This window comes from Canis lupus, chromosome 34 (genome assembly GCF_003254725.2).
Source record: "Canis lupus dingo isolate Sandy chromosome 34, ASM325472v2, whole genome shotgun sequence".
NCBI classification, from domain to species: Eukaryota; Metazoa; Chordata; class Mammalia; order Carnivora; family Canidae; genus Canis; species Canis lupus.
This window is the reverse complement of record NC_064276.1, coordinates 17,475,860-17,613,530: the sequence shown is the minus strand read 5'-3', so window position 1 is coordinate 17,613,530 and position 137,671 is coordinate 17,475,860. Positions and strand designations below refer to the sequence as shown.

Below are 137,671 nucleotides of genomic sequence, written 5' to 3'. Positions count from 1 at the left end.
TGTTTTTGGTTTTGTTTTTTTTTTTTTTTTTTTTTGCTCAGTATTATATCTTGAGCACTAGCCACTGTTATTAACATTTGTCACAAATATTATTTGTAATGGCTACATAACTTTTGATGATATAGTTTTTTCTTTAATTTTTATTTATTTATGATAGTCACCGAGAGAGAGAGAGAGAGAGGCAGAGACACAGGCAGAGGAAGAAGCAGGCTCCATGCACCGGGAGCCCGATGTGGGATTCGATCCCGGGTCTCCAGAATCACGCCCTGGGCCAAAGGCAGGCGCCAAACAGCTGCGCCACCCAGGGATCCCTGATGATATAGTTTATTTCAGGTACTCGGGTGGCTCAGTCAGTCAAGTGTCTGCCTTCGACTCAGGTCATCATCCCAGTGTCCTGGGATTGAGTCCATCAGGCTCCCTGCTCAGTGAGGAAGAACACTCTCTCTCTCTCTGTCTCAAATAAATAAATATAATCTTTTTTAAAAAGATTCTTTAAAATAAATTAATAAACTCTTCAAATAAAGAAACTTAAAAAACAGATAATACAGTTTATTTCTCATTTCTGGACATGTAGGAGGTTACCTATTTTTTCACTGCTTACAAGAACATAGACATGAATATCCTTATACAAAGATCTTTGCCCAAATTTAAAAATTATTTCCTTAGGGTAGAAACCTATAAGTGAAATTACTGACTCAAAGGCTTTGAAAGCGCTTCAGCCTGTGAATAGCTTCTGCCAAATTGCTTTCCAGAAAGGTCAGGGCAGCTTTCATTCTCACCAGAAGTGCTCAAGGGTGCCCATCTAACATATACCCAACAGCATTTTTTTTATCTTTTAAAAAAAGCTTCTCCAATTTGATAGAGGAAATGGCCTCTCGTTTTCATTTGTCTTGGATTACTAGTAAAGCAGAATATCTTTATAAATTTATCAACCCTTTATAGTTATTCTGGGAATGCAGTTTCACTATGTTTGGATTTGTGATTAGCAAATACCACTAAGTGAATTGTTGCAGACTTATGAGAAAAAAAAAAAGACAGAGAGGGACTTTAAAAATAAATGATGTGGCCACACCAAGTTATAGCCAGATTATATTGCGGTGTACTGTACAAACAAAATTTCGTAGGAGAATTGAGTCATCACAAGGTGTGTGGTTAAATATGTGTGTGCTCATGCAATCAGTACAACATGCTATAAGGAGCAATTTGGTTTCAGCAAAATATTCCTTGTATTCAACGTTATAAATTTTAGTTTCCTCATTCGGTAGTTCATTTTGCTATTGTTGTTATTGTCTTAAGTAAACCCAACATGGAGCTTGAACTCACAACCCAGAGATTGAGTCACATGTTCTACCAACTAAGCCCACCAAGCGCCCTTTGTATTTAATTTATAAATTTGTTTTGGTTCTATAGATACATAAAATCTGTAAAAATAAGGAGTCTTTTCCTTAGTTTTGTGTTTCCATATATATGTATATATATATGTGTGTATGCAATATTATAAAAATAAGCAGACTTTAGAGATCTGTGAGAATCTTTTTCTCTTCTAAGGAAGCTGAGCATTATTTATTTATGTTTAAGAAACATTGATATTTAAAGTTTTTTAAAGTTTCATTTGTAATTATCTAAGCATAGGCAGTGGAATTTTTCATAAAAAGGTAATAATTAGGGCACCCGGGTGACTCAGTGGCTGAGTGTCTGCCTTTGGCTCAGGTTATGATCCTGGGGTCCTGGGATCAAGTCCCATATTGGGCTCCCCGCAGGGAGCCTGCTTCTCCCTCTGCCTATGTCTCTGCCTCTCTCTGTATGTCTCTCATGAAAAAAAAAAGAAAACAACATAATAATTATAACACTCTGTTCACTACACTAGAATTAAAATTTAAAAAGAAATCAGAAGAAAAAATAAAAAGGTAAAACCGGTATCAGCTTCTATATTGGAATTTTTAAATACAGAATACTGTGATAATTTTCCTGCCTTTAGAAAGAGTATCAAAAGTTATACTATGTTTAGGGTTCAGAGAGTATGTTTTGGCTTAAAATGTACATTTGTCAAAGTTGGTAAGACCTACTTTGGTTGGTAAGACCTAGACAGAAGAATATTTGGATTTATTAAACTTCTATTTTTAAGTAAGACAAAGCAATTGAACAGATAGTAATTAAAATGGAACTTTTGTGAACAAGTCTTAGGAGAAATTTAACTGATAAAAAAAAAAAAAAAAAAAACCCTTGTGCAATATAGGAGCCTGAAAGCATGGGAAGTGAGCGAGGGTTGGCTGTTCTGATGGCCAGGAGCTAGAAGGGGAGCAGCACCCAAGGGCTGTTGCTGTTGGATGATGTCCCCATACACAGTCCTTCTTCTCCAACTCTCCTCAACAGGGAGGATGGAGAGCATGGTCCAGACATGGCTAATGACATTGCATCATGAATGAGCCACATCCATCCTGAAGGAAAGAATGGTTAGGACCTGGGAACAGAGCCAGAGACTGGGAGATGGGTGTGTCATTTTTTTTTCTTTGTTCACAATCACAGGATAAATTGGCCTCTTTTTTTAAAAAAAAAAAGATTTTATTTATTTATTCATGAGAGACACACACAGAGAGAGATAGAAGAGAGAGGCAGAGACACAGGCAGAAGGAGAAGCAGGCTCCATGCAGGGAGCCCGATACAGGACTCAATCCTGGGTCTCCAAGATCAGGCCCTGGGCTGAAGGCAGTGCTAAACCACTGACCCACCTGGGCTGCCCTAAATTGGCCTCTTTTAAGAAGGAACCTGATATACAAAGTTCTTAATGGAGTCAAAATATCCAGAAGTGAAATCAGGTATCTGTAAGTTACTCAAGCTCATCCAGCTGTCATTCTCAGGTTCCCTCTGCCTGGAACACTCTCCCCTCACCACTCCCCACCTCTTGGCCAAAATAACCACGTGGGCCACTGCCTAGCCTTCTTTGGGGTTTTGTTCAAATGCCACTGCATTAGTCAGAGGAATAAATACAAGGCAGATGGTGGAGGATCGTTCTCCATCCAGGTCTCTGAGATGGTTCTTCCCATCAGGTGACACTGTCAGCTGAAAACATAGTCTCCAACTCTCCAAGCCTGGGAGATGGAAAAGGCCCATTAGCTCCTAGTACATTGACCAGAAAGTGACATGTGCCCCTTCTGCTCATAGTCCATTGGCTGGCACCAACCACCTAGCCCACTTTACTACAAGGGAGGCCAGGAAGTGTAGAGGAGCCCTCAGAATATCTGCAGGGCACCTGCAGGCTCTTCCATGGTCATCTCCCTGAGGTTTCCCCTGACCACCCTTCCCTCCCCCAGAATCCCCTTGCTACTCTCTTAGGCTTCATTTTTCTCTATAGTATTCACTGCAGTCCAACTTACTACATATTTTATTCATCCATTAAGTTTCTTTCTTTTCCACTGGTACATAGGCATTATGAAAATTTACAATTTTTGTCTGCTTCCTTTATGGTTTTATCCCTCGCATCTAGAACAGTATTTGGCATAAAGTTGGAGCTCCACAATTTTTTATTAAATAAATGAATAGATTCTGCAATGTCTATATTTGTATGTGGAAGGGGTGTCACATACACTGACCTAAGGAATAAAGAACCACCTTATAGCATACACAAGCATGTACTGAGTATCCCAATATGTACCAGACACCGTGCTTGGTGCTGGATATGAGAAATAGTCTGTAATATATAGCCAGAAAGAAACAATAAAAATGTAATGCTTATTAAGACCTCTGATAGAAATAAATTATGGAAACTCAAAGGCCAAATTCTTCTGACCTTTAGCAAGAATCAGATTTTAGAACAAAACATTACTAGAATAGCAACAACAACAAAAAGAAGGGAGAGCAGGTAGGGGACTCAGGAGTCATAAATTGCTTCCCAAAGTCATAAAAGAAATAATACCTACATTTTCTTCCATTTTGTATTCTTGACAAGTTGCTTTTCATTTTTCACTCGTCCATTCATTCTAGTGCCCTCTCATATCCCTCTTCCCTTCAACCTTAGAGTACGAAACAGCCCATGTTCATTCAGTTCAGAGACACTTGGAAGATCTCACTATTTAAAAGCATTTCTCAGGATGCCTGGGTGGCTCTGCGGTTGAGCATCTGCCTTCAGCTCAGGACATGATCTCAGGTCTAGGGATCAAGTCCCACATCAGGCTCTTCGAGGAGCCTGCTTCTTCCTCTATCTAGGTCTCTGCCTCTCTCTCTGTGTCTCTCATGAATAAATAAATAAAATCTTTTAAGAAATAAAATAAAAGCGTTTCTTCTTCTGACAATTTCACAATCCCAGAAATGCCATCATTTGCAATCTGCTTAGAGTATTTTGTCTTCCAGCCCCACCCATACTTTTGCAAAAACTAAGCCCAGCATTTATCAGGCTTTTGAACTAAGGACAGGCATCACAGGAGCTCTTCTGGAACTCAGGATCAAAAAGTGGATGGAGAGGAAGGTCCAGGGCTGGGATGTGGGCTGTAAAGGGGACCCTAAGCAGGCACTGAAGAGGACTGGGCATTAAAGCAGGGATAAAGCAAGGAAAGGAGTAGAGAAGTAGAGAAAGCACCAAAGGCAAATTTGACCTATTTCACCATTTTGCATGAGGATAGCCTCATTTACACAGAAGAACATACAATCCATCGTTAGCACCAAAAAAAAAAAAAAAAAAAAAAAGGAAGAGTTGGACTCAACTGGAAGAAAATTCAAAATTATAGCAAAATTCCACTGCATTAGGACCCAGATTCCTGTGTCACTGTTCCTCTATGGGGGCGGGGGGCTCAATTTCCAAGTATATCTCCTGGCCTGGGACGTCTGCTCCAACCATCACATTCACCTGACAACTGTCAGGGAAGAGAAAAGGAAGGGAGAAGATGTATAATTATCTATTGTTGTATAACTGCTCGAAATTACAGGCTTAAAACAGTAACATGTTTTAAGTTTAAGTATGGGGCGCCTGGGTGGCTCAGTGGGTTAGGCATCCAGCTCTTGATTTCTTGGTTTTAGCTCAGGTCATGATCTCAGGGTTGTGAAATGGAGCCCCATGGCAGGCTCTGCGCTTAGCATAGAGTCTGCTTGAGAGTCTCTCTCTCTCCCTTTGCCCCTCCCTCAGCACTCCCACACTTTCTGTCTCAAATAAATACATAAATCTTTAACAACAACAGGAGCAGGTATTATCTTACAGCCTTTGTAGATCAGGAATCTAAGTGTGGCTTAGTTGCATCCTTTGGCTTAGGGTCTCTCAGAAGTTTGTAATCAAGGTGGTGGCTCAGGCCACAGACATCTCAAGGCTCAGATTGGGAAGAATCGACTTCCAAGCTCACATGATTATTGGCAGATTTGCGGACCCTGCAGGCCATTGGACTGAAGGCATCAGTTCCCACTGCTTGTTGGCTAGAGGTGCCCTCAGTTCCTTGTCACTTGGGTTTTTCTTGAATAAGGCAACTCACACCATGGTAGCTTGTTTCATCCAAGGAGGCAAACAAGAAGAGCCATCAAGAATGTGAGCAAGATGAAAGTCACCATCTTTTACAAGCTGATCTTGAAAGTGACTTCCCATCATTTTTTGCTAGTTTCTATTTGTTAAAAGCACTGGCTCCACCCCACACTTAAGGGGAGGAGATTACACGAGAATATGACTGCCAGGAAGTGAGATCACTGGGAACTACTTTAGAAGCTGCCAGCAAAGAAAATTATGCCCTCTTCCTTCAAAGACTCTTACCCAAAATTGCTTTACCTGGCCTGTCCACATCTAGCTGCAAGGGAGGCTGGGAAATGTAGTCTTTGTTCTGGGGGACTATCAAGTCAGCTAAAAATTAGAGATTCAATCCTGAAGAGGAATTACAGAATTCTGTAGAGTAAAAGGTTTGGTTATTCCATGCATCAATCCCAGCCATTGAGGAAGAGGATACATATGACTGGATAGAATTATAGAATCAGAGTTCAAATCCTACCTCTGCCACACCCTATGCTGAGTGAATTATTTAACCACACTGAATCTTATTTGTATGTTCAAACTAAATGAAATGACCTAGGTGAAGCATTTGCATTTGGTAGGTTCTTAATAATTATCTACTAAATCTGTTTCAGAGGTAGCTTAATCTCCCAGAAACTTGTAGGCCAGGCTCTGACAACCAACCACCTTCTTGTATGACTCCATTTTCATCATCACTTCTTCCAGCACAAGTTCCCTGTCAGTAAAAGTCAGCACTAACACCTGCCTTACCTATCTTAACTGGTTACTCCAAAGATAATGTGTGTAAACACTGATTTTTTTTTTTTTTTTTTGGAAATGCCAGGCAAACTTAATGTGGCATTGGTGGCCACCAGGTGGCAGTGGGAGGTAATGGGCTTGGGTTATGGCCCGTGACCACCAGATGGTGCTGGCATTCAGCAGATAGTACCCTAGCTTTTCTGGGAGCCTTATGCAAGAGCACTGAAGGGCTCTTGGAGATGGCCAGTGTAACCCCTCATCCTACAAAGAAGAGAATGGAGACCAGAGGAGTGTGTGGGGGGGAAGGAAGAAGGTGTCTCACAGCAATGAGGGCTGGAGACCAGGTTTCTTGACTCTCAGCCCAGAGTAGCTCTTATCCCAACACAGTAATGATGCTCTTACATTCTCTCTAGACTTGCACTGGAGACCAAAGGTATCCACTGTCTTCTTGTTCATGAGTTTACTAAGTTTTAAGAGCCTAAAAGATGTCCACAAATAACATCCATCTCTGGCTGTGTAGCATAGCAGTTAAGAACATGATTTTAGAGTCAGACTTTAATTTATATCTGTATAGCAGGCTCCTCATTGCAGTTAGGATAATAATTTCTACCTGATGGGGCAGCCCAGGTGGCTCAGAGGTTTAGCACTGCCTGCAGCCCAGGGCCTGATCCTGGACAACTGGGATCAAGTCCCACGTCGGGCTCCCTGTATAGAGCCTGCTTCTCTCTCTGCTTGTGTCTCTGCCTCTCTCTCTCTCTCTGTCTCTCATGAATAAATAAATAAAATCTTTAAATAATAATAATAATAATTTCTACCTGATAAGGTTGGTGTGAAATTAAGTTAAATGAGATAAAATTTATGAAAAGAATAGTAATATTAATGAGTACACACTCATCTAAGCAGTTTGCATGTAGTGTAGTAAATTCATTTAATAATAATTTTTAATTTAAATGATTTAATCATTATGGAATCACTATATATTAACTATTTTATAATAACACATAATAATTTAATTTTCACCATAACCTTATTATTATAAGTCCATTTTACAGAGAAAGAAACTGAAGCATAGAAAGGTTGTAACTTATCACACTCATAGCTATAAGTGAGGAAGTCCAGATTTAAACATGGCTTTGGGGATCCCTGGGTGGCGCAGCGGTTTGGCGCCTGCCTTTGGCCCAGGGCGCGATCCTGGAGACCCAGGGTCGAATCCCACGTCAGGCTCGCTGCATGGAGGCTGCTTCTCCCTCTGCCTCTCTCTCTCTCTCTCTCTCTCTGGGTGACTATCATAAATAAATAAAAATTTAAAAAAAATAAAAATAAAAATAAACCTGGCTTTGAAGCCCATGCCCTTACTCTTTTTTATTACTAATTGTTTGGCAGATAGTAAATACCCCATACATGACAGATATGGATCCACAGAGGCCAAGCCAAAGATTCTAACTTGAGGGGTAAGGGTTTGGAAGAGAAAGATAACCACAATACATCTACACTTCCAGAGTGCTGGGAATAGCACACAGTTAGAAGAAAAATGTTAAGTAATCAAGTTCATAAGATAAACATAACTTACAATATTTAAAAAACAGAGATATTTCACAATATTTAAAAAATAGAGATAACTCAAACATAGCAGGTGGGTTTGGACTTCAGATACAGAGAAAACAGGATTTGAATTCTGATCCTGCTTCTTGCTAGTTGTTTAACATCTTGGAGCATCAGGTTCCTCATCTAAAAATTGAAGCTAATACTCTACCATGCAGAATTACTGTATTAGAAGCCAATGTGGTTAAAATGCACATGTAAAAAACATACACAGTAGGGCAGAGATTTGATTATTACAGTTCTTGTTGCTCAACAAATATATATTTTGCTGGTTGAAAGGGATTTAAGATGCTAATATGTTGTTGCTTCCCTCGAGGAACCTATGTAGGAGAGGTGATAGCCTTACGAACCACTTGGTAGGAGGGGCCTTCAGGAGAGGTGAAGCATTTAATGGGCATTAAGTGAGGGTAAGATGTTTTTCTAGCAGTAGCAATTGGAGAAGTTTTCATGGACACAATATTGAAGAATAGTCTTGAAGGATACAAGGAAGGTGAGGAGAGCATTCTATAAACTTTATTAGCAAAGGTAAGAGGGCCAGAAAGAGTGAGCCTGTTTGGGGAATAGTAAGCAGTTCAGACTGGAAGTGTGAGTCAGGCTTAAGAGTGTGGCAGCAGAACAAGAAGGGAATTTCTGGTTAGACTTGGCACACTAAATGTATGCATTTGACTCTGTTCCTAAAATGACAGTAGAAGAATAAAGTGTAAACCCACAAGAACTCTAGGAACAGAGAAGAGACAATGGCTGATGGGAGATGTCAAAGAAATTTAGATGAATCGTGGTTGGATGAGTATTATCTGACTCAGTAAAGACAAGAAAGCTGCCTACAGGGCAGGCAAGGGGTGGAGGAGTTTTCAAGTTTTGATAGGAAAAACAAAAACAAAAACCTTTAGAAAATAAAGGTGCCAGGTAACCCTACAGCTGCTGGGATGGAGTTGGCCTAAAAACATAAGTATAAGTTGAAAGTCCAATTCCTTTCTCCCAGCGCTGTGTCCACTTGGCTTTCTCTACCCACCCAGCAAAATACAGAGGTATACTCTCTGGAGAGGCCAAAGGAGAGAGGATCTGGACTTAGGGAAGACACCACGCAAGGCAGATGGAAGAGCTAAGTCATCATACTGAAAACAGGGGCAGTAAGTAGAAATCTCCATCCTGAGCAATGTGACCACCAACCTCTTCCCATGCTGAGCTCACAGAATGCTAGAAGCCTGACTTACATTCTAGAGGAAAGTGGTTAGGGCAGCGTCTTCAAGGTAAGCCAACTGATCCAACAGAATGACCTACTGATACTGACGTTTGGTTGGAGGTGGAGAGCTGTGTCCAGTAAAAGACCATCTTCCTACCAGATAATCCTGCGTGTGGTCCACCGCTCAACCAGCCTTGCACACACACAAAGAGATTTCAATGTACTCAGAAGAATAAGACAATTTAAGGAGAATTTTTTGAAAGTTAACAGCAAAATTAACATCCTTAGGGGAAAGAAAACCATTGCACCCATGAAACAAATCAGGGAACTATAGAAAAAGAGACTTCAGAGATTTGGGTTTTTTTCTAAGACTCTTGGAAATAAAGATAGCTAAAATTTGTTAAATGATATAGGTTTAGAAGAAAAAAATTTGAGGAAATCTTCCAAATATAAAACAAAGTTTAAAAAAAAATAAGAGAAAAGAGACAAGAATACTAAAGGATTATTCCAGAAGTCTCACTATTAACAGGAGTTCCAGAAAGAGGAAATTGAGAAAAGTTTGGGAAATAATTGCCAAAGAAATAATTGAAAATTTTTTCTAGGACAGTTTTTAAAAACCATGTTAAGGTACATCATTGTGATATTTCAGACATCAGAAATAAAGAGCAAATCCTCAAAGCTTCTAGAGAGAAATATCATGCCACATACAAAGGATTGGGGTTCAGAATGTATCAGACTTCTCAGAGGCAAAGCTGAAAGGACATAAGGGATCTTAAGTGGTTGTTCTAGAAAATGTTAATTTAGAAAATGTTCTAAAACTGATTTGTGAAAAAAAATAAAAAAATAAAACTGATTTGTGTACAATGGTTGTACAAGTTGGTAAGTTTAGTAAAAATCATTAAGTTAAAAAAAAAATCATTAAGTTATACACTTGAAATGGGTAAATTTTATAAATCCAAAAATATATCTCAATAATATTGCAAAAAAAAGAATTCATAAAATAAATAAAGAATGTAGAGTTAATATATAAGGCATTTAAAATACAAAAATGTATAAGCATATTATAAAACAGCTAGTAAAACAATCCATGCATAAAAAAAAAACAATCCATGCATAAATATTAAACATATCATTCAAATAAATTACTTTGTAAAGTAAAACAAAAACAAATAAAAGCAATGCTGGATGGAAGCTGGACGACAATAGAGCAGTTTCTTCCAAATTTTGAAAGAAAGCTATTTTATATCTAGAATTTTCCATCCAAACTGTCAATAAAATATGAAGTTATTTGCAGACACACCAAGTTTCAAAAAATGTATCTCTGATGTATTCATTTTCAGAAAGCTATTAAAGGATATAATGAGGAATAAACCAAGAAAGAAAACATAGGACCTGAGAAAAGGAGAAAATCTAATACAGGAGAAAGACTGAAGGATTTTCCAGAAAGATTGCTGAAGAAAGTTCCAGGATGACAGTGGTGCAGCAAACCAGGAAAACAACCAATCCAGATTGAAGCAGGAAAACCTCAGGCTTCAGGAGTGAAGTTTCCAAGAAAATAATGCAACATATTTATAGATATGATTTATTTAACTATATATAGAGTTCTATCCTGTAAGAAAGATTAGGGATGAATTAGTGATAAGTACATAGACAACTCAGCAAAGAAAAAAAAGAAGCAGCCATCAACCTTAGAAGAAAAATGCTATTTAAAAAAAACAAATGTAATCATTCATAGTTTATTATGTCACTCAGCTGTGAGCAATATTTACATAGTCATAATAATGTAAACACTGAACGTTGATTCAACTGAAAATCCTCAACAATATTGGGAGAATGTGTATGGGTGTGTTTGTCAGAGAAAGGGCCTGTAAGAAAGATAAATCCCCATTTCCTATGAAAGTTATCTTAGTTTGAATTTCCCTAGAGGCAGACCCTGAGACAAGGATTTGCCAGCAAGAAGTTTATTTGGAAAGTGCAGAGGACACTTAGAGAAGGTGACACAGGGAAGGCAAAACAGGTAATAAAGAGTGTGGGATTAAGCCTGACACCACTGTGAGTGATTGCAACTTATTCCCACTGGGAAGATTCTGGGAAATGGGGCAAAACACACGCCTCAGAATTATTCCACCTGAGAGGGAGGGAGCCGAAGTATTTATACACCAGCCCCTGAGAGCCATTAGCTGAGGGCTGCTGGAGGTGGGGGGGGAATGACATATTCGTTTCCTAGAATCAGAGCCTGCTGCCTGTGAGGACAGAACCCCAAGGCCTTCAGGCCCAGACTTGCAGGCCCTGGCAGTTGGGAGTAAGGAAGACTGCTTCAGGGGAAGGTCTAAGGGATATAGGTAGGACACTGGCAGCATCTGAGACAGAAGCCAATAGATAATATCTAAAGTGGAAAAACCTAAAAATTACAATGTAAGCATTTACCTCCATGAGTAAAATGGAGGTAATCACCTGAAGAAACAGCAGTAAATGCTGAAAGCAATTACCTCTGAGAGGCAAGAATCAGAGGTGAGGAGAAATGCAGCAGGAAGCAATTGGTTTTGCATTACATACTTAGTAGGACTCTTCAACTTTTGAAAGTTAGGACTTTTTAAACATTGTATTTGTTTAATGAAAATTAGAATTACATTAACCTAAAAATTACCAGGCCAGTGCAAAGGAAAATAGGATCGTGATCTCAGGATGGGACAAGGACTGGTGGGATCAGACCCCAACCTCAACCCTGACTTCCGAACTGACCTTCACTCAGGGTTTCTGAGAGCATCAGATGATAGCAGGAGGACGGCCATCAAGGGGCACTTGTCCATGGGCATTCCGCTGGTGACTCGCGTATGGTCTATAAGTGCTGGAGGCAAGTTTGGGAGGAGAAGGTGGTGAGATCACCCGGGGGTATGTTGAGGTGAGGTAGCCAGGAGGACACCTGGGGGAGATGTCCACTGGGCCACCCAAGAGAGGAATGAGGGCCTCAGGGAATTTCCGGGTAATTGTTGTGAGCCAGATAGTGGCAGGTGGTGTGGGGATCTGCAAAGACCATCCATGCGACAGTCAAGTGAAGGAATTCAGGCGTAGAATCATGACACACTCAAGGGTGAGACAGAGGAGATGGTGAGTGGATAAGAAGACGTGGTGACAGACACTTGAAGAGAAGTGAGGGGTCAAAGGTCATACTTCAAGAGCAGCCAGCAGTCACAGTGGTCCAGGTGGCTATGTTGTCATCTGGGAGGCTGAGACGCAAACAAAAGCTCTTACATTTAGCCTGCACTCTGAGGTGGCAGAGAAATCTCTGCCGGTGCAGTCAGGGGACCTCACTTCTGGTCTTCTTTTCACCTCTAACCCTGGGTGACTTATGTATCATTCTGCGTCCACCCCCCCACCCCCCCGGACCTCAATTCCCACATGAGCACAATTGGACTGACAGTCCCAGGCAGTTGTAAGCCCTGGTGCAGTAACACATGCTTGAGGGACAGAAATGCTTCCAGACTGCTTGGTAAAAAGCCACTTCCCTGAGTCCTTCCAATCTGGTCCACTTTGCCTCCCGGTTCCTGGTCCCCACCCTGGGAACCCTTCCCTTTCCTAGACCTTCCTCCACAAAGGGAGGACACTCCTCTAGCCCTGTGGCCTGCTTCCATCCCAATTAGTTGGGCCCAGCGTATATTGGTTGCTAAATATTTTGACTGTCACCTGCTAATAATATCTTCCCTGCCTACCTGACAGTGACCTGGTGAGAATCAAATGAAATAACAGATATGAAAGGCCTTTGCACAGCCTCTGAGTGCTGCCACATATTGGCTAAAATATTGTTTTAACATCAAAATGCAAAAGTAGTGCTGCAGAGAGACGGGGTCACAAAGGGCATGGCCACAGAGCTGTGATGAATTGCAGGGCCCGAGACAGTGGGGGGTGGGGAAGCAGGAAGCGGCAGGGCAGAGAAAGGCCAGAGGAAGGGAAAGGCTGTAACCAGGCTGATCAGGCCACCTTCATCCCTAAGTCATCGAGATGCTGATGCGGGACACAAAGGGTTTGCATCCCCCACCCTCAACCCCAGAAACCAAATCCAGCTTAGACCATATGCTGGATTTTTGCTCTTGTACCAAACTGTGCATGTGTGTGTGTATGTGTGTGTGTGTGTGTGTGTGTGTGTGTGTGTTGGGGGCAAAGAGAGGCAGAGGATATAAATCCTTATGCCTATGTTTTTGTTCATGCAGCTCGATGGGGCCTATCTTTGCTAAAAGCCCCAGGATGATAGAAGCCCAGCTACTTGGGCATGTGGGCCACCTCTAGATGTCTGACATTCTCAGAGCCAACCCTCCTGCAACATCAATCCCACTGAGCCTCCATCCTCCTTAGACCTCTGCCGTCTACAAATGTGTTCCAACGCCTTTCTTCATTCAACATTCCTCATCACTCTGCAAATCCGCCAATGCTATTCCTGGCTTAGAGTTGAGCGGACTGAGGTTCACAGAAGGTGACTTGCTAGATGTACCCAGGGAGCGAATGGCAAAGCCAGGACTCTGACCCAGATTTGTGCTTATTTTCTTCTTTACTAAACAGACAGGATTTACCACAGAGGTGGGGGTAACGGTGTTTGAAGGAAGGATGACCTTCCTTTTCAGGTCAGGCCTTCTAACTCTAAGTCCAGTGCCCATATTAAAAGTCTTCTGGTTAAAAATAATAATAATAAATAAAAATAAATAAAAAATAAAAAATAATAAAAGTCTTCTGGAACAATGGCTGCTTCAGTAAGAAAAGGAGTTCTCCAAGAGCACCCACTGGTATACCTTTGTGCCTAATGATTTCAACATTGCCTCCATCTCCCATCTACCCGTCTTTTGTAGTCCTCTGATCTTGTGCTCCTCTGTTTAATAACGTTCAAAGACTTCTGACTGATTGCCTTTAGGATACAATTTAAAGTCCTGGCATAGCACTCCAGGCCCTGCAAAACAAAGTCTGAGCATCTAGTCCAAGGGTTGCAAGCTCAGAAGCCCAGAGGAGCCAGGTAGCTTAAATGAATGGGTGAAGCAGGCCAGGGCCCAGGAGTGGGAGGGATTGCTAAGGATTTCAGCAGCCTAATGGCACACAAGTCCATCTGAAAGAGGCAGCTGCTTCCCAGCTCCCAAGAAAGGTGGCCATATGTGAATGCAAGTCTAGTGTTACCTAGGGCTATCTTCTGATTTTCCCCTCCAAAAAAGTCAAAAGTCTAGAGTTTGATGCAAAATGACTCATGTTTTAAACATTTGGACAATTCAAGGGCGCCTGGGTGGCTCAGTGATTGAGTGTCTGCCTTTGGCTCAGGGCATGGTCCCAGGGATCGAGTCCTACATGAGGCTCCCCACAGGGAGGCTGCTTCTCCCTCTGCCTGTGTCTCTGCCTCTTTCTCTGTGTCTCTCATGAATAAATAAATAAAATCTTTTAAAATGTTTGGATAATTCAAATATATATGTATGTATGTATATACATATATATATTTGGTATAAGAAGGTGACAGCTGGCATGTGTTATATATATAAATATATATATCAAACCAAACAACTCACATCTTCAGGTTGAATTTGGGTGGTGTGCTGCCATTTTATGATCTCTATTTTGAGCCATCTGTCCACTCATTATTCCCCAAACACACCATATATATAGCTCAAGGCTCAGGATCTTTGCCCACACCGTTCCCTCCAGCTAGAACATCATTCTCTCCCTCCCCTAATCTTGTCCCTTTGACAAATCCCTACTTGTCTTTCAAGACCCATGTCAGCTGTCACCTTCTTTCTGTGACTGTTCATGACCCCCTCTGCCTCCCACACTAACTCAAGGCAGAATTAACTGCTCTGTCATCTGGCTCCCAGCACACTTCATCCTAATGTCTAGTAACACCCTTATCTCATGGAATCTTTACCAGCACATGAGGGGAGTCAGTGTACTCATTCCATGGTCTGACTCCAGTACAAACTGCCTGGTTTAAGAACTAGGTTAAGTACTTAACCTTTCAATGCTTCCATTTTCTCATTTAATAAATGGAAACAAAACTAGTGCCTACATCAGAGCTTTAGAGTGAGGAGTAAATGTGTATGGAAGTTGCCTTCTACAAGTCTTTACAAGATAGTAAGTGCTTGCTTGTATTTTAGCTATACCAAAAAAAAAAAAAAAAAATCCACAAACACTCCCTGAGCACCAACTGTATGCCAGATTTGGGGGGCAGATTCCTCATTTCCATGCTCCCTATGGGAGATGAAGTGATTATTTAAAAGCAAGTTGGAGAGAAAGATCTGAGCATGGTCTCCTTCCCTTTCTCTTCTTCTGGAGCCAATCTGTATGCAGAACACCTGCATTTGGGTTGCTCCTTCAGGGATAGTTCGAGAAGAGGGAGGTCTGCAGGGTCCAAGCTCTACCAGCTCAGCTTTGGGGAGCAAAAACAAGAAAGTCCACTGTGGGGGGGCCTGGGTGGCTCGGTCAGTTAGGTGTCTGCCTTTAGCACAGATCATGATCCCAGGGTTCTGGGATCGAGCCCCACATCAGGCTCCTTCAGCAGGATACATGCTTCTCCCTCTCTCTCTACTTGTGCTCTCTCTGTCAAATAAATAAATAAAATCTTTTAGGAAAAAAAGAAGAAAGAGAGAAAGTCCACTGGGGTCATGCATTCAGCCTCATTTTCTACCCCAAGTTTACCAAAGATAAAGCTGATTTTTCTATCTGCATGACTCTCAACAGGTCCCAAAACCGAGTGGAGAGGAGGAGTGTTGTTTACTTGTTCCTCCAACTGAATCCGGGTACTGGGGATCAGTAGGTGAATGAGACACAGCCTCCTTGGCTCCTGAGCACCTCAGTCTGGCTCCCGTCTGCCCCACTGCCCACCTCCCGACCCCCCAGTGGGGAAGAGATTCTCTGAGATGATGTAGTATGAAGAGCATGGCATCAGAGTCACACAGATCCCTTGGAATCCTAGTTCTGTTGCCTACTAGTGGGCAAGGTGCAGGCAAGTTTTTCCAACTCTCAATTTTGTCCTCGGCAACAGGGGCTTGTTACAGGGGAGGGCCGTTTGCACATTCCCATCCATGCTCAGATTAAAAGTTTTGACATTTTGCCCCATCATGCTGCCTCCTACAGCCTTCTCTTTCTCAATACATGGCAACTCTGTCCTTCCATTGCTCAGGTCAGAAACCTTGGAGTCATTCTCCTCCCCGCCTCCCCTCACCCCATCCAATCCACCAGCGAATTCTGTTGGCTTCATGAAATACGTCCAGAATCTGACCACTGCTCCTCACCTTGCCCGCTGCCCGCCGGGTATGAGGTGCCACATCTCCTCACCTTGGTCATGCAGTAGCTTCTTCGACGGCCCCCTGCTTCTGCTCTTCCCCATCCCCCCCACCGCCCGTACTGTGTTTGCTGCCCAGCAGCCAGATGGAGCTCATTAAAAATAAGTCAAAGCACGTCCCTCTTCTGTTCAAAACCCTTCAAAGGCTTCCCATGTCACTCGGAGTGAAAGCCAAAGTCCTTACGATGGCCCTACTCGGCAATATCTGGCCCCCAGCTGCTTTTCTGATCCCGGCTCCCTGCTTTCCCCCTTGCTCTCCCTGCTCCAGCCATCTCATCTCCCTGCTCTCCGAGGCCCCCTGTGCTGCTCCTCAGATATGGCAGGCATGCTGCTGCCTCAAGCCTTTGCACTGTCTGTTCCCCCTGCCTGGGAATGCTCTTCCCCCAAAAAGCCACATGGCTTGCTTCCTCACCCCTTCAAGTCTCTGTTCAAATCTCACTTTCTCCAGGAGATTTTCTCATTTTTTTAATTGCAATACCCCTACCCCTTCCCCTTTACCACCTGTCCCCCGATTTTATATATCTCCGTCATACAATTGGCATTCTCTATAGGGCTGCCACATAAAGGTATGCGAGTTGGATACCTGGCCGAGGGAGCAAGAGTGGGTCTGGGCTCTGCTTGCTAAGCTGCCCACCTGGGCACAGAGTTGCCTCTACCTGGAAATATGACCTTCCCTTAATTTGCATGAAGATGCTGTATAAGCTAGTAGATACCCAAATATTATATATTTTATTTCTTCTTTTTTTAAGATTTTATTTATCACTCTGCAAATTCATGATAGACATAGAGAGAGAGAGAGGCAGAGACATAGGCAAAGGGAAAAGCAGGCTCCATGCGGAGAGCCAGCCTGATGTGGGACTCTATCCCGGGTCTCCAGGATCAGGCCCTGGGCCAAAGGCAGGCACTAAACCGCTGAGCCACCCAGGGATCCCTATTTCTTTTCTTATCGTTTGTCTCTACGCCCTCCTTCACCAGAAGGTAAGCCCCACAGGGCAGGGATTTTTGTCTGTTTCCTTTACTGCTATATCCCCAGCTCTTATAAAGGCACCTGGTACACAGTTGGTGCTCAATAAATGCTGAACCAATGAAAATGATGACTATTCAACAAATTCTCATTATATTGAATTAAAAGTTGATGTTAAAAATTAAAGATAATCATGCCTTTATTGAATTCTCTCTTCACACCGCTTATGGATCCCCACTGTCTGGTGGAGTAAATATACTGAGCATCCATTACCACCTTTATCCTTTCCTCTTTGATCACTTTCTGCTGTGTCTGACAGAGTCTGGGTTTGTTGCCATCCAATACTGACTTCATTTCTTCTGCATTAATCACGCTTAGCCATGCCAGCTCCAGATCCCATCATCTAATGTTTCCTGTCATTGTGTTCCCCATGAGGAGCTGTCTGCAGGATGGGGCAGAGAGGATGGAACGGTGGCCAAGGCCATCCAGATCCATGTATCCAATTGCCCACTGCTCTCTACACACCTGGGAGTCCCTCAGCACCCCCAAACCAGCGTGTCCAAAATTGAACTTATTGGCTCCCTACCTTCACCCTCCCACAAATCTGCTCTTTCTATCCCAACTGGTGGACATAGCAGTTCCCAACCCAGAAGCCTAGAGCCTATGCTCACCACTTCCCACTCCTTTACTCACCACGTACACACATTCAATCAGCCACCAAGGTCTATTGCTTCAATCTTCTAAACGAATTTTCAAAAGCTGACCCTCTTCCTCTTATTTATTCACTGTTACAACAACCTCCCAACTGTTCTCCACTCCCACCACTCAATTCATCCAGCAGCCAGAGTGCTCTTTATTAAGAGTATATCTGACCCTGTGACCCACCAAGGATGCCTCATGACAAAGGGGTGAAATCTAAGCTCTCAGACCCACATGGTCTGGCCCCTGCCTGTCTCTCCAACCTCACTTTCCACTCCTCCCTGCTCTTATGCTTCTTGCTCCTGCAAAACCAAGCTGCCTATGATTCCTAGAACATGTCATGGGATCTCATGCTGTCCTGCTTTGTACATGGTCTTTCCTCTGCTTGCAGTGCTTTCCTCTGCCTTCTCTCCCAGGCGAACTCCTTTTTCATTTGATCTTAGGGAGTCAGCTGAATGCAGTGACTTCAAATCCCACTTTCCCACTTACTCGCTATATAATTTTGGCTCACTTTTCTAACCCTCTGTATCTTTGTATCCTTTTCTGTCAAATGAGAATACTAATAGAACTTACCTCATTGGGTTTTTCTAATCATTAACAGAGTTAATCAATGAAAGACTCTAGCACTGTGTCTGGAACATGGTAAATACTTAATAAATAGTTGCTGGCTTTTACTTTTAATTATTTATCCCACAAATAAACCATTTCTTCCCTCTTCTATGCCATTTCTAAATGGGCATCATGCATTAATCTCACTGAGAGATGACTAGATGCTCATCTGTCCCTCAGACAGGACTCACTAGACTGACAGCTCCTTGAGGGCCAGTCTTTAAATGCAGGCTCAGTAAAAATGGGTTTCATTCAATCGATGAAATGAAATAAAGACCAACCTTAATCAAGACATTCAGAAGGGCTATGCCAAGAGGGAACACTGCAAACCTTTTCCTTCCAGCTCTGCTGCACAGTCTGTGCAGAACCACTAACAGGGAAGCTCTGATGAAACTTCTTGAGAGGCTGGGAGCAGGACTGTAGGGGGTCCATGCTGGGAGCACACACACAGCTACACCCTCCTCATGCTCTGAGCAGCTTCGGAATGGGCTGAAGCTAGATGTTTCTTTGCTCTGGGCTTACCAGCCAGGCTCCCAAGAGGCATGCTGGGTTTCTTCCTTCTGTCATTCCCACTACCTTGGTACATACCACTACTGAACATCAGGTACCTCTCACCTCAGTGGTTAAAAGTCAGTCTTTTCACCTTCCACAGCCATTGGGAAACATAAGCTGCATTTGTCTTTCTTTCTGATTTCTTACATAATATAGTACATATGAACAACTGCCCCCTCCCCAATCTGGAATTTCTGTAGTCATTGCTGCATGTCCAGAAGAAACATGCTCCTAAACATCTGCTGTCAGTTCTTCCTTTACAAGAAAAGGCTCCCAGCACTATGCCCCAGCCATTGTTAGCCCTGCCAGCCCTGCCCTCTGAAACAGGTTCTGGTCAGAGCCCCTGTCACATCTCCCAGCATGTGCTGAATAGGCTGCCCAGGGCCCCAAAACCCCATTTTGGGGACACAAAGAGACCACCACTTTGTTAGCAATCACAGACCCCATTAGTTTCCATCTGTCTCATATTTATAACAAAACATCAAAAATGCCCTGCTCAGTCTGGCTATTGAAATGGAGGAGAGGAGCATACCCAGAACATCACTGGGTAGGGAAGGAAGGAAGCAGTTTGAGTTTGCCAAGTACTTTACAGACAGTAAGGCAATGAAGAAATCAGAAACTATTCATACGTATGTGTCTGCGTCCAGCTTGATGCAGAAAGAAGCAGATTTGGGATAAGAACAGATGACAACTCAGTAAAATTACCCTTCACTTGGTTCCTCAGAATGGCTGGGGGTGGACGCTGCCTCCCACGCTGTCCCTGGTGCTTTCCTTTGTTGACCTCTTCCCATGTCCCTGCTTTCTGGCTCCTTTTTCTTTCTGAGAGCCTAATTCCCTCTCCCAAAGCTTCGTTCCCACCCTGCTGTTCCCTGTCCCTCGCCTTCCGCCTGGACTTGCCTTTTTCCAGGGGCCATTTCTCTCCTTGGGCTTAATTCTTCAGCCTGCTACTTCCTGGCCAGGTTTCCCCTTTTCCCCCTGCACCAGCTCCCCCATCTCTCAGCTATACCTTAGTTTACCCTCTGGCTCCTGAGGTTTCTTAGCACCTTCCCACTGACTTTAAGTTCCAGACAATGAAGCTATGATGGAAGTGGTCCCTCCCCAAGAAACTTCTACTCCTAGAGCTTGTGCCCTTTTTGGGAAGACTGCCTGAGAAAGGTAAAGCAGATCCGCCATTGTTCAGGGCAATTAGCCACCATGGACTAGAGCCATTGAAAGGTTGCCCCTGAGTGGGAGGATCTTAGCGACAAAAGCCCCATTCATAATACATTTTACAGACACCCAGAGGGCTATGAGAACCTCTACCCAGACACCCCACTCTGCAGGAGAGAGCATCCCTGACAACTCTAAAGGAACAGATTTAATTCCCTCAGATTAACCATAAATGGAGAGTAGCCCATATGCAAACGAGCTTTCTGAAGCCTCTCTGTAGAACAGACCTTCTTCCATGATAGCTGGAAGCGGTAACCTCAGGAAAGTGTGTTTCAGCTTCTTCCTGTGCCTAATTACCGAGCTCTTTTCTTTCGAATCATCTTTATTTTAATGTAAGAATATGGCAAATGTCAGAATGTCATGAGATGAATATATGATATAATTTATTTTTGCAGGGGGAAAAAATGGGACCTGAAACACCTATTTAAGTCAGGTGTTCTGAAAATGATTAAATAAGAGGAATAAAAGGAGGACCTAAGTGCAAAATACAGCTCAAGAGGCCTAGTGCCAGAGACTCAACCTGCTTATTACACTGTACGATGTGAATAATTTATCACATTTTACCCCGCACTAAGTACTGGTGGGGATTAATCTTCAGCGTATTTGCAGACCACATTAACCCCTACCTGCCTCAGTCAGCCAGTTTCCTGAGGGAGGTTGCTGGGAAGTCTCTCAGCTGCTCTCATGCACACATTAGCAAGGGATGGACAGCAGTACCAGCCTAACTAACCAGCCGCTGCCAAGGAATTAATTCATTTGGGACAATCAAGTACCCCTGGGGCCTGCTCCTGAGCATTTTTCTCTTTGTAACTTCCAAATCCTCTCACTCTTGGGCTGTCCTCTCCTGCTGTCATTTCCTTTCTGGGTCACTTGGGGTTTTTTTATCCTTTCTTTTTTTTAAGATTTTTTTTTATTAAGATTTTACTTATTTATTCATGATAGACACACAGAGAGAAACAGAGATACAGGCAGAGGGAGAAGCAGGCTTCACGCAGGGAGCCTGATGCGGGACTTGATCTTGGGACTCCAGCATCACAGCCTGGGCCAAAGGCAGGCGTTAAACTGCTGAGCCACCCAGGGATCCCCCTTTTTTATCCTTTCATCCCTATGCCATACACTCTAGTCCAGGCGCTTGGACTCAGAGCCAAAGCCTATATATGGACCTCTTTGGCCAGCCCCACCCTCCTCTGTGTCCCCCATTTGACCAAAGTTCCTAAAATCTGATTTCCACTCCAGCTTTGGTGGGCTTAGAAACCTTCAGTGGAGGGCCCTGCTTAAGGACATGGACCCACCTCCTTCACCTAGCATGCAAGGCCTTCTTGGATCCGGCACCATCCAGATACCTTGCCTTTTGACAGATCATCCCTTACATCTCCCTGACTCTCTCTTACCTCTGTCTTCACCCGCCTCCCCAGGGAAGTCTAACCTCTTCTGCCTCTTTGGCATCCAGCCTGGCTGAAATCCCTATTGTGCCATGAATCATCCATCATGGTCCCAGACCACTCTGAGCTTCTCTTTCCAGCCAGTCTTCCTTCCATCCCATGCGCCGTGGCAGGCCCCTGGAGCGGAGACCAACAGCAGTCTGGTTGGTAGCCGGAACTGGGGACTGGTCTCAGAGCTGTGGGGGGCATTCAGTTGATTCTTTACAGATCAATAAAAATAGCAAACTTTTCCAATGGGACTTGTAGTCACAAGATGAAGAAGACATTGACTGCCTACGTCCAAAAAAGCATCATCTTAAATTAGTGTTTCTTCAGGGAGCGACTAATGAAGATGAGAAGGGCAAAATATACCTTTCTGAGTCACTCTTTGGTACAGCTACTGCCCCCAAACTATTAAAGGAACTATAAGAGACACACTCGCAAACAAATCCTTGGTCTCTAAAACCATCAGATGCAAAGTGCACCCAGCACCTGTCAGCATTAGTTGCAGAATGGTATGATCCCAGCTTTTGGAATCATTTATTTGCCTCGTTTTCTGCCACCTTATTTGGTATTCCAGATGTCTTGGAACGTCTGTGCCTGCTCTTTCCCAACACAGCAACTCTCTAGGACTAGTTCACTAGGAATGCACAGCCCCCCCTGCTCCTTCCACTTCTTCTGATGATCCTACAGCAGGCCCTCTAGGGGCTCCACCTCTGTGTTTTCACTACTCACCTGGCCTTAGAGAGCACCCTCCTGTTCACTGCCTGCACCCCCACTGGAGACAATCTCAGACAGTATCTTACACTTTAGGATCTCAAAATCATTTTTCCTTTGTCCATTTTCCATCTGGGGCCCTTGGCCTCAAATCCCTTTTAGAATGAGATAGGAAATGAATCAACAAGAGAATGATGTCTCTCTCATGTCCTCACCTGTGTAATATTATCACTATTGCCCTTTAGTGGCCTCATGGCACCACACCAGCCCTTTGGTGACGCAGCTCTAAGAGTATCGCCTTCCCTAGGGACTTTTAGGCTACCTTGGAGCACCTGGTGTTTCCGACTGAGCCAGGCTCAAAACTGAGATTTACAGGCTCCCACAGTAAATGACCTTCACTCATACTGACCTACATACTTGCCTGAAGGACAGAACAGGGACAGGTCTATGAGCCCAAACAGGATGGGTGGCAGCTTTTGAGTGGTTCCTCTTTGTGGTGAGTAGCTCAGCTTCTATGCCTGGAATTTGTTGGAGAACTGCCTTCCAGTCCTCCCCTCATCACCTTCCTAGTGACATAAACTACTTCCCCATTCACTTCCTGCCCAGACTCATTTCCAGCTGCAGCCTCAGCCTGGCAGGCCCAGCAGGCACCTGGGAAACAGTGGCAGGTGACCCAGATGGCTTGTGGTCAAGGCCAGCCCAGTCCCGCCCACAAGGGACAACTCATGGAACCCAAAGACAGTCCCAGGAGCTCTCATCAACTGGCCAGGGAGGCAGAGGCATGTGGTCAGCTTCCCTAGGGCCACTGCCAGGTCTTGGAGAAGGTCAGCACCAGGACTACAAGGACCAGACAGACCCAGGGACACCTTATCTCTAGAGTGGTGATGCAATCTGCACTTGAATAGGGGCACTAATTCAGACAGGCCACCCTGACCCCACTGCTAGGCAACTTAAGTCAGCATCTGAACAATCAAAATCACGCATAGACCAAGACGAATTATTCACAGTCAAGAAAGCAAATTCGGAGGAATCTAGAAATCTTAATGAATTCTCTGCACTGGAAGAAAGGATTAAATCTAAGCGAGGTAGAGGACTGCAAAGAGAAAAAACCCTCAAGTGTGGCAAGAGAGGCTATAATTAAAATAGCAAATTGCAATTTCGGGGTGGGGGTGGTGTGGGGGGAGGGTGGAAGGGGATAGATGAGTATAAAAACCAAGGGACACCCAGTGAAGCATCTGACAGAAATGATTCCCAGGGATGTTCTGGGGAGAAAAATCCATCTGGAAACAGAGAAAAGGAAATGAAACAAGAATTTGTTGCATTATTTAAAGCTTTCCATGGTGGGGTGGGGGGTGGGGGACATTCAGGAGAGAGAAGGTTAAGAGAGAACAGAATGGAATCGCTCTACCAAAGGGGATTAAAGGAATCATAAGGGCTTTTTAAAATGACTCAAGCAAAAAAAAGGATGCAAATAATTGTAGGCTGTGAAATTAATGGTGACCAAGATTCTTAGTTCATTCTTAAATCTGCTTAACAGGAAAAATGAAGGAGAGACATTTGTATGCCTGGGGAGCGATGGAGTCCTTGAAAATGCAGTTCCACAGAGCACTGACAAAACCAGATGCGTGCCAGAGAATATGTGTCCTGGGATAGGGCAGAGCTGGCAGGGAAATTAGACTCCGCGGCAGGGGCAATCTGCTTACATAAAAATACCTGGCACTCCCTCCCTTGAACGTTTGGCTTCCCAAACATTTGACTCTTTCGTGGAAGTCTCCACAGCATGTCCAGAGATTAGCAAAGTCCCAAGATCCTCTTGTAACAAACCACATGGGAACTACCCAGTCTGGGTTTGAATCTTAGTGCTGTCACTTACTGCTTTGTGACCTTGGACCAGTTACTTAACCTCTCTGAGTCTCGCTGCCTCATAGGTCGGTGGCGAGGATGACATGGGACTAAATACGAGCGAGTGCCTATCTCAGTGTTGAGTCCACAGTAGGCTGTCAGTGCAAGTTCACTGAATCTAAATCCTTCATCCCCTGCCAATTTCTTTGGTCCAGAGAATCTTCTTAACCGAGTCGTGCCCTTGGAATATGCTGCTTCCTAGGATGGCCATTTTATAGCTCACTGAAAAGCACCCAGGCCTAGGATCCTGGGGGAAGTACAAGTGACTTTGAGCCCCAGCAGAGACTTAACAGCATCTCTCACCTAAGTGTCGACATGTGCCATCACTCACCTTGTCCGTCTGCCCGGCCACTCACACTCGAGCCCACGGCAGTGCTTTACCAACCCTGGGGGTCTTTTCACCCCACTTTAGTCCTGCGCTGTCTCCACAGCCTTTTCCAACCTCTTCCCAGAGGCACCCCAATACGTACCACCTGTCTGTACATCCAAAGATCCCGACCTGCCCTAAGGGGTTCCAGCAGATGGGATTGAGGCACCGGTCCTGCCCTGGCAAGGGAGGTTGTGTGAAGGAGAGAGAGAGTGAACATTTGGGAAACAAACCGGATTTCCAGGCAAAGAGAGAATGGGATTTGGACACAGGGCCAGCAGCGGGTTTCTCGAATATTCTGGGGACAGAGTCGGCAAGACCCCTGGATGAACTGGCTCTGGGGCATGAGGATGAGAAGGGAGCCTGAGTGGACCCACAGGCTCCTTGGCCAGGAATGTAAGGCCCGTCTCCAGCTCTGATAGTGGATGGTTTCCCCAAGCTGCCAGGGCAGTGCCCTCCTGCTGTTGGCATTTTACTCCACCTGCTTTTTTTTTTTTTTTTTAAAGAATTTATTTATTAATGAGAGACACAGAGAGAGGCAGAGACATAGACAGAGAGAAGCAGGCTCCATGCAGGGAGCCCGACGTGGGACTCTATCCCGGGTCCGCAGGATCACGCCCTGGGCTAAAGGCAGGTGCTTAACCTGCAGAGCCACCCAGGTGTCCCTCCACCTGCTTCTAAGCAGCTGCACCGAATTGTTCCTTCTTCTCTCACAGGCAGTCCCGTTGACCTGCGGCGGGGTATTGGCTGTGGACGAGGCTCCTCCTAAGAGTTTTGCACCCCACCCCGAGGCCTGCCGACCTGACCACAGACCCAGCAGGACCTCCGGCTCACTCCTTGCTCCCGAGCTCTGATCCAACCCACATGCCCAGCAATGGTGAAGAGGAAACTAACCATCCCTCTCCCACATCCATCGCTTCTGGGTTTGTGAAGAGCAAGTGATGTAGCCGCCAGGCCCAGGACTCTCCAGTTTGCATTAGCCCCGTGAGGCCCACCAGGCATCAGTGTGCAGCTCTGGGGAAAGAGAACTCGGCTCCCTGGGGGATGGGAGAGGATTGCTTAGCTGTTCTAATCCCTAACTTAGCAATATTTTGTGTCAACTCCCTCCCTCAACCCTTGCCTGGTGTGCCCCCCTCCCCATGGGCTGTATGGTCCAGTTGGAGTGGCTTGGAAACTAATCAAATAAGCGTCCATTACTAGACTGTACTTGGAGTAAATCACTTAGCGTCTCTGAGCCTCAGTGTCTTCATCTGTAAAACGGGGACAATTACATTTACCTCATGAGACTATCAGGAAAAATTAGAAAATGCAAGTGCAAATTTTGGGTAAGCTGTGAACTCCAGGGCAAATGAATGTTAATTATTGATTGCTTGTGCACCGCCTGGGAAGCATGTCAGCCCACATCCCTTGAGGAATCTTTCTTAGGTTCCTTGCCTGGAAGCTGGGAGGACACGGACCTACCCCCTTCTTTTCTTAGCTTCTATTGTACTCTAAGCCTACCTCTATAATAGCATTAATCAACCTGCATTGTAACTGTTGCTTTGCATATCAATCTCCTACAGTGTACTGGCCACTCCTTCCCCTGGCCCACAGCAGGGGGCTCATTGCAGGTTTGATGAATGAATAGACTGAGGCACTGGGGAGCAGGTGCCGCGCATGGCCACCAGGGGGCAATCCAATCCTTCCTAAGCAGGTGGACTTGAGTCATTGCAGAGGCCCTTCTCCGAGGAAGAGTGAGCTCTGCAAGAATAGCTCTCTGGTGGGTGAAGGCCAGGGCCTAGGGCCTGGGCAGAGAATTCCCCCTTTGTGTCTGATACCAGCTCTATGCAAAGACAGGATCATATCTACCATGGTGTTCTGAGTTCCCATGTCTGTCTGGAGCCTGGATGCCCAAGAGGGGGAAACCAGGTTGTTCTGGAGGGGTGGGTACCGATGAGCTCTGCTGACAAAGTCCAAGGGAGAGTGTAACACGTTGTGTGCACTTGGATGTGTAAGTCCATGCATGGCATGGTTATAAGAACTCTTGGCCCCTCCGGGAGATTTGGCCATTTACCCTGCGAAGCAGCATGGCAGAGAAGTGCCAGACAGCACCAAGGCCCGGGATGCAGGTCTAGTCCACTCGTAGACCCTGCTTTGTGGCCTGAGCAAGTAGCTTCCCTTCCCTGGGCCCTGTCTCCTCATCTGTGAGATGAAAGCAGTGGGCTAGGTGGCTCAGGGCCTTCCAGACTCTGACATTCATTTGTTGTCTCTCTAAGGTGTGAATTCTCTGATTCAAATTCAGGGACTCTAGATAGCCTTGGGGATACTCAGACTGGGTTAGAACCTGAATCCTTGAGATGGGCCTCTTCCACCTCTGACTTCCCATCAGGGCAAAACTCTGATTCACGTAGGTGGTCATAGGTGGTCACCTGCCAAATGCTGCTCGGGGCTCCAGAAACCTTTTGAATACCTGTGGGGACACTGTCACACACCTTTGTCTGCAGCGATTTCCCAGGTCGGACAGCCCCTACAGCTCTCCTGGTCCTGTGCTTCTCCTGTTCTCACCTCTCATTCTCAAACCACCAGGACCTCCTCTGCCATGGATGTTGCTAACAGCTGGACAGGTGAGAATCGGTGACCGACCATGACAGCAAGCAGAGCCTGGAACCTCAGTCTCTGGGGGTCTCTTGGGGCCTGCCTTCTCTGGGACCCCACCCTATCCCTCCGTTTACCTTCAGGCAGGACAGGCCAGACAGATGAAAATCTACCCAAGCACAAGCTGCTATTGAAATAAAGGCAAAGATGTTTCTTTATAATTTTCCCCTTGAAATAAACCCAGACTTAAGAACAACAGAAACACGCAAAATGTGTTTTTAGTGGAACCCAGATGGAGGGCTGGAAGCCCAGCGGGCTGTCTCCATAGAGAGTTCTTGTCTCTGGAATTCTATCCTCTCCTCCCCACCCGCTGAGGAACACCCCTTCACCCCCAACCCTTGGGCTTGGGCTCTCTGGCGGGGGCGTCTCCTTGGGGCCATCTCCTTGGAGGTGTTCCCAGGTGAGGAGAATGCTCCCCCCCCACCCCCCACCCCTGGGACATAAAACTGAGTCTGGCATCTAGAAAGATCTGTGGTTTCAGAGATTTGGGGGAGGGGGTGGGGACCAGGACCAACTCAATCCAAACACCTGGATCTGCCGCAATACAACAAAGAGAGTGAATTAAGACATCTGAAAAAAATACTCTGAGGAATTCTGTTCACCCACATGGCCCACTGCTTCTCATTAAATTGCTACAGTTCTCTGTATTAACATATGCAAATCCAGCCTGTGCGTGAGGACTTAGGATAGAAAGGCAAGTCCTGACAGCCCCCTTCCACCCCAAAATTGGTCAAAGGATTCCCTGTGGGACAAAGATATCTCTCACTGGTTCCATTTTAATTCTACTAAAACAACAGTCTTGAGAGTTGTAGCCGTGGGATGGTGTGTTTCCTCGGGAAAAGGAGGAGAGGAGTGTCAGGGGGGAGGAGGGAAACTGATCCTGTAGGGGTGGCCTCTTCTATGAAGGGGCACTGGTCATTTGCAACACATTTTCCTGGACGTGTCCACCATGCGCCAGGGGCTATACTGGGCGCTGGGGCCACAGAGGGAACCAAGATGTGCACCTAGCTTCGGATTGCCCACGATCTGGTGGACGAGGAGGAAACCGGAGATTATAATTAAGTAACTGATGGAGGATGGCTGAGTTTGGTCATGGATGGTTTGCCTCTGGGACCTCCAGGTAGAGTTAGTTGGATACAGGGGGCCTGACACTCAAATGTGAGGTTTGGACAAAAAATAGGGACTTTGGAGTTACCAGAGTAGATGTGGGGACAATCTCCTGGAGAGTGGAGTGGAGGACCTAGAGCCATTTTGCAGGAGGGGTGACGTGGGCTCCCAAATCATCCATAGGGCCATGTTTTCTGTTTCACTACCCCACCCCCTGCCCCAGGTCATTGCTGACCACAACCCTTCCTCCTGGCCACCTCCTCTCTCTTACTTGCCCTACTCTCCTCTTTTTTCCTGTTTGTTACTTACGGTCTGTGAGGTGATCAGAACTGCACAGCAGCAGGAAGGGGTGCCCTGAGGACAGGGACAGTGTGTCTCTTGTTTCTCAGCTCCGGGCTCCCTGTCCAGCACATAGTGGGCCCTCAGTACAGAGGCCCTCAGTGTTTGCTGCCTGAATAAAGCCAGGCTGGCGTCCCCTACCCCCCCTCCCTTCAGGCCTGTGCAGGACCTCGGTGCGGCTCTGAAAGGGAAGGGAGCTGGGGGTGGGGGTGGTGAACGGAGGGGGGCTGCCAAGGCCCAGGGACAGAGGGGTGGGCGGGAAGGCGCCCTGTCTGAGCTTCACCTTCCGTACTCAGCCGTGACGCTTGGACAGAGTGAAGCTGCGCTGTCCCTGGGGACCCTCGAACATGAGCCCTGCTCCATATGCATCGAGGAGCCGGCCAAGAGTGGAAGGAAGTGCCCAGACAGAGGGAGACAGAGTATTAAAATTCCACCGACAATTCCATGGGAAGGAGTTTACAGCTCCTAACTGACCGTAAACCCTTCCTCCTGACGGGTCTTGGAATACATCGCGCCGGGCTTTCCCAGAGCAGCTGACACATCGCAGTAACGCTTCCCCAGAAGTCAGGCTCTGCTGATTCCAGCCGGGACCGGGACGGGAGAGCAGGCTGGGAGCAGCTGAAAGGGCCCCTGTCTCCTCGGGGCTCAGAGGCGGAGACGGAGGGCAGGCGGCCGGCTGAACTGGGCCCGGAGGGTCCCAGCCCGGGCAGAGGAGGTGGCTTGTCCACCCACTGCCACTGGGCGGAATTCCCTGCACCCAGCGGGGCCCACTCGTTTTCGCCCAACCGAAAGCTCTGAGTGGCATGTCGCATATGTCTTTTATTAATAAAAATGAGAAAATGGAGTCATTATTACTGCATAATTGAGGCTCATTTGCTAGGCCAAATCTTTCAAAGCCCAGGTGCTGGGGGTGGGGCAGGGGGAGAAAATAAAAGGGACCTTGATATGAACCGCTTGGGAACCACCTGCGTGGGAGGAGCAACTTGGGAGAGAGTCTCCGAGAAACAGCAGAGTGCCTGAAGAGGATCTGCCCAGATGTGGGCAGCAGAGTGCACACCTCCTCCGGCAGGGCCACCAGATTGCGCCTCAGCCCTGGCGCCAGGGCTAGGAAGCAGCTCTCCTTAAGCAAGGCCTTACTCTCTCCGAAGCTCTGCTTTTCTATACCTTTTTTTTTTTTTCTCTTTTTTTTTTTCAAGAAATCAGCTCATCTCCTGCCCTCCTTGACTCCCAAGATTGTCTTAAGACTCAGATGACCTCCATCATGGACCCTTTCCTACCCTCATTCACTCACCCAAGAGTCTTCCATTCAGGTATGTTAGGGGCCAGGTGTGGTGCTGGATAATGAGGTACAAAAGGGAATGAAATGTAGACCCTGCCTTCAAGGAGCCCACAGTCTAGTGGGAACCACCAAGAGAAATAGATGTGAATATGACACAATGTGGTATGGGGGCGGGGCTCTAGATGCCTGTGGTGCTTTGGAAAGCCAGAGGAAAGGCACCCCACTCATCTTGTTGAGGGAGGGCTTCAGGATCATGATGCCTGAGCTGACCTGTAAAAGGTGAGCAGGAAAATTAGAGCTGTATCACATCATTTCTAAAATGTGGGCATGATCATGGTATATGTGACCTCGAAGACAGGCCTTGATGATCCAGTCTGAATATAGCTATTGCTGTGCACATTTTATGACCATGACTGCCCAGTGAGGCTATAAAAGGAGGAGGGGATGGAGGTCAATGGGGAATTTTACCTGGCTGCTTTGCCCCAGTGGAGGATAGCACCCTGTCTCCTTATACTCCTCATTTACGCTACCCCCAATGCGCTGTGGATGAAGCCTGCTCTTCAGACCAGAACCTCGATGTGAATAGGAAGCCCCAGTTGGGATGTTAGAATGCCAGCTTTTGAGCTTTCACAGAAGATAGTAAGATGGGCGATTGACCAGTTTTAAGATGTGGCCTCCACAGGCAGGAAGCCAGGCCAAGTGTATATAAATTGCTTCAGCCCTTTAAGGCAAGAAAAGAGTTAAAAGCAGCACAAGGTAGAACAGGACACCCATACTTGGTTTCCATACTTTGGAAACATGCCCATCCTTATGCCGTCAACATTTTCTGTAATTATTTTCTTTTTGGATCCTTCGATATGAAGTGTTTTCTTTTTTGAGATTTAATTGACATATAACGTTATATTAGTTTCAGATATGCAACATGATTCAGTATTTGTATATATTGTGAAATGATCACCATGATAAGCCTAGTTCACATCCATCACCACACACAGTTACAATTTTTTTTTCCTTATGATGAGAACCTTGAAAATCTGCTCACTTATCAACTTTCAAATATGCAATTCAGTATTTTAATTTTGGTCACCATACTATACATTTTATCCCCTGACTTATTTTATAACGAGAGGTTTGTACCTTTTGACCCCCTTTACCCAATTTGTTTTGTTTTGTTTTGTTTTGTTTGGGGAGTTTTGGGGGTTGTTTTTTAGATTGCATATATAAGTGAGATCACACGGTATTCCCTGACTTACTTCACCCTACATAATGCCCTGAAAGTCCATCCATGTTGTTACAAGTGGCAAGATTACCTTCTTTTTTATAGCTGAATAATATTCCTGTGTGTGTATATACCATATATTATATATATAATCTCACCGTTTATTTATTCATCTGTTAATAGACCTAGGCTCCTTCCATGCCTTGGCTATTGTAAATAATGCTGCAGTGAACATGAGGGTACAAGTATCTTTTTGAGCTATTGTTTTCATTTCTTTCAGGTAGATACTCAGAAGTTCTCTTTTTAATTTTTTGAGGAACCTCTATAGTGTTCATAAAGTAGGGTCACTTTCAAGATGGCAGCCTGTCTCTGCTTGAAAGAACCTGAACTAGAACCCCAAAGAAGTGATCTTAGTGCTCTTGGGAGCCAGCATGGTGGTGACAACAAAAATCAGAGGCAAGAATTTCTTCTCTCCCAAGAAAGATGGAGCCCAAGAGATCCAAGTTCAGGCCACGTTGTCGGCCACTGCTCCCAGCTAGAGTTTCTCCCTCCAGCATTCTTCTGGGTCACACTTTGGAGCATTTCTCTGTTTCTGTGTGTTTCTTTTCACAGAAAAGACATTTCACTTAACATGCCTGTAAGAAAATAGGACCAAGACTAAACCCTGAGAACTTCTTCCTCCACCATGAGGGAGAAGTCCCAGGAAAATGGGCTGGGATGCTTACTGGGACCTTCAGAACCTGTCGCCCTGTGGATGCTGGATGCCATTTGTTGTCTGTCTGCCAGCACTGCCTGGGGTTCCCACACCAGCCGGTTGTGCTGCCAGGGGTCCTGCTGGAGAGGTGGGTGGGCAGGCAGGAGCGTCACACAAGATAGGGTCTGTTCCCTGGCTGAACTAGGAAGAAATGTTTATCCCTCACCTCTGGGCCTCTAATGAATTCCAATTCAAGCCACACAGGCCTAGGAATCCATAGTTTTAATCATTTCAAAAACTAGCCCCACTCTGGGTAAAATTACAATGCGCAAGAAGCTCAATGGAGCTTAAAGGCCACAACCTCATTATCATTTCATTAGACTCACATTTCAGCAAGATGGAAAGAAATGTTCTCACACACCACCCCCTCCCACGGCTCTCCTCTCCTCCCCCAGCCCTGTGGAATAAGTCTGGAGGACAGAGATGGTTTACAACAGCTGTCAGCTAGGAGAGCCACTGGCCCACTCCCATCATGCTCTCTGCCCAAGGAGGAAGCGTGCGGCGCAGCCGCCGGGAGACCTCAGCACAAATCAGCGCAGATGCCTCCCAAATCAAGTTTGCGACCCTGCAAAGTTTAGTAAAAACAACCCCCGCTGTCAGTTTGGTTTCTCACAGCTGGAGGGGTCAAGTCGTCAACACAGTGTAAACCCAGGCCAGCAGAGCCTTGTCCTGCCCGGGCCCCAGACGCCCTCTGGGAAGCAAAGGGTTTGAAAGTGTCTTAAACTTGCCTGGTTTGTTTATTTTCCAATGTTTAATGATATTGTCCATGCAAGGAACAGACCCCCAGCTCCTGCTAACAATTAAAGAGGTTTTCTAATTTGGGAGAAAATGTGATTTAAAAAAAAAACGAAGAGAGAAAGAACTTGCGCAGGAAGTAAGACGAATAATTCACATTGAGAGCACACCTGCAGAGAAGTGGGGGGAGGCCTGCAAGGACCCAGGTTGGACGGGGAGCACCTGGTGGGAAAGCTGTGGGGCCGGAGGGGGCCTGGCCATCACCTGACCCGGCCATCTCGGGGCAGCCTGGGACGTGGCTGCTTCTCTGCTGTCGCCTTACCACCGCCCCGTCACTGCGGTTTCACGAGTGTGCCTTGGATCTGTGACCCCGGTGTTTACAGGCCTCACCATCTCGTAAGCCCAGCTGGGTTCCCAGCAAAGAAGTTACCCATTTCACTGCTGCTTGCCCCCATCTGCCCTAGGCTCACTCTGTGGCTGGCAGGACTCTTTGGGGGGTGCCCCGCCTGCGCCTGTCAACAGGCCGTCATGGAGGGTGCATGCCGTGCCTTACACACAGCCCCGGTCCCTTGCTGCAGGCGTGCCCTGTAAGAATGCTGCTGCCCAGGCCCGGCACCTTGTCTCAAAGCCCCCCAAAAGGGTGGTGCTGCCTGCCTGGTATCCTCGGTGCACTGGCACCTCATGGTGTCCTGTGCCCTTCCTTCCCCCTCTGGTCACACCGTGTCACCTGGACACCAAACAAGCCTGCCTTCTCTGAGTCCTACAGAAGAGGCCCTATAAAAAAAATGCCCTTGGCTTCTTCTGAGGCCTCTCTCCCCACAGGGCTGAGATGCTAGGGTAGATAGAGGCAGGGGTGCAGTGAGGTGCACCTCCCTCCATTTCCCTATTCTTCCCCGTACTGCTGGTCAGTGCTCATGCCCCAGGCTTCCCCCAGTCTAGCAGGCATATCTGAATCCCACAGCTAGAAATGGTCTAGGCTGGAGTTGGGTGCCCTCCTCCATGTTCTCAGACCACTGGTCCTCAACCTTGGCTGCGTATGAGAATCACCCGGGGGAGCTTTTTCCATATCCTTTTGCCAAGGCCACACCCACACCAAGAAATCAGAATCTCTGGGCAATGGTGATTTTTTAAGCCTTCCTAAGGCGGTTCCCATGTGTAGCCGAGGTCGAGAACCACTGCCTTAGAGGAATGAAAAGAAGAAGAGCGGAGGAGGTGGGGGTCAGGAGGCAGCGAGGGAGGACAAGGCCAAAATTGGGAGTCCTTTTCCTGGGATGGAAGGGAGCTGAAGCAAGCCAGACCTGGTGCCACACCCCGGGACACACACTGAGAAAACCCAATGAGTCTTTTGTCAAACCTGCCAGTGACTCGGGCTGCCGCTGTCAGTATCTCTTTCAGCTGAGTCAAGGTACTGGGAGAGTCCAAGAAGACAAGTGCCTTCAGACCTGGTGGCATCCAGGCCTGGTCTGTGGCTGTGGCGGAGACAAAATCCTGCAATTGCCAGGGCATCGGGTGAGCTCTGACCTAGCCCGGGGTAGATTTCCAAACTGTCCAGGACAGCGGCCCATTGGCCGTCCAGAACCATGTAACCAAGGCCTGACCCGCACTAGCTAGGTGCACAGAGTTGGTTCATTCATTCATTCATTCATTCATTCATTCTTCCACCCATGTTCGTTCGTGTGTCCATTTGTCTATTCGCTCACTCACATCTGAGCATGTCAGAGCTGTGTGTAAGGACCCCAGATCCCATATGCAGCCCAGTGGTTCCCAGGCTTTGTTTTTAGCTGAGGAATGCTGGTTTAAGTGAAACCGTATGGAAGCATAAACAAATACGAGGCAAGCTGCTCTGGTGAGAGCAGGACAAGAGGCCCTGGGCCTGGCCTCTTCACCGCCCTCCTCCAGAGGGGGCTTCACCAGATTCTCCTGATCAAGGAGAAACAGGGTTTGGAAACCTGTCCTCTTATGGGGACACTGAGGCACAGAGCAGGATGGGGCCTTGCCCAGAGTCATACAGATTTCATGGAACAAACTTTACTGCACGAGCTGTGAGGGGAATACAGGGCTGGGTAGGATGCAGCCCTTACAAAATGGAGAAGCTTACCTATATAATATATACCTGCACCTTGGATACTTGGAACCATTTGGTCCAGTTTAATCTGTAGACCCACCTCTCTTTGTTTTTGGCACAAAGCCCTTGCCAGCATCTTCCTCAGTACACGGCACTTACGGGGAGCTGCAACCTCGTCCTCCAGCACCTTCCAGGCCTGACGCACATTCAGCATGCCAGCACCCACTCCAGCTGTCCCAGTGGTGTTAGTGGGTATTAAATATTTTGAATATCATACTTGGATTCCACGATCAGAGTTTCCAAAGAATAAGGACCAGACAGTAACAGAAAACAGCAGTAACTAGATTCAACAAAGCCCGCCTTCTCACTGCAATTATTTGATACCAGATCCACCCGAGGTCTTTCATAAAAAGGGGAGACCGTTTTCTTCATGGGGTGATTTCCACTGGGAACTTTCTGGGGTGAGGCCTTCTGAAGATGCATGTTGGGCACGGGTGGCTAAGCTGTCTTCTGAGATGAACCGAAAGGACACAGTGCCTGAGGACCGAGATAGTCCCGAGGCCAGTCTCCAACCTTTCCACTGGCCAGCAGGGTTATGTGCGCACAGGACAGGCACCTATCGGGCTTGGAGTCATATGTGCAGTGTGTGCTGTCCTCCCAGGAACTGCCCTCAGCTGAAGGGACCTAGCTGTCTTGCCTAAGTGATGCCTCTTTCCAGAGAGGTATAATGACTCAGCCCCCTTGCCTTGATGGGGAAACATCTTTGAAGGGCCACCCAAGCTTTGGTGTGCCCCATGCAAGTAGCTGAGGCTTCTTGGCGACCCCATGCCATATAACCTCTCCCTCTGCTCGGTCCTACCAGTCCCATGACTCCCTTATAGATGTTGTCCCATGAGCATTCCCTCCATTAATCTTCTGCATTCAGGTCTTCCTCCCCAAAGTCTATTTCCAAAGGAACCTGACTCTCAGAACCACACATCCACAAAACAGGGGCGATAATCCCTACCTCGCAGAGCAATTGTAAGGGTAACGTGAGCTCATGGTTCACCTGAAATTTCATCTCTAACATTGTGCCTGGAATATAGTGAATGATCCATGCACACTTACTCACTTCTTTCCTCTCTCTACTCTTTCTTCCTCCAAGTGTGTTTAGAAGTTTTATTATGAGTGTTTTCTCTCCTCTGAGGGAGACCTCTAGCTCTCTGTTCATTGGCAGAGCAGACGTGATCGACATATTCCACACCCAGTAAATGTCCAATCCCTTCTTTGTGTTCAAGTGTTCTGCATAGCTGTGCTCACCTCTCATACCAAAACATAAACATAAACACACACACACACACACACACACACACACACACACACACGATTGCAGAATTCTGCAATCTTTGAAGCTTTGCAAACACCCAAAGCTTCACACCATCACCACAACACACACAATCCAAGAATTGCTTGTGTAGAGACCTATATAAACAAGTGAGACATCCCAGGAAGGAAAGATCATTTCCTGGTGGTGGAATCAAGAAGGTCCTCATAAAGGAAGTCACATTTGTCATAAGTTTTGAAGGGTGAGTAGAAATCCAGCAGGCAAAGAGGGTAGGAGTAGATTTCTAGGCCAAGGGAATGGTGTGGCGGTCAACTGTGGAGTTGGAAAACACAAAGCATGCCCAGGCAAGTCCTACAGTCTTGGCTGAAGACAGGGTTTTTCAGAGGAGGACGAGGGGGAGGAGTCAAGCGTGGGAAGATAGTTTGGGATGTGATTGGGTGGGGCCTTGAATGCCAAGCCGAGACTGGAAGTAATGGGGTTCCACTATTTATGAAGGTGAGAAGAGCTTTATGAAAATCAGTCATGGAGAGGATTGAATGGGAATGACACCAGAGGACAAGAAATCAGGGCAGAGGCTGTGGTAATAGACAGCGCTAGTGGGGACATCTCCCACTTGGCAGGGGCATTGGTGGGTCAGGAGGGCAGGAGTCCCAGGGTGGGATCCTTGACCTCTTTTTCAGATCACCACTACTATTAAGTCCTTCAGGAGCAACTGTGCAAATAACTCAGCTCCTGATCTTTGAAAGGCAACAAGTGAGCTCGCTCCCCAACAATTGTTTGGGGAAGTGAAAGAGGAAACTGACCTCAATATAATGGTGCCTGACTCACTGTTTCTGAGTGACCTTGTGCAGAACTCTCTGAGCCTGCTGCCAGTCACCTCCTGTGTCCACACCTTATCTCATAGGAATGTAGACGGTAAAAGGGAGACCCATGCATGAAACACCTAGAGAAACGTCTTGAAATAGGACAGACCCAGCTTTATCCCTCAGTCCTTTGTTGTAAGGCCCTGAGCAAATCACTACACCTTTCTAGGCCTCAGTTTCCTCATCTATAAAAAGATGATAATAACTATCACCATCTATTTGTGGGATTTTTATGAGATCAAATAGCCTAATAAACCTGAAGGCACTTAAAGTTCTTTGGAAGCAGGTGCTAAAGACACACAAGGATGTAATTGTCAATGCTGTTATATAATTGCCCCCACCCCTGTAGCCCTGTCTCTCTTTTCCCTGAAGAGTCCAAATGCTGTTTATGGCATTCTGCTCTTCATGAATAAATCTCAAATGCCTCCTCTTGTTTCAACTGGGCCTTACACCAGAAGGCTCCACAGATACTGCTTACCTGAAAGGGACCTTGAGTCAGATCCTGCAAAAGCCAGGAGGAGAGGGTTTGGCTGAGAGTACCTGGGGAAGGTGACGAAAAGGGGATGAGTCACCACCCCTCAGCAGGGAAGCTGCTGGTGTCTTGATCAGGGCCAGGGAAAGGCAAGTGACTCAAGGTGGGACTTTCTGGGCATGGAGGAACTATGATCACTCACCCCTCCAGTTCCTTCATCTACTTGCCTGCATCGACCCAGAGGCCACCTCCCACCCAGTCCATGAAATCTAACGGTGTAGCCAATGCCAATGTGACTCAGCAACCATGTGACCTAATATTCCTCATCTGTAAAATGGGTCTAATCATCTCTGAGCTAGCGGCCTTACAGGGCTGACGTGAAGAGGGTCCTCTGGGCTGAGGATGCAAGAATGCTTTGGGACTATAATATGTTGTACCAAAGTAAAGGGCTATTTATGGGGATTTTTCAAGGCTATGTTATAAGACAATTTGTTGCCTGGTGGGGGGGATGATGGCTGGAGGCTATGAGAGAAGCTGTGGGGATCCCAGAATGTCAGTTCCCTCCAGACCCGAAGTTCCAAAGCTGGGTAGAAAGTGTCTCTTGAATATGGGTGTCCAACAGAATCTCTCTTGGTGTTCTGATACAAAGCAACCCCTCAAAAAAAATCCCCAAAACCATAAAACCAGGACAGTATGGGAGTCACCATCTTCCAACAGCCCATGGCTTGGCTGTTCCCAAGTGTCTTTGGACTCTCTGGACAGAGGCATGGGGCTTGCCAGGGACAGTGACACCCATCCACCCAGACTACAAAGGAGCATGGCTAGGAGATGACAGTCTCCATCTAATTAGGGAGAAGTCAGAGCTGAGCTACCAAGAGGCTAAAGTCCCCTGCCCAGGGCAGGTCTGCCATCAATGAAGAAAGGGAGATGTCCTCAGCAGCAAAGTGCCCAGTGCTCCCAGGGCAGCAAGCATCCAGCAGGAATACAGTCAAGGCCAGAGGCAGGGCCTGCTTGATGTCTCTGGCTTGGACTCCTCCTCACAGGTGGGCTGGGGAGGGAGAGGAAATAGGTTAGTGTTCTCCAGGAGAAGTAGCCTCAGAAGACCATTTTCAGGTTCTTCATGAGGGTAGGACAGGGTTGATGGATTGGTGAGCCCCAAAGACCCTGAGCAAAGACAAGTTCTCCAATGTTCCAATGTGGAGAAGGTTTGGACCATCAGAGACTCTGTCCCTGCCTACTCTGACTTTAAGTGTTCCCCAGCCTCACAGGATTTCCTAACTCATTTAGTTAGGAAATCAGACTGTCTGTATTCAAATCTCAGGTCTATCACTAACCAGCTCTGGGGAACTTAGGCAGCTTATTTAACCTTTCTGGGCCTCCACTAACTCATCAGTATTTGGTGATAATAGTAGAACCTACCTCAAACCCTTGTTTTAAGAATTAAATATATTAGAGGGCTCAGCATAGTACTTGCCACCCTCTCGCAGTTGGCTCCTTTTGCTCCTTTTGCAAGACAGAGCTTCGGATCTATTTTTTGAAGACCTTCTTCCCTCTCTGTTCTGTGCCTTCCTCCAGAGTGGCACTGTCCCTTGTCACATTGCTCTTCTCCTGACTTCATGGTCACATCATAGCTTATGTAAGCTCATGGGACAAGCTGGCCACCATTCATCCTTCTCAGTTCTTAGAACCCTCAGTTCTCCACCTGCTCAGGCTTGAGATCCTTCTCTATGAATCTGTGTTCCTCTCATCTTTCAAAACTCTGCTCAAAACTCATGACCTTCGGGATCCCTGGGTGGCTCAGCGTTTTACTGCCTGCCTTTGGCCCAGGCCGCAATCCTGGAGTTCCGGGATTGAGTCCCACGTCAGGCTCCAGACATGGAGCCTGCTTCTCCCTCTGCCTGTGTCTCTGCCTCTCTCTCTCTCTCTCTCTCTCCCCCTCTCCCTCTCCATCTATCATGAATAAATAATTCTTTTTTAAAAAAGGAAAATTTATTTAAAAAAAAACTCATGATCTTCATGAAACATGGCACAGTGTTTCAGAAAAGCTTAAGTTCTGGGCTCAGGCAGACCAGCTTAACCTATACCAGCTGTGGGACCTTGGGCAAGTCACCTCACCTCTCTTAGTCTCAATTTCCTGATATGTCAGATAAGGTAGGTACCCCTCCCTCACAGGATGAAGGAGAGGATAAAGTGAAATAACAACCCCTCGATGCCAGGTGCAGTGCTGGGAGGCAGTGCTGGCACACAGTAGGTACACAATACACATTTGCCTTCTCTTCTCCGTCCTCCAGCCTTCAACAATCTTTATAGCCACAATTGGCTCATTCTGTGTCTACTCTTGGATATTTATCATGTGGTGCTTACCCTTTCATTCATTTGACATTTATTGGGCATTTACTATTTGTCTCATGCTGCATAGGGCCTAGCAATGACTATCACCTAATCCCCACCCTGAGGAACTCACAGAAAAAAAATTTTTTAAGATTTTTTATTTATTTATTCATGAGAGAGACAGACAGAGCGAGAGAGAGAGAGAGGTAGAGACACAGGCAGAGGGAGAAGCAGACTCCATGCAGGGAGCCTGATATGGAACTCGATCCAGGGTCTCCAGGATCACACCCTGGGTTGAAGGTGGTGCTAAACTGCTGAGCCACCAGGCTGCCCACTCACAGAAAATTGAAAGGTTCAATACATGTGCAGCTAATCCTGGGGTCTTCTGGTGTCATAGCAGGGGCCTGTATACAAGGTACTCTAGATCCCGGCCTATGGAGTGACTAACGCTGATTTCACCAGTCAAGGGGCTTAGGTCAACTGAGCAAGCATTGACTGAGCCCATGCTGTGTGCCAGGTACAGTGCTAGGCACCAGGGATTCAGGATGAAGAAGACAGCGTCTCTATCCTCCAGGACGGTGGGGTCCAGTGGGGAAGACAGACAAGAAGATGTAAGGATTATGCCGTACGGAAAGTTCCTGTGTGCCCAGGGTTCTGTTATGTAAGAGGGGGACAGCTAAATTATATGGCAAGGAAGACTTCCTGGAGGAGGTGGCATCTAAGACTTAAAAGACAAGCAGGAATTGGCTAAACAAAGGACAGACAGAAGGTCTGTCCATGTGGAGGGAAACAGCCTGTGCAAAGTCTAGGAGGAGTGAGGCCAGGGAGAGGGTTTAGGGACCTGAACCTGCCAAATCAGTTCCTGCTAATTTAATCAAAGTGAATGTCCCCTCACCTCCCTGGAGTTCTACTATGCAGCCAGCAGGCCACAGAAACTCCCAGTATACCCCATGCCCGCTGAGGGACACACATGCCCAGTTAGCAAATGTGCACACTCACACACGTGTCCACACTCCTCTCCCGCACACATACTCAGGGAACCTGCACTCACAGACTCTCACACCACTTACCCATGCATCTGCTCACTGCCACACACTCACACACACTCAAACACTAGAAGGCCATGGCTTGCCTTTGTTCCATGAGCTCCCCCTGGGGAGGATAAGCCCCTCTAAAGGTTCTGGGCCTCCAGCCCAGGGATGGCCTTCAAACCCCGCACCAGAGAACCCCAGGATCTTTCACTGAGAAGGTACCAAAGGGTTAAGAAAGAACATTTCCAGGGAGTTTGCCTCTTAATCAACACAGTTAATTCTTTTCCTTTTACAAACATAAATTCTTGGCAGTCAGTAACCAAGAAAGAAAGGGGTAAGAAAAAAACCTTAACCCAACATTAGTCAAATCTTTGCCTCTTCCTATTTTTTTTTTCAAGTTAAAACCCGGGGGAATTCAAAGCAATGAGAGAAATCCCAGCCCAGATGGAATGTTTTTGCTAATATACGTCTGCAAGTTATTTAAATGTATGTTTAAGTGTGCATGCGTGGGGAGGGGGAGTGGGGAGGGAATATGAGAGCGAGCACGATGGCTGAGTAGGGTGTGTGTGACTGGAGCACACAGCAGAGCAGAGGAGTTCTCAGAGTCCCTGCCTGAGCCCTGGCTGTCCTCCGGCCCCAGCAGGACCTGTCTAGACCTGACGAGGGAAAGGCCATTGCCCAGGACCATCTCTGTCCTTCCACCTAGGGTCTCCTGGGACAATAGCCCCTGTCCCTGACCCTCAACCCCAAGATGGCCTGGGGGACATAGTCTGCTAATAATAACCCACCCACCGTATACTTTCTTGACCCTCTATCCTGCTTTGCCGGAAGAGCTGGAGCTGGAGTTTGTCTTGGTGGAAAGGGACATTTGAGAGGACCAAGCACCCACCACAGAGCTACACCCACAATGGCCCTGCTCGGATTAGAAATCGGATTGGGCCCCATTCCTGGCCTCTTGCTAGCCCCTCTCAGAGCTCTCTCATGACCTCCAGACCCCCAGAGTTGTCCCTGTCTACTCTGACCCTCACCTCCTCACTGGAGGGTCACTGGACCCTCCACCCCAACAAGGCTCCCCCCTCCTCCCCCAAAGCCCTCCCAGCTGGGTTCAGGGGGGTGGGGCTTTGTAGACCACCCCCTCCGCCCCCACCTGCCCCAGGCTCCCTCTTGCCTACTCCCCCCTGAGCCGCCTTTAATTCTGTTAATCTTTTTTCTGAAATTGCTCCTCTGGCCCCCTAATCAGCTGTGTGGGTTCCAACTTCCTGATTTTCAGGGGAAGATTAAGCAGCTTTCTCCATCTAAAGGCTCTTTGGATGCCTGGGCCACCCCACTGGCTGGCTAGACCCCCACAGCGAGGGGCCTGCTCTCACTCTTCTGAGCCCAGGCCCACCCTGAGTCCTGGGCCTTCCACAAGGAACTTCCCATGCCCCTACCCTGCCCTGGCCCCCCAGAGACTCCAGCCCTCCCATCATTCCCCCTCCACACAGAGGCCTCTCAGCTCCTCCTGCCTGGGCCTACACCCTCCTCTCCCCAGCTCTTGGGAAAGGAATGGGGGGTGGGGGGTGGGGGCAGGGCAGTGCTCAGAGGTTGGAACCAGCAGAGAGACCTCACTTTGGTAGCCCCCTCCTCTGTCCAATTTCTCCTCTGGTATCTCTGCTTTTCCTACCCGCTCTTGCCCCCGAGGCCCTTTTTCTGAGGATGTGGCCATCCATGGTCTCCCTTGGCAGATGAGCAGACAAGATGCACCAGCTTTCAACTCTGCAAATGCATCACCTACTCTGCTCATCTTCTGGAGCCACCTCAGGATCTGGTGCTCAGCTGAGTCCTGGCAAAATGGAGTCAGGGTCACAGACTGCATGAGAAGGGCCATTGGGAAAGGGGATGAGAGAGTAGAAATGATTTTTGGATTACGTGTCATTTGAGCTTGTCTGATATGTAACTAGAGGATGGTGTAGCGTAGAACTCACTTTTGACGTGGAAGAAATAGTTGCCTAGAAAGGAATCTCTGAGACAGAAAGAGGAAAAGAAGATATTCTGTGGAAAGTGTCCAAGAACACCACCTGGTTGGGGCTACAGCTTCCATCTGAAATGGGTGAGGTTTTGGGACTTCCATCCATGGACACTGGCTTCCTGAGGCCTAGAGATGCAGAGTCCACGAATCCCCTGGCAGAATGCAAAATCTTGTGAATATGGACATTCTTGTAAGAAGAACCTCCATGGCCTTAATCGTGTTCTCAAAAGGGTCTCTCACCCCACAAGGTTAAAAACCAATGAATTAGAAATTAACGTGAAGGTGACACTTGAAGCTGGCTAGAGTGACCCAAAAGACTAGGCCAGCGTGGTGCTGGATGTCCTGTGGCTGAACCCAGTGGACTGGATCAGGCTCTGGCGGTGAGTCTGAGGAGCTGACCTCCACTTCCAGGTGAGTGTGTAAGAAGCACAGATGGGGGGTGGGAGGGTGGGGGGTGTGCTTCCTGGCGACCAGCTGGGTTCTTGGAGACCCCATGTGAAACCTGATCTCTGCCAGGTGAAATCCTGGGGTGTACATGATATATGGTTACTGGGCTGAGCTGTCTGTGGCTTTGCTGTGGCTCTAGCAAGTATAGCTGGTACCAATCTGAGCTCTAAGCCTTCCTGGGGCTTCAGAGACAAGTGCATCCAGGAGGGTCTCCCCCCAGAACTTTCACAACATGAAAGTTTCATCTGTCTCAGAGTGAAAGTAGTGACCACTCTTCAAGGGGCTGTGAACATGTCCAGCACTGATGTGGGCAAGTCAAAGGAATTCCAGAAAAAGTAGGGAAGGTCATCGATGCTAAGGGGACAATTTGGAGGCAAGGACAGATGCTCTGCAGAAAGTCCCCTTGCCCACCTCTGCACCCACCAAGCTGGTGGACCTTTCTGGGTCACGGTTCGCTCTCCTGTGGAATGACAGTGTTGGGCTGCTGGGTCTCTGGGGACACCTTCAGCGCCACCACCTTGGAAGTTGAAGAAGTATCCCCTCCTGTCTCTGTCCTGGAGCTCCTGGAGCTCTCTCTCATGGGGCAGGTGGAGATTTCTCAGGAGCCACAGGGCGCTCTCCCAGCCTTCTCCAGGGTGCTGCAAGACCACCCACCCAGGGCCTGCACACAGCCCTCCCCTCCCACAAAGCCAGTTTCCCCACAAACAGTCTGTGGAAACAAGATGGTTTCCTCTTTCTTTTTTGACTTGTCCACTTGCTAGCTGGCTTTCATGCTCAGATCGGGCGCATTCAAAGGACAGAGCAAGGGAGCCTGGCTCAGGCAGGTGTGTGTGTGGGGGGAGCATCCTGGCACCAGGGGTGCTGGCTGCTGCACAAGGCAGCGGGGCCATGAGGGCTGTGACCTCTCCTCTGGGCCCTCTGAGAAAGAGATGAGCTTCCTCTGTTCCAGGACTGTGCACGGCTGTCCCAGATAACCTCCCAAACTCCCTTCTAGAGCCCGATGGTTCTAGAATGTGTTCTTCTAGCCCATGTGTGCGCCTGTGTGGTTATATCTGTATGTGTCTATAGCTACGTGTGTATAAATATAGATGGATGGATAGAAATCAAGGGTGTACGGGGTGGTAGCGGTGCTTCCTGCCTGCGGCACCGGGGCCACTGCCAGCTTCCGAGAGGGCAGCTCCCCTGTCTCTCCCCGCGGGTGTCTCCTGTCACTTCCGCCCGTGACTCCTTCCCCCCCCATCAAGTGGTCACGTCACCATCTCCTCCCTCGCTTTTCCTCCCCCCCAGGCTGCTGCTATCCCTCACTCCTTCCTCCACAGCAACTCCAAAATCTGTTCCCTTCTTGGTCTCCGCCCCCCACTGGCATCCCCCTCCTCCTGTCCCATCTCTTCTGTCTCTTGCCTCTACTTCCCTCTGCTTTTCGCCCTCTCCGACTCCGTGCTATCACTGCCTGCCCTTTGTCCACCTGTCTGTCCCTCCTTGTGCTTGTTTTATGTGCAGCTGCCTGCTGGCCCCTCCAAGTCCCTGTCGGCCTCTCTCTGTTTTGTGCGTCTCTCTGTCTCTTAACAAGGAGCTGGGCCAGGAACTCCAGGGAGGCTGTGTTTCCAGCCTCCTCCTCCTCACCTTGCTGGCAGCTTGGCTCCTCAGGTGGCTGGGCTGTGAGCAGGGCAGGGCTGAGGCTGCAGGGGGCCGGGGGGCAGGGGGACGAGGGGGGGATGGACCTCCCTGGCCTGCCTGAACCAGTGGGCCGTGGGCAGAAGAGCTGGGCCAGGAACCAGTGATGCAGGCAGGCCTGCCTGTGACTAAAACAAGTGGCAGCCCTGGCTCATTTGCATGACGGGTCTCTTTTACATAAATCTGCATGTCAAGCTGGAGACCCAGGAGCCAGGTAATGCAAAACGATGCAAAATAAATTAATCAGAGTGCCCTGCTGCAGGTGTCAGCCAGCCGGGTCTTCCAACTGTCAGAGCAAATCTCGTTGGGCTGGTTTCTTTATGGGGTAGGGGGTGGAGAGGGGGGCGGGCAGGGTGCTGGCCTAGGGTGGGCAGCCAGCATTCCCTCAGGCTGTGGAAGGCCCGAGGGCGGCCTGCTGTCCAGCTTGGCTCTGGAGTGGTCCTGACAGAAGGACCCTGATGTCTAGAGAGGGCTGTGAAGCCAGCCAGCCTGGACCACAGCCTCATCCAGGCCCTGGATACGCCAGGGCTGGTGGGGAAAGGGTGGATGTGGGGTTTACTCATCCAGTGGGGGAAATGAGGTGCAGGGAGTGGGGGAGGCAATGTTCCAGGGTTACCCACTTCTTATGGTGGGGTCCAGATCAGAAGCCTGCACTCCAAGCTCTCAGCAAGTAGCCTCCCTCCCCCTTAGCACGAGCACGCTCCATTTGCAGGCCTTCAGTGACTTTGAGGGATCAGGGATGATGGCCTGACCTATTCCACCCTGGCCTTTGGGAGCACTCCCAGGCTCTAGCCACCCTGGGGGGCCCTCCAGGCCTCACTGACCCAGACACGGAGTCCTGCTCCCCCTTTAGGAAAAGGCAGCATGTGACAGAGGCAGTGGCTCTTCTCCCTCTATGTTCTCCAGCCTTTGGAAAGGGTGACTTCTTGGCTCCCCTCTGGATTGAGAAATCCAGTCCAAGCTCCCCGGCTTCTGAGAGGCCCCTTCATATGAAAGGGGGATGAAGGGCAGGGTCACCAGCACCAGAGCCTGCCCCACTCCCGGCTCCATTTCTCCTCCAAAGGCAAAGGTGACCCAGCCTCAGGAGCCCAAGGGCTCCCAGAGACCTCACACACCCTCTCCAGACACAACCTGCAATCTGCTTAAAGGAGATCCACAGCGCATCACATTTGTACCCACTTGACTGCTCTCACTCCCCTCTGCCACAGGAAGCTGGCCAGGAGGGCTCCATCCTGTCACTGGAGAGTGCAGACCAACTGCCCTCTGATGGCCACCTCAGGGGAAGGCCATCCAGGAGTTAAAAGCGGGAGCCTTGGAACGAGCCACATCTCTGCCTGGGTCCGTCTGCTATGACTACCAGCTGTGTGACCCAGGGCAAGGCACCTGGCCTCTCTGAGCCTAGTTTTCTCATCTGTAACATATGGGTGGTATTACTTCCTACCTCGCAGGGTTATTGTGAGGATTAACTGAGACAAAGCAACCCAGCACCCCACGCGGCACCTGGCACGGGGTGGGCAGCTATCTATAAATGGCAGTCATTATTACCACTCCTGCAAATACAGCTATGACAACCAGTCCAGCCCAGGGCAGAAGAAAGGGGTGGGAAGCAGGAATAAGTCCAGCTGGAGCCTCTCTCCCACGGCCCTTCCTCCTGCCTTGCTTTCCCTGTGCCCCCACCCCCCCTCCATCTAGCCTGCACATTTCCATCAGTTCCTAAAACACAAATGTTGTCATGCCACTTCCTGGCTGTAAACCCTTTCTGACTCCCTACTGCTGTCAGGATAAAGCCCAAGTTCCCTGACGCAGTTTTACAAGGCTCCCGCTTGTCTCTCAAGGCTTCTCACCCTCTCGTAACCTAAGCTCCAGGCCCGTGGTTCCTCAGACACACACATCCGTGCTCACCTTCAAGCTGCCGCACAGTCCTGACCCCAGCCACTCACTTCTTAGCTTAGAAGTTGCTTCCTCCCAACACTCCCACTCCTGCGGCTGAGGATGCAAAGAGAAGAGCATAAGGGGAGATTTCACCTGAGAGGCCCAAACGGTAGGGTTGTCTGAGATCATCTAGTCTGACTTTGCCTTTGGCAGAGGAGAAACCCGGAATCCCAAGGGAGGGGGCTTCCTCCGGGTAGGCCATCCCCCCTCTGCCCCTCTCCACACGAGGGCAAACAGGTGACCCTTCCAATCAGCAACTCCTCCTGTGACACCGAGGGCCCCTGTGCTAATTCATTTGCATTTAATCATTTAATCACTTCTCCTGGGGAGAATGAATAAACAGAAAAGACTTGGGACCCAAAGGAATGAATTCCAAGCCTTGGGAGGGACCAGGAGGGATTACTGTATTTGGGGCCAAGAGCTATTTTATAGCACCCCTGGAGCATCCCATCCCGGTAGGGGCCCCATCTCCTTTCACCTTTTCATATGATTCTGGTCTGCCTCACCTGCAAGTGAACAGGGCCTGTGACCAGGTGAGTACCGGTCAAGGCCACCATGGCAGCGTGGAAAGCACACAGGCTCTAGAGTCAGAAGACCTGAGTTCAAGTCCTACCTGCCGGCTGGGCCAATGGGCAAATCACTTAACCCTTGCATCTCAGTCTCCTCAACTATAAAGTGGGGTAATAATAGCACTCCCCAGGCTGTCATGAGGCTCATGTGGGGTGATAGATGTGAAAGTGCCTCCTGAACAGTTTGACGTTCACCATGCTTTCTTAATGAGATGGACAAGCCCAGGAAGGTTCTGATCAGGGACCAGGCTGTAATGCCCACGGTTATTGCTAACTCACCCTCTGCTCCCGTTCACATTCTGTGCCTAATCTGTTAGGGACTGAAAGGTGTTGCGCTTATAAATATTTGTTCCTTATGGCCAGACTTTCCTGGGTTTTATCAGCCTGGTTGATAAGATAATCCTGTCCTGTGGGGCGAGCTCTGGCACCTGGTGTTCTGCATTGCAGGTGACCTCTCAGACCTAACTTTTTAATACCTAGCAAGTCAATACATCGGTTCTCAAATTACAGGCTGGAAGGGGAGGGGCTGTCAAAGGGGGGCCTCTGAAATTAATTCTCTTTGTTTCTGAATCTGATGTCTAGAGTGGACCAGAGACTCCAAGTTAACACCTTTCGTGCCAGATGGTGACTGGGTCTCCACTAGCTCCAGTAAGCTCAGAACCAACACGGTTTTGAAAAGACTTGAAGTGAGCACTCTTCTCCTTTAATTAAGCACGAAATCTCCATATCTGTTTCAGCCTTTGAAAAGTGAAACCCAGGAAGGCAGCTTCCTCGGGCAGAAAGGAGAGGTGTGCAGAATTAATATTCCATCTCGATTTTTTCCTGTGTAATTTAATAAGTTGACTAAGCTTATCGGGGGACCCGCGCTGCATTCAGCCGCTGGGCGAGCCAGACTCCTGCCGCCTCACCTTCCCAGTCAACAAAGCTCACATTAGAGCGGTTGACCGGTCAGGCGAGGTGAGGCGGGGTTAAGGTAAAGAGCTGGGACCGTGCTCACCTTGCTCAGTCACATGTCACCACTTGGCAACACGTCCCTCCTCCCTGGAGCATGCTGGCTGGATCCTCACAGAGTCCTGGGGGCAGCCTGAGTCACACCTGCCCTCCAGGGCTCTGAGCCTTGGGTCCCAGATGGGCCCACTGCCTTCCCTCTCCCCCAGCCTCAGGTGGGAGGGACCTGAGCAAGGTATGGACGGGCTAGGTATTAAAAAACAAACAGGGGGACGCCTGGGTGGCTCAGTGGTTGAACCTCAGGGCTTGATCCTGGGGTCCTGGGATCAGAGTCCCACATCGGGCTCCCTGCATGGAGCCTGCTTCTCCCTCTGCCTATGTCTCTGCTTCTCTCTCTCTCTCTCTCTCTCTCTCTGTCTCTCATGAATAAACAAATAATCTTAACAAAACAGGGATCCCGGGGTGGCGCAGCGGTTTGGCGCCTGCCTTTGGCCCAGGGCGCGATCCTGGAGACCCGGGATCGAATCCCACATCGGGCTCCCGGTGCATGGAGCCTGCTTCTCCCTCTGCCTATGTCTCTGCCTCTCTCTCTCTCTCTCTCTCTCTGTGACTATCATAAATAAATAAAAATTAAAAAAAAAATCTTAACAAAACAAAATGGGAAAAGAACCATTCAGGGACTGCCCCAGACCTCCAGTGGGCCCTTCCCCCCTCCATCCCTCTTCCCTCCCACTGCCTTTCTCTCCCTCTTCTGCTGGCCTGGAGGGCACCCCAGAAGCTGCTTCCCTCTGGAGCTTGTCTCTCCCTCAAGGAATCTGACTCACAAAAGCAAAATTCTCACAGAAAACTCCAGAATCCCTAGAAAGAAATCCTTGGAACCCAGTGTGGGAAACATTACTCTGGGTGTTCATCTCTTTTTGAACATCTACTGAGCTTCTGCTTACCTCCACAAAGAGGTACGTGGGAGGGGGGTAAGGTACCAATATAGAAATTCCCCCCATAATAATAGAACACTAGAGCAGAAGAGATTTCAGGGATTAACCAATCCAGCCCCTCTTTTTTTACAGAAGGATAGTCTGAGGTTCAAGGAGGAAAACTAGTCTGTCTGATGAGTTTCTAATAACTAAGGCAGGGCCCGTGGCTTTAGGCCGGGGACTCCCTAGCACGGGGGTCTATCACATTCCAGCGATTAAAAGCAGGGGCTCTGGACCCCGGTGGACCTGAGTTCAAATTTTGGCTCTACTGCACGACTCGGTAAGTATTCAAAGTTTCTTTTTACCTCTGTTTCATCATTTGTAGGATGGGGATAACAGGAACCACTTTGCAGGGTCGATAAATGAGACGATGTATGATGTTAGCGCCGGCCATGGATTACATTGCACAGAAGCTCCCCGAAGGCAAGGACTTGGTTTCCCTCACTGCTGTAACGTGGGAGCCGCACCGCACCGTGCCCTGCCCAGAGCGGCAGCCTGCAGACGATGGACTGGATGGATGCAGCACGCGGTTTTTACATAATTGCCCAGAGTACCTTCAACTTCAACCCCCTTTTCTTTTCTTATCCAGGACGCCTCTCACTGCTTCCTCCTTGTGTCCACGTGCATGGGGGGGGGGGGGGAACACCCCGCCCTGCACACCTGCACGTCCCCAGGCCGCTTCGCTGCTGTCTCTCAAGTGTCTCTCATCACCTGCAGGGGGAGAAGGGGAACCGTGAGGCTGAATCCAACCCTTGCTTTCCTACCCCCTCCTCCATTCAGTGATCACATTGCTCCCCCTTTATATACCTGAAATCCCAGCCCATTCTCTAACGTACTTTGTACGGCCTCACTACCCAGGGGTTGGTTTAAAAAAAAAAAATTGCCACTATGTCTTTCCAAGGAGGGCTGTCCACTTATTTTTGTTTAGTCTGATTCAAAACCGACTGATGCAATCCCCTTCTGCTCCGGCAAATAGGGACCCTCACCAAAGAAGGAAACAGCCAGAGTGAGAAGGGGGCGGGTCAGAAGCTTTCTGGAGATTTCTGTGGCTCCCACAGACAGCTGGACAACTCTTCTACGTTCAGGCCTCAGAGTTTCAGGAAAACACCAAGACTCAGAGACGCGCCTTCATTTGAGTCATTTGGGTGGAGCTGGTGTTTTCATCTGTGCTATCTTCCCGTTTCCCTCTGCTTCCGAGCTGGGGGCCGTGAGCTGAGTGGGAATGCCCACTTTCTTCTGTCACTGGGGTCTGGGACACTGAGGCAAAACACAGAAGAGAAGCCTACAGTTCTTCCTAAATCCGGTTCTGTCCTTTTCTCCCACCTCTACATTTAGGGATTTAATTCATTTTGAATTAGTGATCATCTGGAGTAAGAAAGTATAGGAAATGGATAGACTAGATTGTAATAAATATCTCAACCATGCAAATTAACATAGGCCCACAAGCCTGGACCTGAAAGAAGCAGACCCCCCAGGCAAGTAAGAATGTGCCTAATAATAGCAAATAATCATAATGACAAATAAGGCGTCTGGTCTGCCAGAGCCTGGATTGGTGTGACAGAAAGATACGTTGTAAAGTGAAATACTCAATCCGGGCAAACTGTAGGGGTTTGTTTGTTTGTGTGCTCCCTCAGTGTATATGACCAAAGAACAGATTCCACTTACTTTCATCTTCTATTTAATGACTTAACTGAACAAGGGTCTCAGTTTACTAAATTAATGGAAATGCTGGCTCTGTGCAGATAAGTAGTTTCCATCCTTTTGAGGTTGGCCTCCCCGTTTGTCTGAGCTCAGATCTTACTGGGCATAGTGCCTGATGCCAGTAAGGGCTCACCACCTCCCCGCTACCCTGTCCCCCCAGCCAAGCAGAGAGGCCAGGCAGGGTGGTCCACCTAGTGGGGCTCCAGTGAGCTGAGGCTCAAGGTGGCAGGAACATCTCTCACCACAATTATGGGCCCTTTGAGAAGAAGAGATGTATCTACCCATTTGAGAATGTGCCATGCACGTCAAGTTCAGCAAACTGACCAAGAGGTCTATTATGGACTAAGTTTGGGGTGTCTGGGTGGCTCAGCCAGTTAAGTGTCTGCCTTCGGCTCAGATCATGATCCCAGGGTCCTGGAATTGAGGCCTGTGTCAGGATACCTGCTCAGCAGGGAGTCTGCTTCTGCCTCCCCCACTTCCCCCTCCCTACCCCACCCCAACTTGTGCTCTCTCTCAAATAAATAAATAAAATCCCTTATGGACTAAATTCTGTGCCCCTCCCCCCATTCATAGATTGAAATCTAATCTCCAGTGTGGTGGTATCAGGAGATGGGGCCCTTGGAAGGTGACTGGGTCATGAGGATGGAGCATTCATGAATGAGATTAGTGCCCTTAGAAAAGGGGCCCAGCGAGAGCTCTCTCGCCCCCTTCTGCCGCATGAGGCCACAGGAAGAAGATAGCCATCTAGGAGCTAGAAAACAGGACCTCACCAGACACTGAATCAGCTGGTGCTTTGATTTAGAATTTTCCAGCCTCCAGAATGGTGAGAAATAACTATTGCTTAAGCCACCCAGTTTATGGTGTTTTTGTTATAGCAGCTCAAACAGACTAAGACAGAGTCTTGGTGCATTATTGGAGCCAAGAAAGACTGAGGTGGGCATGAGGGCACAGTGTATATAGCAAGGAGTGGCAGAGATAGGGAAGTCCTCCCCTAGCCTGGGCCTTAACCCCAAGAAGCTTGCCTCTGCCTGGGCCACAGGAGCCACATAAAAACCCTGCCTACTTCAGTTCAGTGTCCACAGTTCTGTTCTGCCCTAGACATTGGCTCCCACGTGGTCTCCAGCTCTCTCCCAGTTTAGCCTTCCAGGCTCATCTTACCTGGACTTACCAGCCTGATTCCATTTCTGCTTCATGACTGTCTTAGAAATCCCATAACCTCAGCCAACAACAATTACTCCCTAAGCACCAAAATCCGCTTCAGTCCCTACATCCAACTCAGGTGTCCAGGACACCACAGCATTTCAGACTCCTAATGGGGGTTGGGGAGGTGGCCTGTGGGGAAGAAAGGGTGGGAGTTAGAACATAAAAAGAGTGGGTCACAATGGGTTAGGAGAACAGTTTGGGTGAATATTAGGAAGAGAGTTAAAAATATACTCCTGTGGTGTATGGCATGAGTGGGCTGAGTTCTTTAAAGGGCTGCTGGCAGCGAGATTGAAACATTAAATTGATTTCCAACACCCTTTGGCATAAGCAGGGAGCCCCTGCTGTGAACCCCAATGATGTGGCCTCAGCCTGATTCTCTTGGCTTTTAGGTGTGACCTCCAAGGAATGACAGAAGAGAATGGCTTTTGAGCTGAGAAAAATGTATTCAAAGTCCATGCAGCATTGCTAAAGTGTGCACTCTCTCTTTCCTTTTTTTTTTTTTTTTCTAGCTCTGTCTTTGCTCCAAGAAGGTCTTTTTTTTTTTTTTTTTTTTTTTTTTTTTTTTCTTTTTTAACTTCTGGAGGTCTTAATGCTTACAGCCATCACCTGGCTTTTTCTGGTTTGGGAATTTTGTCTGTCTCCTCACAAAGGGCCTTGCTTCCACTTCATAACATCCTCCATTTCAACTCTCAGTACTGTCAGCAGGGGTTATACATGTAGGAAACAATCAGATCTACGAACCAAGCTATCAATATTTGCCTTCCTGCCTCCTCATGGGTCACAGGCTCTGACGCAGAAGTGATGCTATATGAGTCTTTACCTGGTTACCCCACTCACCTCCCCAGAAAGTGCACAGTGCTGGTCACTCATGTTGACCCAAATAGAAAACATCCCTTTGACGTCACTCCAGCTTTGCCTCATTTTTCTCTGTAGACCCAATCTTGGGAAAATCTCCTACTCGGCTTAAAAAATAATAATAATAATAATAATGATAACCTGAATGGGAACCCACATAACATATTTGTCAGAATTTCAGATGATACAAAATAGAACCACTAAATAGGGTAAAAGAGTAAGGTTCCAAGTCAACCATGATAGGTTGGACCAAAGAACTGAATTCAAAAGATGACACTTACCAGTGGTCAATGTAAAGTCCCACTCTTGGGTTCAAAAAAACAACATAGATGTATAATTTCAGAATTTGGAAGACAGAACTAACAGAGCTACAAGTTGATTGCATGCTCAATAGGTGTCAAGGGCACAATGTGACTCTCAAAAAACCTAAAGCCACTTTAGGCTGCATCATGGAAATATAAAGCACAGGTGATGACCCTGTTCTACTAGGCTCTGCTGGACCACATCTGATGTGTACTGTTTCCTTTTGATACGACTCCAGGATGGACACTGACAAACTCTCATGCATCAGAGGATTAGAAACAGGAAAATAAAGAATCTGGAAATTATAACAAACCAGGATCATGAAAGAACTAAGGAATTTTAACCCCAAAGAGGAAAAAGATTGAAGGGGATATGAAAGCTGTTTTCAAGTGCTTTAAAGCCTAACCCATACACAAGAAATAAAGCTTCCCTGCCCTTAACTCTAGAGGACAAAAGTAGGTCCATGAGAATAAGTTCCAGGGAGCTAAATTTCAGCCCAGCTGAGGAAGAACTTTCTCTCAACTGTGACGATTGTCCAAAGCTAGAATGGTCTCTGCCAGATGAATCAATGATTCCCCATTACTGGAGATACTACGGCAAAAAGCTGGAGGATTGTGGATGAGGGATGCTGCAGAGAGTTGTACTCACCAGAGTAGAAGATCAGATCTTTTCAATTCACAGCTATTCTGATTCTGGGGATTGCTGTTATAACTTATTATACTATCGCCTACAGGAAAATACCTAATTCCCTTGCTTAATGCAATAAAGCTGATGAATTTCAGAAATGTTTCCCAGCTCTTTTCAGACTCAGTTTTAAAATTTCAGATAAAAACTGCAGACTCTGGAGACAACTGCCTATGGGTTCAAACATGGCTCTGTTACTTATTAGCTGTGCGACCTTAGGCATGTCACTTAACTTCTCTGGGCCTCAGTTTCCTCATCAGTGAAATAGGGATACCTGCCTCCTAGGGACATTATGAGGAGTGAATAAAGTTGTATTTTAAAAGCACTCAGAACACTGCCAGCATATAGTAGTTACTATGTGTGTGTGTGTTATTTTTTTAAAAAAGTAATGCAAAATGTCTGAAAACAAAGAAGAGGAATGGACTCAAATTTAACAAATGGTTCAAGGATGTCCTCCTCCTTTACGGACTCATCACTAGCAGCTCTGGCTGTAAAATAGCCAAGAGCCCAGAGGTGGCAAAAAAAAAAAAAAAAAATCACAGTCTCGCTAAGCTGAGGGGGGGCGGGGGGAGGAAAAGCTTCCTGCCATTGGCTTATGGTAACCTCTGAAAAGGCCTGTGTGTTTAACGAGGCCAGCTTATCCCTACCTCCCCCACCCCTCTCTCCCTTGGAGTTGCTAGGAGGCCAGGGCTGTGCTGCATTGTAATAAAGCAGTGCCTGGGGACGGCGGGGGCCAGAGCGCGTTAGATATACAGGGTCTGTCCGCGGGAGCTTAATATCCTCTTACTGGAATAACTATTGTCCCAGCTTCTCGACAAATACCAACCATCATTAATAAAAGGACTAATAAAACCATTTATTGCGCTCAGGCAACGGCCTTGCTTTTTCTAGCTCCGGGGCCTTGGCAGAGGCAGCTGTTGAGGATGAGGGCTGGAAAAGCGAGACTCCCACTGCAGCCAGGGGATCAGCCCCTGCCCCCCAGCCCCGACCCAGCCCTGACCCAGCACCCTTCCCACGGGGTGGGCAGCCAGAGCGGGGAGAGATCGGAGCGGGAAGATCACGCCTCCTGGAGGCCTCAGACTCCTTGGGTCCTCTGATGGCAAATATGGGGTGGTGATGCTTAAAAAACAAAACAAAAAACAAAACAAAACAAAAAAAAACTTACTACGACATTCTTTCAAGAAGCTTAAAAGCACATCATCTTGCAAAATTATTAACCCCATTTTATTGGGAGGAAAACGAAGGCACAGAGGGAGTTAGGGGCTCACGCGGCCATATGATCTGCGGCTAAACTTGCCAGAACTGAGGCCAGAATCCAATAGCCCTGACTCCCAATCTAGGACCAGTCTGAAATTTCAAAAGGGTGGGGCTATATTTATGTGTGTCCGGCCTCCTAAGGGGGATCTGTGAATGCTGTGAGCATCATCACTGCTTCTCTAAATTATTATTGTTGTTATTATAATAAGTAGTGGTAGAGTTGAGTGGGTGGTGGATACCAGATAATTACCAAGACCCCAAAATTAAAGTGTTGAGTCTTGACTTTTCCACAACTGCTCAAAGATGAAAATGAAAGCTGGCCTCCAGGGATCCCTGGGAAGAGCCCTAATCTTGAGATAGAGTGAGTCCAGGAGGGGAAGGCAATGGAGAAAGGCCAGGCCCAAAGGCCTACGAAGCCAGCCTTGGAAACCCTGGGATTATTGACCGTGGATGGCATAGCTGCACAGGAGGCTGGGAAGGCACAGTCAAACCAACCTGGGTTCAAATCCTGACTCTGCCACTCTTTTGCTGTGTGACCATGGGAGGATTATCCAACCTCTCTGAACTTCTGATACCTCATCCTTAAAATGGGGATAATCATCCCTACCCTGTAGAGATGTAAGTAAGGGTTAGAGGATAGACCGCAGAACTAAAAGGGAGGGGGGAGGTTCTTTCCCTCTCTGAGCCTAGAGAGCTTGGCTAGTGTGGAGGACCACTAATCATGAGCCCACAGGACTCTCCTGACGTTGGGCTGACAGTAGGAGGCAGTATCTTTTTCTCAGGACTACCTAGGTTCAGTGGAGAATAACTCTGGCTTCAGCTTCCCCCTGTTTGAGACAGGGCCACAAAATCTCTGCCCTTAGCCCCTCCCTGGCCCTGAGGGTTGTCAGATGGATGGAGGAGATACCATCCTGGGAGGAGAGGTGGGAGTTAATAACAGCACCCTGGATCTCTATTATTATTGTCATTATTCGGGCTCTGTCCAGTAAGCAGCGGGGACCCGGGTGATTCATTGTCTGCACGCTGCAGCCCTGGTCTGCCTGTTGGGACTTGCCTGCTTGCCAGGATGCCTCCACCTAAGAGGCCTCCACTTCTTTCCCAGCTCCTGCTGGCAGCTCAAGGTCCTCCATCTCAGGATGGAAAGGGAGCGTGGGGGTGACCTTCGGTAATAAAGGACAAAGCCCAGAGGTGCAAGGACTCCTGCGTCACTGGCTGCAGCCCTGCTTGACATCAGCAGTCACAAAAATGAGCCTGAGGTGTGAAGGGGTGGTAGGAACAGGGGCCCCCAAAAGTTGCAAGGTTCAAACCAACCACTCCTCGAGAGATCACCTGATTCCTCTGCAGCAGCCCCCGGGGTGGCAGAGACAGGGAGAGAAGGGATCAAGAGAGAGAGCCTGGGCCTGACCCTGTGACAGCCCTCCTGGATGGGGTGGGGACGTGATATGAATGGGGGTAAGTCCCTGCCCACCTCCAGGGGACCTGCTCTGAATGGCAGAGGTCTGGCCTAAGGAGCTGCCTAGAAGCTAGTGGTCATCAGAGGAGGGTTCTTAAAAGCTGTAACCCATATACCTGGGTCTTAAAGTCTCAACAACTGCTGGGCTTGGGAAAGGGAACTGGGGTGCTTCTGACAGCCACGAAGCACCCCCCACCTTGCAAGCACTCTATAAATGTGAACTGAACATCTGTGACTCGCCCGCACACACCCCTGCAGTTTCGTGGTGAGGACACAGCTAATCATAGCCTGTGTTTGGGGGAGAAAGAGGGATTTTGCCACAAGCTCCATGACAGACTGCCTCCCTCCCTCACCAGAATGTTAAAGAAGGTATGACTGGCCAGGAGTTGGACAAGGAGCAGTTTCTGTCTCCCTAAGGATTGGCACTGCCTGAGGGAAGAGCACACCCCCAGGAAGCCATGAAGGTCAGGATTGGTTCCCTGGTTTCTGATCTGAGATCACACCAGGAAGACCAGAACTGGAATCCCTAAGATCTATTGGTGATGTTTGCTTTGGTTTTTGTTTTTGTTTTAAATTTGAAAGGCACCCAGTTATAGGCCATCTAGTTATATCTCTCACTCTTTTTTTTTTTTTTTTAAGATTTTATTTATTTGAGGGACACCTGAGTGGCTCAGTGGTTTAGAGTCTGTCTTCAGCTCAGGTTGTGATCCCGGGGTCCTGGGATCAAGTCCCACATCATGCTCCCCTAGGAGCCTACTTCTCCCTTTGCCTATTCTCTACCTCTCTCTGTGTGTCTCATGAATAAATAAAAATCTTAAAAACACATTTTTTCTTTATGTGAGAGAGTGCATGCGCATGTGCATACACACACACACATCTCCCCAGCATGCATGCATCAGCAGAGGGTGGAGCAGAGGGGGAGGGAGAAAGAATCTCAAGCAGACTCCCTATTGGAACCCGACTCAGAACTCAGTCCCTTGACCCTAAGATCATGACCTGAGCAGAAACCAAAAGTTGGATATTCAAACGACTGAGCGCCTAGGTGCCCCTTGTTATATATCTCATTTTTTATGTGAGCAAACTGAAGTCTCAAAAGGCTGAAATGACTTGTCCAAAGTATTTGGGGTCTTAGACACAGAGCTGTAGCCCTGACTCCAGAGCCTGTATTCTATGGACCCTCCTAGGTCCATTTTGAGTTCCTGAAAAACAACAACAGCTACCATTCATTGAGCATCTAATATATGCCAGTTACTAGATTAGGTGGTTTGTGTACATTACAACAAACTAGGAACACAGATGAGGGGTTCGAACATCAGAGAAATGGTTCACTTGGATCAACTGCATATTTTCTTCCAGGTCTGACGCACAGTGATCCTGTGGCACATGTTTTCAAATTATAGCCATTCGGGCTGCACTGCTTTATCAAATGACTGAGTAATTTTCAAATACCAGCTCTCCACTGGGTCCTGGGAATCCAGGGAGATCACTGGACAGGGTCTCTGACAGTGGGCTAGAATCAATAGTTTACTAAAGTTGTAGACAAGGGGTCAGGAACACAGACAAAAGTTATCCCAGAAAGGTGGAGGAGGCTTCTGGGTACATTTAGGCAGGGTTTTGAAGGGTGAGTAGGAGTTTGCCAGGTGGGGGTATGGATGAAAGAGATGACACCCATGCAGAGAAAATAGCATGTGGAAGAGCTGTAAAGTGCTATGTATGTTTGGAAAAAAACAAATAGTAAGGGTTAGAGGAGACAGAAAGTGGAAGGGTGGAGGGGAGGATGGGAAATGATACTAAAGAGGTGAGTTGAGGCCAGCCTGAGGAAGGTCTTAATGCCAGGCTAAGGAGGGCACCACTCAAGAGTTTTAGCTTTGAAGGTCTGCATTGGAAAGACCTTGAGATTCTCATTCCTAGCTTATGTATATATATATATTCTCTGCTTTGGCCTGCCTCTCTCAACTCTCCACGCTGGCCTGGGCACCTGTGAGTGTGTTTGTCCACCTGGAGTGCTAATTAGGTGCTCCGGGGAGTCTGACACCAACCTCCTGTTCTTTCTTCACTTCTGCACAACAGCATTCTCAGTACCCCTCTGGTGTTCCTTCAGTTACTGGATGTTAGTGGAGTCTTTACCCCTTGGCGTTTGGCTTGGTCAGGCTTGGTCAGATGGCCCATGCAGTGGGGCATGTGTGGAATCCCCAGCTGGGCCATGGCACCCCCAAACCTCCTTTCCTGTCTCTCTTCCGGTCCCAGCTCTTGGCCTACCTCAAACCAAGCTCTGCCCCCATCAAAACTACTCACCCCCAACTCCCACCCCAGGGTGTTGTCAACCTTCAATCTTCCTTTCAGAGCAACATGCCTTCCCTGCTTGGCTTTTTAGAGCACCCCTACCCTGGGTGCCTGGATACCATACCAGGCTTAGTTCTTTCAAAGTCAAGAGAAGACCCTCACCCTGATGTACATTTTCACTTTAAACTCAGATAATCATCCCAAATGATGACTGAGGATTCATTGTGGAGCCTGACAGGATTGAACCCTTGCTGTGTGACCTTTGACCAATCATTTCACTTCTCTGAGCTCATGTTTCCTCATCTGTAAAATGGGAACACCAGCCCTCACTGCACAGGGATTAAAAGCAGTAACACGTGAGATGCCAATCAAGGAAGGGCTCAGTTCAGCTGAGAGACCCAAGCAGGTAGGGACACATTCTTTTGCTTCCTTTAAGAACCGGTACCTTTAGCTTCTAGGACCTAGAAGAAAAAAAATAAATAAACAAAAGGGTTCAATCAGAGCTTCGAGCTGTTGCAAATGACTCAGTAGTGAAATGGGTTGGAGCCCACCCTTTGAAAGGCTCCCCAGGCCTGGGCCAACCAGAAGGAAGATGTGTCCTTCCTGTTCCAAAGGGAATGAAGAACTCCAGCCAGAGCCGTCCTCCAAAGCCAGGCAGACAGGTGGCTCTCGGGCTGACCTTTGCCAGGCCCGGTAAGCAGCATAGTTTCATTGTTCCACCCCGGCTGCAGAGCTGGTTGGTGGAGTTGGCTTAGAGAAGGATATTTTGTATTTGGCTTTTGGAATGACTAATGAATGAGCTGTCTCCACTGCAGGAGAATTATGCCACTTAAGCAAAACCCAGCCCGGCTGGTCGGCTCAGAGATAGCTAATAGGAAATGCCTGTCAGAACACTGACGCTTCAAAGCCAAATATATTCTCACTGTGTTCTCTGTTTGCTAAGTTTACTTTATGCAAAATATAACTCCGCTGAAAATATGTAGATGGCAGAAAGCTTGCTCCTTCGCTCTGGGAGAAATGGTGACGACAAAGGGGAGAGCGGCTCCCAGTTAACCCTACTGGTCCTGTCAGGCTGAGGAACAGCCAGGCTCTTGGCTTGGCCAAAGAGCACAGCCCTCTACTGGATGGAAAGTCTGAGCCACTAATGGGCTCATAACAACCACAGTCCTCAAAATAGAGGCAAGTGTCCTCCCACCAGGCTTCCAGACCAGGGGAACAGAGGGAGTGTGGGCCACGTGAGCACAAACTGCCATTTTGCCAGGTCGCAAGGGCCAACAGGGACCCATGGGGTACCCTTACCTGCCAGTGCCCACTGCCCAGAGGTGAGGTGCAGAGTCCCCCAACCGAGAAGCAGCTGAGAAAAATCAGCAAACTCCAGAACCCCAAACTGGGTGGCAGCACCTTGGTAACGGAGTTGATACTAAGCAACGGATCTGTGGGAAGAGCACCGGCTGGGGAGTCAAGGTATTTCTGCCTCTTCTCCCTGCGTGACCCTGCACGACAGAGTTCCTCTCTTCTGGCCTTGGCTTCACCATCCATACATGGAGAGATGGGACCAGCTTAGCAATTCCTAGGGTGACATTTTCCTCACACTGTTAAATGCAATAGAACAGAGGCAGGAGGGTGTTAACAGGACCCGCTTCTCAATTCCCTGAGCCTCTCCCTCTCTCAAGGATTGCCATGGGTTGCCATGAGGAGTTGGGTATGAAGACAGGATCATCTTTACAGATAGAGATACCTAAGATTTCTCAGTACCTACAGTGGGAAAGATTCTTCGAGGCCATGATCAGGGACATTAGTGTATGGAGGTGCCTCGCTGAGGAGGAACAAAGAGATAGGGACTCCCACAGCCTCTGACCTGGAAACACCCCACTGCTATAGGGCCACAGCCACCAAGCCACTTGGTGGCAGGTCAGCCCCTCTTCCCAAACATGCCCGCCAGGTAAGGGGTCTGCTCCGCCTTGGGGAAGGTATTTGTGTTTACTACTTTGGGATCAAATAGAGCTGCCCCTAGGGAACCTTGGGCTTCCCAGAAGCACCTGGAGGAGAGGGGCCATGGAACACCCGCAGTATGCCAGGCAGAGTGCGGGTGCAGAGACGAATCAGACGCAGCTTTGCTCTCCCAGAGCCCTCTTTCATTGCAAGACTGGCCCCTTCAGAGGGAGACAAAGAATGCCATAGGGTTCATCCCAGGACCCCGACTTTAAGCACATCATAGGCTCAGCGCGAGCAAGCTGCTGAGAGTCTCTGAGCCTGGGTCCTCATCTGTAAAATGGGGTTAATGATGACCTACCTTAGATGATCAGAGGCAATATAAATGCCTACCATACCACCTGCCGCATTTGAATCACTCGATAAAACAGAGTTATTGGGACCCCTGGGTGGCGCAGCAGTTTAGCACCTGCCTTTAGCCCAGGGCTCGATCCTGGAGACCCGGGATTGAATCCCACGTCAGGCTCCCGGTGCATGGGGCCTGCTTTTCCCTCTGCCTGTGTCTCTGCCTCTCTCTCTCTCTGTGTGTGTGTGACTATCATAAATAAATAAAAATTAAAAAAAAAACAGGGTTATTATTTTTATTGCCAGGGCTTAGAGGAGAGCTTCTCAACTCAATGCGTTCCCGGTGAGCAGAAACTCATCCATCCCTGTGGCCCTGGGAGCCAAGCCGGAGGTGTCTGTGCCTCCCAGCTAGCTCTTCCTAGGCTTTTAGCTGTTCCTCCATTTACCCCAGTTTGCCACGCCAACAGTATCCTTTGCTTTGTGTGCAGAGGACCCTGGAGAGCCCTGCCTAATGACCTTAGCACAGGTTTCAGAGCATATGAGGCCTTTGGTGAGGTGGGGGGAAGGGAGGGGTCTGCTGTGGTGGAAGCTCATAGAACAGCAAAAACCAGGTGCAGAAGATACAGTAGGCATAGCTGGCAGTGGGGTCAGGGAGCAGGAGGCAGCTGGGAGGTCCTAGTGCTCCACACAGTGTCTTGCACGTGGCCCCAAAGCATAAATTATTAGCTGAGTGATTCTTCTCTAAGTGGAACAGAGTCCAAGTTGAAAGATGTTGAGAAAAAAAAAGCTGGATGATGTCCCATCGGGTGGGGCAAGAGAAGCGACTGGACGAGGGTCACCAGGCAGGCCCCAAGCTGGCTTGTGGTGACATATGCTGAGGCTTGGGGCATCCCTCCTTCAGGGCCAGAGGTGGGGGAGGCAGCATTCAGCAGGGCAGTAGGGAGCCTAAGAAGCATAAGCCAAGAGAGCCCTGAGCCAGGCTCTGCCGAGAACAGGGACTGGCCCCAGAATGTGGGCTCCCAGGGCCACAGGGAAGGGTTGTCACTGGTGGAGAGAAGCAGAGCAGCTATGTGATGCCCAGGAAGCCAAGCAGAAGAGTTTGGACTCACTCAAACCTCCTTAGAAAGCCATGAGGTGTAGGAGCAGCTTCTCCTAGCCCATCCAGCTCACGGGGAGATGGCAGGTAGGGAGAATCACACAGGGACCTCCGCACACAGGCAAGGGCACAAGGCCTGGGGTGTGGAGGGAGCTAGGCCAAAGGAACTGACTTGCCTGCCAGGTTGGCCAGCAGTGCTAAGCACAGTAACCGGAGGGGCAAGCGAATGCAGCTCAGTCGGGTTGAGCTGGAAGGTTGGTCTACTAGGCAGGTGGGGTAGACAACTGGAGTCCAAGGGCTAAAGGGCAAGGGCAACCTGGTTTTGGGCAGCTGGGCCTCAGCTAGAAGTGGGGTGAGGTGAGGAGAGGAAAGCACAGTCAGCCAGCTTTTGCAAGAGTAGTAAAGAGCAGGGGCTTTGGACTCCGACAGCCTGGTTTGCATCCCTGCTCCCTCACTGCGGGGACATACAACAGGGGAGGCAGCACTTAACGTCTCTCAGTTTCCTTGCAAGCACTTCATAGGGCTGAAGATTAAATAAAGTCCTTTGTGGGGCTTCAGGCACATACAGATGCTCACAAAATTGTACCTGTTCTAATTATGACTGTTAGCTCCTGAGATTGCCAGCTTCCTAGGAAATGGGGAGGGATTCAGAGGTTTGATGGTGGCAGAAGCTCAACCCCTGGGGAGGACAGGCAGTGAAAAGAGGATCACAAAGGTTCCAACCTCAGGGACACCTGGTTGGCTCAGGGGTTGAGCGTCTGCCTTTGGCTCGGGTCTGATCCTGGGGTCCTGGGATCAAGTCCCGCATCAGGCTCCCCAGAGGGAGCCTGCCTCTCCCTCTGTATCTCTCATGAATAAATAAAATCCTTAAAACAAAAAACACAAAGGTTCCAACCTCAGATAAGCCCCTGCTCAGAGCCCCGACCACCACTGCCTACCTGTGAATCCCTTAGCAAGTGATGCAATCTCTTCAAGCCTGTTTCCTCAGGTGTAACATGGAGATGCTAATATCTGTCTTTTGAGGGTTTTATGACAATTAAAGGAGATAATGTATGTGAAGTGCCCAACCCAGTAGGTGCTTAATAAGTGGCTACTCTATGGGCAGCCCAGTGGCTCAGCGGTTTAGTGCTGCCTTTGGCCCAGGGCTTGATCCTGGAGACCCGGGATCGAATCCCACATCGAGCTCCCTGCATGGAGCCTGCTTCTCCTTCTGCCTGTGTCTCTGCCTCTCTCTCTCGCTCTCTCTCTCTCTGTTTTTCATGAATAAATAAAATCTTAAAAAAAAAGGTGGCTACTCTATTATAGACAAGGCTGATAGTTGAGGGAGGTAAGAAAGGATGGGATCCAGGGGCATATTAGGGTCTGGTACTCACCCCCTGGGCCCCAGATCTTGGATTTATCACAGCAGAAAAACTTTTTCCCTGCAAACTCAGAAGCACCCAGAGCTATGGGAGCTCCGTGGGAATGGATGCTAACACGTTCACATACTCCAATAGGATTCCACCTGCCTGGACAGTATTGACTCAGGAACCAGGTAAGCCACGTCTGATGGTGGAGGACAGCAGTGGCTCTGGCTGGGAAGGACCCAAAAACAGAGAAGAAGAGAAGGGCTGGTGGAGGAAAGAGGTATTTTTTATTGACTCAGAAAGTAAATAAGTACTTATTGCTCACTTTCTATGGACTAAGTTCCATAGACGCTGTAGCGAACAAAACAGCCGTGGTCTCTCTACCCACAAAACTGAGCCCAGTTGGAGAGCGATGAAAGGAGCTCAAGGAAGACCTTTCAGTGGCTACATGCTGGCTGGGATGGAGCAGGGAGGAAATGAGGTGTGGGGCCTGTGCACAGTGCTTGCCATGATCTGTAGGAGGGGATCAGAGTCGGGGTGGTGGCCAAGGATCCAGGCTATGCTGTGGTGGAAAGGACATGGGCGTGCGTCAGACAGACAGACGCCGCTCTACCGCTTAGCAGCTAATGTACTCTGGACAAATGAGCATTCTGGGCCTTCGGTTCCCTTCTCTGTAAGATGAGAATAATAGTACCTGCCTCGCAGGGTTTGCGGTGACCATTAAATTAGGTGACACACCTAGAAATCCTGGCTCTCGGTAAGTGTTCAATAGTTGGGGCTGTTAATAAGAACAGGAACAACACGGTGAACCTAGGAGATACTTTGCAGGAATAAATAAGGAGACTTGGGAAAGAGTACAGCTAACACCTGGACAACTGCGATGTGATTGGGTATCTTCTGGGGTCAGAACTGGAATTCCCTGCTGGGAAAGAAGGCTTGGACAAGGGTGGGATGGGGTGTCTGGTCCCAGCGACAGAGAACGCTGAAGTCGCCTCAAATCAGGATATACAGTGCAGGTCAGGAAAAATGCAGTTGAGCTCAGTCTCTGGGTTAGATGTTACCACCTTCATTTTCTCCTGGCGTCCCTCAGACAGCAGCTGGAAAGGATCCCCTCTAGGACCCCAGAGCCAGGGCCAGCATTGGTCCAGGTGGTCCCGGGGCCAGGTGAGACTCTGGGAGAAAGATCCTGGACCCAGAGTGGGAACAGAGCACGACGGCTGCTCAGGGAACATCTTTCCTTTCATACACTGAACAAAATCCTCAGTAAACACGTTACCTTCTTTTTGCTTTTAAGTGGCAGGCCCTTTGTAAGAAAGGGGCTTACAGGACTGGAGGGGGGTGGATGGGAACAAAGGAAACACTCCCACCAACTCTCTCTTGCCAGGAATGAGCTGAAAATCTTGGAGACGTCTTTGAGCCAAAATTCTCAGGAAGACCCAGACGACTGCCCGTCAGGTGAGAAAATGTACGCAAAATATAACGCGCGAAGTCCTGAACCAGAAAATCAGCCAGCAAGCCTGCATTCAGCTATGTCTTAATGAGGCAAACTCCAAAGAAGTTTTTGCTTTAATCTGGCATTTGAAACGAAACGCTGCTAAGAAGCCCCCACCTCACCCACCCCACCCTTATGGGTTGCCATGACTACCCAAGTTCTTAGAACATGAAAGAACTACCTCAGCACTTCCCTCTAAAACAAAAGAAAATTATTCCGGGTTCCTGGGCAGAGAACTCCAAGGAATGGGACCTGTTACTGCAGAGCAGATTCTTTGGAGTTGCTGGCCAGGAACTAGGAGCCCCTGGGGAGGGGGCCTTCAGGAGAGCTGGGGGAGGAAACTAAGGATGACGGGGCCCCCAGTGCTCACCCCAGCTTGCAGAGCTATACTCGGCCGTCAGTGCTGGCTCCCTCCCCTCAGCTGGGCCTCATTTGCCCCTGCAATGAAGCACATTAAAAGAAAACACATCCTCTCTCCAGATGGGAAAGGCAGGAGTTTGGATGGGAGCAGGTCTCAGCTCGGGAGACCCCAGGGCGGCAGCAAAGGGGATCTTCTCTTGCTCTCTACACTGCTTTGCTCCCAGAACAGGTGAAGTGAGGCCAACCCTGTGGCGTCCTGACCCTGCAAAGCCCCCTTAAAAGCTTAAGGTCCTACTAACAAGGGCCAAACGAAACCATCCCCTGAATCCAGAAAGCAAAGCCCACGAGGCGATAGCTGGACAGCCAGACTGCTCCCTTCCCTGCCCCAGCTTCAAGTGAAAAACCAGGGCATTGCCCTGACACTCCCTCTTTCTCAACCACCACATCTGATTCTGCATCACGTTTTGGGTCTACTTCCTAAAAGTTTCTCAAAATCCATCCACTTCTTTTTCTCTCCACTGCCACTGTGTTGGTTCAGGCTCACGGTCTCTGGTCCGAAGTGAGGCCTCCAGACCATCTGCTCACCAGGGGCAGAGTGGCCATTTTATTTTTTTTTTATTTTTTTTTTTTTAATTTTTTTTTTGTTTTTTTTTTATTTATGATAGTCACAGAGAGAGAGAGAGAGAGAGAGAGGCAGAGACATAGGCCGAGGGAGAAGCAGGCTCCATGCACCGGGAGCCCGATGTGGGATTCGATCCCGGGTCTCCAGGATCGCGCCCTGGGCCAAAGGCAGGCGCCAAACCTCTGCGCCACCCAGGGATCCCCAGAGTGGCCATTTTAAACCCCAAATCTAATCACATCACCTCCTGCCTAAATTCTTTAGCGAGCCCCTTGCCTTTGGGTTAAATTTCCAAATGTGAAGTAAGTCAGTCAGAGAAGGACAAACATTATATGTTCTCATTCATTTGGGGAATATAAATAATAGTGAAAGGGAAAATAAGGGAAGGGAGAAGAAATGTGTGGGAAATATCAGAAAGGGAGACAGAACATAAAGACTGCTAACTCTGGGAAACGAACTAGGGGTAGTAGAAGGGGAGGAGGGCGGGGGGTGGGAGTGAATGGGTGACGGGCACTGGGTGTTATTCTGTATGTTAGTAAATTGAACACCAATAAAAAAATAAATTAAAAAAAAAAAAAAAAAAAAAAAAAAAAAAAAAAAATAAATTTCCAAATGTTCAGAAGGGCCCCTTCCACCACGCCCTAGCTTTCAAGAACACATTTCCCCACCAGGCAGCCTCTCCCCCACCTCTGGGACTTCACAAACGCTTCCCTACTTGGGGATGCCTGCCCTAGGCCAGCATGCTGAAGGTCCTCGGCTTGCCTCTCAGATGCACTCCCGTCCTGCTCAGGGCCCCACACTGCCTTGTAGGATTGCATCCACAAACCCCAGTGCTCTCTGGCTTCTGCTTGAGTTTTGCCAATAGAGAGCACCAGCGGAGATTCAAGGAGAGGAAAGAGTGAGGACAGGGTATTTAATCCTTCTCTGTAAGGTGAGGTTGTATCAGGCTGGCTGGTCCAAGATAGGAGGTCCCTCCTGTCAAGGTGGCCTGTACTACACTTTCCTCCCAGAGTACAAAATCCCCCACCCCTCCCCACTTCCTCTGGCCTAAAGGTGGTGATAGCTCTGCGGCTACTGGCCCTAGGTGTCTGTGGGGTCTGTGGTGTTCTTCTGTCCCCTCCCTACACCTTTGCAAATAACCCCTTTGTACACAAACCTTTCTCAAATTATCCGAACTTGAGTATATCATCATTCCCTGTTGGGATCCTAATATATTTTGGTCTCTGCTAAATCATAACCTTCCCTTGGGACTAAGCATAGTTGACACCTCCTCCAGGAAGGCTTCCCTTTTCTCCCCAGTCTGGGTCAGACTTGGGTTCCCAGAGCCTTTATGTGTTCCTTTGTCACCACTCTTTCCACACTTTATTGCAAAAGTCAGTCCTTTGTCCTAAATCTGAGTCTCTGGAGGGTGGGGACCATGTGTTGTTGCTCATTCCTGCACCCCAGCAGCTGGCACAAAACAAGAGCCCAGAAAATATTTGCTGAATGAAAAAGAAGAAGCTCTGAGTGAGACCCTGCCAAAGATCCGTAAGAAACAGAGCAGTCCTTTGCCGGAGCTGGTATCCCACCCCCCCAACCCCACCCCACCCCAGAGTCAGATCACAGACCAAAGGGCCCAAAGAAAGGCTGTTATTTACAAAACACCCACCTCTAGGGCCTGGAACCCATGCCAAGGAATATGGAGAAAGAGTGAGAAGGATGTGTTGGTTCCTATTGCTTCCTTGGGGGTGGGGGGAGTAGCCAGCCTCCCTCAGCCCCAGGGAGACAATAGAAGTGTCCATCCTTGAGCTGGGAACCCTTTGACCCTAGTGTCAACCCCTGGAAAACTCACATCAATTTCTGAGATAAGGGGCGCCTAGAGTGGCTCAGTTGGCTGAGCATCTGCCTTTGGCCCAGGTCATGATCTCAGGGTCCTGGGATCCAGCCCAGCGTGGGCTCCCTGCTTGGTGAGGAGTCTGCTTCTCTCTCTCCCTCTCCCTCTGTGCTCTCTCTCTCTCTCTCTCTCTCAAACAAATAAAATCTTAAAAAAAAAAAGTACTGAAATAAATTATTAAAAGTCCAGGGGCTATTCTGAAGGACCCAGCACCACTCTCCCAAAACACAATCAAGTGCTCATCCCTTCATTCACACCACAGAGTTTATTAGTGGTCTGCTCTTTGCAAAACACCTCCCTTTGATTTACTCTACTGAGCTTCTACCCGAAAGAGAAAAGTCATTTTTTTCCTCCAGTCTGAGTCCCTGCTGAGCCCTGTAAGAGGCCTCACAGGGCCAGAGGATGGGCTTTCAGGTAGAAAGGCCCTGAGCACAGGAACAAATCAAGGGAGAGATGGGCAGACCTAGTGGGTAGAGGGCTCTAGAATCCTGGCTATCCCCCCGCCCCCCGTTTTCCAGATAGGTGACCTTGGGCAACTTACCTCATGGCTCTGTGACTTAGTTTCCTCCTGTGCACAATGGTGGTCATCATAGGAACAAAGCTATTCACAGAGCTATTGTGAAAATTAGATAAAACACTCTCTAGGAGGCTGCCTTGTGCAGGGAGGCCCATTCCCAGCACACCCGATGTTCCCTTCTTATGGCAAATATTTTATAGCAAATGAGACCACCTTCACTCTCCTGAAATGAAAGTGAGAGATAATATAACCCACCTACACAGATAATTTTTAAAAGAATCAATATACTGCTATAACTATAGGATACAGAACTAAAGGAAAGTAATTTAGAATAAAATTATATGCATTTTATTTTATTTTATTTTAAAGATTTTATTTATTTATTCATGGGAGACAGAGAGAGAGGCAGAGACACAGGCAGAGGGAGAAGCAGGCTCCATACAGGGACCCCGATGCGGGACTCCATCCCAGGACTCCAAGATCATGCCCTGGGCCGAAGGCAGGCGCTAAGCCACTGAGCCACCCAGGGATCCCCTAAAATTATATGCATTTTAATCTGTAAATGTTTGAGTATAACTACACTAGAAGATATAAGACGATTATACCCATTTATAATGAATAAATTTGAATTTAAGAGAAGTAAAAAATATTGACTAGAACATTATGGGTACTTCTTGATATTTGATGTTCTGAAACAAGTCTAAATAGTACTATATATTCATACAGATATGTATGAATGCAGATGAACAGAGGTGTGTTATTTTGGCAACTCAAATACCATGAGCATTTGGCTGTTGCTATTGTGCTTTCCTGAAATGGTGAACAACTCCTAGTAAACATAAAACACAGTATTCTCTTGATTTATATGATGCTAGCATTTATGAAAAATGCAGTGTATATTAAAATTACAAAAAGTACTTTGTTGTTTACATACAAAATGGAATTACATTCTAGGCTCAGGCCAATGTAAAGAGAGTTTCTATCTATATGAATGTCCAGTGGAGCATTCAAATGTCATGTGAAGTGCAGGACAAATCTTCATTATACAAAACTGGCCAACCTAAGGCAAGAAGTCAGGTTCCCTCTACCCTCCCCAAGTTAGTACACCGTTAACATAAACAGACCATGCGTTTCTAAAATGCCTCTAGGGGGCAGCACTGACTCCACTGGGCCTCACTGGGCCAGAGTTTATGGGGTGATCCAACTGATAAGGAACAAAGAATGATAGGCCATACAACCTCCAGGAACACAAACCAGACAGACAGCATTAGGTAAGTCTATGAGCACATCGCACGCTGGCTCCAGTGTTTTGTTGTGTCCTGCTACATTTGTGTTTTGTTGGGGTTTTAGGCTAAGGCCATTCCACAGTGCATAGGGGCAAGGTCTGTCTGGGGCATAAAGAAGAAATCAGCACCAAAATAGGCAGAGTTACATCACCTGGCCTTGCAGGTAGAGAAAAAGTCTCAGCAAACGGCTAGACACTTGTATTTTCCTCCCTCTTGACAACTATTGGGACCTCTTTGAAAATTGTATCATCAGCACTCTGTAAATATCCCCTGGTTTGCTCACCTATGGCTCCATCGTGAATCAACACCACAGAGTATTTCACAGTGTTGTGACATTATGCCTCTCGACTGAAAGTATCTTAAGAAAGAAAAAAAAGAACCTACAGTGTCTTTTGTGGTTGGATATAACCACACTTTGTATCTGTGGTTGGATATAAACCACACTTCTAGCAGTCAAGGTAGTTAGGGGAGCTGCTGTGTGTCCACTCCAGTCCTTCCTGCATGCAGCCTTGGTGATCAAGAAAACCTTACTTGAATCCAAAGTCCCATTTCCCACAAAAGGAATGACACAATCGTGTCAATCCTCCCAGGAAGAGGCAGCTCCTCAGACGGGAATCGAAATTCAGAGGGTGGCACCAGGCAGAAGGGGAACTCTCATCTCCTTGGCTTCATTCTCTTAGTGGATCCATCTGAACATTCAAACAGCCAGCTGTCCAGGCTTCTGCCCCAAGGCCAGGGTTGCTGTGATGGTAAGTGACCACATGGAGGCAGCCCCCTCACTAGGAGGAGGCAGGCTCTGAGCCCTCAGGATCAAGTCATATCTTGTAAATGAGATTCTATGAAGTCATGTCACTTTCTCTGTTTATTTCTCTTTTGTTATCCCCAGTTTGCAATAAAGGCTGGTCTGAAGGATCCAGCCTGGTCTTGGCTTCCGTGTGTATATGTGTGTGTGTGTGTATCAGAGGGTGGGGACACTGACTAGTGTCAGTGATGAGTGAGAAACCCCAAGGGAAAATTCTAGTCACCTCTCTCTACTGAGATTCTCCCTTCATTGCTAAGCTTGGAGGAGTTGGTTTCAATTAATTAGAAAAGGTGGTGACTCTTCCCACAGGGTCTGGTGGAACCAGGTGAGACCTAGAAGGGGACTCAAGCCCACGGGCTAAGCCCACAGTCAGGTTATCAGAACTAGAGAGTGAGATGAGATGAAGGCCAATCTTGTAGCAAAGAGCCTCAATGTTAGGACATCCTGTGGGCTGTATTGAGCACACTTGTATCTATTTTACCAGAACAGAGTAGGTCCGCCAATAGTTGGTGGGGGTAACCCTGCCTTTAGGAGAGAGTGGCTCCAGCCATGGATAAAATGGATCCACTGAAGCTGGGAACCAAGCAGCCTTGCCATGTGTCACCTATATGTGTTTTGGGAGAGAAAGAAAGGCCCAAGAGAAAAAAAAGAAACACATAAGCAAATAAACAAAATAGAAATAAACCTAAAGGTATCTTCTCAAGATTCTCTTCACCTCCCACTCTCCTCAGGAGTCAAAACCATGGTGGTCCCAGGAAGCCTCTAGAGGCAGGAGGTATCAGGGAGGGGCCTGGGGTGGCTCTGTTTTTCTGAAGAGAAATTGCCAACATCATGTCTAAATGTCCAGAGGAATGTGACTCTCAGGGTGATAGAGATCTGAGAATCGGGGCTGCTCGAATTCAGCAAGCAGCAGCCTCCAGAACATCCGTGACATCTCCACCATCTGGCCTTCTGCTCCAAAGCGAACCCCCCAACTTGAGGCACATTTTGGGAAAGAGCCAGAATGAGAGACCACTAAGTATGAATACAGATCTCACAAAGCCAGCGCACTCGGCCGATGGTTCTTAGGCCCGCTCGCAAGATAGAATCACCTGCAGAGCTTTTTAAGCACACACAGGCCTGGGCCCCACCACCAGAGATGCTGATTTAATTGGTCTGTGGTAGGACCCAGGCATGGATATGCTTTAAAAGCTCTCCAGGTGATTCTAATGTGCAGTTAGACTTGGGAACCACCACATTATACAACAGGAGAGGCCCTCAGGCCCTCACTCAGATCCCAGTTACTCTTAATTTATATACACTTCTAACAATCCAGTTGTCTGGTTTCCTAGCTGGTGTAAGATGAAGAGGCATATTTAGAAGGGGAGAGAAAGGCTGCTAATGAAACAACACTAAAAGCAGCAAGACATAACAAATGAGAGTCTGATCACAAGTGTAAAGATAGAAAACCTATAAAAAGCAAACATAGCACTCAACCCCTCCCCTCTCCAGCATATCCTATTTACAGTAAGGGCCTCAGGGGATCATGAGATGAAGGGGGGGGGAGTGCCATGCGAAGGGCAAGTGATGCACATTGCCTGTCTGTGATATGTAAGGCATATGTTGACAGTTGCTACAAACATTACTTCATTGAATTCTCATCACAGCCTTATGAGATAAGTATTATGACCCCATTTTACAGATGAAGAAACCGAGACTCAAGGAGGATTATGAGCTGGCACAAAGTTGCCCAAGCATGGAGATGCAGTGCTGGGATTTAAATGTCAAATTTGGCCACTTTGACTCAAAAGCCCACATATGTTGGAAAGTGCCATATCTGCCTACTTAGTATGATAACTGATTATTTCTAATGATGACCCAAAGCCTAGAGCTGGAATAGCCTGAGTATCCAGCTGTTTAAGATGTTCATTTTAGGAATAGTTATACACACACACACAAATATATGCTTCTTAACAGTGATGAAAGAACAGGGTATCCATTTGGGAAATAAATAAATAAAGAATACAAGTTATTTCCCAGCTCACACCATTCATCAAAATTAATACCAGATGGATAAAGATGGAACTGAAACCATAAAGGTACTAGAAGAAAATAATAAGTGAATATTTTATAATCTTAGGATGGGGAAGAACTTTCTAAATATGTCAACAAAAGCAGAAACCATAGAGGAAAAGATTGATAGATTTGACTACATAAAAAATTAAAAACTTCTGTACATCAAAAACCACCATAAATTGAAAAAATATTCAACCTCACTAGCATTCAAAGAAAGCAAATTAAAACAGCAATGAGAGACCTTTTTTTCTTGTTTGCTGATCAGATTGGCAATGATTAAAAAGAATGATAATACCGAGAGTTGGCATGGGTGAGGGGAAATCGGCACTTATACATTGTTGGAGGGAGTGTAAATTGGTACAATCTTTCTAGAAGGCACTTTGGCAATATGTATGATAAAAGCCTAAGAAGGCACATACCTTTTGACCCAGTAATTCCATGTATAAAATTTATCCAAGGGAAAGAATTGATCCACTAAACACATATAAAATGTGTGCAAGGATTTTATTCACTGAGGCGCTTCATGGAATTTGAAAAATTGGAAGCAGCCTTGATGTTTAGCAAAAATGAATTTGTCAAAGTATTTTATACACATAAGAAGCAATACTGTGCAGCTACTGAAAATGATGTTATATACATAAATAGGCCAATTGAACAGAAACAGACACAAATATATGAAAATTTGATATATGATAAATATCAAATCTGTGAGGCAAAGACAGACTTTTTAATAAGTAGTGCTTAGCTAACTGGAAAAAGATAAAGATTGGGCCAGTATTTCACATAGTACCCCAGGATAAGCATCAGCTAGATCAAAGATTTAAATGCACAAAATAAAACTATAAAATTACCAGAAGATTTTTAAAAAATATTTTATTTACTTATTCACGAGAGGGAGGTGGGCAGAGATACAGGCAGAGGGAGAAGCAGGCTCCATGTGGGGAGCCTAACGTGGGACTTGATCCCAGGCCTCCAGGATCACGCCGTGGGCCGAAAGCAGTGCTAAACCACTGAGCCACCCAGGCTGCCCAAAATTACCAGAAGATTGAGTCACTATGTTGTACATCTGAAAATAATGTAACACTGTGTATCATCTATACTCAAATTTTTAAAAGTTATTTTTAAAAATTTCTGAAAATTAATATAACTCCTTTATAATCTTATAGCAAAGACCTTAATTGATTAAAAATCCAGAAATCATGAAATAAAAGACTGATAAGTAACAGCTATATAGAAGTCTTAAAACTCCCGTATGATAAAAGCACCATAATTTAAAAAAAAAAAACAAAAAACAAAACAAAAAACAGTAAATAGCTAACCGGAGGGAAAAAATCACAAGTCACTTCACAAAGGGTCAATCACTGTAATACATAATTTATTTCTGTAAATCAAGGAGACCAATAACAAAATAGAAAAGTTAACTGTTTTCAGGGGGAGTAAAAAGCAAAAACGGATGGCCTTTAAGCACATAAAAGAATATTCAACTTCACTAATAAGAAGAGTGCAAATTATAGTTGCAATGATATACCCATTTTTCACCTATCTGATTTGTACATATCTAAAATACCCTTGACAGTAGGAAGTTGTAGGGAAATAGGCATCCTCATATAATTCTGGTAGGAATACAAAATGGTATACCCCTATGAAGGCCAATTTGGCATCTTCCATTAATACTATTAATAAATTTACCCCTTGACTCATCAACCTCACCTTTAGAATTTTTCCTGCACATATATTAGCACACATACAGAAATCATATTTGCATGTATTATAGCATTGTTTGTAATACTAAAAGTTTGAAAATAACCACAATGCCCAATTATATGAAATTGATTAGATATCATGGTCCATCTACACCATGATATACCAGGAACTCTCTACATAGTGGTAAGAAAAAGTCTCCACTATATACTATTAGGTTTGATTTTTTTTTTAGGTGCCTAATAATGTATATGGTGTGCTAACTTCTGTGTAAGAAAGGATGGAGTATAATTGCATTTGCTTGTATTTTCAAAAAGGAACATTATAAGTATTAAAAGCAGTGACCTACTGGAGGGGAAAAGCAGAAAACCAGGTGAAAGAGAAATGGGGATTAAGGAGTGCACTTGTCGTGATGAGCACCAGCTGATCTATGGAATTGTTGAATCACTATATTGTACACCTGAAACTAATAAAATCCTATGTTTAAAGAAAGAAAACCAGGTGAAGCAGGACATGCATGGAAGCAAGAATTCTCAGTGTCTACTTTTTTTATATTATTTTGATTTTTGAACTATGTAAAGGTGCTTACTTTTTTAATTAAGTAATCTCTATGCCCAATGTGGGGCTCAAACTCATGACCCTAAGAGTCACAGGCTGTAGCGACTGAGCTAGCCAGGTGCCCCAAGTATTATCTTTTTTTTTTTTAAGATTTTATATATTTATTCATGATAGACACACACACACACACACAGAGGCAGAGACACAGGCAGAGGGAGAAGCTGGCTCCATGCAGGGAGCCCCACGTGGGACTCGATCCCTGGTCTCTAGGATCATGCCCTGGGCCAAAGGCAGGCGCTAAACCACTACACCACCCAGAGATCCCCAGTATTGCCTATTTTTAAAATAAAATTAATTTAATCTATGATGATTCAGATGCATTTGTGTTGACATGAAAGATTTTCAAAATGGATTTAGTTCATAAAGTAGGTCACAGAAATAGATATAGAAGAGTTTTGTTTTTTTAAAAATCATATCTATATGGTCTTTTTTTTAATTTTTAAAGATTTCATTTATTAATTCATGAGAGATACGGAGAGAGAGGCAGAGACATAGGCAGAGGGAGAAGCAGGCTCCCTGCATGGAGCCTGATGTGGGACTCAATCCCAGGACCCCAGGATCACGACTTGAGCCGAAGGCAGACACTCAACCACTGAGCCACCCAGGTGCCCTATATGGTCATTTTCTTATATATATTGGCAAGTAGGAAAACCTAGAAAGATACATTCTAAAATATTAAGAGTAGTTATCTCCAATGGGAGGATTTAGGGTTACTTAGTTTTAATTATTTTTCTTTTTATCTGTGTTTTTAAACTTTGGTACAATGACTATGTTTTATTTCTATAATCACAAAATAAAGAGAAAAATGCTTGCCTTAAATAAGTCTCAAGGAAAAATAAATAACCCAGGAAAAATTTGCAAAATGACAAAAAAATTTAATATCTTGAGTATTTAAAGAATTCTCTCAAAAATAATAAAAAATGAATGCTGCAGAAAAAATTCAAATGAGGAACCACAAGACAAAGCAATATTTGTGTACTTACACAGTGTATTATTAGAAAGCAATAAAATAATATTAGACACTGTCAAATGACAAGCATAATCATCATATAGTAAGAAGGAAGAGCAGGTTGGCAAATAGTGTTATTTTCATAGAATATATTTATACCAGACTTACAGACTTTACTGGGTGCATGTATTTGGGTACAGATATAAATATGTGCATGGAATAAAATCTGTAAGGATAGGCTCTGAAAGGTAAAGAGGTATGATTTCTGAATGGCAGGAAGACAGGTGCTTACATTTTTAGCCACAAGTAACTTCATCACATTGTGCTTAATAAAGAAAAACTGTTAAATAAAATAATTTTTAAAAAAATAAAGAAAAACTGAAAACAATCTGAGTAGGTAACATTAGCCTTTAAAGGTAACAGGGAGGGGCACCTGGGTGGCTCAGTGGTTGAGCATCCGCCTTCTGCTCAGGGCGTGATCTGGGGTCCTGTGACCAAGTCCCGCATCAGGCTCATGCAGGGAGCCTGCTTCTCCCTCTGCCTGTGTCTCTGCCTCTCTCTCTGTGTCTCTCAAGAATAAATAAATAAAATCTTTAAAAAACTAAAGGTAACAGGGAGTCTGAGTAGTATTTTCAATCACAAACCATTATGTTACAGAAAAATATTAGTGTGAAAGATGTACAGTATACATCTATCATATATAAAGCAGTATAGGGATCCCTGGGTGGTTCAGCGGTTTAGCGCCTGCCTTTGGCCCAGGGCGTGACCCTGGAGACCCAGGATCGAGTCCCGCATCAGGCTCCCTGCATGGAGCCTGCTTCTCCCTCTGCCTGTGTCTCTGCCTCTCTCTCTCTCTCTATGTCTATCATGAATAAATTTAAAAATCTTAAAAAAAATATAAAGCAGTATAAACTAAATAACTCCATTTAAAAAATTAAAATGTATACCCTTAGAAAAATGGGAGGAGGATACACACCAAGGTAATTGTTAACTGTGGTTACCCCTGAGTAGTGGAATTAGAGGAATTTTTTGTTTTACTCTTTTAGATGTTCAAGGTTTTTTCAATGCTGTACAATAAAGAATCCCTTTTAAAATTAGAAAAAAATAGACCACTAAGAAACTTTTAATGCTTAAAAAAAAATGCTTTAAAAGACAAATTCCAAACTATCTAAAAAATGTCACCCCTCCAAGAGGAGAGGGGGCAGTTAATTATAAATCTGCTGGGCTGGAAGGCAGCTGGCAGGCAGTGTGCTGGGTGACCTGACCAGGGCACGAAGGGCCTCTGTGAGGAGCTGACCCTGGCCCAGGCCCTCCTTTGGTTGCTTCTGCTACCGCCTCGCCGGCCATCCTAGAGCAACCGCTGAGCCCCTCAAGACGAAGGAGCGTGTTGGGGTGGGGGGTAGGTGTGTTGTAGGGGATGGGCATTATCTCAGCTGGGCCCCTCCAGATAAGCCAAGGCAGAGATGCGGGCCCTGAGGCCCCGGGCAGCCCCTTGGGCCCTTCATGTCTCCTGAGAGTTTACCTCAACATTCTCTTTAGGGGACTCCTGCCCTCAGTCCCTGCCCTGTCCAATCTTACTTCCAAGCCCTGCCACCCTTCTTAAGACACAGCTGATTATTTTATTTCTGAAGTCAAAACATTTTATCCAAAGTCAGTACTCCTCAAACTTTCCCGCTGAAGTTCACCAACAGCAGACAAAAGAAATGCCTTCAGCTCCCCCAGGGGACCGCGCAGCCCCAAGCTCCTGCCAGCACACCCAAGTGCTCTTTGAAGGCTTCTGTTTTCTCTTAAAAATGCATGAGAATTTTACATTCTACTCCATGATATATCTGAATTTCCTTTAATAGGAAGATGTTTAAAATTATTCACCTCAAGGAAAATTGATGCTCCTGAAGGAAATACTGTGTTTACCGGGAGGCTCAAGTATCCTGCGTGGAGAAGTCCCTGCAGCCTGACATCCCAACTCCTGCCAGGCAAGGCTCTCTACCACCCGATCCCCACAGGCCTCTCTGCCTTCTTCCCGTTGCTCCTCTGCACTGTCCCCAGTCACCGAGCCACCTGCACGGAAATGTCAGCTCCTGAAATGCCAGCTTCTTCCCAGCCTCCTGCTTCCTGCGCAACCCAGCTCTGTGTGCTGACAAACCACCCTCCCAAGGGGAGCCCAACACCACCTTCCGCATGAAGCTCCTCTGATGGCTCCTGATGGGTTCGCTCCTGACAGATACGACGTGAGAGATCCCATGATGCCCTGGAAACAGCCTGTGCTTCGGGACCGGGAGGCTGGGGTTCAAATCCCGCCTCCAGCTCTCGACACTAGACAAACTACCTAATTCCTCTCTTCGATCTCATTTGTAAAATGGGGAATAATCATGCTTCTCTTGCGGGGATTAAATCACATTCAAACAACCGTGTCCTACCCAGCGCATGGCCCCCTTCCCTCCCCCCAGCTCCTCTAGCAGGTTATTTATGTCACTCCTGCGAAGAACGGAACGTACATTTACACATGCTTTTTTATAATGGTTTCTCCCCCCAAATTGATCAGTGGCTCCCCATGTCCCCGAGAAGCTTCTTGCATTACCCCCTGATCTCATGGCTTGCAAGATTTTGGCTATTAAATCAAACACACTTAGGAAGAGCAGCCTGCTTCTCTGAGTTCTCTATCCTACTAAGCTTTTCTGGATAGAGAGAGCGGTCCCTGCCTTTCCTCTCCTGCCTGACTTTAGGAACCAGGACTTGGGAGCCACCCACGGAGACCATAAACACCTTGAGACTCCAGCTCGGCCTTCACACTTCTCACGGCACCTTACTCAGCGCCTCGCACTTAGAACACACCTAGTAACTGCTTGTGGCATAAACAAGAAGTTTCACACAGATGACAGGCGGAGGGGGAGGAAGCCCTCTCGAAATTAGCCGGTTGGTGTGCAGAAAGGGGTCATTGTTACGGGAGGCAGAGCTGGAGGCGAGCCCTCTCCCCCCACCGGCCCGGAGCAGCACCCCCAATTATACCAGCTGGCATCCAACTTCAGTGGGTGAGCCGATTAAAAAGCGCCCTTGCTTCAGTGTCTGGAAACTCCTGCAAGGAAAGTTTGCGGCCCAAAGTTGGCTTTTGACTAGAGTCTTAATAAGAGGCCTCAGCAGGCTACGGCTAGAGAGACAATGTCACTTAGAGGAGCAGCTTGAAGCGGCAGTTAGGAGAAGAATTATTTTAATGAATACATTTCCTTTCAATTGTATGGGAATATCAAGATCCCATTAGAATAGGGAAGCAATTAGAACTAATAAAGATGAATGCACAGTGCTCCGTGCGTGCGGAATAACAAGCAGCCAACAAAGGGACTCCGGAGAGCCTGCCCTAATCCAAATGAACTGGCGGCCAGCGGAGGGGAAACGGCCCCGTTCAGCTGCTCAAAGCCCGTGGGTCCCGCGCATTCTGATCACGGCCAGCGGATGGTGTGAGTTGGGCCTCGGAGGTGGGGGTTGAGGGCCCCCGCCCTGCTCCCGCCCGGCCTCTCAGGGATGGAGATGGGCTGCTGGAGCCCCTTGGCGACGGCCATTCAGACCGGGGCCCTGGCTCCCGGCCAGCCTCACGCCTGCCCCTCGCACTGGGCCTCATTGTGTCCAGGTGGCAAATGCCTTCTCGCCAACTCTCCTTCGAGGTTTAGAGAGGGGGTGGGACGCTGGAGGAGGGAGAAGGGGGCCCTGTGCACCCCCATCCCTCTCCTCCCGCCGCTGGCCAGGGTCCGCTCCTCCTCTGCGATGGGTGTTACGTTACAGATACTGGTGGGTCACAGGCAGCCTAACACAGAAGCACTGTTGCTTACACAATTGCTCTTCAAACGGTAACAAACAATTTTCATTACCCAAGTCAGATCGAATCATCCGCCCAGCCATCCTGCCTCAATCCCAGCCGCTCCTACAGGACCCGTGGCTTCACGCTCTGCCCATTCTGCTGTGAAAAAAAACAGGCTCCTTTCTCCCCCTGGCCCAGGAATACGGGACAAAGCTCCTCCTCTGATCCCTCCTTTGAGCCGGATCAGCTGCACGGCTGTCAAAACTGTCAGAAGAAATAGTGAAGACACAAGCACCTGTGCAGATCAGGGCACACTCGAATCCGGGGTGACATTACTCAGCATCTCTGTGAAGAAGGCACTCAAGAGTTTGGAGGACTCTATTGCCAAGTTTAGAAGGAATCCAACAAGATAACCCTGGCTCCCCACCAAAGCATTCACTGGCCTTAGAAGGAGTGTCAGGACTTGACATTTCTTTATTTAATCTTTTTTGGCCAGACGGTTTTTTCAACCAGGAATGTGTAAACTCGTTCCAAAATGTCTGCATGAGAGACGAGTCACACTCATTACTGAGATTTTTTTTCTACCACTTATCCTTACCAAAAAAAAAAAAAAAAAGTCTGTAGCATTTTACATTTCTTAATGATAGAGCACTTTAAAAGTATATTTACGTTTATAATCTTACTTAACCTCAAAATAACTCTGTGGGGACAGGCAAAGCAAGGGTTGTCAGGCCTAAAGATGAGGAAACAGTAGCCCCGAGAAGTTAAGTGTCCTGTGCAAGGTCACAGAATGAGTGAGTGAGGAGGGACACCAGAACTCAGGACTTCTGACCTAGTTCAGGGCTTTGTTCTGGGACACACCTTTTCTACGCCCACAGAGTGCTGGACATTTCCAGGATAATTCATCCTGCAATTCTGCTTTTCCAGTGTAACTCCCTTATTCCTCTCCACATATTAAACAGTGCTAAGCACTGTGGGCTTTCAAAGGCTAGTTTAGGTTACAAAAGATCATCCTTCAGGAAGGTTTCAAGGTAATAGTCATCCAAGTATTTGTTTTGCTGCCACCCCCTCACCAACAAAGACATATGCATTTCCTCCCTTTAATAGCTTAGGTTAGGATTGTTTAAAGAGTCGACCTGTCCTGTACAAGCAGCAGGCACAATCAAGAATGATTGTCTAAAAATGATTGTCTAGTTTCCTTAAGTAGAACACTGTAGCATGCAGGAATTGGCAAATGGTAAAAACAAAGCCATTCACCTTTTATGCCTCTCCCTGTCTCTTATATCTAAAGGCCTATTCATTTAGGGTTTTAAAATCTTTTTTTAAATAATCTTAAGATATAATTTGTATATTGTGAGATGTATAGATATTAAGGGAACTGTTTGACAAGTTTTGACAAATACCTATGCCCAAATCAAGACACAGAACATATCCATCACTCCCTTAAAGTTCCTGCATACTCCTTTCCAGTCAATCCCACTCTAGACCTCCACTGTCCTAATTTCTATCCCCATAGATTAGTTTAACCTGTCTTGAACATCCAATTAAACAGGACAGAATCATACTGTATGTAATCTTTTGTATCTTTCTTCTTTCACTCAACATAATGTCTGCCAGACTCATCCCGTATTGTACCAGTAGTTTTTTTCTCTTTCTTTTCTTCTTTTTCTTTCTTTCTTTCTTTCTTTCTTTCTTTCTTTCTTTCTTTCTTTCTTTCTTTCTTTCTTTCTTTCTTTCTTCTTTCTTCTTTCTTTCTTTCTTTTCTTTCTTTCTTCTTTCTTTTTCTTTCTTTCCTTTCTCTTTTTCTTTCTTCTTTCTTTCTTTTTTTGTGCACAGTATTAGTCATTCAGTTTTTAAAATCCAGTCATATTATTGCAAATTCATCCCTCAAAATTCTTTCCATTCAGTGTATCTCCTGTATGCTCCCTCCCATGCATATCTCTTGCATACCTTCTTGGCAATGCTTGAATTGAGAGAAATATATAAATGGGCTGTTTTATCTCTAGCACTGTCCTTCTAGGTAGGAGTGATTCTCTCTACCTTCAGGAGAAACAGATAACCAGGCAGCCCAGCATGAGTACAGTCATGAGTATAGTCTTCAGAATAGAGAGATCTAGGTTCTCGTCACTGGTCCAGCTCTTAACAGATAGCTGTTTTTTTTTTTTTTTTTTTTATTTATGATAGTCACAGAGAGAGAGAGAGAGAGAGAGGCAGAGACACGGGCAGAGGGAGAAGCAGGCTCCATGCACCAGGAGCCCGAAATGGGATTCGATCCTAGGTCTCCAGGATCGCGCCCTGGGCCAAAGGCAGGCGCCAAACCGCTGCGCCACCCAGGGATCACCAGATAGTTGGTTTGAGACAGGTGATTTCTCTCTCTCTCTTTTTTTTTTAAAGATTTTATTTATTTATTCATGAGAAACAGAGAGAGAGGTAGAGACACAGGCAGGAGAAGCAGGCTGCCTGCAGGGAGCCTGACATGGGACTCAATCCCGGGTCTCCAGGATCATGCCCTGGGCCGAAGGCGGCGCTAAACCACTGAGCCACCCAGGCTGCCTGAGACAGGTGATTTCTGTGACTGTTTTCCCATTTGTAAAATGAGGGTAATAATACCCTCTTAATAGGGATTTGTGAGGACTAAATTATATTGTACACAGAATGTTTGGCACAATGGAAACTAGTAACAGCCTCAAGCTAGACTGTAATAAAAATCCTTCTGCTTCATTCACACACTTTCAGTTTTTATAAGTCATATAGTATAAGTGGATATACATTTTCAGAAGTTTTTAAAGTGAAAAGCTCATGATTACATCTAGAAAAATCTGACTGTCAGATATTTACTTAAAATAAATGTTATTTCCTGTGGTAAAAAAAAAAGCCTTTCGTCATTTATTCAGTGACAATTATATACTGAGTGCTGACTCTGAGAGGTTCTAAAGACAGCCTTGCTTTTAGGATGTTTGGTTTTGGAGAGTAATAGAATAAGCACTTAATTATAATACAAAGCAGAGTATGGTCAATAATAATAATTAACATCTATTAATATAGTGGTTACGAGCATGGTCTTTAGAGTCGTACTATATGCTTCAAATATAGTGATGTTGAGCCATGTGATGTTGAGGAAGTTACTTAACCTCTTTGTGTGTTACTTCACTTATAAAATGGGGATAATAATACCACTTATCTAGCAGGGCTGTTATGACTTAGATATGTAAATACTTAGCACAGTATCAGCACATTAAAATATGCAATAAATAATAGGTAACATTTATTGAACACTCAATATGTGCTGAGTACTGCATTAAGTACTATATATGCATTACTTCATATAATCTCCATACTGTTGTGACTGCTATTATACCCATCCTATTGATAAGGTAACTGAGGGGCAGGGAGTTTAGGTAACTTGCCCAAGATTACACAGCTGGTAAATAGCAAACACCATGGGAAAGGACAGATCTATAAAATGGGGATGATGTTAACAGTGACTTAATGAGAATTAAACAAACAAATACTTGAAAAGTGGTAAGGACCAGGGCCTAGTACATAAGGTCTGTATAAGAGGATGTTAAATAAATGTAAATTGCTATGTTGATTCAGGGATGGCAGTAAAGAACTTCCATGCATGGAGATTAAGGAAGGCTTTGTGTTTATTATTATTATTATTTTTTTAAAGGAAGGCTTTGGAAAGGTGACATTTAGGCTGAGCCCCAAAATGAAAGAGAGGAAGGAGGCAAGAGGGAGGGAAAGTGAGAAGGTGAAAGAGGCAAGAACTGGGGGTATGCAAAGAAGTCATGGGAGTAGTTTGTGACCCCTTTCCTGCCATCACTATTTCTGCCAGCCCTATCCTCCTCTCACCCCTGTAGAATCTGCGATCCTCACCCCCTCATCAACCATCTTGCAATATTTATGCAATAGTATAGGTGCCAGGCACTGTGCTGGTGCGGGGCTACAGCAGTGACCGAGCCAAGCCAAGTCTCCGTTCCTATTCTGCGCTCTAACACGCCTCCAACCTGGATTCCCAGCACTTGGTCGTCCCTACTTGCAGTCCATCCTCCTCCGCACCGCCACGGCCACGGCCACGGCCACAGCCACGGGGGAGGGAGACTGTAAAGATAGGAGATCTGGTCTGGACACTACTCCCAACTCCCAGTAGTGGTTTCCCAGCGTGTTTGGAGCACATGTCCATCTCCCTGGCATCCTTTCCCGCGCTCTGCACCTGAGCCAGGATTATCACTCAAAATCCTGGGTACACAGACTTAAAGTAAGCACTTGTTGATAAGACGTGCCTAAAAACGCCACGCCTATCGCCTGCCGCCTCGCCCGTGGACACACTCCCACTCTGCAGGCCTCGGAGGAGCAAGCGCTGGTTGGCCTCCTGCAGCCCCGGAGCCCAAGACTCCGCGCAGAGCTCACACCTCCCACCGCCCCTGGAGCGACCCCACAGCCGCAGGGCGCCGGAAGGGGCGGGGCCTCGCGCGGCCCGGGGGCCACCATCTTGGCTGAGCTGGCCGGAAGTGGCCCGGCGGCCCGGCGCGCAGGCGCACACGCAGGCTGCGCCGGGGCCGCGCGCGGGTCGGGGGTGCCGGCGGCGTTGCGGCAGCCGTTGCGAGCCCCGAGCGCGGCGGTGCGGCTCAGCGTCCCGAAAGCACGCCTCTGCCCTCTCGCCCGGTCCTCCTCCCGCTCCCCCAGCCTCTGTCCCGCCCCCCCGCCGGGGCTTTGCGCCGCGGCTCGCACACCCCTCGGCCCGTGCACGCCCTCTGCACCTGCCCGCCCGAAGGCATGTTGCAGAAACCCGAGAGCGGGGCCCTCCCAATCCTCCGGGCCGAGGGGGAGAAGGATGGCGGCCGCGACGGTGAGACCCAGGCCCTGGCCGCCTCTCAGGAGGCCGCGAGCCCCCTCCTGCAGGAGACCCCCGGGGAGCATCTCGGCGCCCGCAGGGAGGAGGGGCCTGCAGAGCCCGCCCTCGCCCCGAGAGGCGCCAGGACCTTGGCAGCCAAAGCTTCGGCCCGGCGCAGGGCCTACCGCCGCCTGGACCGGACGGTGGCCGAGCTGGTGCAGTTCCTGCTGGTGAAGGACAAGAAGAAGAGTCCCATCACTCGCTCCGAGATGGTGAAATACGTAATCGGAGACCAGAAGGATCTGTCGCCTGAGATCATCGCAAGGGCCGCAGAGCACCTGCGCCACGTCTTTGGTTTCGAGCTGAAACAGCTTGGCCGCAAGCAGCACACTTACATCCTGATCAACAAACTAAAACCTCTTGAGGAGGAGGAGGAGGAGGAGGATCTGGGAGGAGGTGGCCCCAGATTGGGTCTCCTAATAATGATCTTGGGCCTTATCTACATGAAAGGTAATAGTGCCAGGGAGACACAGGTCTGGGAGATGCTACGTCGGTTGGGGGTGCGTCCCTCCAAGTACCACTTCCTCTTCGGGTACCCGAAGAGGCTTATTATGGAAGATTTTGTGCAGCAGCGATACCTCAGTTACAGGCAGGTGCCTCACAGCAATCCGCCCGAATGTGAATTCTCTTGGGGTCCCCGGAGCAACTTGGAAATCAGCAAGATGAAGGTCCTGGGGTTCGTGGCCAAACTCCATAAGAAAGAACCCCAGCACTGGCCAGTGCAGTACCGTGAGGCCCTGGCAGACGAGGCCGACAGGGCCAGAGCCAAAGCCAGAGCGGAGGCCAGTATGAGGGCCAGAGCCAGGGCCAGAGCCAGGGCCAGGGCCACTGAGACGGCTGGCATCAGCCCCTGGTGAGGGCTGGTGGCAACGTGGCCACCAGGGTCTTGGTGGTCGCGAAAAAGCTACCGTCATAAGTAGCATCATAAGTAGGTTGTTAATTAGAAGTTGTATCTGTGTAACTAGGATTTAGGTTTTGTATCTTGCTATGTTTTGTTACAGTTTACATACTGTTAACATTGATGTTTATAAATGAGATTGGTCACCTTTTTCCGGTAGGATTTTGTTGTAGGGTTTTGCGGGTTTTGTAAAACGAATCGAAGACTTCACGTTTTATTCTGTGATCTTGAACAAATGACGTGGCGTTGTAATGCTGTACATTAATGAGTCGATGGAACTCAGCAGTATGGATCACCTGGTACCACGAGAAGAATAGCTGATTGGTGTCTAGCTTCCCAGTGCTTTTTGTCTATATTGTATAAAGAGAAAAGACTGACCTGTACCTCTATTTGTAGCTATTATAGTATCTCGAGAAAAATGCAAATGTAGTAACTTAGAACTATACCCTGACACACTCAATAAATTAAACATTTGCTGAGTGTCTTTTTTTATGTGGTGTTTGGGGGCATTTGGGGATAGAATGCTGAACAAGATAAAGGTCCTACATTCTGGAACTGGGGATTAAGAAAATCAGAAATTACAGAGCAGCAAGTTGAAGGCTGCAGAGGGACACCTAACCCATCTGGGCTGGTTGGTGAGGCTTGGCTAAAATTACCTTCAGTCAGACTTCAGGGGAAGTGGGGAAGGATGGGGCACGCAGAGGGGAGGGAAAGGAGAAAAAGAAGTTGAGGGAGGGAAGTGGTATTGAAAATAACTGAAGGGCACAGGTGCTTCTCAATAACAGGGGAAGAAGGCTTGATACATAGCAGAGCTGGAAAACACCCTGTCTTTGCCAGTGGCAACTCATTAGAGCACACAGTGATGGTGGCCGTTAGCATTTTGGGCCCTTCCATCCGCCTTCTCAACCTCTACAAGGTCCCCTCTTCTACCAAAGCTGTCAGAGACCAAATACTCTTAACAGTTCTGGAACACTGTGTCCTGTGGGTGGAGGGTATGTACTGACATTCCCTACTACCAAGAAGTTCCACTTCAAGATTTCTCCCCTGGCACGAGGCAGCCTTGGGCCCTCATCCCTGTTTCTACCGGCTGCTTTCTACCTGCCACCTCCCCTCTGGAGGAGACTTGTAAGGCATTGCTCACATTCTTAACCAGCCAGGAAGGGTCATCTACGTGAGCAGTTCAAGCCTCTGCAATGCCTGCCACTTCCACTCTGGGGATACATCCTATAGAAAAGATACATGGAATAATAGGGAAAGTGATAACAAAACCAGAGATGGGTGTAGAGAGGACTGTGAAACTACCCCCTACCCCCGCCCAGCAGCTGCCATTTACAGAAGAGCTGCTTTTCTACTCTTTACTGCCAGTTTTTTCCTGCTTTCAAGCTGTGTTCAAATAACATTTCTGAGTATGTTAAGGTTGGTGTGGAATACAAATAAATACTTTGGGACACAGGCCCAGGGATCCTACAAACCAAACTGAGACCAAGCTGTAAGCTTATGGGCAAAAAAGTTTACTGATGAATTAAAAGATGACTTCTGGGCAGTTTATAATTCATTATACAAACAGAAATCTTGAGTGTCCACTATATGCCAAGGACTTTGCTAGGTTCCAAAGATTAACATGGGAAGACTAGCTTTACCTTCAAGGAACAATAACTGACAATTTCTCACATTTATATTTTCTCACCAGCAATGTGTGCACCGAGGGTCAGATTACTTGGTGATTTGCCTAAGGTCACTACTAGGTCAGCCAAAGGCAGCACCAGGACTAGAACCCAAGTCCCCAGCTCCTCAATCTAGGTGTGTGTGATTTTAGCACATTGTTCCCCATTCCTGGCCTCCAATATGTTGTATGTGATTTTAGTTATCATGATTCTAAAACACAAGCAGGGCCTGTATAATTATCTCCAGTTAGTACTGCAGTCCTTATGGCAGTGAAATAGTATAGAAATCGTCCCCTGTTTTACATATACCAGATGTGACTCTGCTGAAATTTGAGTGTATTAACACCTAGCAAAGACAGGACTAATAACAGTACCATTTATTAAACATCTACTATAGCCAAAGGCATCCCCTCCCCTCCCACTCTTCACAACCACATTACAAAGTAGGTATTACTAAATACCTCCATTTTATAGATGTTAAAGATAGTAATTTTTATCATTTATTTAAATTTTTAAAAAAGAGTTTATTTGAGAGAGAGCACAAGCAGGGGGAGGGCCAGAAGGAGAGGGAGAAGCAGGCTCCTTGCTGAGCAGGGAGCCTGATGCAGAACTCCATCCCAGGACCTCGAGATCATGACCTGAGCCGAAAGCAGATGCTTAACCGACTGAGCCTCCCAGGTGCCTTCTTGCCATTTATTTAATACCTAAGAGAAGCCAGCCTTACATATCTCTTAATGGTTTTTATAACAGTTTTACAGGGTAGGTATCTGTCCCATCTTGCACTAAGCAAAAAGAGAAAAGCTATAAAGGTCTCAGAGATAGTGTGTAATAAGGATTGGAACTGAAGTCTGAGTCAAAAGCTTGACTTTTCACTATTTTACATTTCCTTCTTTTTGGGAGTCCTTCCAGGCTTGGGTCATCTGTCTCTGGACTCGTGTTCTTTCTTTAAACACTACTGGACTCATGTTCTTTCTTTAAACACTACTGTCTCTCTGGAGACACAAACAAGTATTGTGTAGTCAGGCTAATTATGACAAGACACTGGCCTGCGGGAGGGTAAAAAGGAAGCTAAAAGTTGAAGAATGATCTGTGAACACTGATTCCAGCTCTGCTTACTCTCTCCCCAGTGTGCTCAGAGTGCTGACTACATGTAGAATGTGTCTCTTTGCTCAAACTCAGCATGGTTTGCCCTTTACAGGCCATGTTGCCTCCATCTACTCTAGTCTGTTCTCTCTACTAAGCCTCAAATTAAGATTTTCGTGCCATGGAACAATCAAATATCATTTGTGGACCTGCAAATATGCTTCCCAGCGTTGTTTCCACATGGCACAAAGGGTTGCCAGAACTCATACCCTTGCCTCAGCATGAAAGACCTCCCATGTCACAAATGTCATCATCAACCTCTTATAAGTACTAAAAGTTTGACCTCTGGGCCCATGTGTAGTAGAGCAGACATTAGCCATGGTGAGGGCAAGAGATGACACACCTCCTATTGCTTATGGTCACTCATATGAGGGAGAAAAATGGCCTAGATCCCCTCTCTCCTTCCTCCTTTAGGCACAAGCAGACCCAGTGTGTGTTGGGTGAAGCACTGGGTGAGGAGAGCAGGGCACTGCTGGTGGGGGAGTAGTGGCAGATGGGTTACTTCAAACTGTACTTACTTTGTGACAACTAGGAAGCAATGCCAGCAAAGGAAATTTCCTTGAAAACTATGACTCATGTCTTGGCCAGTGGGAAGTTCTCAGTTCAGCCCCAGCCTCTGCAGAGATCCTGATGCTCACCAGAGTGGGGACTTCTGGCCCACTGGAACTTGGAGCATGGGTGTTTGGAAACAGGTTCAGGTTGATTACAGCCCCAGCATGCAGCAGGCACACGGTGCTCCAGAGGGGGCAGGCAGCTCATTTACAGCCCCTGTAAATCAGGCCTCAATTCACAGGCTCAATCACAGCTCGCACTTGAGATAATTATGCTCCTTCCCTTGGTCATGGTGGCAATTGATGCTTATACAAATTATTCTTCGAATTGTGCAGCCCAGCAGAGAGGGTAACAATCACCTCCCAGCAGAAACACAGTGTACTAAGAAGGTTAGGTGTTCTGAAAAGTGTCCTAATCAGGGTCTTTTAAAAGTCATGACTATGTGACTTTGAACAAGGAGTTCCAAACTCAGAAGACTGAGACTCTAGGAAAAAGTTTAGAGGGTGGTTGAGGTAGTGGTCAGACAGTCAACACCCCACACATTCTACTGGCTGAATGCAGACCCCGCCCAGTTCCCCAGCCAGTCATGACCCGTAACAGTAACATTTACTGAGCCTCATGTGTCAGGGACGGCGCTAAGTATGACAGCTGCGTTGTCTCACGCACCTGCACAACAGCCTCATGAGGCAGGTCCTCCGCTGGCTAATGTGATGATGCTATAGGGAAACCACAAGGAAAGAATTCCTTCCATTCTGTCAATGCACAAGGTAAATGACTTCCGTGAACTCATGACACAGCTAGTGAGTGGCAGACCTAGGACTTGAGCTTAAACCTTCTGGGTTCTTGAGGGTATTCTATCCTTCGGGTCTTCAGATGGCTCGTAAAGAGAGCAAACCAACCTCCCTTTGGGAAAATGGGGCTGAGAGGGACGGGAAGAAAAGCTCTCATGCTGCGCATGGATACCTTAACCTAGACTAGAGACTAGAGACGGTGATGAGGGAGAGGGGCAAGTTGGCCTCTCTCTGGTTGTAGGGTTATGGACCTGCTGTCACAAGAAGGAAGAGGAGCCCATTTGTGAGCTGGTGAGCCATTAGGTAAAATGTTGGAAGCGGCAGCTCTGTGGTCCCAATAGTGGAGGAATTAGCACAAGGGAAGCAACAACCTCAGCCTGAGGCTATTCAGGAGTCCTACCGGCTGTTGGGCACAGTGAGGGATAGCCAGGTTACCTGAGCCAGGGGGACAGAGGAGGCCTGAGAGCTCTGGGCCCCTGGAACTGAGACCTGTCCAGTCCCACCCTCTGCCACATGGTAGCGTGTGGCTCCCGCTGAGCTCCCTAACCTCTCTGAGCTCTGGTTTCCTCATCTTTAAAACAGACATGACGGGGATCCCTGGGTGGCGCAGCGGTTTAGCGCCTGCCTTTGGCCCAGGGCGCGATCCTGGAGACCCGGGATCAAGTCCCACGTCGGGCTCCCGGTGCATGGAGTTTGCTTCTCCCTCTGCCTGTGTCTCTGACTCTCTCTCTCTCACTGTGTGCCTATCATAAATAAAAAAATAAAAATAAAAAATAAATAAAAAATAAAACAGACATGACGCTACTTACGTCAAAAATCTGAAAACTGAATGAGGAGATGATAAGCGCCTACCACAGTTTTGGGTACATGGTAACTATTGATATTATGAAATGCATTCACTCATTCAACAAATATCGTTCGAGCATCTTCTACACACACTAGGCATACATGCTACATAGTGAGATTACAGCAGCGAACAAAAGGAACAACAGTCCTTGTGCTCACAGAGCTTACACACTAGTGTAAGGAGATGGGTGATAAGTGTAGAAGTCTGACACACAGCATGGCAGATGGAGATCCGTGTCAGAGGAAGAAATGCAGTGGGGCCAGGGAAAGGGTGCTGGAAGCGTGTGCAGCTAAAAACTGCCTGGCTAGGGAAAGCCTCAGTGAGAAGTGAGTCACTGAGTCAAAACTGAAAGTGATGAGCAGGGAGCCCACAAGCTGTCTGGGGGCACTGCAGAAGAAGGGGTGCTGGCAGGTAGTACCACAAGTGTGAAGCAGGCCAAGGTGGGAGAAGGCCAAGCAGTTCTGAGAAGTAGCTCCAGACGGGAGAGTGAGCCGAGCGGGAGGGGTCAAGTAGAAGGCTACATGTTGGGCAGCCCCAGTGGCCTAGGGCCTGATCCTGGAGACCCGGGATCGAGTCCCACATCGGGCTCCCTGCATGGAGCCTGCTTCTCCCTCTGCCTGTGTCTCGCCTCTCTCTCTCTCTGTGTCTCTCGTGAATAAATAAATAAAAATTAAAATTAAAAAAAAGAAGGCCACACATTCCTCACCTTGATGGAGCTGGCTCAAGTGCCTAAAACAATGAGTGGACATGAATCTGCACCCAAGAATCGCTGAAGGAGTCCAGCAGGGGAAGAAACCCCAGCAGCCTCAGGCCTTAGGCCTGGCTGGGGCTTCCTTTGGGCCCGGAAGGGGAAGGAAAGATAAAATATTCTCTCGTCATGGCTTTTGTTTTTCTAGTTGCAAATGCTTATAGTGGAAAAATTGGAAAGTTCCATAAAAATGTACAGAAGAAAAAGAACTCTTAGGAATACCAGTACCCAGAGCCGGTCGTGGCTAGTAGCATGGTTTTACACCTATTGCTGGAGTATTTCATTTTCACCTGCCAAGGCTATAGATGGCTTGTTGCCACTTTAACAATGAGTTACAATGACAGTGAGCCCCACTCCTTGCAATATTTCCCTCAAATTATTTGTGGGAGCTCCAGTGGGGTATCTCCGATGATATCACAAATCTGTCTATCCACAGCAGTCACCATGCCGGGCTTATGGAGGCCCATGAAAGGAGCCTCTGCTGGAGATGCTCCTTATGGTGTACCCCCCACATCCATGGCTGCTGCCTCCTGCGATGCCCCCAGGATTCTGGAGAGCTGCTGTGTCTTTGCAAGGGTGGACAGAGTGTCTTTTTTCCCCACTCTGTACCAAGGTATGTCACCTGGGTCCCGAAGCAACAGTGCCAGGCCCTCTCCTACCTCCTCAGGAAGCCTGCTTATCTATGTTTGTCACCTCTTGCAAATAACTCTCCAAACTTGGGCTGAAAATGGTCAAGTCACCTGCATGGGGCCCTGTCCAGGCTCCTCCGCCTTCCACAATTCTTCTCCCCAAACCTTAGAAGAAAAAAGGAATGTAAAGGCAGTCCTTCTCTCCCAAGGCATGGCTATTTGCATTGCTGAACCCAAACAGTGACATCTGCATTCAGGCGGACAGTGACGACAGGATTTCAGGTTTATGCTGCTTTCTCCCAAAGGAAAGGCTACCCCAAATGTGAACTAAATGCTCTACCTCTGGCAAGCTGCTGGCAACTATAGCGCCCTCTTCCCTCTTTTCCCACCTGCTCAGCATGTTTTTTTTTTTAAGATTTTATTTATTTATTCATGAGAGACACAGAGAGAGGAGAGAGAGGCAGAGACACAGGCAGAGGGAGAAGCAGGCTCTATGCAGGGAGCCCAATGCGGGACTCGATCCCAGGTCTCCAGGATCACACCCTAGGCTGCAGGCGGCGCTAAACCGCTGCACCACTGGGGCTGCCCAGCATGTTTTTTTTTAAAGATTTTATTTATTTATTTTATTTATTTATTTATTTGAGAAACAGAGAGTGCATAAAAGAGAGAGAGCATGAGCTGGGGGTGGGGGGCAGAGGAAGAGAGAGAAAAAACAGACTCCTGGTAGGGAGCCCAATGGTTGGCTCTATCCCAGGACCCTGGGACCATGACCTGAGCCAAAGCAGATGCTTAACCGACTGAGCCACCCAGGCACCCTGCTCAGAATGTTTTCAAAACCAGGAGTGTTACATAGCATGAGAGATGGCTAGGAGTTAGGTAAAATATTGGAAATGGGGGAAAGGATCCCAGGCAAGGGAAACAGTTCCAGCAAAGGTAGGGTAGCAGGAGTGTACCCGGAGAACCAGGGACACTGGGAACCACAAAGGGACCAGAAGGTTGGAGCAGAGTCTGTGGAGGAGAGGAGAGAGTGCTGTGGCTGGAGCAGCTGGGGGCAGTGGCGGAGGCGGGCAATGAGCACATGGTGGTGCTCTAGGAAAGTGGGCTGGCTGGGCAGGAGCAGGGAGCTGGAGGAAGGGAGGCCAAAAGGGAGGTCCTGGCAACAGTCCAAATAGGAGATGATGGCTGTCTGACCAGCAGGAATGGGAGTGGGAGGGACACCTGGGTGGCTCAGTGGTTGAGTGTCTGCCTTTGGCTCTGGTCGTGATCCCGGAGTTCTGGGATCGAGTCCCACGTCGGGCTCTCTGAATGGAGCCTGCTCCTCCCTCTGCCTATGTCTCTGCCTCTCTATATGTGTCTCATGAATAATAAATAAAACCTGAAAAAAAAAAAAAAAGAATGAGAGTGGGAAAGGACTGGTTGGGGGGCTCACTCGAAATGATTTGATAACCGATTAGCTGTGGGAAACGAAACAGAGGGACATGTGAGGCATGATTCAGCAATTTCAAGCTGCAGCGATTGGAAGAAACTAGAGTTGTTCATCAGAACAGTTGAATGCCCGGGGGAGCTGGCTGGGGATCAAGAGATGGGTATGGCTTCAGGCACATGGAGTCTCCATTGCTCAGCTGGACATCCGATGAACACTTAGCGATGGCACAGAGGAGGGGCACTGAGGTGCAGGCAGACGCTCTGAGTCAGCTTTCTTAGAGCACATAGCCCAAACGTGGACTTTCTACGTGGGCAAGTGTCTCGAGGAAGAGATCAGGAACTTGACCCACCTCTCTCCTGGCCACATGGGAGAAAGCAAGGATCTTGAAAGTCCCACCAATGCAGTCCTGGGCCCACAGAGGGCCTGGTTCTTCTAGATTGGTTTCTACAAATGACCTGGGAGCTAAGAAGATGATCTCAGCGTGGCCAGGGCAAGTGGGGAAAGAGGAGCTGCAGTTTGCTGTAGCTGGGTATCAGGTAAGTGTTGGCCAAGATTCTTTGTGGACGTTAAAAACAGAACTTCAAACAACAGAGTCACACTGTGGCTGGAAGGACTCCCAAGAGACCCACGCCAAGGCTTAAGTGGGCCAACGCATGGGATTCCTGACTCAGTAGCCTTGCTCTCCCTGCTGCCCAGCAGCCCTTCTTGCTTAGAAAGGAACTTTCCAGGCAATACTAGCACCTTTCACCAGACCTGAGCCATCTCCACAGCACAAGATACACTCTGAGGGACAGAGGTCCTCAGTTGGGACAACCCACATGTTCAGACCTCCCCTGGCACACACACGTAGACATATCTCCTCCCGACTCCGTAGAAGACACGAAGAAAAAATATCACTTGGCTACTATCATATACCAGGCACTTTGCCTAGAGCTCTCCAGGTATTTTCACCTTTGGTTTCACAACAGCTGTGAGACAAAGACATTATTTTCCCATTTCATAGAAAACTGTGGCTCGGAAAAATGAAGTATTCCACCCAAGATCACATGCTTGGAAAAATGGCAGATGGTTCTTGACCCAGGTCTGCCTCTGTACTCATGTGTTCTTCCTCTTTGTTCTTCACATATGTGTACACAACAGACTCACACACTCAAGTGCATGCCTCCCCTCTAGATATACGAAATCCGAAATCCCCTTAGAATGTAAGCTCCTTAAAGGCAGGGATCTTCATTTTGCTCACTGATATATGGAATATATATTTTGGAATAGTGTCTGGCACAGAAGACACACTCAGTAAATATTTTGTAGCTGCTGTTAAATGAATTGAATGAATGAACACTCACCTATGCACATCTACACACACACAACCTTCATTCACACACCTTCACATATACTTATAGACCCATCAAATTCACCACCTGAAAAGGAGATCCCCGGTGAGGGGGACCCAGCTCTCAGAGCTGCCCCATGGCCTGCTTGTGGAGGGGTGACCTCAGCCTCACGGCCCACAGCTGGTCTCCCTAGTCTCCTCCCTGGCGCAGGCAACTGGCTTCAGCACAGCCTGTGTCCTTCTTTCCCTAGCTCAGTCAAAACAAAGAATTTTTCTGAAGGATCTTTACTAAGAGAGAAAGCAGAGAAAAATAAATCAAGAGACTGTAAGTTCCTGCGTGGACGAGTTGACAGAGCCAGATTCTTACACTAAGCCATGCCCTCCAGTCTGGCCTCAGCCTGGCTCGGTACCTCAAGGAGCCGGGGCCCCGCCTGGATGCTCTGCCAACAGCTCAGATGCCTGGCCTGAGGAAGGAGGGGGTTGGCACAGCTGCTCCATCTGGGGGATTCTCTTCCTCCAGGTACTGCTGCTTCTGCTCTCGGGGCAAAGACCCTTCTGCCACACTGGCCTTAAGCAAACTACAATTTTACACCCTCCTTGCTGTCTGCTGTGCCCTGGGTTTGTGAACCAGGCTGGTCCAACCCAAATTACTCAGTAGGACTGTGTCAATCCCTTGATTAAAACCCCAACAACCGGGCAGCCCAGGTGGCTCAGCAGTATAGTGCCGCCTTCAGCCCAGGGCCTGATCCTGGAGACCTGGGATAGAGTCCCAAGTCAGGCTCCCTGCATGGAGCCTGCTTCTCCCTCTGCCTGTGTCTCTGCCCACCCCCCCCGCCCTCTCTCTCTCTGTGTGTGTCTCTCATGAATGAATAAATAAAATATTTTAAAAAAAAAACCTTAATTCCTTAGAGCCTCATAACCCTGCCTGGGGTGGCTCCTGCCTGCCTCTTGGCCTCATCCCACCCTACCCCTTCATCCAGTCTCTAGTAACACTTACAAAGCTGTTCTGATTGATGTACCAGAGCCCAGGATTTCAAGGATCAGGATCTATTTACCCAGATACCTCAAATGACCCCAGATCAGACCCCAGACTAGTGCATCATCATCACCAGGGTCTCTGAGTTAGGATGTAAATTCTGGGGGCACCTGGGAGGCTCTGTTGGTTGAGTGTTTGACTCTTGATTTCAGCTCAGGTCATGAGCTCAGTGTCTTGAGGTGGTTTCAGGCTCCTTGCTCAGCAGGGAGTCTCCTTGAGATTCTCTCTCTTCCTCTCCCCTTCCCCCTGCTGGTGCTCACTCTCTATCAAATAAACAAACAAATCTTTTTTAAAAAGTGTAAACCCTGGGCAGCCCTGGTGGCTCAGCAGTTTAGCACCGCCTTTGGCCCAGAGTGATCCTGGAGACCAGGGATGGAGTCCCGAGTCAGGCTCCCTGCAGGGAGCCTGCTTCTCCCTCTGCCTGTGTCTCTGCCTCTCTCTCTCTGCGTGTCTCTCATGAATAAATAAATAAAATCTTTAAAAAGAAAAAGAAAAAAGTGTAAATCCTGAGCCTGCCCAAGACCTGCTGAATCAGAAATCTCTGCAGGTGAGGCCCAAAATCCAGCACCTTTAACAGGCTCCCCAGGCAATTCCCACACTCCGGAGTCCAATGAGCACACCCCAAATCTACTTGATTCCATACCTATCCCCATGCATATATAATAATAACTAAAACATTTATTGAGCCTGTTCTACTCCCCTCTTCACGCTAACTTGCCCAAGTGCACAGAGCTGGAGGTGCGAAAGGCAGGAATCAAACCCAGACCCCACGACTTCTGAGCCTGCGTGCCCCCACCACGCTCCTCGCACACGCGAGTGCACCTCCACACTCCCCAGGGACTCCTCACCGGTCAGAGCCACTGACAACAGGAGACGGCGGCCAGGGCGCTCTGGGGGCGCCTCTCCTCCCCACCCCGAGTCTGGCACACAGACCTGACTGGCGGGAGCCGGGAGCCAGCAGCCGCAGCCGGCAGGGCCGGGCGTTGGCGAACCGCGGCTCCGGCGCCCTGGCAGCCCCCGCGGGCCCCGAGGCCAGCCCGAAGGCCAGGGGCACCCTGCACCCTGCGCAGCCCCGCTGCCCCGCGCCCCGGCTCCCCGAGTCCCTGGCAGGGCCCTCCCGGAATGCTGCAGCTAGAGAGCAGATGTGCTCGCAGCTCTATCCAAAAAACGAGTCTTCTTAGGAATCCTGCCACAGGGGAGAGGCAGGGGGGCGGGGGAGGGATTGGAAAAACAACCGAAATACCATAACGCAGAAAAGTGATCCAAATAAAAAGCAGCAACTGTGTATCTGGAAGGAATAAACTGAGGAGGAGAGGCGCGGAGCCGGGCGGCGCGGCCACGAGGCTGCCCACGGTGGCGGGGGGGGGGGCTGGGGCCTGGTTGGCAGCCGCCGACGGCCCACAGGGCTGCCCTGGACAGGGGCTGGGGTGCGGGAAGAGCAGAGTCTGGGCTGACTCATGGGCACCAAGAGTAGATCCCAACCAGCAGACTCCTCCTTCTCGGGGCTCCAGGCACTGCTGTGTCCTTCAGTTCCCAAAGCTCCAGCTTTCAAGGCCCATCTAGAGGGTTCTCTTCACCGTTCTCTGCTTGGGGCCATGGAAAGAGCCAGACCAGCCTCACTGGCTTTCTGTGCATGGGGGAGAGGAGCTTCTCAGAAGAGGGCTGGGAGCACCTGAGTGGCTCAGTCATTTAAGCATCAGTCTTTGGCTCAGATCATGATCCCAGGGACCTGGGTTTGAGTCCTGCATTGGTATCATTGGGCTCCTTGCTCAGCGGGGAGTCTCCTTCTCCCTCTCCCTCTGCCCCTCCCCCCTGCTCGCGTGTGCTCACACACTCTCTCTCTCAAATAAATAAGATCTTAAAAAAGAAGATGACTGGGATGCTCTGACAGTGGAGGAAAAGAGGTGGGAGGCCACAGAATGCAGAATCAAAACAGGCTCCCAGCCAGTTCCCTCCTAATGAGCAGTGCAAACGTGGGCAACTCACTTATCTGCACAGAGCCCAAACTACCTCACTGTAAAATGGGCAAATTCAGCTTTCCCTGCACACCTCAGGGGCAAACGGGACTGACAGATGGACAGATTATCAAGGCTTGACTCCACCACAGGAAGTGAAATGGTGGTGTGTCACAATATCTGGAGTTGGAGAATCAGGTTGAGACCTACTTACTAGCCAGGAGACCCTGGAGTAGACACCTAAACTCTCTGCTTGAGAGAGCCCAAGCCGAGGAGAAAAGCTGTTAAAAGCTTTCATAAGCCGTGGCTGCTATCAACTCCCACTCCTAAGCCATGTACCAGATACAGAACTGAGCATTTCCACACATTGTCCGTATATTTCTGGGAGGTATTACTCCCATTTTACAGGTGGGAAAACAAGGCTAAGGAAAGTCAAGGAACTTCGGGAAACCTGCAGACTCAAGACTTGAACCGGCTCTGTCTGACTGTGGATCACACGCCCTTCCTCCTACTGCAACGCAGCGGGCAGGGATGGGCAGCATCACGGCTGGCAAGCTGAGGGAGGAGAGCGAGTCCTGGCAGAGGAGACTGCTGGGGATATCTGGCAGCGGGGGGCTGGGACTCTGTTTGGGGTCGGCCAATGCAGGGGGCTTGGTGGAGTGACATGCCCAGACCTAGAGGCACTCAGGCCTCACGACAAGCTGGAGGGCAGGTGCCCAAGGGCTCAAAACTGATATAATCCACCACGAGAGAGACAGCCAGGCAGGTCCTGGAGAACAAAGCGGGGAGCAGGAGAGCTAAGTAGGTCAGCAGAGCATCAAACTGTTGAACGAGACAGGTGAGGTGCTGGGAACACGCTGGATCGTTAACAGGGCAACCAGAGATAAAAGGAGGCTCGCAGAGGTCCCCAGGATGGTGCAGGGATAAATTCCATAGCCCTTGGTGAGGCCTCCTCCTGCATCCAATGCTCTGGGAGACTCTGAGGGCTTTTGGACCGACACCTTATTAAGACCGAGGCTCCAGCACACAACACGAGATGGTGGTGTGTCACAGGGTATGGAGCTAAAGAATAAGGTTTGAGGACAGCCTGGGTGGCTCAGCGGTTTGGCACCTGCCTTTGGCCCAGGGCGTGATCCTGGAGTCCCGGGATCGAGTCTCGCGTCGGGCTCCCTACGTGGGGCCTGCTTCTCCCTCTGCCTGTGTGTGTGTGTGTCTCTCTCTCTGTGTCTCTCTCTGTATCTCTCATGAATAAATAAGTGGAATCTTTAAAAAAAAAAAAAAAAAAAGAAGAAGGTTTGAGACCTACTTACGAGCTATGTGACCCCGGAGTAGACACCTAACCTCTCTGTGCTGGACAGACCCCAAGCAAGCCTAGGTAGCAGCAGAACAAAGACCCCCTTCCCTCCTGGTCCGTCTGACTCACCAGCAGGGCCCTTGCCCCAGGCCCCGCGCCCAAGCCCCTCTGATGAGCTGGCCTTGCTGGCAGTGAAGAGCTGCTCGCTTCCTTGTGCCCTGTAGACCCTGCACACACCTCATACAGGCCTTTCTGACAGTTTTGACCACTCTACTCTGATGACCAGCTGCCTCTGTACCTGTCACCCCACCAGGGCTATGGACTTCTCAAGGGCAGCCCATCATGGGGCCTGCGGGAGGGGCTGGTAAGTATTTGAAAAATGAAGGAGGGACTAAGTGACCAAAAATTCATCAAGGGAGCTTCCAAGCAGGTATCCATTGATCTATTTGGAGTTGGTCTATTTGGATAGTGCTTTTTTTTCCAAAGAAATCAAATCTCTTCTTGGCTCCTAATCCCTGAGTTAGCCATAGCAGTCCCCAAATACTAGAACTCTTTTAACAATGTTTCTTTATTTGGTCCACACACATTTCATGAGCATATACTATACACCCGATTGCAAAGCAAAAGCTAAGAAGATATGGGCTCTGTCCTCAGAAGTATAACTATGAAGTGGCTGGGAGTGGGGTGCAGGAAAGTATGTAGATAATTATAATCTATGACCATCTAGAAGATTCTATGGCAGCCTATTAAAAAGATAACCAATCCATCTAGGAGGGAGAGAGGAAAGATAGGACTGTCATGTGTGGCTGTGCAGGTTGTGCACTGCACTGTACAAGCCAGGGCACTTCCTGGAGTTGAGCAATGCCAGGGCCCATCCTTCCAGCAGCATCTGAAGCCCTTGTGCTGCCTTACCCTGATCCCCAAATGCCCATCCATCAACCTGGTCCCAGTAAGTTGTTCTTTTCCTGACTCCCCTCCTCTCTGAGAATTCCTTTGTCCAGCCTTTCAGAGGTTTCTTCAGGAAAACTCCCCCAGGAGCCCCTGCTATCCCCTTTCTCCTGTCAGCTCTATAAAGCAAGCTGGCTCCTCTCAGAGAATTACATTTTTGGGAAGCGTGATTCATGGGGAAAGAACTCTTTCCACGGCTTTCTAACCTTTGATGTGACCCCAAAAAACCTGTGGCTAATACAGAGTGATCTAAATCTCACAAAGCTCATAAACACAAGAGCCGCACTGCACTGGGCCGTGAAAAAGGCCTCTGGCTAGCCAGCTTCTGCGACCAGCTGGAAGAATTTTCTCCATTCCCACCCTTTACCAACAGCCCTCCCCACAAACCCTCCACTCTCCTGGCAGCTCCTGCAGGGGCAGCGTCCCAGGACCCCAGTGGCTGGGAGGAGGACTTGCCAAGGCCCCCCTCCCCATGGCCCACCAGTCTGTAGCTGAACCCAGACTGTCCATCCCCCCCACCCTCCAATTCTGATAAGAGAGGCCTCACTTGTTGAGCAAGGGGAAGAAAGGCCAGAGAGACATCAAAAATCCAGCGTCCTTGATGCGAAGAACAGCTGGGAGCAGAAAGATGCTTACGAATTGTAGACGACGTGTCTGCAGAGGCCGTGCCCACTGGGGGTACCAGCAGCCTGGCTCACGTGGAGGTTTCTGAAAGTTTTCCACGAAGCAAAACAATGTAAATGAAGTCGATTTTTCCCCCATGAAAATGATAAAGACTAATAGATAATAACGACTAATCCATCAGTAATACATTTAATGAACTGGAAACGATACACTGGTTCTCTACATAGTGCAGCTCTTTCTAAAGCAGGGAACAGAACCAACGGGGCAAGGCGGTGACTAATGAGAAGATAGGAATGAAACACCTCACACGGTGCCTGGCTTACGGTAGATGATCAATAAGTGGTAACTGTTATTATAATGCCTTATTTTATTATTCGAGAGGTCCCTGGGAGAGGCACTCAGCAGAGCAGGGAGCTGGGCCATAAAGTTTCCAGGAACCAGCCCTGTCTGCCAGCCTGCCGTCCCCAGGAAGGGGCCCCGGGGCCTCTGGGCTAGGGTTTCACACTGGGAAGCTAGCCGACTGCAGGGGACATTAGGGCCCCTGCTGCTCCTGCTGGAATATAGTCCCAACAGAGGAACAGGCCGTGGCCAAAGTGAGGTGACACTGGCTGGCTTCGGGACACTTTGTCCAGGTGTTCCTTTCCTCCCGCCCCCTCCCCACGGCCCCCCACGGTCATGTGGAAGTCAAAGGCTCTTGAGGCAAGTGTTTGTCACAGGGTTTGGGTCTCACAGGGGTGGGGGTCCTGGGCCACCACCCTCTCTGCAGGCAGCGAACAGAGGACTGGCCATCTGCCAGCAGCTCTCGCCTGGTCCTAGGGAGTCTAACCCCATCCCACCTCTCATCCTAGCAGGACATGGGCACTTGACCCAGGCATAGGACAACTGGAAGAAGGGATTCCTTTCCTACCCCTCTGAGCACCGTGGGGGGCCTTGATCTCCAGAAAGCCTTTCCAGAGATTTCTTTCACCCCAGGGGTAGGGATGCACCAGAAAGGAGAGCTGTGTTCCCTTCCATGGATGTGGCTGCACGGTAGGAAGGCCTGGGTCATGTCCTGGTGGGGGCCACCTAACAGGGCCCAGGTGTGGGGCCAGTGAACCCCCCCCCCCACAGACATACTTGATACACCAACCATGCAGGGAGGCATCTGCCTTCTCAGCTTATTAATTTCACACCCAGCACCTGGGGAGCATTACCTCCCTCCCCCTCTGTTTTCCCCACCTCTACATAAACCAGATTCACACTTTCTCTACTGAAGGGAGAACAGAAAGGACCTCCTTTGGGTGTGAGCGGGACTCAAAACAAAGGGAGAGGCCCCGAGAGACTTGTCATCGAACACCACCCTCCACCCCATTTATCATGTTTACGTTCCAGGATTTTCAGTCAGGAGACATCAGTTGATCACCTATCTATTCTCATCATTTACTCTCTTTGAGCCTCCCTGGCCTTGTTTGTGAAATGAAGATAACAATAACACCCCACGAGGTTGTTGATTGAGAGGAGGAAATAAGATGAGCTATGTCAAAGTGTTTTGCACACTACAGAGCGCTACACAATAATGATAATTATTATGATTAATATTATGGAACTGGGGATGCCTGGGTGGCTTGGGGGTGGAGCATCTGCCATTGGCTCAGGGTGTGATCCCGGGGTCCTGGGATGGAGTTCTGCATCAGTCTCCCTGCAAGGAGCCTGCTTCTCCCTCTGCCTGTGTCTCTGCCTCTCTCTCTGTGTGTGTCTCTCATGAATAAATAGATAAAATCTTAAAAAAAAAAAAATCACAGAACTGTAAGTACTCTAAAAACAGCCACTGTCCCTCAGAAGTACCCCCAAAGGTGTATATGTTTCTAGATGGGAGTCTCTGTCTCTTGCCACCCAATCCTGCAGTGGGGGGTGGCCAGGGTGGGCACAGAGGTGGTCAGGATGGGGCAGGGTGAGGACAGCCCTGGTACCACCATCATTCAACTCCAGCAAGAGGATAGGAATTTTAACCACCACCACCACCACCCCAAAAGAGTGAGGTTCTCTCCCCAGGGACTACCTCACTCCTCCAGAGCAAAGTAGACGTAAAGAAAGCGGGAAGGAGGGCCTACATAGCCAGCCTGAGATCACACAACTTCCCCAAAGCCAGCCCCACAGGCAGGGCCCTAAGAGCAAAGCACCAAAAGGAGCTGACCCCTAAAATCAAATCCAAGGTCCTCCCCAGACCCCAAGAGTCCAGTTCTGGAGGGGGCAGGGTGACAGAAACCCCAGGGATGGCCGTTGCTTGTTAAGCCTGTGCTAGGTGCCTTATGTCCATTTTTTCTCATTTGACCCTAATCATAGCCCCACCAGACAGGGTGCCATGTTTCAGATGAGGCTCCACTCACATATAATCTTCCTGAGGTCACTCATTTAGTTGGTGGCAAAACCGGTCAAGATTTGAGCAGAGTCATGGGGCACCTGGCTGGCTCAGTGGTTGAGAGTCTGCCTGTGGCTCAGGTCATGATCCCGGGGTTCTGGGACCTGGACCGAATCCCACATCAGGCTCCCTGTGGGGAACCTGCCTCTCCCTCTGCCTATGTCTCTGCCTCTCTCTGTGTGTCTCTCATGAATAAATGAAAATAAAATCTTAAAAAAAAAAAAAAGATTTGAGCAGGGTCTGATTGGATCCAAAGCTCAGAACTACTCTCCCCACTGGCTGCTGGCCCAAAATGGCAGGGTAGGCTGGCCTAGCTTCTGGCTGGGGTCCCCAGGCACACCGGGGAGAGAGAACACCTACGAGGAAAGGAAGATCATTTACTCTCAGGAACTGTACTTCCAGACCCTGGCCCACCCTGCACGCCCCAGACTCTGCCCATGAGGTGGCCCTGCCCTTGGGCCTGACTGGGACAAATGTCAAGGGTGGCCTCCTCCTCCAAATGCGGGAGAGGCAGTGGGGAGTTCTTGACGGAGGTCTTCCCACTTCCCCTCCTGCAGAAGAGCAGGAATTGGATCATGGAGGCCAAAGGACCTTGCTCTCCAAGAGGAGGACACAGCCCTTCCACCTTGCGCTCCCAGAATGGCTGAGGAAAAAGGTGCCCAAGTTCTCATACCAGGGAAGGGCTGGCCAGCTCTCCAGAGTGGCCTGCTGACATCCCCAGCTCTGTTCCTGTCACCACCCGGGAAGGGGGACAGATGAGGTGGCCTAGACTGAGGGAGAAGATGAAGCAGTGCAGATCAGATCTTATGGTTTTTGTTGGGATGGGAATCACCCCAAAGGAATTTTTCCTTCCATTTATTATGACAGTCATACAGACGTATTACAGAAAATTTGGCACATAGAAGAAAAAGAATTATCTGTAATTTCACCACAACACAACCCTCGGTAACATTCTTGTGTAGTTATTCTCATGTAGTTCTGTCTCTGATCCCCTACCTCTTTTTTATTTTTATATTTTTTTAAGATTTTATTTTTTTTATTCACAAGAGACAGAGATGCAGAGACAAGGCAAAGGGAGAAGCAAGCTCCTGATGGGGAGCCCCATGTGGGACTCATTCCCAGGACCCCAGGATCACGCCCTGAGCCAAAGGCAGACCTAAACTACTGAGCCACCCAGGTATCCCTCTTTTTTATTTTTAAAACATTTAATAATGGTAATTATGCCATTTCCAGACTGTGCACCTGAATTTTCCCACCACTTGTCATGATATTGCAATCTTCTCCCCATGTCACCATGCAGTTGGCCTGTCCTTTGCTTGGCTGCATGTGAGCCCATCCTGTGAGTGAAGACAAAGGCTTTTACTGTCAGATTTAAGAATGCTTGTATTTGAGGTCTTACAAAGATAGAAAACTTGAATCACATTTAGTCAAGCTTTTTGTAAACCACCTATTTTGAAAAGAATAAAATTATATGGACTCAGAGGTGGTCCAGAAAATCCAGGCAGCCCCCCTGGTTGTGGCAGACAGGGGAGGAGTCCTTTTAGTAGGGGATTGGATCACCTGCCAGCAACCCAAGAAGCACAAAAACCAGGCCCCTGTGCCTGCTGTCCTTTCCAGAGCATTCCCACATTGTTAGGGGCCCACCTGGGAAAGGTAGCCCCAAAAGCCATGGCCCACTGCTTAGAGCACAGCTCAGACGCCAGTCATCCCTACATGGGTCCCCAGCCCAGCAGTCTGCCCAGGGCTGCTCTCAAACAGGTACTCGGAGGTTTATTCAGTATTTATCAAGGCCGAATGAATGAATCATAAGTTCTGTTGCAAACAGGAAGAAACCATCCCTGCACCCAGAAGCTTATATTCTAGTTACTGAAGAATTTGAGATGAAGTCAGTGTAGGCAGGTGGTCAATGGCTCGCAGTCTGGAGTCAGACTTAGCTGGGATGAGAGCTTCCATGGCTCCCCTCCACTTATTGAACAAGTAAGTTACTTTAACCTTTCTAAGCCCCAGCTTCCTCATCTGCAGAATGGGGTTAATCTAATTTACCTTGCAGAGTTGTGGTAAGGATTAGAGACAATATATGTAAAGTGCCAGACATTTGGTAGGCTTTCAGAAATGTTGGTTATAATTAAAGCAGCACAAAACACATGTAAGATGCTAACAGGGTGCCGCATAAAGCAAGAGGGTCAGAGCATTGAGGGGTGAAGGAGTGAACGGTTCTTCCAGGGCAGGGGTTCTCAACTCTGGCTATGCACAGATTCACCTGGGGCAGGGGCAGGGGGGCACTTTGAAATTATGTAGATGCCCAGGCCCGGCCCTACTGGTGCCAATAAATCCAGAATGAGGCCCAGGGCTGGCTCTATTTTTAAAAAGCTGCCCAGGTGAATCTGTGTGAATTCACAGTTGAGAACTATTGCTCTAGGAGGTGTTTGAAATGAGGTTTGGAAAGGAAAGGAACCCAGTGTACATTGAGTTAATTAACTTGGATATGCTAGATGCTTTCACAATTCAGCAGATCCAGGTTCTCCCAAGAATCATCCGAAGCAGGTACTTTTAATCCCATTTGAAACAAAAAGAAGGAGAGGCTTAGAGAGGTCATTGAAACGGGACGGCTGGGTGGCTCAGCGGTTGGGGATCTCCCTTTGGCTCAGGTTGTGATCCCACAGTCCCGAGATCAAGTCCCACATTGGGCTCCCTGCATGGAGCCTGCCTCTCCCTCTACCTATGTCTCTGCCTCTCTCTGTGTGTCTCTCATGAATAAATAAATAAAATCTTATAAAATAAAAATAAAGGTTATTTTTTTAAAGAAGGAATCTGCCCAGGTACTCTTAGGGTATGTGATGCCCTAAGCAGCACTGTCCAACAGAGATATAATGTGAGCCACAGGTGCAATTTCAAAATTTTAGTAGCCACATTAAAACAATTAAAAAGAAACAGGTGAAATTAATTTTAATAATGTGTTTTATTTAACCCAATATATCCAAACTATTATTATTTCCACATGTAATCAAAATAAAAATTATTAATGAGATTTTTATGGTACTTTCTTCAGACTGAGTCTTCAAAATCTGGTGTGTATTTTACGCTTCCAGCACATCTCAATTTGGAATGGCCACGAGTGTTCAATATGTGGCTACTGGCTACAGCATTGGACTGGCTAAACAGACAGTTAACCTGGAATCCCCCTGGACAGATCATAAGAAGCAGTGGGAAAGACCTATGGGTGGGAGTTGAGGAGTTTTGGGATTAGCCAAGAAATTCCTAAGCAAGAGTGTCTTGTGACCTAGTGGCTAAGATGACATGGATGGCTGGGGAGTTTGGAGATGACCCACAAGCCAGAACAAGAAGTCTGATTGGACAGCCACATGCAAAAGAATGAAATGGGACCCTAATGTTACATCATGGACAAAAATCAACTTAAATGAATTTAAGACTTAAACATAAAACCTGATTCTGGGGGCGCCTGGGTAGCTCAGTGGTTGAGCCTTTGCCTTCAGCTCAGGTGGTGATCTCGGAGTCCTGGGATCGAGTCCCGCATCAGGCTCTCCACAGGAAGCCTGCCTCTCTCTCTCTGCCTATGTCTCTGCCTCTTTCTCTCTGTGTGTGTGTGTCTCTTGTGAATAAATAAATAAAATCTTAAAAAAAAAAAAACCTGAATCTAAAATTCCTAGAGGAAAACCTCCTTGACATTGGTCTTGACATTAGTTTTTGAAGCTGACACCAAAATCACAGGCAACAAAAGCAAAAATAAGTGAGACAACATCAAACTAAGAAGTTTCTGCATAGCAAAGGAAACAATGAATAAAATGAAAGGCAACCCACAGAATAGGATAAAATATTTAAAACTCATATATCCAGAAAGCAGTCAATATGCAAAATATATAAGGAACTCTCACAACTCAATAGCAAAAACAAAAAAGAGTAATCCAATTTAAAAATGGGCAGAGGACTTGGATTTTTTCAAAGACATACAAATAACCAACAGTTATATGAAAGGGTAGTCAACCCACACTAATCACTAATCATCTGGAGATGCAAATCAAAACCACAATGAGGGCACCTGGCTGACTCAGTCGGTAGAGCATGCAACTCTTGATCTCAGGGTTGTATGTTCGAGCTCTGTGTTGAGTGAGGAGATTACTTAAAAATAAGTATTTTAAGAAAAAAAAATTTTAAGAAAAAAAAAACCACAGTGAGATACCATCTCACAACTGTTTGCATGTCTATTATTCAAGACAAGAGATAACATGTGTTGTCAGGATGTGATAGAAAGGGAATCCTTTGTGCACTGTTGGTGGGAATGTAAGTTGGTACAACCACCATGGGAAACAGTTTGGAGGTTCCCCCCAAAATTAAAACTAGAACTATCATTTGACCCAGTAATCCCACTTCTAGGTGTATATCCAAAGGAAATGAAACCACTACATCAAAGAGATAGCTCCATTTCCATGTTCATTACAGCATCATTCACAATAGCCCAAGTATAAAGTATTGACAGATGAATGAGTAAAGAGCATGCGATACATATATAGGACACACATATATATATCGCAGACATATATATATATTATAATATGTGATATACATACACAATGGACTATTATTCAGCCATAAAAAAAGAAGGAAATCCTCTTATTTGTAATAACATGAAAGTAGGGGGCATTATACCAAGAGAAATCAAAGACAAATACTGTGGGGTATCACTTATCCAAAAAAATGTCAACCTTCTAGATATAATAGAATGATGGTTGCTAGAAGGTTGAAGAAATAGGGAAGTATTAGTCAAAGGGTACAAACCTTTAGTTAAAAGACAAGTAAGGTCCTGGGGATCAAATGTACAGCATGGCGATTATAGTTAATAATACTGTTCTATAGACTTGAAATTTGCTAAGAAAGTAAATCTTAGGCCTTCTCACCCCCCAAAAGGTAAGAAACTATGTGAGGTGATGGAAGTGTTAATTAACTTGATTGTGGTAATCATTTCACAATGTTTATGTAGATCAGATCATTGTGCTGTACACCTCAAATACATACAATTTTGTCAATCATACCTTAATAAAGCTGAGATGGGGGAACAGTCCAAAGATGAAGGAGACCCCATAAGAAGAACTGGGAACCTTGGCCCCTGCTCTTAAGGGGCTGGAGGAGACCCCAGGCGAGGGCTGCAAGTGTGAATTTACCAGTTAGGAAACACTGTTTTACCTTCTTTTGGTTTGGTTTCCCACTCACGGAAGCAGACTTACACCAGATCCCTCCCCTCCTCCTCCCACCTACCCCTGCAGCCCATAAAGGGTAATGGAGCTGAAGTTAAAATAGTTACATGAAACCCACCTCATTTGAAAGGGCACCTGCTTTAAAGGCCAAATTTCCTGAGCCCAGGTTTATACATTAAGCTACAGAAAGACCTAATTAATTCAGACCCCACTGACTCTGAATTTGGGATAAAGTCGGCCTCAGGCTGGTCTGAAGTCTTTCCTTTTGCACTATCTATGAAGAAATGGTTTGCTAAGCAAATAAATAGTGCAGGCCAGATTACAGAGACAAGTCTGGTTTACTTAAAACTGTTTTTAAGAACTGTAAGAATCGCTTTAGCAGCCTCATTCACAGACCGTTAATGAGATCATTACAGCTGGCCTTCATCTATTTATTTCAACATTTCAGTTATCCAAGCACCTTCATACACATTCTTTGATGTGACCTCTCGGGTGGCGACCCATTATTTTACAGTCTCCAGCAACTGACTTAAGGCTTGGCACGTAGTAGGCACTTAATGGTTGCTAGGTGAATGGAGGCAAATAGGAGTCCCGTATTACGGGAGAGAAAAATGAGGCTCAGTTTTGTTCATACTGTATCTTGGGGTGTCCCTACAACTGGACCACCCACATGGTTAGTAAGTGCTAAAATTGGGGGGTTTGAACCATTCCTTGCTTTCCGGATCTTTTTGCTCTATTATGCAGTCGTCCCCCACTTAGCTGCAGGGGATGTATTTCAAGACCCCCATGGATGCCTGAAACTGCAGATTATACCCAGCCCTGCAGATACCAGGTTTTCCCTGTTCATACATACTTATAATGAAGTTTAACTTCTAAATTAAGCATAGTGAGAGATGAACAACATGAAGTCATAATAAAATACAACAATTTTGCTGTAAAAAGTTATGTGACTGTGGTCTCCCTCTCTCCCTCTCTCTCTCTCTCCTTGGACGGTACTTACCCTTGTTCCTGTGATGTGATGGCAGGTAGTCACATGCCCACGTGGCTAGATGAAGCAAGATGAAGGCCATCCGGGCACTGTAGGCACTGTGACATAGTGTTAGGCTACTACTGACTTTCCAAGGATCGCTAAGGAGGGTCATCTGCTTCCGGACCAGCCACAGCTGACTGTGGCTAAGGGAAAAATGCAAAAAAGCAAAATCGGGATAGGGGGTAGTCTCTGGACTGTTCTCAGGATTGTAGCTTGATAGCAGTTTTTCCACTGAGTTTGAGGAAGAGTCTGTTGTTAGGAACAACAACAAAAGGCCCGATTTTTCTTTTGTAAATAGACTTTCTCCAGGTAAGAGAATTAGTGAGTTCTGGAACCAGTGGCTCCCCGTGGCCTAGCTGCAGTCCCCTTCTGTCTGGATCATGGGAGGTCTTTTTTGCACAGGTCTGACTATGACACAGGTCGCCTGCCATGTGTGGCTGTTAGGATGTCGAGGCCAGAGTAGGTGAGTTTCGGGGGCTGGGGGTGAGATAGCTGGAAGAAATGGGAACTGCTCCAAACTGATCTGGGCCAGGACCCCTCCAGGGATTGCTTCCCAAGGCAGCAGCCTCCCCAGAAAGAACCATCTCTGTCCTCTGGGTCTCCCCTGCCTGGATTGGGAGAAAGAGGTTGGTGAAGCGGGGAAGACGGTTGCTGTCTCTCCCTGCCCTTTGTGCTGGAGGCTCTGCTGGCTTGGAACACTGCACAGGGAAGATTCCCTGACCGTGAGATCTGCAGGCTGCGGGGTCCCCGGGGAAGGCCGGGCCTGGGGCTCTTTCGTGCTGCAGCTGGAAAGTGGGGTTGGGTTTCAGCAAGCCGGGCTGGGGGAAGGCAGCCTGCCTTCCAGGCGGTGAGGAAGCTGGCCCTAGGAGCCAGCGGTGCCGACAGCTTCCTGTCGAGAGCTGGGGACCTGACCGCTCCCCTCTCCGTGGATTAGGGAGTGAAAGACCCAAGGGGAGGGTGCACAGGAGGGGCACCCAGGCGCTCTCTGGCCTGGCTGGAGGAGTGGGAGGCAAAACATCACATCCTTTTTCACTAAATGGACTCTGCTGGCTCCTTGTCACAGGGTCCAGCAAGCCACCTTGGGGTGGGGGTAGAAGCGGGTGTGGTGAGCCTCAGCACTGCCCAGGGCCATGAGCTACCCCCCAACCTGGCACACATGTCCACACCATGCCGATAGGCAAGGAACACAGTAGCCGCAGACCCTCTTGGTGACTGTGACAGGGAACAGATGGGGCACTGGGCTGGGCTGAGGGCAGTGCACAGGGCTCTGACCTCCCTGAACTCTCCCCCAACTGCTCCCTCCAGGCCAAGGCGACGTGTATCCCACCTGGTCTAGAGATGCCCTGTTCTGTTCAACAAGCATTTGATTAAGCATCTGCTGTAGACACGACAGTGAGCACAGAGACAAGACAAATACAGTCAAATGTAAATTGCCTTAAGGAGATAGACTTGGTATGATAAGGCCTGAGTGTGAGAGGGTACAGTGGGGTGCAGAGGACAGTACCCTGCCGGGCCTTGGGGTTCAAAGCGAGCTTCCTGAACAGATGGGGACTCTGAGAAGGGGAGGCTATCTGAGGGGAGGACAGTTCAGGAGTTCCCTGAGGACCCAGCTTGGTAGTGGACTTCTAGGAGCAGTGTCAGACCCCAGCTGGTGTGCAGGTCACCGTTCCCGCTCCATCCCTGTTCTGCGACCACTGCCCAAGAGGTGAGCATGCAGCACCTCACAGCTTCCCAGCTGGCATGGACTGGCCAGGGTTTCCAGGTCTGCTGAGCTCGCCTCCCCTCCTCTCCATATCCTTGTGAGGGACACATTGCATGGCAGGGAGACAGAAGGGGCCGCCACTCAGGCCACCAAGCCTCCACCCAGCCTTCCTCCACAGCCCCAGGGCAAAAGCCCACACCACTCAACACCTCACCGGTGTCTAAGTGTGCATCCTGGTAAGCAGCACCTTGGAACCTTGGGGCCCCGACTGCCTCCTCTGTGGGGTTTCTGGTGTGGCTCTGTCTGCCCCGTATGTGATTTCTGCTGCAGGTGTTGTTTACATAGCTCAGTGTTCCGTGGAGTTAGAACAACATGCTTTCCTTTCCACCAAAGGCGCTATGAAAAACACCTTGTCGGGGGTGGGGGGTGCCGGGTGGGCGGAAAGGCCGAGTGTGCCATCAGGACCTCATTCTGATGGGCTCCTCCAACCAGAAGCGCTGTCTGTGATGCTATCCTCGGAGCTGGCTCAGCCCCAGGCCTGGGAGCTCCTGAAGTGGCCTGGGACTCTGAGGGAGCCCAGGTTCCGGTACTCTTGCTGGGAGTTCTGGCTCTAAGAATGGCATGTCCTTGCACAGAGTCCTGCAGGCCTAGGATACTACCAAAAGAGGGGGTGATGGGAATGCACCCCTATCCAAACCAGCTACCAGCTGCCACCTTCTTGAAGACCCTGGGCAGGAAGAGGGAAGCTGACGCCTGAATGTCCCCCAGGCAGGATGTTGGCAGAGGATGGGTAGGGGGTGGGGTGGGTGGAAAAGAGGAGAAAAGCCATCTGCTCACTTTGAGGAGGGTCTGGAACTTCTCCTTGCTTTTAACCAACATGTTCTGCCTCTGGGTATTCTCTCCAGCACCTTTTCCCCCACTCTACTGTAAAGATCTGGGTTCTTCTCTGCTGCCTTATGTAAGAACTGTCTAGATGCGGTGGGCAGAAGTCGGGATGCTTGAGGACTCTGGCAATTATTCCTCAGGGTCTCATGCTGATGTCCCCTGAGAACGTGGCTCACAGCTCCCCCCTCCCACAAACCTCACTGCTGCCTATTTCCCCCTCCTTCTGCCCTCCAGCCCCTGTTCCTCCAGCACATCGTCCCTCTGGGTCTGAGTCTTCTCCACTCACGTTTGTTGCTCGCCCCTGCCCACCAGCCAACACACACTAGAGCGAGTCACTGCACTTCCTTGAGCCTCTGTCTCCTTGTCTGTAAGGGAGTAACAGCTAGGGGTGGGGAGTGACATGGTCCTGAGAGGCCCTGCAGGTCCTCCCCACTAAAACCTAAAGCATCTATGTATTGATGTCCTGGTGCCTGGGTAAGGTCATGAAAATTTTAAAAAGGAACACTGCCCAGTATGTGTACTAGGCCCCCTGAACCCTCCAGCCCAGGCCGATTCAGGGCTACGGAGCAGCTCCCCTTGCCCAAGAGTCAAACCACCACCAGTCAGATGACAGGCCAGGGCACAGCTGAACCCGAACCAATGTGAAAGGGGCAGCAGGGAAATGAGATGAGCATTCTGCTCTACCCTCTCCCTTGACTAGTTCAAATACTCTTGAGCTCTGACAAATTCCCAAATGTTTCTGAGCCAAGAATCCCCCAAAGGAGAGGCTCAGTGTCTGGGGTTACAGAGACTTTGTTACTTCAGCAAAGCATACTACAAGCCATTTACTGGTTTAATTTAATTATTTATGATAACACTTCAGAGTAAAAACTACACTTGTCAAAATAAAGGGGACTTTGTGCTGCAATGACCCAAATTTTATTGTTGCATTACTTAATGCACCGAAACCTGGTAATCGGCACCAGATCTCCCCGCAACTTGGGCAAGTCAGCACCGCAGGAGGAGGACTGAAACGGATTACTGCTTCCTGGGGGAATTATTTTAAACTATTTTAATAAAAAGGCATTTGGAGTCCATCCTCCCACCCTAGTCACATCTCCTTCTTTCCCCCCAAATAAACTGGTCTCCAGACACATTTGACTATTGGCCATTTCCCATGTGCCCTTGGGTCACCTCCCTTCCTTTGCCCGCCCAGTCTTCCCCATCATCCACTAACCAAAAGATTCCTAGGCTTGTCTGCACAACAGAATGCCCTGATGAATTTTAAGAAGAATTCAGATTCCCGGGACCTATCCTGAAGAAGTCCCACTGAGCGTCAATGTCCCCAACCTGCCAGGCATCTCCTCATCTCTGGTGCACTAGCTCTTTTCCCAAAGGTCTCTACTCTTTGACTATCAGTTCCTTGGGGGACAGAGGGACTTTCTTTTTCCCTCTGCACCCTCAGCAGAGCAGAGTGTCTGCCTAAGGGGGAGCTCAATAAAGGGTGGCTGGTGGAGTATGGAGCAGTATTTGGAGGAATGAAGAGTTTGTGGGTTACTCAGACCCAGTCCAGGGCTCCAAGTCTCCTCTTCACCCCCTACTGGGCTCCTCTCCTTCCCATCTGAAGCCTGCAAGACCACATTCTTCCTTTGGTAGAAGTGGCTTTTTTGGCCAAATGACCTCTTGGGATGGGGAAACTCCTGGCTGTGCTCTCATGGGCTTCGGGTGCTGGGAATTCACAGCAGAGCATAATGGGCATGGAATCTGGTCTGGAAAGACCAGCGTTGGATACTTACTCCTTATTAACGGCCCTCTCTCTAGTCCCAAGGCTAACAGGACAGTCCCTGTCCTTCCATTATTCACAGCAGTGATGGTGGTGATGGCAGGCCAGATGACCCACAGTCAAATCTCCTGATGGATGTTCCCAACCAGTGTGGCTCCATCCATTCAGCCGGTCCACCCGTTTGCCCATCTGTCTGTTGGTCCGTCCACATGGTCATCAAAGGCTAAGTCAGGAGGAGGATAACAAAACAAGATCTGGCCCTTGCTCTTAAGGGTCTTACAATCTAGGCTCAGAAGACGGAGTAGTTATAAAGCCAGTGCCACAGTCTTGTTCTTCATCAGTATTATGCATTCCATCTGTGATGAGAATAATCTCCCACCTTTTTTGATACTTTACAGATACAAACCACTTTCCTGCTAGTGTTGCTCGCCCAGAGGATTCCTCGGTTTTGCTGTCTCTGAAACCAATTTGGACTAGATGAGTTCTGAGGTCCCTTTCTGCTCCAGTCCAAGTGGGTTTGTTCAAGAGGAAGTCCTGGAGGAAGGACATCTGGGGACTCACATTCTGCAGATTAATGGCTTCCTGGAGGTGGTTGCTAAGGAACCAGGAATTTTCAAGGAAGGCCTCACAAGCCATAGAGTCAGACCTTGGGAACCCCCCAAAGCCATGGCTTGGAACCCTGGCTGCATATTACAATCACTTGAAGACTTGGGGTGGGGTGGGGGTGGGAATGGAGTTTTCTGAAACCTACTTTAAGCATATCTCTGGGAGTGGGGCCTGGGTGTATTTCTTAAGAGCTCCTCAGGTGACCTGGTGTGCAGCTAGGGTCGAGAACCATCCATTTAACAAACTGGCCTATTCTATCTTTGAGGGTCTTGAGGCCGAGGGAGGTGTAACCTGAGCAGAGACACATGTAGGGAGCAGCAGAGAGCAGACACCGAGCCCAAAGGCCCTGCTTTCCCCTGATGCCTGCCTGCTTAGCCACTTGTCTGGAGAGGGTTGATTCTCTCTCCACTCACCTCCAGAGACATGTTGCCTTAGAGACCCTGCTCTGTCCCCATCCGAGGACAGCGCCTAGAGCTGTTGGCCTGGAAGTGACTCTTCCCAGTGCCCAAGGCAGAGGGGCAGGCGGTGGCAGGTGGTGGCAGGTGAGCCTGGGGCCTCCACCACGGGCTTTCTCCGGAGTTGATCGGGATTGTTTGCCTTAAACAAACAGGGCTTGTTCCAGGAAGACGTTTGTCTGCATGGGGCAGCAGCGCCATTCATCACGGTGGCTCTGGCGCTGGGGGCAAGATGTCAGCCTTCCTGGCCCACGGGGAGCAGCCGTGGGGGCTGCTCCCCCAGGAACAGCCCGGAGAAGATGTCAGGAAAGCTAATGAGCAACCGGACAGCTGCAGCTTGTTAAAGAGCGCCCGGGGCCCATTGTAACTGAGACCTTTAAATATACATCATAGTCAAATAAACATCATCCTCGACGGCCAGTCCCTCCAGTGCCAGGCCAGTCCGGCCCAGCCCACCCAGCTCCTCCCCTCCCTCCGTACCTTCCTCCTTCCCTGACTGCAACCGAATGCATTACGGGGCGGGATGGGTGAGGCCACGTTCTCTGACCAGCCCCCTCCTGCCTCCCTCTAAAGAGAAACAGCTGTACCCCACTAGTAGCCCCCATCACCCAGTCGAGGTGAGGTCCCCGAGGGTTCCAGCAAGTCAGAACAGCACTGCAAGTCCCTGGAGAGCCTCTATAGGTTCACACCTCCCTCCCGCTGGTCAGAACCTTCCAGAACCACTGAGAGCTAACCCAGAATGCCTGGTCCCTGGCTCTCTACTCCTACTCTCCCTTCAAATCCCACCTCAGAGGTCACGACCTCTGGGAAGCCTTACCAGACTTTCCTGGGCGGGCTAGTTGCCTGTTTTCTGCTCTGAATATGGGGTTCAAGCCTCTGGGGGCACTCTGAGCCCAGGGGAATCCAAGAGGTCTATGACCCCTGTCACCTGAGCTCCTGGAGTGGAGACCAGCTTTTATTCAGGTCTGAATCCCCAGAGACGAGCACAGTGGGTGACACCTGGAGGTTTCGGTAAGTGTGCACTGAATGGGTCCCTGTGGACTCAGGAATGGGCTCATCCATCTGCCAGACCCTGGTGGTGCTGGGGCCATAGGCACTTACAGGGGCTTTGTGCAAAGTGAGCTCTAGCCCTGCGGCAGGGAGCGCGGCAGGGAGGGCAGGCGGGCGGCACTGGGCCTGTGAGGGGAGTAGCTCCAGGAGCATGGTCCCTAGGTCCTTAGGGACAGGCCGGCCAGGAGAGACTTAGGTCCAGACTGAGGAGTAGAAGTGGGAAGATGAAGGACTGTGAAGGGGAGGCCACCCTTCCTTCCCAGAGCAGTCCTGTCCCTGCACTAGGCCTCGGTTTACCACTGTACCCATTTCATCTCAGTGGCCATCAGCTCCCCTCAGTGTGCTCCACCCCATTACAGGGCCCTCACCTCTCCCAGTGTGCTCCACTCATCACAGGACCTCACCTCCCCCAGTGTGCTCCTCTCCTCATCACAGGGCCCTCAGCTCCCCCAGTGTGCTCCTCTCCTCATCACAGGACCCTCACCTCCCCCAGTGTGCTCCTCTCCTCATCACAGGACCCTCACCTCCCCCAGTGTGCTCCACTCCTCATCACAGGGCCCTCACCTCTCTATAGCTCTCTCTACCTCACTACCTGGTACCAGTCAGCATTCTACATCATACTTCGGCACAAATACCATAGAAGTACAAGTCCTAGTGTTAAGCTCTGAAAGGCCCTGCCGTGATAAGCAGAGGCAACCCTATCTCTAAGCTCACTGGATTTGGTGGAGAAACCAGAGGGGAAAAGAGCCCTGACAAATCAAGCAGAATGAGACTCTGTATGCCCACAGGTAGAAGCGTGAGCCAGCCCCACCACCTCATACCAGCCCATTGACCTACCAACGCAGACATCCCAAAAAGAGGGTGTGAGCATGCCTGCACACATGCATGTGTATGAAATGACATCTACTGAACATTTATTCGTTTTTATGGTCCTTGTGCTCGGTGCTATATACATTCAATCTTTATGGACTCCTGGGCCTTGGTATATTGAATTTATTTAATAATGAAACTTGAGACTTATCCAGGGCTATATAGCTTATAAATTGTGGCACTAAAAGCTGGGATTTGAACCCTGATCTCCCCAGCCCAAAATATCTATTACCTCAGGACACACACAGCCTGAACATCATTATCTTGTGCTGAAGTGAAAAAGACAGAACATACCAGATGCAGCTCACAGGTGAGACAACCTCTAGTTAAAATTGGTTGTGGGCATCCTGCCCTTGGGACGATCCAGGAGAAGCTAGTGCTGCCGACCACGTATCTCTGTGTACGAAGCTTAGTACAGAGAGGCACCCCTGCCTGAGGGTGCCCAGTATTTCCAGCCAGTTCCTCCAGGGGATCAGCAGACTCAGCACCTCACACACGCTCACTCTCCTCTGGCTCCTTCCTCCCCAGTCAAGCCAGGCTGCCTCCCAAGCCTAGACCTTGGAGCAGCTACTTCAGTGTGGTCCTTTCCGTGTCCCTGTGCCTTTGACCTGCATAGGGCCTGCAGTGCCAGTGCCCAGCCCCACTCATTCCTGGCATCTGTACATCCCTGCTTTCTGGCGCTAAAGGCCTACAGAAGTGCAGTGCATGGAGTTCAAGGTCATACAGTCCAACTGATCGCCTCTGCTCTCTTCTTCTGTCCCCTCGGTCCTCACAAGATTGGATACTTCAGGGCACGGGCTGGGACTTCTGTAGCTCAGAAAATTCTGCAGGGTCCAGCTTGGTGCCTGATACACGGGCCACTGGGTACATTTGGGCAAGTTGTTCATAGTATAAAGACATTCAGTTCTGGGAATCCCTGGGTGGCTCAGCGGTTTGGCGCCTGCCTTTGGCCCAGGGCGCGGTCCTGGAGTCCAGGGATCGAGTCCCGCGTTGGGCTCCCGGCATGGAGCCTGCTTCTCTCTGCCTCTCTCTCTCTCTCTCTCTCTCTATATATATATATATATAATATAATTTATTATTATATTTAAAAGAAAGAAAGAAGAAAGAAAGAGAAAGAAAGAAAGAAAGAAAGAAAGAAAGAAAGAAAGAAAGAAAGAAAGAAAGAAGAAAGAAAGAAAGAAAGAAAGAAAGAAAGAAAGAAAGAAAGAAAGAAATCTTAAAAAAAAAAAAAAGACATTCAGTCCAGTGCCCAGGTAGGAGTTGAAATCCCCACTCCCTCAGAGATACTGTTACTTCCTAAGCCCTGTACCCTTGAGGATGTGTCTGCCTAGGAAGGAGGTGGAGTGCTTTTTTCCTAATTCACATGAAGGAGCTATGTATATGCTGATGATCCTGTCTGTGCGAGAGGTCACACCTCATGGAGCGAATGAATGAATGAATGATTCTAACCTGCTCTCTAAATCTCAGCCAAAGCATATGGGGGCAGACTTTCCTTCTGGGTACCTGACGCAACCCCCTACTCCACACACACTTGTTTCTGTTTCTCTGTCCATTCTTCCCACTCATTCTGTTCTGAATACAAAATGTCCTTTGCACTTTTCCAAAAAGCATCCCCACCAGGACACCAGGTCCCCAGTTCTTCCTGCCAGGAACTGTCCTTGCTCTCCCATTCTCCCCTGTGTCTTCTCCTCCTCTTCTTTCTCCTTTCATAATTCTTCTTATTTACTTATTTTTTTAAGATTTTATTTATTTATTCACAGTAGAAACACATTGAAAGGCAGAGACATAGGCAGAGGAGCCCGATGTAGGACTCGATCCCAGGACCCCGGGATCACGCCCTGAGCCAAAGGCAGATGCTCAGCCACTGAGCCACCCAGGGGCCCCACCTATTTTTACCTTTAAAAGATTGTGGTAAAATATACATCACATGCAGCTTACCATTTTAACCATTTCTGTGTGCACAGTTCTTTGGCATGAAGTACATTCACAGTATTGTGCAACCATCAACCACCATCCATCCCCAGAACATTTTTCATTTTCCAGACCAGAAACTGCACTCGTTAAACAATAACACCTCACTCCTCCCTCCCCGCAGGCCCTGGCAACTACCACCCTACTTTCTCTCTATGAGTTTGACTACTCCAAGAATCTCATATAAGTGGAATTACATAATATTTGTCCTTCTGTGACTGGTTTATTTCACTTAGCATAATATCTTCAAGGTTCATCCATGTTATAACATGTTTCAGAATTATCCTCTTTAAGGCTGAATAATATTCCGTCATGTGTATACACATTTTATTTCTTTTTAATTTTTTTATACACCACATTTTAATATTCACTTGGACACTTGGGCTGCTTCCAGCTTTTGTCTATCTTAAATGGTGCTGCTGTAAACATGGGCACCCCCCACTTCTTAGCATCCTCTTTGTCTTCACCTATATTGGTTCCTTTCTTTCCAGTTGGAAACAAAACCCACGCAATATTCAGCAGCCACTAAGCCTGCATTTTTTTGAGACCATCCTGGTTTCATATCATTTTTTTTCTGTTGCCCCCACAAGCCACAAAAAAAAGTCCCAGAAATTCTAATAAATTTCTTCTGTCTCTTACATCAAGAAGAGACACAGAAATCCTTTATAAGATCCAGATTTTTTTTTTTTAACTCAGGACACTTCATTACCTTTAAAAGTCCCTCCTGCGTTAAATAGAGAACAGACATCTTTGCTTGGCCCTGCTGCCTCCAGGTATCATCTCCGTCCTTCCATTTACTGCCAACCCTCTCCAAGCGTTCCACGTATGCTTCTTCCGCTTCCTTACCCCCTGCCACTTTCTTAATGCCCTGCAATCTGGCTTGGCAGCAGACTCTATTGAAGCTGCTCTTGCCAAGGTCACCAGCGACTTCTTTTCTAAACAAGTTTCAATGGTTCTAGTTCTTGGTTATCAAAGAAATGCTTCATTGTAGAAAAATTGCCAAGTACAGAGCTGTAGGGAGGAGCAGAAAGAGGATTACCCGGTGATCACACCACCACGAGGATACTACTATGAGCATGTTGGCATACTTCCTTCCAGTCTTTTTTCTTTATTCCAATAATTGTCATATTACTTTTCACCATCCTTATCTTTCCTGATCCCTGTAGCTCTTCATGTTTTTGAATATTTACTTAAAATCCCTTCGTCTGGCCTGCTTCTCTGGTTTCTGCTCCAATCTTACTGTCCGTTTCCTTTGTGAGCTGCTCTCTTGCTGATCTTTACCAGGATTTAAATGGTGGCTAGTTGAGGTTTCTGAAAATGAGCCAGGAAACCTCCAGCCAAGTAGCAATCAAGGGCACATTGTTATCAGAATTAAGGAATTGACACAGTGGTGAGGTGATGAATCCAGGCCAACAAAGCCCAAAGTGGGGTACCTCCACTCTTCTGACAAACTCCCATCATCCTACAAGTCCTTATTCAGAGATCACCTCTTCTGTAAGATCTTCCCTGCCTCCCCAGACAGGGTTGGTCACTGTCTCCTCTGTTCTTTCCTCTTTCCCCTCAATGCACTATCCATCCTTCTAAAGAAGTAAGCAAAAAAAAAAAAAAAAAAATAAAGAAGTAAGCATCACAGGGTGCCTGGGTGGCTCTGTTGGTTAAGCATCTGCCTTCATTCAGGTCATGATCCCTGAGTCCTGGGATCCAGCCCTGTGTCAGGTTCCCTGCTCAGCAAGGAGCCTACTTACCCTTCTTCCTTCTTCCTTCCTTGTGCTCTCTCTCTCTCTCTAATAAATAAATACAATATTTTTTTTAAAAAAGGAGTAACCATCTTGCTTACAACAATCTACTTACTGAGTACATTCCTCTCTAGACAGGAGCTCCTTGAGGGCAGGGACTCTCTGTTAATGAGCCTGGTATTTCCTGAATCCAGTGGAAAAGCCATTGGCCGGTTCTGAGTCCGAGAGAGGGCAGCTGACTTGTCCAAAGTCACACAGGCATCCACAGAATGAGGCCACCAAACCCCAGGCCTGTGGGACTCCTAGTCCTGAGGCATTTTTTTTTAATAGTTTCTTTTGTTTTTTGTTTTAAAGATTTTATTTATTTACTTGAGGGAGAGAGCACACATACACAAGTCAGGAGTAGAGGGGGTGCCAGAAGGGGTGGCAGAGGGAGTGGGAGAGAAGCAGACTCTCCACTAAGTGTGGAGCCTGACTAGGGCTCTATTCCACAACCCTGAGATCATGACATGAGCCGAAATCAAGAGTCGGACATTTAATTGAGCTACCCAAGGACCCCTACTTATTTTGGGCTCCATGCTAGGCATGGAGCCCATCAGTAGGGCTCAAACTCATGACCCTGAGATCAAGAGCTGAGCAGAGATCAAGAAGCCCATGCTTAACTGACTGAGCCACCCAGGTGTCCCTAGAACCACACAAAATATTTTTAAAGTAGGTAGGAAAGAGCAGGAGCCCAAGCATGGGAATGAGCTAGTTTAAGGCACTAGAAAACAGGTGGTCAATCAGCAGCCCCTGAGATAACTCTCCCTGGCTCTAAGAATGCTCCCAGGATGCTCTTCAGTCATGCCCCAGGCTTTTTTTCCAACAAGACAGCAGTTCCAGCAACCATGACATTGGTGTCATATGGGTCATGGGCAGATGGAAGGTTGTGGGCTTTGAAGACCAAACAATCAAGGCTGAAATCTTAGTTATGCCTTTTCCTGGTTCTGTGACCATGAGCAAGTCAGGTAATGCTTGGAACCTCAGTTTCCTCATGTGCAAAACATGGATTATAATACCTACCTCGGAAATTGTTTTAAGGATTACATACAGTGATCTTGAGCATGTAGTAGCTGCTCAGTAAGTGGTACATGGCATCAAGCTCCTCATAATTACTATTTTAAGGACTCTTATTTTCACACATAAACAATGCTGGGAGAACAACCCAGTCATTGGAGGGATTTAGTCAGAGTTCTCTATCTCACCCACTGCCATGTCTGTTTCTGCTGAGATGAGAGGGAATCAGAAGAGGTGGGTCCTAATAAAAAGAGAAAGAAAGAGAGAGAGAAACCAAAAACCAGACCCTTAACTACAGAGAACAAACTGATGGTTACTGGTGGGGAGGAGAGTGGGGAGATGGGTTAAAAGGTGTTGGGAGATCAAGGAACACACTTGTCCTGATGAGCACTGGGTGATGTACAGAACTGCTGAATCAGGGGCCCCTGGGTGGCTCAGTAATTGAGCATCTGCCTTTGGCTCAGGTCATCATCCCAGGGTCCTAGGATCCAGTGCCGCATCGGGCTCCCCACGGCCTATGTCTGCCTCTCTCTCTCTGTCTCTCATGAATAAATAAATAAATCTTAAAAAAAAAAAAAAAGAACTGCTGAATCACTATACCATACACCTGAAACTAATATAACGCTGTATGCTAGCTAGAATTAAAATGAAAACCTAAAGAGAAAAAAAAAAAGACCTGGGTGCTTATTCCACTTGAGCTAGCATTTTAAACTCAGTATCTCCACTGTAAAATGGGTAAGTCTACCCCAGAGGCTCTTTGGGAAGATTCTTGATGCATGTGTGTTAAAGCCCCTGCCAACATACCCCAAGTCCTCAGTCAAGGTTTTGGAAATCCTTGCCTTCCCTGCCACCCTTCCAAAGCGCAGTGTGCAGCCCAGAGCTGGGCTGCGGGTCAGCGTTGTTGGGTGGTGGGTGGGGTCGGGTGGAGGCAGGGCCCAGAGCTGAATGCATAAATAACCAGCCATCCCAGTCTTGCTTCAAAAGTCCTGGTCTCCAACCCTTTAATCATGGAGCTGCTCTTCCCTGGCTACCCTCCAGGTCCCACCCGCCTACTTCCCAGGCAGAGGAGTGCCTGTGAGGGAGCCCAGGATCTTTGCAGCCTGCCTGTTTTGCATGGCATGCTTGCTAATAGATCCCAGGAACTCAGGGGGCTGCCTCTTAGCTGACTCACCCCGTACCCAGCGTCCCCCACGCCACCTCATAGGCTAGACTCTGGACTCCCCACATCATCCGCTCTGACCAGGCCTATCCTTCAGCCCTGCCAGGCTGGAAAATGGGTTTGATAGGACAGTGTCCTCCGTGGTGATCACATTTTATGAACCAAAGCATCAGTCCCCAAGGCCTGATAGTTCCAAGCATTCTCATGGGACAATGGAAAACTTATATTAGAAAGTGAGCCAGTCTCAGAAAATCCAGGACATGTGTTTGCCATGTTGATTACCAGCCCCCCACACTGGAGGCGAGCCTCTCTTTAGGCAAGGCGGAGTATTCCTTTGGGATCAGGAGTGAGAAGTGTGCTGGGGCTGGGGGTGGGGAGAGGGGATTGCATATGAAATCACATTTGGCAACTGGAATCGTATTTTTAATGCACTAATGGAGTTGGCTTCTTGAAGAAAAGAACCAGTGATTCTTTTTCATATGGGAATGAATTCATATGGGAAAGAGTTCCAATATAAGGAGCTATTTTTAGATTTGGGTATACTAGATTTGCTTAGACTGGGGCTCACGAGCATTCAGTTTGCAACCCTTTCATTTGAGGTTTTCTTCTCTGAGTATCCTCGGTGTTGGCATTCAACTGCCAGCTCTGTCATTTTCACTCTTCCCCGATGGCGATGAGACGCAGGGCCACACGGTGGAGTGGACAGCACCTGGGCATTGGCACCGGCTGGGCCTGGGTTTGAATCTCTGCCCTTCTCTATCACTTCCCAGCCGGGTGACCTTACACACCCTGTGGGCAGCTTTGGCCTCTGAGCTGCTCTGAAGGACGGAGCCGGGGAAGGGGGTGGGGGAGGAGCCGATCAGGTGGGAGAATTAAATCAGGTCATGTTCCTGGGTCACTGAGCCTTTTGCTGGGGGTACAGAAGAGATGAGGCCACAAGATTCTCTCCCTCCAGGATTCTGTCTTCAGACTTTTTTTTTTTTTTTAAATAACATCTGCCAGCTTGGGGAGCACATCTGCCTGTTCCCCAGCACGCCATTAGGCCCTGCTAACCTGAGCACATCCTGCTTTTGTAAATCATCTCTAACCAGGGCTCCCCTCGTCCCAGATGAGCCCCTCCTCCCGACGCTGAGCTCCGGCTGACAGTGAGACTGCGGACCCAGGCACCCCAGGAGAACGCCTGCCAATGATCACTGCTTCCCTGCACCCAGATGTGGCCGGCCCAAGGTCCTCCTGGAAGTCACGGAAACCTGGAGTCCTCTGCCCAGGAATGTCCTTGAAGGCCCTGTGCTTCCCCAACCAGGGAAACTGAGGCTGGGAGAGGCATCACTCACTCAGCGTCACACGGCTGGTTCGTGGCAGAGATGAGAGACCTTAGGAGACACAGACTGTCCTCTTTCTCTTTTCCCTCGGAGGGTGGCAGGTCTGGCCTCCCCGGGAGCCTGCATTCCACCCGGGCAAGAACTGTGTCCCTCATTAGTCCACACCCAGAGCTCTGAGTAAGTGGTGTTGGCTGATGGCTGACAGACTTCTCCACAAAGGAAGATTTTAGAAGAGCATTGGAAGCCTCCTGGTTTTCCATCCTTGTCTTTGGGAGGCAGTGTGGTGCCGAGAAAGAATGTGGACCTGGAGCCAAGACACTTGGGTTCTGTAAAATTCAGCAAGCTTGCACATACAAAGTGACTGGCACAGCGCTGGGCTCGCCGCAAGTGCTAGGGAGCAGGGGCCAGTCTGGTAGACAGGTCCTGACTCTGCTGCTGTGTGACCTTGGGCAAGTCAACAAACCTCTCAGAGTCTCCGTTTTCTGGACAATAAGAACAATAGCAGCCCCAGCCTACCTCCCCGGGGAAAGAGGTTCTCACAGGGATTTTGCAGGGCTTCACGGAGGAGGTGACCCTTGAGAGAAGAGATGAGCTTACTACAGGTTCAAAGATGAGATGGAAATCTCAGGTTGAAGGAGCCACAAGACAATAGTGGTTCAGGGAGAAAACTATGGGATGGATAAAGAGGACCCTTTCTGGTGGCACTGAAGCTTCTATGTACACATGGTCTTCACTCCACTCATTGTCACCTAAGGACAGAGGGCCTGAGGGGAAATGACATTTGCGGAGCACCCCCTGCTCGCCCTGCATGGAGCACACCTTGTTTACTCCTCCCCACAGCCCTGGCAGGCTTGACGTTTATTCCTACAGAAGAGGGTCACACAGGTTGAGAATGGAGGGCTTGCACCCACGGCCTGACCCAGTTCTCTGTGAGTCCCCCCTGAACCTCTGCCTTTTGTGTCCTCCTCAACTCCAGAGCTCTCCTCACCCCTAGCTTCGGTTCCTGGAATCCCACACTGCCCCCCCCCCCCCCCCCCGCCCCCAGGAGTTCCAGCAAGTCAGTGTCCTTGCCAAGACTCAGGAGCAGGACTTAAACTGGTTTTTCCAACATGGACAGAGATTACAGGTGTTTGTGAAACCTCTGAAATTGTGCGCAGGCTCGTTGTGTGTGTGTGTGTGTGTGTGTGTGTGTGTGTCCACGCATGTGCACCCACGTGCACAGCACAAATCGCTTTGCTGAGGAGCAGCCTTCAGCTCTCCTCAGCTTTTCAGGGAGGGCCATGACTTAGTACGGTTGGGAAGCTCCAATCTCCACAACCCTCTGCAGGGCCCAGGTCATCGTCTCTCAGCTGCCACATCAGAGAGACCTTTGAACCCCATGTGAGAAATGTGGCCCCCCCTGACACCCACCCATGCCAGGCCCTGCCACAGAGGGAAGGCTGTAACTCCTTCAGGCTTCAGGAACTTGAAACACATCTTGACAGACAGTACCCTCAGGCAGGGCGCTTCTTTCTGTTCCGTCCTCCATGGAGACAGAGGAAGAGGATGGTGAACTCTTGTGGTCCTATGGGGGAAAATGGAAGGGAAAGGGCAGACTGGGATTTGAGCTTCTGGAAGCATCCAGGGTGGGGTGTGTTATAAGATGAGCAGCTGGCCCTGGGCCGTGGGTGCTGACAGACCAGAGAGGATCTGCCCTTCCCCCTCAGGTTTGGGCAGAGAGGGGTGAGTGACAGCAGCAGGTCCAAGCCAAGTGGCCTGATGGGGCTCTCAGGGCTCTTCAGCCACCATGGGGGCCCCGGAAATACCAGGGGTGGGAGAGGCCACGGGGGGTGGGCCACCTCGCCCGGGCACCCTTTGCTGCCATCAGACCCATGCCTCTCGCCAGCCGGGCCCTGAGCTTCCTCTCCTATCAGGCTCCAACACCACACTCAGAAAGACCTTGTATGTTTTTCAAATTAATGCAATTAAGAGCATTAAAGTTTGCGAACGATAGAGTTTTTCATTTTCCTTTTATTTGATTAGAGAAATTCCCACCACACAGTTCCTCCAAATGAAACCCAGACCCGAGGCCCATTGTTCCGGGGGCTTCCATGTGAATGTGTTACCTTTCAATCTCACACACTAATGTGTTTAGCGTTACAGTCCCCCCCGGGCGGCTGCAGGAAGGATCTGGAGCCTTGATTAAAGCGGCCTTTGCTGGGCAGGAATGTGGGCTCCTCCGCCGGGGAGTCACAGAGGGGCTGGGTGTTTGCTCGGCAGAGCCTCTGCTCACATGGCCGGTGGGCTGGGGCCTGGGCTCACGGGCAGTTGTGCCTGGCTGTCCTTAGGCATCTTCCCCTCTCTACTGCCTATCCTCCCAAATCTCCTGCACCAGGACCCCAGCCCCAACACAGGTGACGACACAGTACCCTCCCACACGCATGCCCACCCTGTCTCTCCTCTCCGCTTCATCACCCTCCTCTTGCCCAGCATTTTCCCATCCCCTCACGCTCCATGGGAGGCCTCTCCATGGTCAGCTCTGTTCAGAGGCAGCACTCAAGAAATCACGCTGATCACACTGCTCCTCCCTCCATCAGGCCCAAAGCTCCAAGGTGAAGAGCAGAATTAGAGCCAAAAGTAAAAAATTGATTAGAGGAATATGTAAGGATAGGCCTGGGAAAGGGAGGAGGGTGGGTCATAACCCCTGTTAAAAATGCGACAGAGTGCCAAATTTAAACAGGATGTTAAGTCTACATCCCTCCCACCCCAAATCACCAAAGGCTCAGGGCTGGGAGGCCCAGGTTCCTTCCTCTTCCAAGCGAGCCGCGGTCCAGGCCCCAGGGTGGCTGATTAGGCTGTATGGTGCCGATGCCCTGGGCCGGGAAGCCGGTGGAACTTCCCTGACCTGGCAGCTCGTGTCTTACAGACCTTCAGCGGCCCAATTCAGGGTCCTCGGAGACACCCCGAAGACCTGGCCCAAGTTAGACCAAACTGAAAAACAAGTGGGCTTGTGAGCTAGAATCCAAACTAAAAATAAGCCTGTCACACCTCAGAAGCGCTGCCACTCCTGGGTCCCAATTGTTGGAGGAAGGTTTGCGAGAGAAACGTGATCCACCTACGCCCTGGGGGCCAAAGTCGCCCGACCCTACTGCATTCCAGATGCCCCAGAGTCATTCCATACGCATCCCTGGAGGACCACGCCCCAAGGAGCAGAGTGGACACGAGGGAGGTTCCCAAAGAAGCACTCTCCTCCCCCAGGATGGTAAAAGAAGCACAGGGCTCACGTACTTTGTGTTGTTCTGGGGGGAACATTCTCGAAGGGAGAGACGTCTCTCCCAGCCCACAACCTGGACCAGCAGGGACTGACCCGTACTTGCAGATGGAACCCCCTGGCCCCACTAGGCTAAGAAAGGGGGCTAACCTGGACTGAGCCTTCCCTTACATTCTCCCTTCCAGGCCATTGCAGAGCTCTGTACCTGATTGTCCCTCAGTGCAAAACCCAAGCCATATGCATGCACAGATTTGCTTGGGAAGAAGGCATTTCTATGGAGAGTGGAGGCAGGGAGGCTGATGCCTACTTGGGGCACAGAGCTGAGGTAAAGCCACGGCAGAGACTGGGGAGGAGGGGGAGGACTAGAGGGATGACTCAGCCAGTTCAGAACCAGGTCCCCCGCCTCCCACCTGAGCTGCTGCCTCATTTATTCTACTCAGTCCCAAGGGAAGAAAATACCCCCACACGGGCTGGGAAAGTTGGAGGACTGATTTGCAAGGCTAAGTGAGAGGAGTTCACTGTCCTTTTGTGCATGCAGACACTCAGGCAATACTTGGCCGATGAGATAAATCCACCTACACCTTTAAGCTGTACCTCCCCACGCAGGGCCCAGAAGGTCTAACCCTTGGATCGGTCCCAGGGCTCTGCCGCAAACATCTGCCAGGGCCAACAGCCCCCAGGTAGCAGATGCATAATGTGAACTGCATTTGGATGAAGAAGGAGTTGGAGAAGGCAGTGTGAGGGAATCTGGACTGCAGTGGAAACTGCTCAGGAATTTGGCTTCACGTCCAAGTTGATTCTTCCTAGACAATCGCCTTAATGTTGGTATCTCTCGGTTACCCGTGCTTCGGGGAAGGATGGGGAGGGGGCGGATGATACCAAAGGTGAATAATCCAGAGACTATTTCTGATTATTCCTGATGGACTTTGCCAGTTGGCTTGTTTTCCCCCTGCTGGGAAACTTGCTTCCCTAAGCAGGATTTTCCTTGACTATTTTTCAAAATTTACTCATGATTTCCAACCGCGAACAATGCTTCCCCGAGATGACCAAGCTTGGCTTTATCCTGAGCTCCATTCAAACCACAAAGACAGAGAGCAGGGGTGGGGGGTGGGGGTTTACTGAGATGGCACTGGGGGCCAGGCACCCTTGTTAAGGGGTCAGAAGTGGTTGGGGACAGATCCCAGTGGGAGGAAATGTCCAGGGGGAGCTTCTAGCTCCTGATCAGTGCCTGCCTAGGCTGTCCTTGTCCGTTCTCCATGGGAAGGCCCTGAAAGGACGTGGCCACGAGACATGTGAAGGCCATAGTGGTGGATTGGTAGGAAGCAGAAAAGTAAGCTTGAATTATATGGGGTTGGGGTGAGGGGTAGTGGCCCAGGGAATAGGCTGGATTCCTCGGAAGACAGGGGAATGGGAGCCTGAATACAATTTCCAAAGGGTTATGGAAACCTCGTTCGGATCCAGGGCAGCACCTGCATTTCTGTTGAGCCGCAAGCACAGAGGCTCAGAATGGTATGAGGGCCACTCAGAAGCCTGTGCCCATGTACCGCGGGCCTCCGTGGTACCCAGAGAAGGTGGAGGGGAGGCGCGGTTCTCCATCCAGTGCACATCCCTCCACCCCCCTTCGCCCCCCCTTTAAGCTCACAGTCCAAAAGGCACTGCAGCAAGGATTCTTCTCTGAGTTTCAATTTTCATGGAAATGAACCATTTTATCTCAAAACACAGGGTGGGGTAGGGGGAGGAATGAATTCCCCTTCCTTAATGCAGATGGACTAAATCCCCTTCGCTTCTTACTTTAAAAAAAGAAATCCAAAAGCTGCTGCCATTTGCTCTGTTGGATGCCAGCTGATAACTCAAAGCCAGGAGAGAATAAATCCAGAGGCTAGGTGGCTTGCGGCTCCTCTGCCTGGGGCCCGGTGGAGCAGAGCTGTCTCAGCTCCAGTCCTGGGTGCCAAGGGGCTCGGGAAGGGCGGAGCAGGGCTGGAGGTTGGGGGGGCGGTGCACCCTGACTTCCAGGAAACTGACAACTGGAGCAGGAGGCCTGGAACTCTTTAGCCAGAAGACTAGAATCCTCAGGAAGGGTTTCACAAAATACCGACGAGCGTGCCGCTGTGGCTTCAGCCCAGGCCTGAGTTGGTCACCATCAGCCCACAGATGGGTCAGCCGTGCTCTCTCTGCCTGCAAATCCCTTGCCTTGCATTCAGCCACAACCCAGCATTGACGGACGAGGCTTCTTCCCCTCTGCCAGGCGTTTGCACGCGCTCCCTCACTAGCAATCCTGAGAGTAGGCATTAGCATTTAGCCCTGCTTTGCAGATTGTGGAACCGAGGCTCTGAGAGATTAGGTAACCTCTCTTAGGTAAAGCCACAAGTAAGTATCAGACTCAGGATTTGAAATCACGTGTCTAATTTCTGAACCCGTGCTCTTCATTGCTAAGTTAGATCCACCTTACCAGGCTTCTCCACTCTGCTCTTTAGATGGACATTCCAGTTCAGCCCCGGAAGTGTACTATCTCTTAGACTCTCCTCTGTCTGGCAGGCCCCTCACCCTGATCTCCAACTATGACTTTCTACGCTGACTCAGTGTACCAAAGACCTATGCCCTCTTCCAGATCCCCTTGGCACTCTGTTTACATTAGTGGTTCTCCCAGAATATCTCCAGACCAGCAGCAGCAGCATCAGATCCCACCTCATACCTGCTGAATCAGAAACTCTGGGCATAGGGCCAGCAATCTGTTTTAACAAGCCCTTTGGGGGATTCCGATGCAGACTTAGCTTGAGAAATGTTGGGCTTCCTCTGGCTTCTCAGACCTCCTCAGTCTTGGTAACAATCAAGGATAAGGTTAGCTCTTGCTGTAGCCTTTGACACCTGAGCCCACATCATCAGGTATATTGTAAAGGGATCCTGAGCAGCTAATAATGAGATGAGTGATGCTTGTTTTGGCTTCCACTGCTGCTTTCCACTCCACTACTTGGCATCCTCTTCTGGAACAGCTCACAGAGTGACCATTGCCACATGAGCATTATTACCACTATCTTCAGAAACAGTTTCAGTACCTCCAACCACTCCCTGCCCACCCCAAGTGGAGCCTGAGCCATAGGGCCTCCATAAAAATCACCCGGGACCATTAGTGTCCCATCCTCGAAGAATCTCTCCAGGCTTTGCTGCTGAACTTCTGCTTCACTCCCTCCCAGCCTCTTCCTTTAGGTGTCTCACCACAACCCAGCCACAACCCAGCCCTGGCCTAGAGGATGGCCTCCCAAACCCATTGGTCCCAGATGCGCAGTCAGACAACTCCACCCTTACTGATGAAATCTCCATCTCTGATTATAGTACTGTGTATGTCTCCCTTTAATTCTGTCAATGTGTGCTTCATGCATTTGAAGCACTGTTATTAGTTGCACACATACTAATGTTTTTCCTTCCTGGTGAATTGACCCTTCTACCATTGTAAAATATCCCTCTTTATCTCTGGTAATATCCTTCGGCTTGAGTTTATTCTGTCTAATATTAATACAGTTTCTTCAGCTTTTGAATGTATATCATTTTTCATCCATTTATTTGCAACATATCTGTGTCTTTATATTTAAAATATCTCTTGTAGAGTACAAATAGGTCTTTTTTCTTTTTTATCTATTCTGACAATCTCTGCCTTTTAATTGGAATGTTTAGTCCATTAACATTTAATGTAATTATTGATATGGTTACATTTAGTTTTATTTGCCTTCTCTGTTTTCTATTTCTCTGTTCCTCCTTCTCTGCCTTCTTTTGGATTTTTAGAATTCCATTTAAATTTATCTATTGGATTTGTAGCTATACCTCTTTGCATTAATTTTTTGATGATTGCCCCAGGGATTATACTATACATCCTTAACTTTCCACAGTCCACTTAGAGTTACTATTTCAAGTAAAATGTAGAAACCTTGCGACCACAGAGGTCCATTACTCTCTACCCCCATCCTTTATGCTATAGTTATCATATGTATTTCATCTACATATATTACGAAACCCACAAGACAATGTTATAATTTTTGCTTCAAATAGTCATGTGGACTTCAGAGCAATTAAGACGGCTCATTGCCAAAGGGAACCTCAAAATTAGGAGATGCCTTTCTTAGGAAGTATACTCAGCTCATTCTTATCAAAAGGAACTTGGAGTTTTCAATGATCCTTCACTCCTCTCTAGCTGATGGCGAGTTCCAGGTCCACGGGGCAGAACCACAGTTGATTCATCCTTTATCTTGTCTTTAAGAATCTTCACCCAGTCTCTTAAGACCTGAGTATCAGATGCAAAGTTTTTGTCCAAAGTTCCTTAGGAGTCCTTGGTGTTCAGACATGATAACCCAGAATTCCCAGAGTGATATGCAGATCACCAGCATCCTGTCCTTCAAAAGAGGCACTTTCTCCTATGTTATTGTTATTCTTCCATATTATAGTTGTAGGGTTTTTTTTTCTCACCTCTCCTCTTAGATTATAAATCCTCAAGGAGAAATATGGTCTTATGCATAGTAGGTACTTAGACAACTTTGCTGAATGAGCAAATGAACCCCAAATGCGTTTCCTGGCACCTCTGAGGACAGTTGGGCACAGAAGGGAAAGTGTTCTGGGAAGAGAAGGAGGTCCACGTGTCTGCATCTGGAGTGGTGGGAATTCATTTCCAGGGGCAGGGGGTATAGCCAAAAATATCACTATGGATTGATGGGGGGGGCGATCCCAGAGAGCCAGGGGTTGACTGATGAAATGTAAATGTGGGAGTTGAGAATGTGGAAGGCTGCAAAGTGGAACAGGGGGAGGCTACCGGGCCGGGACATGCGGGTGGGACCAGGATTTTCAACATGCTCACGTGTACCTGCAGGAAGTGTGTGCTGGGCCACCCAGAGCTGCTGACACTGCAGCCCGGAGTGCTGAGGCTTTTTAGAGAAACCATTAGTCCCGTGACAGGGAGAAGAATGAAAAAGCCGCCAGGGCCAGGGTAAGCACCAGGGCTGTTCCACAGGGCTCCAGGCCACACCATGAGGGAGGCAAATGGAGGTCATTCATCTGGGTACTTCCAGGAGACACTGGGGATTGAGGTTTCACGGGGGTGGAACTGGAGCTGTCAGAAAAGGCCCTTTGTCCTGGAACCAAGGGACCTGAGAATGTAGTTTAACCCACGCCTCCAGGGGGAAGAAGTGCACCCTGACAAGACAGGGTCTCCCCAGGGTGAGGATAAAGGAGGAGGCCATGACTGTGAAGAGGTGAAACTGGGAGTGCCTCTGAGTCATGCCCTCAGCCTGCACCGAGCTAAGTGAATAACAGAAGACCTGCAATCCCTAATTTCATGCGAAATGCAATAATCGAGTAATGGGGCAGATTTTTGCATGTGGCTGGTAGAAAAGCTGAGGAGGTAGAGAGAGCAGGAGCAAGGCGCTGCATGTTTCAGCCTGTGTGAGGCAGCTAGCCCGTCTGCTCTGCCTGGCGCTGCCAGCTGGGGTGTATGAAATGCCTGTTGTTTCAAGGCAGGGGGAAAATGAGTGACCGTTATTTGGAGTAAGGAATTTATACCCAACGTGGTGTGAGTTAAACAAATCCGCTAGTGAGACTTGACTTGTTACAATAACCTTAAATGGGTTATTTGGGCTCCCGCCAGGAGGGGAGGGAACAGCACACGTGCTCATGAGAACCTACTGTGCGAGCATCCCCGCCCCCAGCCGGCCACCAGTTGGGGGCGACACTAGAACTCACTGAAAGACCCAGGGCGCTGGGAGATTTTCTGATCACAGAAATTTTCCTATTTTATGACAAAGAATGGCTGGCTCCTCCATGTATTAAACTTTCTTCTAACACCACGTGGCAACCATGATTACAAAAAGACAGGGCAAAGACTTCCACTGAGTTTCTTGGGGGTTCAAGACAAGAAGAGTGAAAACCCCAATCCCAGCCCCTTCCCACAACAGGCAATGTCTGAATAGTTGGAAATGCCCTTCCCCTTCCAGTTCCACCGAGTTAGATTGCCTACCTCCAAGCTGAAGGCCCTGGCCCCTTTCTAAGGACCTGGACAAACTGGCTCTTGGAAGAATTCAAAGAAGGTTTGGATAACTCCTAAAGTCCTATTGTAACAGGGGAATCAGAGGCCATCACCCCAAACTGTCCTCTTCCACCTCCTGATCTCTTGGCTCGTCAACAAAAGTGCTGAGCTGCGCTTTCTTGGCTGAGTAACTATCCGGTTCTATCAGGTGACCCTGCCTCTCTGCCCAATACAAGAGACAACAGGGCTTATCCCAACTTTTGGGGCTGCTCACCATTGTGGGGGAATTCTGAACTCAGCAAGGTCCCTGGTCAGGATCACTTGATCAGCATGTCCCTTCCTGACTGCCCCATGAATGGTCCTGCCTGGACACAAGAACTTTAGGCAAGTCTATCCTGGTCGAAGTTCTTTTTTTTTTTTTTTTAAATAGTTTTACTTACTCCAACTAAGCTCTACACCCCATGTGGGGCTTGAATGCACAGCCCAGAGATCAAGAACTGCACGTGCTACAGACCTAGCCTGCCAGCCCCCCCTCCCCCGCCCCCAAATCTTGATTGCAGTTCTTAAATGGGGACTTTAAAACAAAGGAAATACTGAACTCCTGGTGAACAGGCACATCACGGAAAGAGTCAACTACAACTTTATTAAACAACTAAAGTAAGCATTTTGCCTAATTACAGGGGGAAGGCATGGCTGTCTTTCTGGTTCTAGCGGCCCATCCCTGCTCCTCCGGGCAGGGGTAGGTGCGCCCCAGGCTGCCCCCGGACCTCAATCATTGCTCCGTGTTGTCAGTTTCTGTCTTCCTCACCTGCGCCGTTGCCAGGCACCTGGAGACCCTATTTCTATTTTCTTAATACCTGGCGATTATATTGCAATACTTGGCTGCGGGGTTGGCACAAAGCTCAGGGGAGCTCTTCTGCTGCCAATTCTCAGCGTGCTTCTCACCCCCCACCTCTCATCACATCACCCTGTGCTGGTTTGCACTCCTGCTCACCCCGGTCCCCATGGTCCCCACGCAGGCCTTCCTCCCCAGTTCCTGCACCAGCATCTCAGGGTGCCCACCCTCCCGGCAGAGGCCCCAGCGGGACTCAGGGTGGGCCCCCCCCCCCCCCCCCCCCCCCCCCCCCCCGCGCTGCCTGGGCTGTGCAGGCTCCAGAGACGCTGGGCCAGTGCCGCACAAAACCTCCTCGTGACAGAGCCCTTCAGCTAAGCTTGGTGGTCCCAGCAGACGGTCAGCACTTGGACCCCTGCAATACTTATTTTTTGTTGTCGTTACGTATCAGCCCTGTAACCTCAGTGGTCTACCTCGGTTGCTTTCGGATTGGTCTATTGGCAAAAAAATTTCTTCAGCATAACGTTATTGTAGTGATCATCATAAGCATTCTGAGCCACTAATTCATGAGCACCATCGTTAGTACCTCAATAGTTAATCACATGTTAATATATTTTATTTAATAATTAGAATGATTAATAATGATTCATTATTAAAATATCATCATCAGTCTGGGCCTCCGCTCAACTCCCTGAGGGCTTTGGCCAGCCTTTGCAAGTGGTACCTGTGACAACTGGTTACACCTGGAACTATGACCCCTGCTGTACCTGGGGCCTTTTTTTTTTTTTAAGATTTTATTTATTTATTCACACGAGACTCACAGAGAGAGGCAGAGACACAGGCAGAGGGAGAAGCAGGCTCCCTGCGGGGAGCCCCATGCCGGAGACTCAATCCCAGGACTCCAGGATCATGACCTGAGCTAAAGGCAGATGCTCAAACACTGAGCCACCCAGGCATCCCATCCTGCTGTTTTTTGTTTGTCACTGAATGTTCATATTGTGCCCCTGTGCCTACCGCTTCCTGCGCCTCCTCCCCTTGGCTCCCCTAATGTCACATGATGGTCACAAGCCCCTACACATGCATGTCATGCAGGTGCAGGTCAGTGAGTGACCCTTGAAAAAACAAAGGGGAAAAATGAGAAATGCTGGCTGTTTCTGAGAGCTGTTAGTGTGAAAACTCCATGATTACATTGTATTTCCGGTGTCTGCAGTGGGGGGGTGACCCTTAGGGGCGTTCGCACGTTAGCCTAGCCCCTACTGCTTCTGGGTGCAGACTGGAGGGGAGAGGGGCCTGGGACGGGCCTTCTGATTTGCAGAGCTCTGGCCTTAGCACTCATATCCTCCCCTCTAGGTACTCAGGGTAGATACTCTTCCCCATTGACAGAGAGGAAACTGAGTCCCAGTAAGATTACATGACTTGTCTCTGGCCACCCAGCTGATGCAACCAGGAGGAAAATCTGGGTCTCCTGTCTCTCCAGCCAGGGCTTTCCTGTGTTCTGTTTTCTGAAACAGAGAGGTAAAAATTTCAATCTCTCTTTGCTTTTTTTCTTCTTTTTCTCCAGTGTTTCTGGGGAGACATATGGCTGGTTCCCGACTGCTGCGAGGAGGGAGAGCGGCAAAAATCACACCAGCTATGTGGGTTTGGGGCACTGACAAAGGAACTCTCTTGGCTTTCCAGAGGCTACTAATGGGAGCGGGGGCGGGGCTTAGCTAGGGACGGAAGGACGGTTAGAATCACTGGCAAAACCCTAATAAATCTGCAGGCCCAGCTGTTCCTCATCTGATGCTCCTGAAGGGAAAGTGTGAAATAGTAGAGATGCTGATGGGCCTGGGGGGGCCCTTCAAAGGCAACCCGGTTTTCCCAAGGACCCCAGAGCAGGGGTGGGAAGTGTCCGGAAATGTCTGAAGGGTGTTTGTTAGAGTTGGGCGGCTGAGGCCTCCAGAGGCCATATGCACACATGGAGTGTGCCTGGGAACGCCCCGGGCCTGGAAGTTCTGGAGGGGTGCTCAAGCCATCCTCTCCCAGAGCCAGAGAAGCGAGGCTGGGAGTCAGGCAGACCCAAGTTAGAATCCCGGCTCCTCTGCTCACTGGCTGTGTGGGCCTCAGTGAGATGTTTAACCTCTCTGAACTTCATTTTTGTCACTTGTAAAATGAGGATAATAATCCTCCCTTCAGGGTTGCTGTGAGGATTAAATGTGCTAATGTATGTAAAGCTTCTGGCACAGGATAGGTGCTCAATGGATGTTCTTTCCCTTTCCTTCTTTTTCCTCCTTTCCCTGCCCTAGGGAATCAAGTGAGGCCCATGGCCGGGAAGGAGGAGCAGCTCCCTCCCGCCCCCTCCTGCCCCCTCCCGCCAGGCACTCACCCCTCAGCTGGGTGTGGATGGGGTGACTGGCCTTGTCTGGCCGGCTAGCTTCCAGCCCCTGCAGGGGGAGGCCAGAGGGGTGGCAGAGGCGGCGGGGGCAGAGCAGTGCCCCTCCTAACCTGACCTTGATGGTGCTTGGCCCGTGGGAGCTGGGGACAGAGGAGGGTGCTCAGTCCTGCTCCGACTAGCAACTAGCGACTAGCGGCTTCCCAAGAATGAGCCTTAGCCCCCAAGGCAAAGGGCGCCCTCTCTGTGGCTGAGGACTTTGGCAGGAGTTAAAAAGCCTTTAATTGGGTTCTGACTAGGGTGCCTGGGTGGCTCCGTGGTTGAGCTTCTGCCTTCGGCTCAGGGCGTGACCCCGGGACCGAGACTGAGTCCTGCATCAGGGAGCCTGCTTCTCCCTCTGCCTGTGTCTCTGCCTCTCTCTCACTGTGTCTCTCATGAATAAATAAATTAAAAATCTTTAAAAAAATATGGGTCCTGACTTCTCCATCCCCTAGGTGATAGCCATCAGTCCTCCCAGCAAACAGGCCAACTACAAGCCTAGTCTGTGGAAGCAGGTCCAGAGAAGACTAGCCACAAGGACACCAGGGCCTTGGGACATCCCGGGCTCCCTGAGCTCACGTGGACCAAGCCAGGAGCCTCCGCCCAGTGCCAATATGCAAGAGCTCTGCATTCTCCAGGGCCTAGAACCTGCCCTGGGCTTCAATCAGGGAGTCCTGGGTTCAAGATTTTCACCAGTGGGGGAACCCCAGGCAAGCTGTGGCATCCCTCTGAGTGGAGGTTGCCCACCTGTAAAACACTAACTCCTCTAAGGATGGTGAAACTTGCACAGATCACTATCATGTACTAAACCCTAGTTTGGTGACTTGGCCCAAGTGACACTATTTGGAGGCCTGTGATTTTCTTTCTTTCTTTTTTTTTTTTTTTAAGATTTATTTATTTGAGGGCAGGGGAGGGAGAGAGGGAGAGACTCCCCCGAAGTTCCATCTCAAGACTCATGAGGTCACGACCTAAGCCAAAACCAAGAGTCGGATGCTTAACCACTTAACTACTTACTTGACTGAGCCACCCAAGTGCCCTGCCAGTGGTTTTCTTCTCAACACTGTAAAGGGAAATTTTTGCTACCAGGTTAGAAAGTTTAGGGCCAGATCAGGGATTTCTGAGTGGCTCAGTGGTTGAGCATCTGCCTTTGGCCTAGGACATGATCCCTGAGTCCTGGGATCAAGTCCCACATCAGGAAGCCTGCTTCT

The 137,671-nt window shown here is 48.4% G+C and overlaps 1 protein-coding gene and 2 long non-coding RNA genes across 7 annotated transcripts; 2 read left to right on the top strand and 1 right to left on the bottom strand.

The window, feature by feature from the left end:
- Positions 1-32,287: 32,287 nt before the first annotated feature.
- LOC112662738 (uncharacterized) lies at positions 32,288-81,622 on the bottom strand. Of its 5 annotated transcripts, XR_004811835.2 has the most exons (6): positions 80,044-81,622; positions 52,323-52,486; positions 50,440-50,710; positions 49,759-50,164; positions 46,933-47,016; positions 32,288-38,587 (listed from the first exon to the last, which is right to left on the bottom strand). It is a non-coding gene; the product is annotated as an uncharacterized LOC112662738 (long non-coding RNA). The 5 variants fall into 5 exon arrangements; XR_007408094.1 differs by having other exon boundaries at positions 49,759-50,710; positions 52,313-52,486; XR_007408093.1 differs by having other exon boundaries at positions 49,759-50,710.
- On the top strand, positions 48,535-50,353 carry LOC112662737 (uncharacterized). Its single transcript, XR_003138785.3, has 3 exons — positions 48,535-48,714; positions 49,323-49,435; positions 49,779-50,353. It is a non-coding gene; the product is annotated as an uncharacterized LOC112662737 (long non-coding RNA).
- A 2,900-nt stretch (positions 81,623-84,522) lies between the features above and the next one.
- Positions 84,523-86,252, top strand: MAGEF1 (MAGE family member F1). Its single transcript, XM_025451344.3, has one exon. The coding sequence runs from the start codon at positions 84,753-84,755 to the stop codon at positions 85,725-85,727; it is 975 nt and encodes a 324-aa protein (XP_025307129.3). The 5' UTR covers positions 84,523-84,752; the 3' UTR covers positions 85,728-86,252.
- The last annotated feature ends 51,419 nt before the right edge of the window (positions 86,253-137,671 follow it).

Coding starts and splice junctions, on each gene's coding strand:
- MAGEF1 (XM_025451344.3), top strand. CDS start 84,753: ATGTTGCAGAAACCCGAGAGCGGGGCCCTCCCAATCCTCCGGGCCGAG.